The sequence below is a fragment of the Hibiscus syriacus genome, unplaced genomic scaffold (assembly GCF_006381635.1).
Source record: "Hibiscus syriacus cultivar Baekdansim isolate YM2019G1 unplaced genomic scaffold, ASM638163v2 tig00116958_pilon, whole genome shotgun sequence".
Lineage (NCBI taxonomy): Eukaryota > Viridiplantae > Streptophyta > Magnoliopsida > Malvales > Malvaceae > Hibiscus > Hibiscus syriacus.
In genome coordinates, this window is record NW_024063484.1 from 661,907 (window position 1) to 774,548 (window position 112,642).

Sequence of the window (112,642 nt, forward strand, 5' to 3'; positions counted from 1 at the left end):
TTGAAGTCCTGGATTCGAGTAGTTATATCTTTAGGGTATGTATGTTACCAATAATTAAGAAATATTATAAACAAATATTATTTTATAATCACTCCATACATTAAAGAAAAACTCAATTCAAAAGTGACCCGCACACCTAATTTTCAACACCTAATTTACAACTCTTAAGTAAAATTGGATGAACAATATATAGATAGAAAGGATTGCTTCCACGTAAAATTCAATGATATATTAGAAGAGATACATACGTATAGGGATAAATGATGGATAATAATATAGTTAGAAACGTATCACTTTGCATTTAGCTTAAAATTGAAAATTTCTTAGATTATTTAGCAAGTATTCGTTTTCGAGAATAACTAACCCACAGGATCTTTCCTTCCTCTTGTTGTTGGACACCACCCCTTGCCATTGCTATTAACTTCATCACACATTTTCTTGGGGATTTTCAAACACTATTTTAGAACACACGACATTGTAAGTAATAGTTCTATTATGGTTGGAATGTTACTATTTCTGGCTTGTAATTTTTTTAAGATTTGTTTTTGTGTTGAGGCAAAGTGGTAAATATAGCATTCGTATGTACAAGGAAACTAGGTTTTGTTAGAGTTCTCCTGTTGTACGTTTAAGTGCATTGCTTATTTGTAACAATCTTGAATTTTTTTTGCTTAAAAGAGAAGGTGATTAGGAGATTCGAATGTTTATGAAACGATGTATATTATCTGGATGATATTATGAACATATAGTAGCTGATTCTACATGCCTACAAAAGGTTTTCACGTCCTCCATATTCAATATTGTTGATAAGAAAATGAGGTTACGGTGGTGTTTGACAGCTCACCCCTTTTGGTTTGGATTGATAGTCATAAATGATGGTGGTGAAAGAGGTAGAGAGTAGATGAATTGAGGAAGATGATGAATAGTTTCTAAGATCCCTAGAGAGAGAGTCCTCTCCAATCTTGTATGGTGGTTTATACACAATCGCTTAGTATTAGTTTCAGACCTAGGATAATGATAGTTATTACAAATAGATATAGCTTTCATATAATAGATTTGACTCTGACAAATCATGTGAGCATGTTAGTGATCACGTTGAGACGATATAAAACTCCGAAAATTTTAGTATTTAATATACTAAGGAACGTCTAAATGCATTTGTTATTGAAAAATTATATAGCGAATTTTTTGTCATGCAGATATAATCCAACTACGTAAACAATTTATCACTTCTCGTCTACTTTCCTTTTTATTGGTCTTGTTTGTTCCGTTAGACTCTCATAATCCATTATTACAACAGTTTGTTAAATATTAGAGATGAACAGTCACGTAACCAAATATTTTCATACAACTTAGTGCATATAATGATTGTACATGCCACTTTTATAAGCACTCTTCCCCTCTTGAATTCAATAAGCTATTTTCTTACAATTTGAACCAGAAATAATACCCGACTTTCCAATATTAATTAATCGATTTTAAGCACTACGATAATCATGTATTATAGAGCTCAAATTTCATTTGTTAACGTTTAAGAGTTAAAAAATAAATATATAAGTTTATAGTAATATATAATAAAAATAACATATTTAAAAAAAATAAAGAATAAAATAATAGCGGTGAAAATTCAGGCATTATGGTCCGACGGTAAATAAAAACACTAACGAAGAAGGAGAAGATGAAAGTGAGCGAAAGTTGAGTTTAAGAAAACTAAAGTTTTAGAATTTTGTTTAAACTATGAAAAATATATCTGAGTTATAACTAATTAGAAAAATAAATTTAATTATTGAATGATATTACTAAATCATATCACTTAATGAATAGATATGTTTATGTCATTTGGTAAATAGACTAATTAATCTTTAATTTAAAGTTGTATCCTTCCGGTCATATCAATTATTAACAATTCTCTTCGTAAAATGTCAAGTCTCTTCGTTAAATAGTCTTAATCATTCAATTTATTTTCTCTCCATTATATAAAAGCTAGTTGAGATATAATTTAGATACAACTTTAAAAAAATAGATTTAAAAAAATTCCTTCCAAATTAGTAAAATCTAACAAATTCAAGAAATTTTAACTATTTTTTTTAATAGTCTAGGTTAATTACAAGATAATATTTATTCATAATTTTTCTTAACCATTGAAAACGCACACACATCCTGCAGATACAACATAACCCATGACCTCAATGGAGAATAACACTATCTTTGGTCACTATGGACATTGTAACTCTCTATATCTGATTCTAGACGATATGACCAAATCTCGAAGATAACACTATTAGAAATTCATAAATATATAACATTCATGTATGAATTATCAACCGTTCACAATGAATTATAAAATAAGTCAATAATAATAGACAATCCGTGATTATCTAATAATAAATCCTTGTACTAAAAAAATAACACATGTCAAAACATAGTTAAAAATCACATATTGATGATATTCAAAAGTCCAGATAAATAATAAATCTCAAATCTGGTAAAAGTATAAAATATAAAAATAGTCTGAAAATATTCATACCGTATAAAATAAAATAACGCTAATCAATTCTCGAAGTACCATAACGATCTTATCGATCACAAAAATCTAAAAAAAAGAAAGAAAGAAAATTAAAAAATGAGCTATAAAGTCAATGTATACTCTAAATCCATGGCAAAAGTTCCCATATAATGCTACAGGGAATTTTTAATTCCCAAATTAAAGTGTTCATCCGATTAATTCCTCAAATGGGGTATTTTCTACAGTAAATTTGGGATATCTCGGCGTCTTCAGGGTTAACCAATTTTTTAGTGGGATCTCCCGGCGTCTTCAGGGTGTTGGATTATTTGTGTTTTCTACGGTATATTTAGGATTTCTCGGCGTCTTCAGGGTGAACCAGATTTTTTTTACTCCTTGCTTGGATCTCTAGGCGTCTTTACTTTAAATCCATGAAAAAATTTGGCCTTTTTACACAAATATCACCTTAACATAAATTAATTACTTGTTAGGCAATGTTTAAGAATATTTTACAGATCAAGCAAATTTTTAAATAATTTCTATAAAATTAATCATATTTTGTTAGTATTTTATTTAATTATTGTATTATTTAATTTTTTTATTTTTTTATTTAATTATTTTATTTTTTTACAGTTATAAAATAGAAAGTGGTCCTTGAATAATTATATTCGGATTTTTCGGCTTTTAAACTTTTCTCTCGGCTGTAAATACGCTCTCAACCTGTAAACATTCACATCAATCCTCTAAACTAGAAGAATGTCGTTGCTTCAGTATAGATATCCACGTGTTGAGAGCGTATTTATAGCCGAGAGAAAAGTTTAAAAGCCGAGAAATCCGAATATAATTATTCAAGGACCACTTTCTATTTTATAACTGTAAAAAAATAAAATAATTAAATAAAATAATAAAAAAAATTAAATAATACAATAATTAAATAAAATACTAACAAAATATGATTAATTTTATAGAAATTATTTAAAAATTTGCTTGATCTGTAAAATATTCTTAAACAGTGCCTAACAAGTAATTAATTTATGTTAAGGTGATATTTGTGTAAAAAGGCCAAATTTTTTCATGGATTTAAAGTAAAGACGCCTAGAGATCCAAGCAAGGAGTAAAAAAATCTGGTTCACCCTGAAGACGCCGAGAAATCCTAAATATATCGTAGAAAACACAAATAATCCAACACCCTGAAGACGCCGGGAGATCCCACTAAAAAATTAGTTAACCCTGAAGACGCCGAGATATCCCAAATTTACTGTAGAAAATACCCCATTTGAGGAATTAATCGGATGAACACTTTAATTTGGGAATTAAAAATTCCCTGTAGCATTATATGAGAATTTTTGCCCTAAATCCATATCACTCATCAAAAAATCATTGCACATCATTCAAACATTACACGGTATTCAACAAAATAATTAAGGCACATATATAAAATCGGTTCAAACCTTTAAATCGACGGGATCAGCGATGCGTTTCGTGCCCTCTGATGACTGGAATCTTATCAAAAACTCCAAATTTTTATTTTAAAGTTTGATGAGTCTGTTACCATGGCCAGTTTATGGCGAAGAGCTGCGGTGATGCGAGTTTAGCAAAACTTGAAATAGTAGTTCCTCCCGATTGATGACGATGGCAAAAATTCATTTAAGTTCATTTGATTAAAACGAGGTTTAAATTCATGATTTAATTGAGAAACAAAAAGGTAAAATGGAAGTTTAAGGACTAAATTAAAAAGGAGACCAAATGTTAAAGCTTTTCATGGTGAATATCCCAATGGTCAATGTTAATGGATTTTGATGTGAATTATTATTATATGAGTCAAATATAACGTTGTTTTAGAATTTTAATAATTTAAATTAAAAGTTGTATATGTGTTTTTATTAGTAATATAATGTCAAGAATCACCAAAACCCCTAGCTTTGGTAATCAAAATGAATTGAAAAGAAAGTTCTTGCATTCTATTTTATCTTCCAAAAACCTTAAGTTTCCATTACGAACACTAGTTTTGGAAAGCCCTTATCCTAATCTTCTATTTGGTGCGTTCAATCTTAAGTTTGAAGCTTGGTAACAAAGATCTTGGGATCTTGCTAGTGGTTAGGGTGCCACTCATTCTCCCTAAGTCTGCAGGTTAAATCTCTTTCAATGCCATTCTTTTTCAATTTATTGTCATCATTGATTGGAGTGAGAAATTGTTGAATCAAATAAATTAAAATTTAAAAATTCTTCAATCAGATGGTAACACGTACCGTCATCTAATCAGAGGATTAAATTTATTTAATTAAATTAAAATTAGAACCAAATTGACAGAATGTTTGAGTAACGAGAGTCAAATGTATAATTACATCAATTTTGTGAACTGTCATGTTAGCTCCTTCATCAAATGTTAACGACAAATAGCTTGATTGACATTATTTTAATAGTTAAGTGGTTTGATTGACAAAAATAAAAGATCAACGATCAAATTAAAATCCATGCATAGTTAAGTGGTGATTATTTTTACCCTAAAACATTATAAATCTTGAATTACTTTCAAAAAGCCCAAACACTTGGTAAAAGCTCCGGAATTGGCCAAGTTGTCGGCCTCAATGAGCCATCCAATTACCGATTCCAACCAATGAATTTTTTATTGTCCTTTCAAATGGGATATAGTTGACACTTGAAAGATCTGGGCAACATGACATGTTTCGTGTGTATAAATTAAATTGTTTAGTAGCAATTCTTTAGTTTTGATTTTAGTTACAAGTAATAGCAAATTGTAGCGATGATTGTGATATATAAATTACAATATCAACACTTGAAATCTCAAGGCAGTATTATTATATACCAAAAATAATATTTAATACATCATTGGTGTATAAATTTCATATATTTCTAATGAACTACATCAAACCACATTATTAAAGAGCCATATAAAATATTTTTAGAGAATTTATAAGTAAATCTGTTTACATTTTAATTAGATTTAAATAAACTTATTAATACATATTTATAAATTGTCCAAAAAAAATTTATTTTATTTTATTTTTTGATAATATGATTTGACCAAAAATATATAAAATTTTGCAAGCATAAATCTAATAATCCAGGAGACCTCTCGCCACAAGTAATTAAGTTGACAAAAAAGGATTTCAAATTTAAAACTTGTTTCAAAGTTATATTATGTGGCTTCCTTAAACTGTTGTCATGTTTATCCCATATCTACTGTTTTTAAATTAAAAATTGATTTTAAATAATCTTTAATCATTTGAAAAATCATATTTGATCCTTAATTTTATAAAAATAGTTGAAAATTTATCTTTCAAATAAATTATTCATTAAAACATTATACTTTTAACGTATTAGTGTGAAAATTCACATGCATTTTATGTTAATTTTTTAACATTTTGTGTATTTTTAAATTATTTTTTAATATTTTTATCATGTTAAATTATTTATTTACTTGTTATAAAAAAATAGTATCATATGAACATGAAAACACATGTACAGTCATGTAAGATGTCACATCAATATCATGAAAATTTAATATTTTAATCATTATTTAAAAAAAAATAAGTATCAAATTTAGTTAGAAAAATAAAAATAAAATGTATAAATACTATGTGCTAAAACACCATTAAAAATTAGTTAACCTGGTTTGTGGAGAGAAATTAATTTGTTTAATTTAAACTTTTAAATTTTAATTTCATGAAGCTAGATCCGTTGTTCTTCCAATTTAAAAATTAAAATTCGATAGATAATATTATTAAATGACTTTGATATTGGAATATTAAAATTTTGCATATTTAAATTAATAAAATTTCATTTAGATAGCATTTGAGAAAGTGAATTTGAGTTCCAAATAATGTAAGTTGAGTAAAAAATATTTGAAAATGTAATATTGATGATAATTTTTCAAATTATTAGATTTACTTATATTGTAATAATGCTAAAATTCATAGTTTATACTTTATATTTGAATTTAATAAATCTAAATTTCTATACTTTTCTAACGTATAGATCTCATTTTTTGATTTGATTCGTAGATAAAATATACAACTTAATTCTCCTCCTCCCCGCCTTCTTTTTTTTCCTTTAGAGTTTATATCGTTTTCTATAGATCATATCAACTCTTTCTTTCTTTGATTTTGTTTAGCCGACGGCGACATCAATTTTGTTGCTGGTTGTCGACCGCCGGTTCTCTTCTCTTTTTATTTTTTTTAGTTTTTTATAAGAATAATTCTATGTTTATAGCATGTTTATTTCTGTCTTTATAACACGTTTATTTCTTCCTTTATAGTACGTTTTTTATTCGTTTGGCCATTATTTTTATTTTATGTTTTCTCAGGGTTGGATTTTACGACGTCACGACTGATCAAGATGACGCTTATTTGTAATCCAGTTGATCTTCCCTATTATGGACCCTTAGATTGAATTTGGATACGCGATTTTGCGATCGTGGATAATTTCTCACAACGCTCGGCTCTGATTTGCGGTTCTCGGTGATCTTTCAATAGCTTAATCCTCTCTTGTGGTTTGTTTGTCGATGCAGTCAAATTGCTTGTATCTATTTTTTGTTCGAATATTTTGGTTGGATTTTAAACCTTTTCTATGTATGTCCTTATATGATATAAAGTACTTAGTTTTAATGTTAGAAAAATGTTCAAATTATATATTTAATTTACGATACTAATTGTAAACTTTTATTCTAATCTTGAATATTCACTTTTTAATAACACTAGTGGCTTCTATTATATATATATATATATATATAACTTAATTGTAATCTTAACAAACATTATAATATAAAATTCAGAAAATATAATTTCAATTATCAAATTTACAAAAATCATAAACAACAAACCTAAACAAACTATGATTCAATGATGATACTCTACACTTGATATCCTTTAATCTTTTTTGTTAATTTAATCAAACATTTAATCCAAAAAATGGATAAATAAAATTTTTGTCTAGCAATCTTTAACCAATTATTTTGTTCATAAATTCATGTCCGAAGACAAACTAGGAGGACTCACTCGGAGGGTACCCTATACCATGGCGGCTGTTAGGGAAAGCCATGAAAACGGTACCGGAAATCACTCCGATAACCGGCGGCAAACTCACGAGCAAAGCCTTATCGGTCGATTCAAAAGACGGATAAAAACATCGTACGGTGTTGATATCCAACAAAGACAAGGCAGCAAAGACAATGATTGAAAAAAAGGCATGAATAAAGTCACCAATCCTCAGTTTGTACGTTGACAAGTTAACCGATCCCGAACCCGAAAACAGCCAGAGACCTTTAACGGTAGCGATACCGTACTGAACTAAGCCATCGGTGCCTTTGTAACTATCGGTGAAACAAGAGAAAGCACAAGAGAAGCCACAAAGGGAAATGAGGATGCTGGTGAAGACCTTGTTCACAGGGCTGCACTGTCCATTGTTGGTCAAGACAGGGTTGAGGAACTGGAAGATGAAGACGGTCGCCGTCGGGAGGAGCTTGACGAAGTTGCCGAAACCGGAAAATGTTTTGCCTGAGATTGAGGAGGAAGAAGTGTTGGAATTAGCCATTTTTGGAATTGAAAAAAGGTTAGAAAATTAGAAGAAGAAAATGAGGGGTGTGGGTGAATATTTTTGGCAAAGTTTGAGTATTTATAAAGACAAGTTTGTGGAGGGAAGTTAGAGAGGGATGCTTGTACGTAAAATTAGTGTAGTGACCAAGTAGAATGATTTTGCTTTCACTCTTCGAAACCTTTCCCTCTCTCTCTACTTCAACCTCCAACTCTCTTTTAGGTCCATCTTCTCTCTACTTCAAACAATTTCACACGACAAGAAGAACCAGGTAAGTTATAAGGGTAGAAAATTCAACTCTATTTGAAAAAATTAAATATTTTGAATTTGATTTAATTTTAATAAAATAAAACTCATCAACTCGAATAATTAAAAAAAATATTCGAGTCAACCTAACTCGATCGAATCACCCATGGTAAATTTATCCCACTAATTACCGACTATTAAGATTTAAAAAAAAATATTTAATTTAGTTATAAGTAGGATGGATAAAGGGATGTTAGTTAAGGATTCTCGGTCATAAACTTTGTAATCTTTTATCTAAGACAACATATAATTAGTTCGATAGAGTTTCCTTAATTAAGAGAATATTTTGTAATCACAATCCCTTGATTGGTGGGATTTAGGAGATTATATTCGATCTAGGCTGTCGATGTACTTAGATCTTAGCCGTGCATTGAGGGGAGCTTCCACTATAAATAGAGGTCTCTCCTACTTATTTGTACTCACTTCATTTTGAAAAATCACATAGCATTCTCTCAAAGTTCTCTTGTCTTTCTTTTGTGATAGTTCTCTTGTTCTTTGCTTCCGTTGAGAATCTAAGCATCTTTGCTTGGGTTGTTTTCAGGCTGACTTAGCCGCAATCACAGAACCTTATAAAATTTTGTAATTTCTCACCCATAAATTTTTAATAATTTTTTAAGATTCTTACCATAAACACAAAACCTTACATCCGTCCCCATATCAAAATTTAAAATTTTTAATCACTCCCAACAAAAATTAAACCGAAAAATTTTGATTGCTAAGTCAAATTTAAAAAATAAAACATCTAGGAAAAAATTAGGTAAAATAATTACTAATATTTTTTATTAATTTAAGATAAGTATAAAGTAATATATGTTCAAAGAATACTCAATCGTTTGACATTGAATGTTCAGACTCGGGTATTCATAGTGCTCGAGTTTGAGATCTCAAAGAATAACAATTTATTTACTACCGAAGTCACTTAGTTTGTGCATTAATGACTAATATTAGTATTTGATAAATGAATGTATAATATAATTATATTTAAGACTACTACAAAATAAGTACATGAAATAAATTTCAATAATCAAGTCATAATTTTTTTACAATTATCCATGATACTTTTCAATGCGTTTAAAGTTTAAAACAAATAAATATAAACCAAAAATTCACAAAAGTTTTAATGAAGCTAATAAACTACTAGTATTTTTGTTGTCAAAAAAAACCTACTCGTATTTTTTCATAACAATAAATATCACTTAAACTGCTTTTGTTGTCATGAGAACACAATAAAAATCACACTAATAGTAATAACTTTTAAAAAATTTCAAATTTTTAATAGTTTGGGTGATTATAATATAGTATTTGTTGAGAAAAATATTTAACCACTAACAATATGCATACACACCCTGCTAGAACCCAAGACTTCAAGAGAGAATAACACTCTTTTCGACTACTGAGAATATTTGATAAGTTATAAAATGTTAAATTTCTGGTTAATATTCAAGAATTTTAAGATTACAACTCGTTCTTCTTTGTTTTCTTATGCATGTTTGTTGCTGGCGTGGAGGTGCATGGGTCGATTGATGGGGTTTGAATCGAATGAGGACCACTGTTGCTAATGTTGTTATGGAAAGAAAGGGGCTTGCTGGCTGCTGTCTTGGAAAGGAGACCACTAAAGTGCTGTTAAGACCACCGGAATCTGAGGAGGCAGGCGACAACTATAGTTTCTTGGTTCTAGCTAGGGTTTCTTTAAACGATATGGGCTGATTGGATTATGTCATTTGGGCTTAGGGTTTAGAATTGTATTTGGGTTCATGTTGGGTTTGTAATTGGGACATTTGGTATTTAAAATTGGTTTTATTTATTTATAATAGTAATAATGATTATAATAATAAAATAATGGCTTAAGGGTCACTGTTGCCCTTGTGGTAGACATAATTTATCAATTTCACTCCTATCGTACTTTTGTATCAATTTAGCTCTCGAAGTTGTTTAATTACATCATTTTATATCGTTGACTGTTTTGAATAATATAACCATTAGTTTCTGCTTATGTGGATGATAGTTGTTTCCACCTTAGATAGAATTATTGAAATGGAATTTATTTAAAAAAATAAATATTAAAATATTTTTTAAATATTCAATCCCCAAGATTTTCAGGTATCTTCATTGATCGGTCATCGGTGACCACCCCGCCGACCACCAACGTTGGTCACCGATCAAGACCAAACTTCACCAATTGACTCGCTTCGACCTCTTGATCATATATGTGAAGTCCGTTTCCCCAAATCGTTATCGTTTCTTGTAGATCTCGAAAAAATTTCTCAGCTCCTTCAAAGTAAAACTCCTTCATTCGTCGTCGCTAACTATCTTATGCTGTTGATTTCGAGATATGTCATCCTCACCGTCAAGGGGAACATCTTCACTATGGGAATCTTCCAACTGACATGTAACATTCTCAATACCGGGTTAGTGACTAAATTGTAAAGTTTCAGAATTTGGTGATTAAAGTAGAATAATTGAATAGCTCAATGACTGATATGAAAAATGTTGTGTAGGATCAAATTTCAAAGAAGAAGGAATAGAAGGACAAAATGGTCATTTTGATAGTAAAATAATTAAATTGAAGAATGGTTATATATTGGCCACACATGGATGTGAAAGAAGCAAAAGTAAGCTTCCAGAGTTCTCTTCTTCTATTTTTTTCTCCACACATGAAGACTCAAAGCAAAGGTGAGATCTCTCATGAGCTGATTATTATCTGAAATTTAAGTTTGGTTTTGATCATTAGATGTTAATTAAGCTTAAGGAAAGTTTAATTTGCTTTAAAATAACAAGATGAAGGGTGTAGGAAGAATTAAAGATTAGGAGTTTTTGAATGAAATTTTGAAATAAAGTTCATAATTAAAATTGGAAGTTAGATTTGACTTGTCATCAATCTAAATGAGGAATATGAAGTATTAGAATGAGATTTAGAACATGTTGATATTTGCGTATGATTCTTGAATGCCATATAAAGGATAGGATTTTGAGGTTAAAGAAGTGATTATTAAGTAGAAATGAGTGTAAGTATGTGTATGAAAGTTAAGAATATTAAAGGAGGTGAAATATGAAGTGTTGAGCTGAAATTGAAGTGATTTTGAGCTCAAAATGTAATTTATGGGTTGTGTGCATCGATATACATTTAATGTATACCGATGCACTCTCAACGGAATAAAAACATCAAATGCAATTAGTGCATCGATGTATAGGGAGTGCATCGATACACCCCTTAAGATGAAAACATCGAATGCGATTTGTGCACTGATGCATAGGTAGTGCATCGATGCACACATTAAGGGATGCATCGATACACTATAGAGTGCATCGATACCTACCTTGTTTAAGAGATGAAAGTAGTCTTCCTTTTAGTCTAAGAAGTGATAGATAATAATAAATTAATTAGTATATTGATATGTATCAATGTATTACTATGTAGATATAAAACGTAATCTTGTTCCGGAACAATCAAAGAAGTAGGATCAAGTCAAAGCAAGTAAAGTTAAGGTGAGTGCATATCCTCGGTAGAGTTGTATGGAGATAAGACTTGCGATAAGTTTATCTCTTATAATTGAATTTATGATTTTACATTCATGTACATGCATATATATATTATTATTGTTATAGTGATTTTATGCATAATTCATCTATGCTTTAATATGTAATTATACGAATGAATTCAATGATACGAGAATAAATCCAGGTAAGTGAAATAATGGAAGTGATCATATGTATGCATGTCAAGTAAATTAAGTATTTATATGAAAAGAGATTAAAGATATATGAAATGAGAAATGTATTAATATTTAAGCCCATGTTATTTAATATGAGAACTGTAGGTATAATTGGCATGCCAAGAGTCGAGGGATTATCAGTGGTCATTCGAGACATAGTGGTCATTCGGGACAAATATTCAGTGCCCCTAGTGGGAATTATTCAAGATGTGGTGACAGCATTGTGCACAACCTCAGTGTACTCATATACCTCATGTTGTCATTAATGTACATGGGCAATCCAAAGATAAATTAAAGTGAAACCGACGTAAGAATATAAGTTTCATAAGTGCATGTCATAATCATATATGTTATTGTGTAATAGATGAATGCAAGTTGAAATGTCATGATTAAATGGTAAGAATGAATGTTCAAGAATTCATTGTTATATCTATATATTTATATTATGCCTCACTAAGTCTATGACTTAGCATGTAAGTGATTTACACGTAGGTACCAAGAATCAGGAAGAGCCGAAATAGGAGTGGTAAGGACAATATCACTACTACAAGATCAGATCAGAAATAATTGAAAAAATATGTATTTTGTTATGTATAGTGTGTTGGCATGTAAGAAATGTGTTAGTTATTAATGCTCTGATCGATTTTGTATTGTCTTGGTCAAACTTTTGTAAGTCAACATCTGTTATGGTAATGAAAGTTCAAATTTTCCTTTATTTTCATTAAGTGTCAAAGTTGAAAAGTAAATGTGACACCTCAAACTCGAATCCGGGAAAGGTGCGGGTTGGGGGTGTGACATTTAATGGTATCATAGCTATGGTTTAGTCGATGCTTGGCATAAACCGAAGTCTAGAGTGTCTTAAAATGTGTACATGTCAACAAAATAGTGAAAACTTCTGATCTGATAAAATATTAAGTATGTTGTTTTTCTAATAGAACGATATGGGTATGTTTTTATACATGTCCGGACATGGTAGCTCTAGAAGTGAAGCAGGAGACGATAGGCCTGCTGAAAGCAGTAATTCACCTACCCTGGCCAGGCAGAGTGAAGAACATACACCCTCTGGAGTGCCTGTGAGTGATCAAGATGTATTCTTAGAACATTGGACGCAGTATTGGTGCGTTTCCAATCCCCTGCTACTTCAACTCCGAGAATAAATATTTCTATGGATTTGAAGGGTTTAGGAGCTCCAGAGTTTAGAGGTGAAGCAGAAGAATGTCCTGTTGCTACGGACCTTTGGCTTAATGACGTGAAAATCATGCTTGAGGGATTTCATTGTTCTGATGCTGAGAAGCTTGATGGAGTAATTTTCTTGCTTAGAGGGCAAACAAGGATTTGGTGGACCAACGTTACATTGAGAATGTCTGGTGATCAAATAACTTAGTCCTTATTTTTAGAAGAATTCAAGCATAAATACATCGGAGATAAGTTTATCCGACAGATGAAGCAAGAGTTCATGAATTTGAAGCAATGGAATTGTACTGTGTATGAATACGATTGTGAATTCAACAAGCTAAGTCGCTTTGCTGCCGAGCTTATTCTTACAGAGAATGATGCTTGTGAGTGGTTCGTGGAAGGTTTATGTTCAAGATTGAAGGAAATGTTGATTGTGTTAAATCTATCCTCGTTTCAAGAAGTGATAAACCGTGCCAAAGCTCTAGAAAGAGCTCAGAACGAAAGATTTGGAGATTCAAGAGCTCATAAATTGAAAAGAATTGGTACATCATCGAGTTATGCACCACCAAAAAGGGGTTGAGATGCTAGTATTCGACCTCAACCTAGATCAGAGTCAGTGGCATCCTCCGCGATGGGATCAAATCCAATGAGGGGACGACAAACTCAGTCAGCGGGATCTAGATCTGGGAGATCTAACCCGAGCCAAGTCAGACCATATCCACATTATGGAATGAATCATTCGAGGATATGTAGAATGATTTCTGGAGCCTGCTTTAAATGTGGGGACACCGGACATTTTGTTCGGGATTATCCTATGATAGCGGGTGAATCTGCACAGCCAGAGAGGTATGCTTCTGCTACTCAGAGGGGAAGAGGTAGAGGCAGAGGAATAAGTCAGTCAGATTCCTCGACTCCACAAGAGATACGCTCCATAGCTCGGGTGTATAATCTCAAGACTAGCGAGGATCGAGATGACCAGGAGGTTATAGCAGGTACCTTTCAACTGTATGACAAGATTGTTTTTGTATTGATTGATTCGGGGTCTACTTATTCTTACATTTGTAGTAAGATAGGGAGAGAATTGAATATTCAGTTAGAAGCTACTAGCAATGACTAATCCATTAGGGCATAGTGCTCGGGTCAATATGGTGTGTTGAGGGTGTCCCATACGGATTTAGAGAATTGAATTCCTTGCTAATATGATGAAATTACCTTTTGACGAATTCAAGGTGATACTGGGAATGGACTGGTTATATCGTTACTACGTTAATATTGATTGTAGACTGAAAAGAGTAACGTTGAGAAGTCCAGAAGGGGTATAAGTCATGGTATTTAGTGAAGGATGAAATCCATTGGTGAACATAATCTCAGTGATGTCAGCAAATAAGTTGCTACTACAGGGATGTCAATGGTTCATTGCTAATGTGCTAGATGTTAGAGCTATATAGAAGGGGATTGAAGAAATTCCTATAGTCAAAGAGTTTCTCGACGTATTTCCTACAGAGTTATCGGGCTTGCCTACAGACAAAGAGGTAGAATTTCATATTGAAGTCATGCTAAGAAATGCACCTATTGCCATGGCACCAGACAGAATGGCCCCAAAAGAGTTACAAGAATTAAAGATTCAATTATAAGAATTAATGGACAAAGGGTTTAGCAGACCATGTGTTTCACCATGGGGAGCTCCAGTTTTGTTTGTTAAGAAGAAAGATGGATCAATACGTCTTTGCATTGATTATAGGCAACTCAATAAAGTGACCATCAAGAACAAGTATCCCCTCCCCCGAATTGATGATTTATTTGATCAGTTAAAGGGAGCTTCAGTGTTCTCGAAGATTGATTTACGTTATAGTTATCATCAACTGAAAATTTAAGAGAAAGATATTCTGAAGACAACTTTTCGAATGAGATATGGTCACTATGAGTTTATTATGATGCCATTTTAAGTTACGAATGCACCGGCTGCTTTCATGGATCTTATTAACAGAATATTCCAACCCTATTTTGATCAATTCATAGTGGTGTTTATCGATGATATTTTAGTGTATTCAAAGTCAGAAGAAGAGTATACTTCATATTTGAATATTGTTCTACAGATTTTGAGAGAAAAGAATCTTTATGTTAAACTCTCTAAATGTGAATTCTGGTTGAATGAAGTGACGTTCCTTGGACATGTGATATCTGCAGAAGGAATTCGAGTGGATCCTCAAAAGATTAAAGCCATTTTAGAGTGGGAAATTCCAAAGAATGTGTCAAAAGTTCAGAGTTTTCTAGGGTTAGCTGGTTATTATCGAAGGTTCGGACTTTTCGATAATAGCATTACCCGTAACTAAGTTATTGAGGAAAGAGATAAAATTTGTGTGGACTCCGAAGTGCCAAGAGAGTTTTTAAAAGTTAAAGAAAATTTTGACAGAAGCTCTAGTCCTGGTTCAACCCGAGTCTGGCAAGAACTTCATAGTATATAGTGATGCATCTCATAACGGTTTGGGATACGTATTGATGCAAGAGGGTAAAGTGGTGGCTTATGCATCGAGACAATTAAAATCGTACGAAAAGAATTATCCAACGCACGATCTGAAGATGACTGCAGTAGTGTTCGCTCTTAAAATCCGGCGTCACTACTTGTATGGTGAACGATGCTACTTGTATACGGACCATAAGAGTTTGAAATATTAGATGACTCAGAATGTGTTAAATTTAAGACAGAGAAGATGGGTGGAACTTCTCAAGGATTATGATGTTGTGATTGATTTCCATCTAGGGAAAGCAAACGTGGTAGCAGACGCCTTAAGTCGAAAGACGTTTGTAGCCTTACGAGCTATGGATGCCAGACTATCGTTAAGTGAATATGGTGTCATCTGTGCGGAATTAACTCTCAAACCATCATGGCTAGATCGAATTAAAGAATTGCAAGCTAGAGATAAAAAGTGTTCAAAGAAGCTACAACAAATCAGGAATGATGAGTGTACAGATTATAAGATGAAAGTTGATGGGAACCTATATTATCAAGGGAGGCTAGTGATTCCAAAAGATTATGAGTTAAAGAATGATTTATTAACGGAAGCTCACTGTAGTCCATTAACGATGCACCCTGGAGGAAACAAAATGTATATGGACCTCAAGAATCGATATTGGTGGCCTGAAATGAAGAAATACATTACGAAATTCGTATCTAAGTATTTGACTTGCTAGCAAGTCAAAGCTGAGCATTAGGTTCTATCAGGACTGTTACAACCAATGTTGATTCCTCAATGTAAATGGGAGAATGTAACAATGGATTTTGTAACGAGGTTGCCTTTGACTCCGAATAAAAGAGATTCAATATGGATGATTGTAGACAGATTGACTAAGTCAGCTCATTTCATTCCGGTACGAGTTGACTTTTTCATGGACAAGTATGTCGAGTTGTATATTAGAGAGATTATACGTTTACATGGTGTACTTGTTTCCATTGTTTCTGATCGGGATCCTAGGTTTACATAACGATTTTAAAAGTCATTACATAGAGCTTTGGGAACTCGGTTGAACTTCAGTACATCGTTTCATCCTCAAACCGATGGATAATCTGAGCGAACTATCCAAATCTTGGAGGATATGTTAAGAGCTTGTGTCATCGAATTAAAGGGATCGTGGGAAAAATACTTGTCACTTTCTGAATTTGCTTACAACAATAGTTATCAATCAATCATCAAAATGGCTCCCTATGAAGCTCTTTATGGAAGAAGATGCCGTACGCCCCTAAATTGGTTTGAGCTTAAAGATAGAGAAGTTCTTGGTCCTGAATTGATCCAGGAAGTGGAAGAAAAGGTCCAAGTAATTCAAAGTAATCTCAAAGCAACAACGGATATATAGAAATCATATGCGGATCTAAAGAAAAAAGAGACAGAATATCAAACTGGAAATAAATTGTTTCTCAAAGTATGTCTTTGGAAGAAGGTTTTAAGGTTTGGTCGAAAAGGAAAGTTGAGTCCTCATTCATTAGACCTTATGAGATCGTAAAAAGAGTGGGACCAGTGGCGTATCAACTGACGTTGCCACCTGAAATGGAAAAGATTCACGATGTCTTTAATATCTCAATGCTTCGGAAGTATCGATCTGATCCCCCCATATCGTGTCATCAGAAGAGATTAAGGTTCAACCGTATTTGACTTATGAAGAAGAACCAGTTCAAATCTTAGATTACGAAGTTAAGCAATTAAGGAACAAGACTATTTCATAGGTTAAAGTCTTGTGGAGGAATCACAAGGTAGAGAAAGCAACATGGGAGCGTGAATAGGATATGAGGAATCAAAACCTCCATCTCTTTGTGTAATGAAAATCTGGGGAAAATTTTCTTAAGGGGGAGATTTGTAACATCCTCAATACCGGGTTAGTGACTAAATTATAAAGTTTCAGAATTTGGTGATTAAAGTAGAATAACTGAATAGTTTAATGATTGATATGAAAAATGTTGTGTAGGATCAAATTTCAAATAATGATGAATAGAATGACAAAATGGTCATTTTGATAGTAAAATAATTAAATTGAAGAAGGGTTATATATTGGACACACGTGGATGTGAGTGAAACAAAAAGCAAGCTTCCAGAGTTCTCTTCTTCTCTTCTTTTCTCCACACGTGAAGACTCAAAGTAAAGGTGAGATCTCTCATGAGCTGATTATTATCTAAAATTTAAGTTTGGTTTTTATCATTAGATGCTAATTAAGCTTAAGGAAAGCTTAATTTGCTTTAAAACAACAAGATGAAGGGTGTAAGAAGAATTAAATATTAGGATTTTTTGAATGAAATTTTGAAATAAAGTTCATAATTAGAATTGGAAGTTGGATTTGCCTTGTCATCAATCTAAATAAGAAATATGAAGTGTTAGAATGAGATTTAGAACATGTTGATATTTGCGTATGATTCTTGAATACCATATAAAGAATAGGATTTTGAGGTTAAAGAAATGATTATTGAGTATAAATGACTGTAAGTATGTGTATGAAAGTTAGGAATATTAAAGGAGGTGAAATATGAAGTTTTGAGATGAAAATGAAGTGATTTTTGAGCTCAAAATGTAATTTCTGGGTTGTAATTTCTTGGTCAAACTTTTATAAGTCAACAACTGTTATGGCAATGAAAGTTCAAAATTTCCTTTTTTTTTTCATTAAGTGTGAAAGTTGAAAAGTAAATGTGACACCTCTAACTCGAATCTAGGTCGGGTACGGGTTAGAGGTGTGACATGACACATCTACCATCGGGAATCTAAAACCCCATCGTCGACCGTTTCTTTTGATTTTCCCTTACTCTTTCTTCCACTAATATTGATTTTTAGGTTATAAAATTGTTTCCAAAGGGGGTCTCTCATTGTCAACCATCCGACGCTGGTGGAACGCGACCACCGTCTGAAGAGAAGCTCCCTTGTTGGTCTATCGTCGCTTGGAGTGGAGGCCACCGAGATAGTATATTTTAAATATTTTAGTAAACACTTATTAAATATTTTAAATATTTTAGTAAATAATTAAAATATTTTATTATTCATTTTTTTTAATAAATGTCACATCATCATGGAGCCCCATCAGTAATATTGGCTAACGTGGAAATTGTTGGTGTCCACATAAGCATCACGTATATAGATTCAAAAAAGAATCGATCTAATTCAGAAATTAACAGTTATGTTAGTCAAAATAGTCAAAGATATAAAATGATGCAATTAAACAACTTTGAGAGCTAAATTGATGCAAAAATGATAAAATTGATATATCACAGTTGCAAAAGTTACCCTTATACCTAAAATAATGTTAAGTGGATAAAAAATCATGATTGCAAGAACTAACCATTGTAAAATAGCCTTCATAACCTCGATTATGAAAACATTTTACTTAGGGTTAATCCATTGATCAAGACCTTTTTTTCGAGATAGTATTTCTTTTCATTAAGGTCTAACCCTCTAAATGTACGTAGTGGAGTCACTAAGCTATCAAAGACATCTTTCAGTGGTTCAAATATATTGAGTCTTTGAAGAGGTTGTCACGTGACTAAAGTCCAATTAATCGTTTTGGTTGGGTACAATTAAACACCCTTAAGTCTTGTCTACGTCTTCAACGAGATCATGGTCGAGTTTAGGAGTCAGCTACGTGTGGGGAAGGTTAGAGCACCCCTACCACGCCCAAAAATTAATACCTGAAAAGAAATTTTATTGTCCTTAATGGAGGCTACAAAGACACGATTAATAACAGTTTTAATGACGATAAATGAAAATAATGTAAAATAATAGACATGTATACGAGTTGAATTGCCAATGCTATGCTCCGTGTGGTTAGGAAATTGTAAAGAAACTAACTTAGAGCCAAATTTAAGTCAATTAAAAGATTAAAACCAAATTTATTAACTAATTTCAAATTATATACCAAATTAAAGTAATTAAGAAACTTCAGTCAAATTTATTAACTAATTTCGAGTTATGGACTAAATTGAATTAATTAAGAAATTTGAGTCAATTTTATTAATCAATTTCATATTAGGGATCAAATTAAAATTAATTAAGAAATTAGCGTCGATGTTATTAACTAATTTAAGTTTAGGGGAAAAAAACTAATTAAGAATTAAGAAGTTCAATTATTAATTTAATTCAACTAATTAAGGATCTAATTTCAAGATTCTAATCCTAGATACCAATAATTATGAACTGACCTAATTTTATGGACCTAATTACATCAAATCTCAAACTACATGCCAAATTATTAATCAGAATATTAGCCTAGGACGTAATTATAAAAAAACATAAATTAAAAAGGTAACAAACAAATAAATCATGCCATTTAGACTAAAATTGAACGCACATTAAACAGCAGAAGGGTTAAAACATAATTTACAGATAGACTTTGAAAAGCATAAATCCTTTTGTGGATCCGGAATGATAGCGTGTTAGGTCTCCAAAATAACATCTGGTTTCTTTTGCAGAGATAATAAATATAATAAAAACCAACAAATGAATTATCTTGGAATTGTCGGTTATAATTATTAACATAACTCTCTATCACCCTCAATCATATGATATTAAACGCTCATACTTTTGATATTATTAGTGTTCGAACTCGAGACCTTAACAATAATTCTTTTATTACCAAGATCATTAAAGTTCGTGCGTTATAATTATTATTGGACAAATTTTAAAAATATAAATCTAATTTATAATTATAAGATATTACTCAAAATAAATAAATATAATGTTACAATATCAAATCAATTAACAAAATTATTAAAAACATTATTAATAATTATATGAAATTAAAAATAATTTCTTAATAAAGTACAAAATAGATACATATAAGGTGGGTGTACCAGATTAGATTTGTTAAATTTATGCCTAATTTGGGCCACAAAGTTTAGTATTCAATGCAATTAGTTTAGTATTTGCAATCATAGGCTAAATGCAATGCGTCCAAAACTCCTATATGATTGCTTCTCCAAATGGGTAAATACTATAAGATAAAATAACTTGAATAGTCGAAAATGCCTTATAATATACAATTTTAACCAACTTTTTTTGAATTTACAAAAATAACCAACAAATTCGCAACGCGATTTCAAATTCGTAATACGAACCTCAATTTCGCAACATAGTTTCCAAATTCGCAACACGAATTTGGAATTCGCAACACAGAAGTAAAATTCGCAACTCGAATCTGACAATTTCGCAACACGAATTTCTTTTTCGAAACGCGATTTTTAAATTCGCAACACAAGAGTCATTTTCGCAACAAGATTTTATAATTCGCAAAGCGCGTTTATTTTCGCAACTCGATTTTCGAATTCGAAACACGAATATTAATTTCGTAACACAAATGTAAATAATATATCCCGTAAATCGTAACTCATAACCTAAACCCCTAAATCGTAACTCAACCCCATCTCTATCTCTCACTCTCTACGGCGACATCCGTCCCCATATCCGGCGCCCCCCTCCATCTTCATCTCTCAAAACCACCCTCTCACAACCATTCACGGCCACAAATGGAAAATCAACCACCGAGTGTTAGTGTTTTTAATTATTTTTATGTTAAATTTACTCGTAATTTCAATATATAGATTAACCATTTCACTTAGATTGCTTAGCAAATTCATTCGATTGCTGCCAATACTACTAAACTGTTTAGTCTTTAACCCTGTGAAGTTAGTATTTGTCTTTTGGTTGAAGTAATGCAATTCATTCAAGTTTCAATTTGCAGAAGAATAGTAGTTTATTCATGAAACTTAAATTCGCAATATGAAAATCGCAACTCGAAAATGAAATTCGCAACGCGAAAACTAAAATCGCGTTGCGATTTTCGTGTTGCGAATTTAAGTTTCAAGAATAAACTACTCTTCTTCTGCAAATTGAAACTTGAATGAATTGCATTACTTCAACCAAAAAACAAAGACAAATACTAACTTCACAGTGTTGCGAATTTAAGTTTCAAGAATAAACTACTACTCTTCTAGAATGTTGTCCTTGAACCTTCACTAAACCTATAAGTTGTGTTTTTAAATGTTTATATAAGTGTGTACTTCTGGAATGTTATTTGATGCATTTTGTGAACTATGATAGATTGATGACTTGGATGAATACCGGGCTAGTTTGAAACATATTTGGCTATATTTTCCATGTTTAATATCATGTCTATTTTTTGTGTATAATTTGTAGTTTTTTGTATATTATTAGTATATCTAACTTGATATGTTTATTGTTTTTGTTAGGAAATTTTTTCGGCTGCATTAACTTTAAGGAATAAATTAAGCCTAGCCACTACAATTGCGTCGACACTTACACCTGTCCAAAGAAATTTGTTTGAGAATACGTGTTTCGGGCCATGGCTGAAAGTACAACATCCAAGTGGAGATGCTTTGTTGACTCATTTGTTTCTACAGACCATGACTAACGATCTACCCAAGGGGATACAACGTGGTGATGAGGAGATATGGTTTCATTTTCCACCAGTGTATACTCGTTTTGGGCGGGAGGAGTTTTGCTTGGTCACTGGTCTACGTTTTGGACGATACGATGAATTAGGTCCGTACACTAGTCATATCGCCCACCCATCATGGTTATTTCGGGTTTATCCTGAGCTGGCAAAGGTGAATGCCACTTTACACGTCGACGGTTTGAGAATATTACTTCTTAAAAATAGTTTTACTCGAATTGATGACCTTGATGTTGTCCGAGTATGCCTTTTGTTACTTTTGTATGCCGACTTTTTAGCCAAAGAGGGCAGACATCCTATTTCTCAGGATTTAATATTATTGGTAGATGACCTAGATGCATGGAACGTGTTTTTGTGGGGTTCATATCTATGGAAATCAACTTGGAAAAAAATATCGTCTGCCTTTGAGGACCATCGTAGTTTACGTGGGCATGGTTCCAAATACACTTTGGTAGGCTTTATTTGGGCCTTTAAGGTAAGAATTTTTATATAATATTTCCAAAATTAATTATTTAACAATTACTAAAATTAATGTTTGTGTATTATATTGTAGATTTTGATATTTGAGGCATTTCTTAACATGCATACTTATGCCATCAAGAATTCAAATGATATTCCTAGGGCTATTACTTGGAAGAGGATTCGACGGTTGGATTGGGAAGATTTACTACCATATATGACGATCAATGATGTAAGTTAACACAAATACTACCATATATACACAAGTTATAACTAGTAGACGTTTGACTTTGTTTGAGCTTTTATATTGTTAAGAGGCAAACTATTCGATACAGACATTGACACCTACAGAGGCTGAGCTTGCCACTGATTGATGGTAAGCTAGTAGGCGTTTTTATGATGGGACGGATGATTAGCACCCGCCACTTTTTCATCAAGTCGATTCTTCAGTTCGACACCGAGATCCATCACCTCATCGAGTCGATTCTCCACTTCGACACCGAGATCCATCACCTGATCGAGCTTATTCTACACCTCGACATCGAGAGCCATCACCTATAGCCAACTCTACACCTCGACACCGAGATCCATCACCTATTCCATCACATCATCGAGACTATTCTCCACTATCACCTCATGATAGGCGACCGAAAAAGATGCCACGATATTTATCTCCCCGTTCTCCACCTCCACGTGATGAGTTAGGGGCTTTACGTAATGAGGTCAGTGCTTTACGTGATGAGGTCAGTGTTTTACATGATGTCAATGGTGCATGACGTGATGAGGTAGGGTCTTTACGTAGTGAGGTAGCTATTTTACGTGATGACAATGGTGTTTTACGTGGTTAGGTAGCTGTTTTACGTGATGAGGTCGGTGCTCTACGTGAGATTGTTTCATCGTTAAAGAATTAGGTTCATACTCTACGCAAGGAGGTAAGTTTGTTTAATTTTATAAGAAATATTATACTAAAAATGTAAATAACTTTTTTTCGATATTATTTATTTACTGATTTATGTATTAATTTATTTTTAGCGGCCCGATGAGGTAAGTGTTTTACGTCGGGTTTTTTTTGCACGACGGGGTTCACGTATAAGACGTTGTGGACCTGCCATTACGTCTCCTTTCACCCCAATAGTTCCAAGATTACGTAAGAAGAAGCCTGATCCACCTACCATTATTCAGGATCCACCTCCCATTGTTCAGGATTCACCTCTCATCGTTCAAGAGGTCCCTCCAATCGTTCAAGCGGCCCCTCCCATCGTTCAGGATCCACATTTCATACTATGTCGACATATTGGTAAATACCCTCTTGTGCCCGGTATGATGGATCAGATATGGCTTTCGTATCAGTTACTGGCCAGTACTATTCCTCAACACGAGATATGCATACTACCAGACACAATTAAGGATAATATCGTTTGGGCTAAGACCACAGTTGATTTTTATCTACATGAGCGGAGCCAGGGGTGCTTCACCGACATATGCAAAATCGATAATACACATTTGTTTCTTGAGCGGTCTTGGTGCGGTGTTTTATTAGGGGTTGAAGAGAATATCTATTTCGAATAGGGGGTAAGTATTATATTCTTTTTATATTGATTTTGATTATTTTTTAAAATTTATTAAATTCACTAATATATGTATTTTTTTATAAAACAACATATTGATGTATGGATAACACGACTTCTGATCTTAAGGAAATTGAAGAAACTCAAAAAGACGTGATGGACTATTATGCCTTCGTCTTTTCACGTAGCTCACTTATAGGATCAGAGAGACGCTTCATATGCGTTAGGTAATGGCAAAGCTATCCTTTATCCTGCATGGTGGAAGGTCGATAAGGTTAGTATTTATTTTTGCATATTTAAAGGTGTTCATAAAATTTATTTGATGTGTGCACTTGAAGTATTATTTATTATATTGCTGGTGTTTATCCCTGTTATGGAACGTCGTCATTGGTTTCTCGTCGAGCTTCAGTTCCCATCCCTGAAGACGATAATATATGTCAGCTTGTTGAATTACATACCATTGTCTGATTTGAAAGATATTATTTGTAGGGGATGGAGCGATCTTTTGGCTAAATACTTGGATGCGATTGCTTATTGGACTAATTCAAGAAACGAGAAGCCAAAAAAGTTAAAAGTTACAATGATGAGAGACGAGACAACGCCACAACAAACGTCAATAGCCAGAGGGGATTGTGGTCCGCTTGTATGCATGTGCTTGGAACGTATGACGAGAGGAGGTAAACAGTTTCTACCTCCGACAGATAGAGATAAAGCTACAGTAGGGTTGTGGTTTCGACATTTTATAGCTAGAAAGATATATGCGAGATGTGTCCTACCTGCATCCAGTGGTTGATATACGATAGTATGACCATGTGAGAATTTCCTTTCGTTTGTCTATATGACTCTGAACTGTGATTAGAATGTACATGATATTCACTTGTGAGTTTTATGCATAGGTTTGAAGCCGAGAAATATTGGGATGCTTACATCCTCACCAGGTGCTGAAAGTGTGCATAAACAACCATTTATTGATACATGTTAAATAATTTAATTTATCTCAGTTCATTGGCTGATCATATCCATTTGCAAGTTGTATATAATGATTGTCAACCTAAATTTTGTTGTATACAGTGAACTGTTTCTGACCAATGTCTGCAAGTTCCCTATTGTTAATAGCATTTTAGGTTGAATGTGCTGTAAAGTGTAAATAAATTTTGTTCTTGTTTAATTGATTTGTTTAATTTCAATTTACGTTATGTTGGCCAAAAAGATATGTTGAAGGCACAATACGTTTAAGAAAATCAAATTCGCAATGCGAAAATTGTAACTCGATATTCAAATTCGCAACACGAAAATCACAACTCGATATTTAAATTCACAACGCGAAAATGAAAATGAAAATCGATTTTCATTTTCGCGTTGCGAATTATATTTTCGAGTTGTGAATTATATTTTCGAGTTACGAATTATATTTTCGAGTTGCGAATTTTAATATCGAGTTGCGATTTTCGTATTGCGAATTCGATTTTCGCGTTGCGAATTTGATTTTCGAGTTGCGAATTTGATTTTCGAGTTGCGAATTTGGAATTCGAGCTGCGAATTTGAGTTGTGAATCTGGAGAAGTTCACAGTAACCATCTTTTTTTCTAGTTTCAATTCAAGGCAAACACCTTTAAAAAGAAGATAACAGACAACAATCTGATAAGTGATAACAACTGAACATATCATAGCAATGTTCAAACTTAAGTTACTAGTATATGTGATGTCAGGAGTACAACTTTATAATGCATGCCAAACTACAAAAATGTATGCATTCACACATAAAATACACATAATACATCGTTTGCATTTAAAAATCACCTAAGTTAATAGTCCCAAAAGGTGAAGGCGGTTGTGTTTGGGATTTTGATTTTGATTTCCTTTTGTTTGGCACCATATGAGCTTTGGATTTTGATGATGATCCATATTTTGGTAGAGGAAAAGATGACTGTGATGGCATTAGTGATTCACATGTCAACCTTGTATGACCAATTTCCTTGCACCAACTACATGTAGATATCTTATTCTCTTCACCCTTAGACGATATACGATCATGATTTTTTGGTCGGTCGGCCAGGTAGCCTTCTGTCCATGACTGGTGGCAAAACTGTTTGTAAGTCATCTGGTATGTCTCACTCAGAATGATGTAGAATAGGGTAGACAATCTCGGCATAAATATGTCGATATACTTCTGTAGTGTAGCAATCCATAGCGTATGCGCTTGAATCATCTTGGTTTAGATGAAGAGCAACTTTTATAACATGGCCACACGGATAACCATATGTTTGTCATTTCATACAACTACACGTCTTTGAATTTAGATCGACAAGCCCATTTAAGTTATTATCCAAAACTTCAAACAAAGTGTTTGAACATGGTTCAACTCTCCATGACGTTGACTTCATAACACGTTTCGTTATCTTTTTTTCAGTCCATGGTGCAACACGACATTCCAATGTTCCTGTAAATTTAAATAAATAATACTTAGTAAAATCTATTAAATATGATAAGTTACGAATTTAAAGAAATAATACTTGCATGGTTTCTTTTTATAGTACCACTGTTGAATAGAGGCTCAAAAAAACTCCATTAACATAGTAATGAGTAATTTTCAGGAATGACGACTTAGAGCGTTGATTGATTCTGCACTATTAGACGTCATGAAACCATATCTTGCTCCAAGTTTATGTACTCTTTACCATCTTTCAAACCAGACATCTTCTAGTGTTTGAGCACATTGAGGCAAAACATGTCTTAAATAATTTATATGCTTATTAAAATCCACTTTCCGATAAGCTTTTACAGCATTCCAGTATGTCCATTTGTGATTTTTTTATACCAGCAGACCTTGATTTTAGATTTATGTACAAATGAACACCACAAAGTCCATGAAAAACATCTGGGAAACACCTTCTAATAGCATTGTCAATTGAGTTTGCCCTATCGGATATGATTGTCAGATTGTTAATAGGACATATGTAATCCCTAAGCTGCCTCATAAACCATGTCCATGAATCAGAGGTTTCATATTTGCCAACCCTATAAGCTATTGGCAATATCCCATTGTTAGCATCCATGGCTACTGCTAATAAGTTTACTCCAAGGTATCGATCTTTCAAATGTGCTCCGTCAACTATAATAACTGGGCGCATGCAAGTAATAAACGAACGAATCTATAAAATAATATACACAAAAAATATAATCATTTAAATGTGAAATGCATGTAACTAACAAAAATGAGTTAATAAAATTATATTGATTTACTAACCGCAGCACCAATGGCGATAAACATCAACTCAAAACGTCCATCTCTATATGTTTTTATATGAGTTATCGACCTAGGATTTTTCAGCTTTAAATTGTGACAATAAGTCGACAGTTGGGAAAACGATGCTTCTGGCGACCCCCTCAACAATTCAAATGCATAACATTTGGCTCTCCAAGCTTGAGAATATGAGATACTAATCTTGAACCGAGCATTCATGTCAGTCATAATTTCATGTCCCCGATATACCATGCCATTCAAAAACATTAACTCAGCCAGAAAACCACCCAACACCTTTTTGTTTGTCTGTCTATGATGAGGAAAAACTTGGGTTCTTGAACATGTATATTTATCAATAAAAGTCCTAACTTGAAACATTTCGCAATCTTTTATACTCTTTGCAATCATACGCCACGTACAGTTTTTGTCAATCATACACTTTGTTTCGAAACAATCTTTCTTTGCTTGATTTGTTAACTTTTAGTTGATATACATCTTCCACACATTTCGTATACAAAGATATCTTCAAGTCTTCCTTTGTATAAAAAAATCATATTTCTTGATACGAATAACTTTTGTGTAATAATCAACTGTTATCTTTACCAACTCTTCTTCCAGTATCTGAAGTAATTCTGGAATATTCCAGTTATACTATTGTGGCTCTTTCTTCTTCTTTTCTTCGGGGACTTATTCTTCTTCTTTTTCTTCTTCAGGGTTATATGAATTACAGAATAGATGTTCAACATGTTCATTCATAGTCGTAACTTCCTCCTCATTATCATCAACAACATCTTCCTCGGCAGCGGCTGTTTCATCATCAAAATGCGGATATTGACCAATATCAAAATCATTACAAGCAGGGTCTGTTTCTTATTTTGAAACATAATCAAAATTCGAGTATTGACCAAGATCAAAGTCCGGGTATTGACCAAGATCAAATTTCGAATACTGACTAGTACTCACAGTTTTTTCTGTTGGCTCATCATCGTCTTACTGGTAAATACGAAAATCGAAATTTGGTGCTGAAAGTTGATTGGGATTTGGATTAAGGAAAAGTTGTGGATTTTGAGATTGTGTTTGATATTGTGTTTGGTATGGGAAATGTGGTGAAACAAAATTTTCTTGGTGATGAAATTGTGGTGGAACCACGAAATTTTGAGGTTGATAAAAACGTTATACATTGTGAGCACCATAAACTAGGGTTGAATAACTTAGTTGATTATTACCCGTTACTGACCTAACTTCACTACTTCTAGGTTCAACAACATACAATGTAACATCATCTTGTGAAACACTAATGTAAGTAATGAATCATTCAACATCTTCATTATCGGTTAACAAATAAACTTTACATTTTCTCTGATAAGATAGCATAAATCCACTTAGAGGCTCTAAATTCAATTTCTTTGAAACACGTAACATTAGAGTTTCAAAAGTTAACAAATTTAATGACAGTTTTAGTTGAAGATTCATGGGTAAAGACATATATTGTAAAACATCATTAGCATTATCCCATGACCCTCCATAACACAAAGCTATCCAAACATGATCAACATTAGATGATTTCATTCTACAAATTGTAAATTGATTTACTAAACAAACGAGTTATAAACTAGATATCATCACTAAGTTAGAGAAAAACATACCTTTATTAAGTTGATACATGATAATTTGGGAAAGAAATCATTGAAAAATTATATAAAAATAAAATTATGGTAAAAAAAATTAGAAATGGGGAAGGATGTCGTCGGATATAGGAACGGATGTCGCCGGAGTGAGTGAGAGATGGAGATAGACTGAGTTGCGATTTAGGGATTTAGATTATGAGTTGTTGATGTTGCGTAGTTTATATACCCAAAAAATTTGTGTTGCGAAAAAGAAAATCGAGTTGCGAAAAAGAAATTCGTGTTGCGAAAAATAAATTCGTGTTGCGAAAAATAAATTCGTGTTGTGAAAAAGAAAATCTAGTTGTGGAGAATAAATTCGTGTTGCGAATTCAAAAATCGAGTTGCGAAATTAAAAATAGTGTTGCGAAAAAGAACTTCGTGTTGCAAAATTGTCAAAATCGAGTTGCAAATTTGACTTATGTGTTGCGAATTTGGAAACTGTGTTGCGAAATTGTCAAAATCGAGTTGCGAATTCCAAATTCTGTGTTGCGAAATTGGAGTTCGCGTTGCGAATTTGTTGGTTATTTTTGCAAATCCAAAAAAAGTTGGTTAAAATCGTATATTATAAAGCATTTTCGGTTACTCAAGTTATTTTCTCATACTATAAATGGCAATATCTTGCTTCAAACTTTTATAAGCACGAGAAAAATTCATTCCACTCTCATACTTTTGTATCATTATTTCAACTACATTATTTTGTGTATATAAGTCACAACTTTCTATTATTATGATTAGGGGTGAGCAAAAATTGACCCGGTTCGAGTTGACTTCGAGTTATAGTTTTATAAACTCGATTTTTAAAAATTTCAAGTTCAAATCGAGTTGTAAAATACAACTCAAACACATCGAATAGTAACTCGAATAAGTCAAAAAATTTAGTAATTAGTTGATTGATTTTCAAGTTTGAGTTGAGTCCCTCAACTATGTATGATATATGTATATTACATATAAAAAATATATAAAGAAATATAAATGTATTTTATATTGTTATAAAAAATATTTAAACTCGAATCAAATTATATTGTAATATTATAAATGTTTACAATTAAATTTAAAATTTAAAAAATTAACTCAAATTTTATAAAATCGACTCGACTTGAAAAAATTTAATCTCAACTTCAAGTTATAAAATAACTATCTTATAAAATAATTAATTTCCTAAATACCATATCTTAGTGACAAATGTATAAATAATTCAGTGTGAAATCCAAACAATTTGAACTTAAAATGCATAAATACCATATCTAAGTCACATTGTTTTCTCAAATTAAAAAGGGTAAACTATACATTTAGTAACCCAATTATCACTTTTATTCCTTTTTGGCATTTAACTATATCTTTTCTCAAAATCATGTTTAACTTTCTATTTTAATTTCGTTTTAATCACTCGCCCTAAAAAAACTAACAGAAATGTGAAATGGAATTTTTAAATTTTTTAATGATAATATAACAATATATTGTCCAACTAGCTCAGTTGGTAGAGCACAAGACTCTTAACCTTGTGGTCGTGGGATCGAGTCCCACGGTGGGCAATTCATAATTCGGAGGTCTCCCACGGAAGCTGCTCTCAACCTGGCATTAGGGGCAGTCTACTATCTTACCTCCCCTTACCCCATTACATATGGGAATAAGGGTCAACTAATTTATATTATGGTGACACGTTATTATTATTGTTAAATTTTTAATTGTGGGTAAATAAAATGAAACCAAAATGTAACGTTACGTATGATTTTGAAATAAAAAATATTTGAGTGACCAAAAAGGAACAAAAGTGATATTTAGATATTAAACGTACAATTTACCCAATGAAATATTGCAATTGTAAGGAGCACCACCACTTGTGTTGACAGAGTGCAAGTCTTCACTGCCATTGCCTACAACTTATCCACCTAAAACAAAACCATCTGATGAGCAGCAGTATAGTGAAACTAACGCTGTTGACAGCGTTAGTAGCATTGCTGTCCCTCATCCTATCTCCCAACATCTTGGCTCCACCTGAGGTTCCAGCCTCCAACACCCTCCTTCATAACGCCCAAACCATCCACCTCCCTTCTGCTTTTGGACCCGAGAGCCTCGCCTTCGATCCCCACGGACATGGCCCCTACACAGGCGTTGCTGATGGCCGGATTCTTAAATGGCAAGGTCATGCCCTCGGTTGGACTGATTTTGCCTTCATCTCTGCTCGCAGGTATAATCTGCAGCAGCCTTGTCTGTAGGATGCGCGTTGACCTATTCCGGAAGTTATTTTGTTGGGTTGTCTATTGATTTTATTCGTTGTATATATGTTGTTGGGTGATAGAATAGGTAGGGATTTTTTTTCCGGTTACAGTTGCTTTTTCAATTTCGTTGCATTTATTACGATTCAAACATAGTAGGTGTTATTGCGGGCATCACGATCATACAATAATTGTTTCGAACGGCACCGTTGCTACTATATAACAGTTTATATTCTGATAACGAGCCACTATTTAAATCCCTATATGTATATTATACTGGTTTTGATTTGTTCCTGAACTCATATTGGCTAATTTAACATGTTGTACTTGATATTTTACCTTAATATTGTTACTTCTCAAAGTTTTTAATTTCAGTGGCTTTGAAGAATCACATTAGCAATATGTTTACCATTGTGAATACTGTAGATATTGGTTTGCCCTTTTCTCGAGTAATTTGTTTATGTTAAATCCTTATTTTCAAGGGAGGATTGTGTTCGGCCATTCGCACCAGAAACGGAGCATATATGTGGAAGGCCGTTAGGACTACGATTCGACAAGAAAACCGGCGATCTTTACATTGCAGACGCCTACTTCGGCTTCCATGTAGTAGGTCCTGTGGGTGGCTTGGCTACTCAACTCATCACTGAAGTTGAGGACCAACCCCTTTACTTCACCAATGATATGGACATTGATGAGATCGACGATGTCATTTACTTCACCGATAGCAGTGCTAGCTTCCGGAGAAGGTGAGCTGATCCCATAACCGTCCCTTGCCTTTATATTATTGGATGCAAAAGTTGTTAGAATTTGAACAGAAGTTCATTCTTTGATCTTTATATGACCAAAACGGTCTGACTTTAGAAAAGTACTTTTAAGATGACATATTGAAGTATATAAGTTCAATACTTGCAGATCAGTTGCCTCATCTGCCTTATTTTCTATCATTGAATTATTCTTCTAGTCCCTATAGTATTTGAACGGTTGAAAAGTAGCCCTCTATAGTTAATTCCAATTTCCAAGAATTTAGGTCCTCTATTCTTTCAATATACCATATTGAAGGTGTTGAAGAAAGTATTTTCTCCAATACTTGCAGATTAGTTGCTTCATAGACCTTATTTTCCTTCGGTTTAATTGTGCTTCCGACTTTTAATTCTAAGGATTTCTAAAAAGGAAAATATTGCAAGGTTCTTCAGTACTATTCAAAGAAGTAGGGTGAAAGTCAATATTTTTTGCAGTGTTAGTGTTTGATACACTGTAATTGATTTACTGAAAAATGATTTGCATAAAATAAATTACATAGATGCTCTTGGAGATTTCCGATGTGTAATAAGACATAACAGTGTTAGTGTTGATCTTCACATATGTCGTACATTTGGTCTTCCTAGGAAGAGAGAAAGAACAAGCAAAGGGATCCCTCAAAGATTGTTTAATTCTTTTTGCAGGCAATTCTTGCCATCAATCCTCAGCCATGACAAAACCGGCAGGCTGCTGAAATGCAACAAATCAGGCAAGGAAGTGAAGGTTTTACTACGAGACCTAGCTTTCGCCAACGGTGTCGCACTGAGCGAGGATCGATCCTTTCTACTCGTTGCAGAAACCGCCGCTTGTCGCATTCTAAGACTATGGCTTCGTGGTCCTAATGCGGGAAACGTCGATGTTTTCGCAGAGCTTCCGGGATTCCCGGATAACATAAGAAGAAATACGAAAGGGGAGTTTTGGGTAGCTTTGCATTCGAAAAGGGGACTCTTTGCTAAGTTGGCATTGTCGTACGGGTGGTTCGGGAGAGCATGGTTAAAGGTTCCGCTTGGTTTCAAACAACTGCACTCACTGTTTGTAGGAGGGAAACCCCATGGCATTGCTGTAAAGCTGAGTGAAAATGGTGAAGTGCTTCAAGTTCTTGAAGATACACACAAGGCAAGACCTTGAGGTTTATTAGTGAAGTTGAAGAGAAGGAAGGGGAGCTGTGGATTGGATCAGTTATGACGCCTTTTATTGGCATTTATAATCTCTAACGTACTTTCCGATTCACGTGAGTTTTAATTCGATTGATATTATATCTGAAGTTTGAATCTTTTGTGTGGAAACCCTTACCCCTTCCTCGATTAGTTGTAAAATTGGTTGTTTCAGGATGGGTTATATATTAATAATAGAACTTTTTCGTATTCGTATGTGAACATAAATAAAATTTAAGATTCATGCCTTAACAGCATGTTATCTTTTGTTGTTTCAGGATGGGTTATATATTAATAATAAAATTTGTTGTTTCTTGAGTACCCTTAACCACTTGTTATCTTGGGAGCTGAAAACGGAATATTAAGATTCATGTATTTGTCTTATTTATACTGTTTTATAATAATCTATTCCCAATCAGAATGCTTATTTTTAAAATTTATCCAACAGGAACTAACTGCTGAATGCTTCGCGTTGACATTTCAAGACACAGATTTAAGCATTGGGAGTCTTTTCGAAAATAGCATTTTTAATTTTTAAAATTTTTTACTTGATTTTTATGAATATTTACCTTTTACTGAATTTAATCCTTTGACGGAAAAATTATAATTTTATTAAATTAATATTAGTTATTTTATTATTTTATCAATATTAATGTTAATATTCATTGTTTTATTCTTTTGGACAAAAATTATAAATAATAAAAATAAACATTTAAAAAAATTATAAAAATTGTTTAAAAATATAAAAAATAATAAAAATAGATAATAGATAATGCCAGTCTAATATGTCTATTGTATTCTGTATCAATTCGTTTAATTTGACAAAAAAATTAAAAGTTAAAATGACTCACCCTTAAAATGATAATAAAATTGAATATTAGTTACCTTCCTGACAAAAAAAATTAAATTTCTCTATTTTCCAATGAAACTATAAATAAATATAAAGTTATATTAAATAGAGGGAAAAGTAAGGAATATGTGGAGTGTCCAATGGAAAAATAAAAAATATTCCTTTTCCTATGGAATACCCTTTTCTAAAGGAAATTAGGAAGAGAGTTAAGACTGACTTATCAAAGCCAATTTGAACTAATACCATTTCTTTACAAAACATTGCATTTGCACTCAACTTTTCCACCTATTTTCTCTTCAGTTTTCGTCCCCAACACAATTTCAGGTTCTCCTTCCACAACTATGCCATCGATATTTAATAAATTAATTGCACCAAAATATATACTTTAATAAATAAATTATTAATTTCATAAATTAATATTTCTAATTTAAAACAAGAAATCTGATTAACTAGTGGAAGAAAAAAAAGAAATTTCAACACAAGAAACCCTTGCTGCTTTACAAACAAAAAGTTGGAGAAGTTTATAATAATAATAATAATAGAAATCTGCTCATATTTCTCCCTAATTTTATCTTATCTTTACATCAAAGGGACTAAATTGCAAATCTCTTACAAACTTTTTGTTCACAGCGGAACAGAAAATGCATTTTCACATCCAAAGATTTGAAAATTCAACTGACGCCCACTATTCCCCTAATATTACAGACCAACCCCCCCCCCCTCGTTTTTCTTGCTTCTTTAAGAAGCCCCGTACTCTTTTAACACGTTAAAATATTATCTAGCCGCCCCTAATATTTTCCCAGATTTTCAAATCCGTCCACCGTCTTGAAAAAATATCACGGAGGGTATCAGATCTTGAAAATCCCGGAGATGACTAAATAGAGACGAACGGTCAACGGATAAACAAGAGAAAGAGAAGAAAGCTTATTCGGATCCGAATCTAACTCGGGTAAGGGATCGATCTCAGAGATCCAGCTGAAGCAACCGCCGGAGACCCTTGGTAGCTAATTCATCGACCGGAACCTCTTTCTTCTTTGAGAAAGAAGGCAAAGGAAGAGAACTCGGCGCCGGAGAGACGAAGAAAGCAGATCCAGCATACAAGTCAGATTTTTCCATCACAGATGACTTGATATCAACAACTTTGATCTGTTTCGGGACCATTTCCGGCTCCGGCCCAACCGATCGGTACCGGTAACAACCAAACCGTCTTCCCTTCAACCAACACCGTCGATGCTCTTGATCTTCGTATCCAACGACTCACCTCGTCTCAAAATCGTAACCTTCTCCATCATAGCATTGTTCCTCACCGTCTTCAGGTCATCGGTAGAGTCATATTTCTTCGAAACTTGCTGCTCCGGTCCGATCCGCTTCTTCTGAGCGGGTTTCTTGATGAATCTAACGTTTCCATCGTTATTGTTATTGGCATAATAATAACCAGGATTAAAGGTACCGTTTCCGTATCTCCGGCGAGGACATACCGTCGGCGGTACGCGGATACGTTCGCTCAAACAATCCTGAGGCCGTAAAACTTCAGTCCCCATATTAATTAATCCCAAACACCACCGATGGAAAAAAAAACAATCTGAGATTTATATAAACAAATATACACAAAATTCAAAAGGGGACCCTTGGAAATTTTACGATCTCTTGTTAAGGGGAAAATCAAAGGCGAAAAAGGAAGGAATTTTGGGAAAATTTTCTTAAATTAAACACTTGAAAATCCCTTCCCTTTTTTTCTGTTTTTCTGCTCTGCTGAGATTTAATTGTGCCGATAAAATGGAGAACAAGGGAAATGGAGATATATAGGCGGAAATGAGAGAAATGGCGAGGAAAAAAAAAGTTGGGGAGATGGGTCCGGGTCGGGTTTTCGGGTTAGTTTCCTTAATCTTCCTCGTTTGTGTTATTGGGTCCCACAATACCTCAGGTGGGTCCCAACTAAAAAGAGGATGGGTTGCTGTAATGGAAACCGTTAAGTGAAAGGTGGGTTTTATTGTTGGAATAATGTCAGAATTAGTCACCAATTTTTATCAAAATGATCATTTTAACCCTATATTTTTATGAAACAATTTGGGCTTAATTCTGGAGTAAAAAGAGTATCTTTATAAATAAAAACGGTTATTTAATAAATGGTCAATACTTCAAAGATGAGATTTTTTAATCTTAAAATAATATATTAAATATCAAAATATTTTAAAAATATTATGGATCTTTTGTCTTAAAGTGAAATATTGAGAGTTAAAATCCTAAAAATAAGAATAAGGACTAAAATGATTATTTTGATGAAAATTGGAGACAATTTTGAGATTATACCTTTTTTTTGGGTGGTTCTTTATAGGAAGAGGTGACGGAATGGTGAGTTGTCGGGTTGTAGGATTTTTTTCCTTTTCTATTTATTGAATTGTGGGGACAATATTGGATGATCATGTCGTTGTTGCTTCTTATTTATGTGGTGAAACAGTGGTTTGGTTTGCCTTTATTGTGTGCTCATAAATCATTTTCTTGCTTTTTTTTTCTTTAAATTATTTATATGTAAAAAAGAACAAAATATTGCCATAGAAAATGTGTTGTCTAAAAACAAGGGAATATTTTTAATTTTTTTGTATCTGAACTATTAGGAAAATAGATTGGTTAGTCTTTTGAAACGGCAAAAATGACCAAATAAGGCTGATGGGAATGTTTAATTCCCAAACTAAGGATGTCAGTCGATTATTTCTCTAAATGGTATGAATGTTACAGGGTTGGATGTATTACTTTGGATATCTCGGCTTCTTCAGGGGTGTTGGATTCGTTCAAGGATCTCTCGACGTCTTCAACACAAAATTTTCCATGCAGGTGGATATCTCGGCTTCTTCCATGCAGAGAATGCTTGGCGTCTTTAAGCATGGGAATACGGAATGCTAGGCGGTCTTCCATGCAGGGAATGCTCGGCAGCAACAGCTGCTCACCCCTGGCACATGCAACAGATATCATATCTCATTTCAGCATTCAAACTACAGCAACCAAATACCTCATCCCAAAGCTAAGCCTTTGTCATCCGACCGACCAATTCTACAAATTATGAAATGAGGACCCCATTGGAGCAACTCCAAGCTCGACACCCCTCTTCATTCTCTGACAGAAGAACAAAAACCAGACAACCACTATTGCTCTCCATTGCTTCACCGTTCAAACCAGCTTTTATCAAGACCCAATCACCTAGAAGCTTGCATGGGGGTCTACTGCTACTGTCATCAGTTCTCCCTACTGGTTTCGTCGAAGCTTTATCGTACGAGGAAGCCTTGCAGCAAACTATAGGGTCCCCTTCCTCATTGGAAATAGATCCAAGTTGGATCCTTTATTCTGTCCTCGGTTTTGCAATTGGAATCCCACGGTTGTGGTTGGTGGAGCTGTTGTTTTGGCAGGTCCATTGATTTTGTCTCAACTGTTGAAGAATCCAAAGCTATGGGGAGTTGAGTCCGCAAAGAATGCTGCACATGCAACAACAACTTTCTCTGCTCACCCCTGTGATTTCCCACGTCCAGACCCACATGCAGAGCTCCCACATGCAACAGCAGCAACACCTCATGCAACAGCACTGTCGCAACTCGCAAATGCAGTAGGGGCAGTTTTAGTTTCGCAGCAAAGTTGAAGACACCGAGATCCTTGAACGAATCCAACACCCCTAAAGTCGCCGAGAGATCCAAAGCAATGCATGTAACCATGTAGCATTCACCCCATTTGGGGAGATAATCAACTGACATTCTTATTTTGGGAATTAAACATTCCCAGCATCATTATTTGGGCACTTTTGCCCTTTTTAAACGTTAGCCTTCCCTAGATTTTATTTGTTTTTATAATTATATAACGCAAATATTTTTAATAGCATAAAAATTATAACTACTAAAAATATCACACAAATAAACTCAGTGTTGGAATGAAGTGTTGTTATTTTTAGTGATCTTGAGTTTAAGCATCTGCATCTACATGATGTGTGCATCCTCGATGGTTAAAAAAGATTGATATTATATTTTTAAGGTAAATGTCGAGATTCGAATTTATATAAAGTAAGATATCATGAACATTCCTTACCACTCGATCAATTAATAAATCTCATTATATTAGTTTATCTAATATTTAATTATTAATTTAGTTTCATTATCAAATGTTGAACATGTACTGTTTTTTTTCTTTCAAATTTTAATTATTTAAAAGCTTTGCTAAAAAACCACCCGAACAACTTTAATTAAATGGCATCCGAATGCTTGCTAATTGCCATGACGAAAATTAATTTTATTCAATGATAAATTCCCGGTTGAATCCAACCAACATGCATGAACATTTTGTTAGAAATTTGATCATTTCTGCTCACAAAATAAATATGTTGATTTTTTATGTTTACATTTAACACTAACAAACATTAAATTGTTTTTATTCATAAAATGTATATTTTTATCATTACGTCTTTTTTATGTATAAATGCTGTAAGGAGTCTTTTATGAACAAAAGAATAAATAACCGGTAAAATACAACATTAAATTGTTTTTATTCATAAAATGTATATTTTTATCATTACGTCTTTTTTATGTATAAATGCTGTAAGGAGTCTTTTATGAACAAAAGAATAAATAACCGGTAAAATACGTAATAATATGCAGCTGTAACACGGAGATGGGTCGGTCAAAGCGTTGATCCCCACAATTCCAAGTCATATTTGGAGTCTATTAAACTACCATTGACTTTTTCTTCTTTTACTAATGAAATCTTCCTTTCATAAAGAAATCCCAAACTATAATTTATTAATATAAGATTAAAAAATTGACAGAATTCGATTATAATCGAAAATATTATCAAAAATGTAATTTTTTATGTTAGACAAATTACAATAAAAATATTACATTTTTAATAACAACTTTATTGTAAGTCCTAAACCCCTCCAATGTAACTTTTTCAATTGCAACAGAAAATATTACAAATTTATATAATTTTTTAGGTTTAACATGATAGTAACATTTTAAGTTAAAATTGTCTTAAATTAAATTGTCGCACCGTAAAATTATCCATATTTATGAGAAAGAGAGTTACAAAAGAATTTACAGACCAAGAGGATGATCAAACATCTAATTAGCAAGACACCATCCACAAACAATCATCTTTATCTTTTATTCATTTGATCTACTATCACATGTTTTAATCAATCATAATCTTTATATTTTACTCATTTTATTGTCCGATCAAATTTAATTTCTCCTATGATAATAGGAAAGTGATTGAAACATCTATAAAAAAAGGATTATCTTTAAAATATTAAAAATAATCCAACAAACCTAGACAATACCATCTTAATTGGCATGTTATAATTATTAATTTTATTAGTTTGTTCTAAGATTTTTTTTCAGTATTTGTAATGTTTCTTTGTTCATGATCAACACAACATGGCATCTTTCCACTCATTTCCTCTAAATAATTGTCATGTCCCACTAATTTTTATTTTCTTCCAAAAAGGAAATCAATCAAAGTTTAGAAAATAAATATTATATTTAAATTATTCTTTAAAACTTAAATAATTCATATGTGGGTGCATGATTACAGAATTGGTTGATTGAGTCAAGGATTCCAACATCAAAATCATGTTACTATTTGTCGAGAGCATTTCACTAGGGTTTTTTTTTTATAAATGTGACATGCTTTACCTAAAAGATAATATACAATAACTTACGCAAATCTTTAATATTTGATACGACTTCCTAATTTAATATTTTTGAATAATAAATAAATGAAACGATTTTAGTAATAAAAATATTATCTTTTTTAAAATATGTTAAATTCAAATAACTGTATAATAAAGTATGTACGTATTACTAAAAGATTAATTCTAAATAAATATTACTTTTCTAATTGAAGGGTGGCGCTAAGCCAAATAATTAAATACGAATTCATCTACAATATGGAGATCCCAATATATCCCTTGCAACATGTGAATGGACATAGGTAGGTGCATAATCAAACAGACAAATTCGATAGTAACCAAGCACAAACATATTCGTTAGACGGTCAATTATAATGTTATATTCTCGCGGGATTTAAATACTATTTTATAATTACTTATATTATTTAAAGAATATTTTTTTAAATAATCTAGGATCATTATAAGGTAGTATTTGTTTATAATTTTTTTAATTTAATAATTTAATCATTAAAAAAGTTATCTTTGCATTTCCATTATTATAATCATTATTTCCATGTGCTTTTGTTTTGTAAAAAAATATTTTTTTCTTTAAAACATTTTAAGGTGTATAATAATTTAACGAGTTGAATTTATAACTCACGTGATGTTAGAAATCTATTTAATAATGTTTCGCTCAAAGGAGACATGATTATTTCCATAAAAAAGATTAATTACTTTTAAATCCATAATTAATGAGATTTTAATATTTTTTAAATGGTTGTGACTAGTCTTTTTTTTTCAAGAAAAACAAAAATAAAGTTTCATAATCTTGATGGAACACTATGGTGTCATATACAATATAGCATTTAGGTGAAGTTGGAAACAGATAATTAAGCTAATATAATAATTACTTTCTAGATACTAATCTCACCATTTGATTGCATTATGAGATTATTATTTTTTAAATATTTTTAATGAAAAGTGAATATTGAGACAATTGTTTTATATTTAAAAATCATCATATAATTAGATAAACATTGTAATTAAGTTATATTTTTATGAATAGTTTGAGTAACTATAATGTAATATATGTTTAGAATCTTTTAACTATTTACAACGTATATATACTATGCATACTTAACTACTCGAACTCAAAATCTCTAAAGAGAACAATATTCTCTTTAACCACTGAGTTCACTTGATAGATTATAATTAATAGGTTATATTAAGTATTATTACAATCTAATTATACTCTTTATTTCTTATAAGGATTGAAAATTAAATGAGTTATGTACGTTACTGATCGTAATAATATTTTTAATTATTTTTTCCGAATATTTTGAGATGATTACACAAATATTTATTTAGAATCATTCTTAATTATTGACAACGTGTATATACCATGTAAATTAAAAAGTTCCATTTTTAATTATTAAGCAACTTGATTTATGTGTAATTACATTTCACATTCAAACAAATATAGAGAATTAAATTTATTTGCAATTATTAAGAATTAATTTATTCCCGTTACTAGGGTGTCAAAACGCACCAAATGAGATTGTATCTATAAGAATTATTGTTTGAGATAGCGACAAATTTGACTTATCATACGGAAGTGCTGGAATCAATCATGAATTTGTTTTTCTCTTTTTTCCAAATAAATATTTTTAAAAGAAAAGATTCAAAAGATATATGTTGATTACTTGGGTGTGACTGTCACGTTGTAAATTCTTAATAGCTTTTCACTAAAAAAAAAAAAAAGAAAAGGAAATAAAAGGAACACCTCTATTTTTGTTCCATTTTTTTGAATTTTTAATATTTTTCTTTTATGATCATTATATGGTATCAAATAGCTAGTTTCTTATGTCAATTATTATAAGAAAATATCAAAATTATATGTTTAGTTTATGTTTAAGATTATAAACCTTCATTTTAATTTTAAATATTTTAATTTTTTTTTATTATCGGCTTCTATTTGCATAAAAAATACTTGTTTCTAAATTCTTTGCCTCTTTGACTATAGAAATCCTTTTTTTTTCAATTTAATCTATAAACATAGATCCCTTTGTTCTTTTAATGATGTGCCACTTTAAAAGAGTGGTACATCAACGTCCCAAAATTTTAAATATATATTCTGGAAAAATGTTATACAATGTCAGAGTATTATATTATTAAAACAATTAAATTAATATGAAGTAAAAATATATAGCATTGAGACGTGAAATCTTACTATTCTATATGTAAAAGTAATTGGAGGTTTCAAAATAGAGAAGTAAAGTGGAAGGAATGAATGATAATTTTTGGGTTTATATAAAGAAAAAGGATTTGGTACTACCTTGGAAGCATAAGTGGAAACATCCTCTTAGGAAAGAAAAATTATGAAATATAAAGATAAAAGAATAAAGAAAAAGTCTATGGGAATTTTTTAATAAAGGTTTATTCCCTCTATAAGAACTATAGAGTGGAGTCCAGTGGGAATATTGTTTTGCCTTATGCACCCAATTAAAGTTCATCTTTAAGCTAACTAGTGTTAAGCAAATGATACATTTTAATTGTTAATTAGTTGAGGTTAGCTGGTAATTAGTTGGAAGGGTTTTGAGTTAGTCAAAACTAGATTGCTAAGATATTAGGTTTTTTTAATTGTTTTTTTAAAAAACATTTCTATAATAACTAACTAAACAACTTCAATGATTAAAGGAAGTATTGCTCTATTTTAGAAGTCTAGGATTCGAGCAGCTACATATACAGGGTGTGTATGAATTGTCAATGATTAAAAAAGACTCTAAACATATATTACCTTATAATCACCTTAAACTAATAAAAATGTTTCTGTAAGGATTACATTTAATTGGTTGATGTTATTTTTTATTTTTTGCTCGAGTGGTTTATCGTATTTAAATTTCTACGTACTCATTATATTTTTTTTAAAAATTATGTATTATGAATTAATTAAATATTATTTTAATTAAAATTATTTACCTAAATAATTATAAATATTAAAATAAATTATTTTATTAATCATTAAATAATAATATTGATTTTTTGATGAAAGATGAAAGGGCAACATGATCTATTAAGCTTGCATGGGGTGAGCTAGGGCCGCCTCCTGAAGCAGCAGAAGAACATCCAACTGTGGGGAAGTTATATGGTGCAACACTCTTAATATACGGTTAAAAAAGGTGATATCAGTTTTGTTATTATTTAAATAATAAAATCGGTAAAAAATTACTTAAAATATTATTATTTCTGTATAAAACATCAATATTTTTTAATATTTCTAGTAAAATACCCAACAATAACAAAACTGGTAGCGTTTTAGCAATTTTGTTAAGAAACCCGGTAAAATGTCCAATAATAATAAAACCGATAGAAATAATAATATTTTCGTAACTTTTTACCGATTTTATTATTTAAATAATAACAAAATCGATATTATCTTTTTTTAACTGTATATTAAGACACCGCACGTGATTATTTCCCTCCACCGGTGGTGTATGGTATAGCCGAACCTCATGGTTCTCTGCCAAAAGATCTACAGTCCTGTTACCTCGCCGTATAACATGTTGAAATCTGATGGACCAATCCTATTTAAGCTCATAATTTTAAACCTAAATAATAATATATTTAATTTTTTTATATTTAATAATTTAGTATTAATTTTAGATACTTTTAGATAATTTTAAACCTCATGCTTTTATTAAGATTGATATTTTTTTGTGTCGTGTAAGATAAAGTCTATATCGGATGTATTTTCTAAAAGGCACTTCCAATAAAAAGCACATTTATTTTTTACTTTATTTTCTAGATTGATATTCATTTATTCTGTACTTTGAATTATTTTTTAATTTTTTTTAACAATTCGACAAAATTTAAAATTAAATTTTTAATTATTTATTACATCCAAATATAAGTTCAACAAATTTAATGTTAGAGTATTTATATACTCTTCAATTGAGTTGGTGTTTAAGTTGACTCATAACATGAAACTTAATCAGAATTTTGTCTGGTATAGATAAATTAAAATTGAAGAAAAATATTTTATATAAAAATAAATTTAAAAAATAATTATAATTAGAGTAGCGAAATATTCTTATTCAAAAACTTTTGATCGCATGCTAAAATTTTAGATGATAAGTTTTTATTTTTAGTTTAATATTTATAAAATTATAAAAAAATAATAATATTCCATAATAATATGTAGTATTATAATTTAATGTATATAAATTTTTACTGAGTTGATGTCTGAATTAATTTGTGACATTATAATCAGTTAGAATTTTAATAAATAGTATATAACTATTTAAATATGAACATAGATAATAATTTTAAAATAAATAAATAAACTTTTAAAAATGGGTATTTTATATAAAACACATAATAATTAAGTTGGAGAATGATAAAGGAATTCAACTATGAATGTTCAAATCGAAAAGTTATACAAATTATACTTTATGAGTTGGAAGGCACCTACTTTACAATAATCAATTCACTTTCAAATCCCAAAAATTAAAGGAAATGATAGAAAAGAAACATATGTTTATTTTATTTTATCTCTACATTTTCATATGAAAAGAACTACCACTATGTTTCACTTTTCTTCTTCGATCAAATCTGGCCTCCACTCCAACACTTTCACCTATTTGTCTTGTCTTGGCATAATGTTAAAATTCATTCCAACCGACCATTGTATTATATAGTTATCTGATTTTTATTTATTTCTTGAAGTAATTTAACATTTAATGTTTTATTATAGATAAAAAATAGTTATTGATTCAATAGAATCAATTATTTGATTAACAAGATATTGACATAATATATTTTATGTGTCTAAAGTATTGATGTGATGTATATAAGTGTTGATGTGATATATATTATGTATTTAAAAGTGATGATATGATATATACTATGTGTACATAAGTGATGATGTGATATATGTTATGTGTTCAAAATGATAACATGACACATTAGTAAAAAATATTTTTTTAATTATTAAATTAATATTATTTATTTTTTTAAATTAATTTCATATAATGAAATGATATGTCAAAATTCACCTCTAACGTTTGACTGAATAATCATTTTGACATCTATTAATTTTTTTGAAACACTTTAGTCTTTAACATTTTATTTTGGATCAAAACGACTTTTGGTTAGATGAAAACTATTAGTTAACTAACAATCAATGTTTGATACTGACGTAATACGTCATGTGTCCAAAGTGATTATGTGGCACTAACATATGTACATAAGTGATGACATATTGTATGTCGTATATCTAAAGTTATAACGTGGCATGACATATCGACAAAATATATTTTATTTTTTAATTAAAAAATATTATATTATATTATATTATTTCTATTATAAAACATTAATATATGCTTATACAAGAATATATTATTTATGTTATAAAATATTAATATAATAATTTATTTATTTAAAATATATTAATATTTTATAATATAAATAATATAATAATTATTTATGAAAAAATTAATATCAATCTAGAAAATAAAGTAAAAAATAAATGTGCTTTTTATATTTTATAAGATAATAAAAACCATCTAACATTATCTTCATATCATTTATTCAAAGGTCTGTAACAACAGAACCTTTCTCAAATTCACCCTTGAACTCAGGTGCTCTTAAATCTTTTAACTATTTCTATACATTCATTCAACATCATGAAACATTCTATAATGTTATACAAACATTCTTTGAGGTTTTCGCTCTTCTCCCTGCCTGGCCAGGGCAGGTGAATGCTATTACCTTCATGTCTATAGCCTTGTGCTTCACTTTGGAAGCTCTCATATATTCATGTGCTCATATCATTTATTCTATCACATATCACGTGTGCATATGATCATCCAATTCATATCATATAATATATGTCATATACATATGTTCACATATCATCTATCGTATCATATAAACATATATATCTCATAAATCATTCTCAGGTATTCACTTATCTTATATAACATAACAATTTAACTCTATTAACAAGACAACACACTCCTTATCCTATCAGATCAGAAAATTTTCCACTTTGTGTTGGCATGTATACTTTTTAAAACACTTTTGACTTTGTTTTTAGCCTAGAATCGGCTAAACCGTAGCTCTGATACCATTAAATGTAACATTCCCAACCCGTATTCGACCCGAATACGAGTCCGAGGTGTCACATTGACTTTTCAAAACATTTACTTGTATAAAATAGTGAGTAATTTAAAACTTTTATAACATATAACTTATTCAAAACGTTTACAAAACTATTCAGAGCTTATACAATATATTCTTTTGAATACATGCCAACTAGAACTTTATATATTAAAATACATATTATTCACCTCTCTTCTGATATGGCCTTCAGTAAGGAGAACTGACCTTTCTTGTTCCACATTGCTCTTTACTCTTCTTGAAACCTACGTGTAAATCACTTACACGCTAAGTCTATGACTTAGTGAGGGAATAAACATTTAATGTAAACTATAACTTGTAATCATGCATGAACAATTACTGCTATCACATCATACTCAAACATATATTCATTCATATTTCTATTCTCTTGTTTATATGATCTATTATGTTCATATCATATAATTCATATCACAAAACACATACATATATCACATACATTGTATTCAATGTTATCTCTTACTAGCCCATGTACACCTGTGAGAACTGTAGATATGTGAGTCTATTGAGGTTATGCACTATGCTGTCACCACAGCTCGTAAGGGGTCCCACTAGGGGCTATGAAATTTTATCCCAAAGGACCACTATGAAATATCCCGTAGGATCACTGTATGTCCCGAAGGACCTCGTAGACCCTTGACTCTTGGCATGCCAACTATACCTATAGCTCTCGTATCATATAACATGGACATTTTCACTTATATCATTTCACATATACACTTTCATATCACATGTCATATAAGCTCATAGCTTCTTTCACATATACATGTAGTCACATAGCTTTTTTTTCATATTCTCATAGGATCACATAGTTCATATCTTATACTTTGTTTTCTCATGTTCACATATATCATGTCATATGACTCATATCTTTCTCATGCAGTTACATAGTTCAGTTTCACATATGTTCATATATATAGATATTACATAGCACATACTTCTCATATAATCATGCATACATACAATTCATGTCATTTATATACGTATAATCATATATCATGCATTCTAACATAGGAAATAGACTTGTCGCAAGTCTTGTTTCCATTTAGCACCATAAACTAACTAATATGCACTCACCTTGGCCTCACTAAGTTTCAATCCCATTTATGATTCCTTTCTTTCGATCGAATCTTAACTTGATAGTCATCCCAGAACTTGCTCGATATCTATATAATCATACATTGATACATATCAGTATCCAATTGATATATTCTAATCTATCATTTCTTAGACCAAAAGAAAGGTCTAATTCTATTTTCCCTTGAAGTGTATCGGTACATTCTACAGTGTATCGATGCATCCCTTAACATGTGCATCGATGCACTACCCATGCATTGGTACATAAATCACCTTCGATGTTTCAATCTTAAGGGGGTGCATCGATACACTCCTTATGCATCGATGCACTAATTGCATTCAGTGTTCATTTATTTGAGAATGCATCGATACACATTGAAGATGCATCGATGCACACAACCCAAAAATTTCATTTGAGCCCGAAAATTCTTACTTTGTCCTAAAATTCTACTTATTAACCCCTCCTTATGCCTTAAAACTCATCTATACATATGTAAACCTTCTTATAACACTATTACACTTCATTATCCTTCATAATTCACCATAATTCTTGAATCAAATAATTTCATCAAATTTTCTATGTGTTCTTAATTCAATTCTATCACCTCTAACTTCTTAATTAACCCTTTGACAAGTCAAATTTAACTTCAAACTCTGTTAACTCCTTCTATTTCAATAATTCACTTAAAAACTCATTTTTCTTAATCTCTTATAACTTGTTCATTTTGGAGTTTTAGGTCACCATAAATCTTCCCTTACTCTTTCTTGTCACTCAAGAATCAAAAGAAACCATAAGATTGAAGAAACAAGCAAATTAAATCCAACTCACCTTATACATGAAGACATGGGAAGAAGAAGAAATTGAACCCCATCTATCTTTCTCATTTTACACGTGGTTATCTCTTTTATAAAGAGATAAAAAAATCTTTATTTGCAAAGATCAATTTACCCTTACTTCCTTACATATTTACCAAATAATCCTCAAAATATTCCTAATTAAGTCTCTAAACTTTCAGATCTTTCAAAATTAGACTTCAAATTTTCAAAACTTTCATTTTAGTCACTTGCTATAATTTTGGGATGTTACACATCTGCAGCAGAAGAGGTGGACCAAATGTCTGCAGTTTGCAATAAGAAGATTGTTTGTTTTTAATGTCTGCAGACTGCTAAAATAAACTGAAATATAAATAAACTGATTTTTTAAACTATACTCAAATAACTATTTTTGCTATTAATTTTTTAAAAATTATAAAATGTCATTAAATTTAATGAATTATTACAAAATAGTCACTATAATGTTGTAATAAATTATAAAAGTTCGATAATATAATAATTATTTTATAGTATTTAGATAAATTTATTAATAATTTTATAATATTTTGATAAATTTAATAAGTATTTTATAATTTTTTAAACTTTATTGACGAAAATGATCATTTGTATATAACTAAACGATATCTAATATACTTTATTTGAAAAAATATATTAAATAAATATTATACGAATTTTATTATTATAAATTATTACATCTACGGACTATTAGATTTTGGTTTTAATACTATATATCATTTTAAAAATTATTATTAAATCAATCGATAATGAAATCAATTTGATTTTAATTCAATCTGTTTGTTTCTGTTTAAGTAATTGTTAAAAAATTTATATTTTAATTCTCAATTATTATCGATTCACAAATATATCAATACTCGATTTTATAATATCATTTTAATTTATTCGAGTGGTACAATCCGATTCTAGTAACATAAAAAATATATATATAATATATACTCCATATAATATACATCAATTAGTATTTTTCTATTTAGAAAAAATATATTATTTGTTATTTATTTATTTATTATATATAAAGGGACTTTCGTACTTCCAGAATTAAATGATAAGAATCATATTTTCAATAGTGTGAATATTTTTTATTAAAATATTTATTTTATCTTTTAATGTTAATAATTGTATATCCCCGTGATTTTCTAAGTTTTTATATAAAAAAAAGTTTACTAAGTTTAATATATTTTTTCAAATAAAGTATATTAGATATCATTGAGTTATATACAAATGATCATTTTAGTCAATAAAGTTTAAAAAATTATAAAATACTTCTTAAATTTATTAAAAGATTATAAAATTATTAATAAATTTATCTAAATACTATAAAATAATTATTATATTATCGAACTTTTATAATTTATTACAACATTATAGTGACTATTTTGTAATAATTCATTAAATTTAATGACATTTTATATTTTTTTTTAAAAATTAATAGCAAAAATAGTTCTTTGAAGAGGTTAGAAGAGCTTTGAAGACATATGTCCACCTCTGCGCCAAGAAGAGAACGTGCATATGTTAGAAGAGCTTATGTCTTCTAAAAAACAAATGGTCTGCAAAGCCCAATGTCTGCGCGTGGTCTGCGCGGCGCAGACATAAGAGCTTTGAAGACCTTAAACAGTGAAAACAAACACCACCTTATTGATTAATCATTGGATTTTTATCCTAAAAACCCAGGTTTGATTCCTACCACATTTCACCATCTCATTAGATAAAATTAATTTAACAAATAAAATATATATATCATGTTATCATTTTTAAACACGTAGTATATGTCATGACATTGTTTGTGTACACGATAGAGTGTCATATTAGCCCTTTGTTCATATAGGACGTGTCACATCAGCAACATAGATCATGCATAATATTAATGATTCATTTTAAAGCAAATACATCCTTAATGAACGAATGTTAAACTTTGATAATTATTAGGGATCAAATTGATTTTTTTTAAGTATAAGTGACTAAAGTATAATTATCTAAAAGTTTTAAGACTAACTCATAAATTATTCTAAAGTTTAATTCGATTAATATTTAGACCAATAATGACTTTAATCAAGTTAATATAAGTTTAGAAGTCTTTAAGGATTATCTTATCACTTATTAAAAATTTGAGGGACTAAATTTTAGATTTTAAACATTGTAAGGTTTGAAACAAAAAAAGATTAATCTTTCTTAGAAGGAGTTTTGAAACTAGAGGTATAAGTTTTGAAACTTGATCAAAAATTTCGAAATTACTAAACCTTCTAAAATATCAGTATCGAAATTAATTGGAGAATTTTCAAAACTCATCAACATCAATTTCGAAACTAAGTTAAAAGTTTCGAAACTCTTTTCCTACTTGAGCTTCAAGTAATATGATTCAGTTGTCTTATTAAATAAGTAAAGCTCAAAGGTCATTCAAGCACTCAAAAATGCACCTAACGGCCAATATTAATATGCACTTGTTTTACCAACATATAACTAAATGCATGAGAAGAAATGGCAAGGAGTCGGGTTAGGTTAAGTTGTTGGTCAATTCGACGCGATCCAAAAAATATATATTATCTACCTGAATTCGATCCGACCCAAAGAACATGTTTCTTCTATTCAAACGTGATCTAACTTAAATTTTAAGAGTATAAACTCAATTTATTCAACATACAATTAGGACCTAATTAAAAAAAGATATAGAAAAAGGATGTATTATATCAATTATCTCTAAATTTATAAGAAAAAGTATACTAATACTCTCAAATCAGGTTGGATTGAAGGTTTTTCACCCTTCACTCGAATCTGACACTTGAACTAAACTTAAGTTTTTTTTAAATGACCTGATAAAATTAAATCAAATTAAAATTTATTGATTTCGGGTTAAATTACTATCCCTTACATGAGTTTAAAATCGAAAAAAATAGCATGAAATACATGAGAAATACCACATGAGTTGCCATTTTAAAATATTTAAAATTTTAATATTTTAATGAGCATTTTCGTTAAAAATAATTTAGCTTTATTTTCTTTCTGAAAATCGGTAATCAAATTCAACTAAAAAATAGGAGATATTTTGATAAAAAAATTATAAACATTAATAAATAAATTTACTATTATGTTTAATTTTAAATATCAGTTCAATTTTATTGGACCGGACATGATCCACTAACATTTCTCTCAAAAACATGTTTGCAGTCAAATGATCCTAGCAGAAGCAGTTGTATACTAAACCCAAACATAAAAACTGAAGCCTGTAAGGCTTGAAATTACATATCAACAGAAGCCCAAGAAAAAGAACTCCGACAGAGCTTCAAAGTTCTCCAATGGCCGATTCTAGACGTCATTTCAAGACCAATCAATCTGTGTCTGCTTCTGAACCAGAAAGGATAGAAATCAGCTCAAAAAGCAGACCACTTGAAACTTTTTGTCCTTTGCGTATCTATTCGCAGGCCACATGTTTGCTGTCATGTCTGAAAGGAAAACAACAAATGTAATATGAAAAAACCGACACAGTCTGACATTCTCAATTCTCAACCCCATGTCCGAAATCCAAATCCCACCACTTATACGATTAATCTAATCCGATTACTTCTCAGTATCTTTTTTCTTCATATAATATGTAAAAAAAGAAAAGTGGAACAAAAAGGAAGCCAATAGAATAGTGTATAGGAAAAAACAATGTTGGCGAATGAATCGGGTGGTTCGACTTTCGATCTTCCCGAGGAAGTGTTGCAAGTATTACCGTCTGATCCTTTCGATCAACTCGATGTGGCCCGTAAGATCACCTCCATTGCTCTCTCCACGCGCGTTTCTTCACTTGAAGCCGAGTCTTCTTCTCTTAAACATAAGCTTGCCGAGAAAGACCAACAAATCGCCGATTTGTGTGCCCAGATCGAAGCCCTCGAGGCTTCTTTGTCTGAAACCTCGGATAAGCTCGTTAATGTAGACCAGGAGAAGGTAAGTCCTGTCTGAGTTTGTCTTTTGATTAGTTTCTTCCTTTTTTTTTCTTTAGAAATTAAATGATTGAATTCTCTGTTTTTTGTTCTTTGGTAGGAGAGCTTGTTGAAAGATAATGCTTCCCTTTCTAATACTGTAAGGAAGCTTCAGAGAGATGTTTCCAAGGTTAAATGTTAATGGGGTTTTCATTACATGTCTGTGTTTTTTGTTGATTGATTGTCTGAAGCTGGGAAATTTGGGTTCATAACTGGGTTTTTTATTTAACATAGTTAAGTAGTTGGTTAGAAATTGTAATGAAGCTTTGCTTTTTGTTAGTGAAACTTAATTACTGGGAGGAAATATTGAAATGTTGAAGAATTTTTTATTTTCATGCAAAGTAGAGGGTTCACTTTAAATTTTTGTTACCATAGTTCCTTCTTGAATTTGTTGATAAGGGGAGACATAAGAATTTATTGATGTTTTTGAATGTTTTCATCTTGTTGATTATATGTGTGTTGCATAAAAAAGATGAGAATTTTCTAAATTTGAATGTGGTCTTCAATTGATTCATATGAAATATCGAGGGTATGTGGTTTAAGCTAAATGGTGTTAGGGAATTTGGGAAGTAGTTTTCAAGGGTTTTACTAGACAATGTAGTCTGAGGTTCGACTGTTTCGAGAATGTGCAGTTGGAGGTCTTTAGAAGGAAGCTTATGCAATCGCTTCAAGACGATGAAGAAAGTTCTGTAAGTAGTCCCACTAGATTGCTCTGTTGGTTCTTCCCGGGATTTCCTTTTAGGATAATACTTTAAAGTGTTCTGACTTGCTAATCTTTGTTTCTGCTACAGGCCACAGGGGGTCGTCCAATCGTAGCGAAGCCAACACCATCAGGTAAGATTTTCTTTTTTCTATTCACTCAGACGACCTCGTTTGAACTTCATTTGTGCATTTTATCTATAATATAGATTGAATGTTCATTCCTTTGGTTCAAGGTGCCTTCCTTACAGTTATTTGTCTAATGCATAAGCTACTTGCTGTGCTCAAGTCTTTGTCCTTTCCTTATGATGTTAATCCCTGGTTCTTTTCTACTTTCCAGAAGATGCTGCCGCCTTGCTTTCAAGAACTGCTTCAATGCGCAGCCAGTACTCTGATACAGGAAATTCATATACGGAGGATCGTGACACAGATGGTACATAACAGTCTATGTTCATTTTGCCATTGCTGTAGAATTTTTCATAAACAGGATCTTCTGTTTCGGTGCTTATGGATATTTTGTTCATGCATGTCTGTTATCATGAAAAGAAAAATTCAAATGATTGCAACTGAGTGCACTGAGATCTATTCTTTTCCCCTAATCCTTTTGTCTATTTCTCTTACTGGATACCATTTTAGCGGCACCCTCGAGACCTGCCATACCTCATGGCCTCCTGCTAGCATCACAAACAACCACACCTCGGATGACTCCTCCAGGTTCCCCACCAAGTGTGTCAGCCTCTGCATCTCCCACAAGGACTTCTAAGCCAGTGTCTCCTAGGAGGCATGCAGTTTCATTTTCTACCTCAAGAGGCATGTTTGATGACAGGTCATCAGTATCAAGCACCGATTCCGGATCACAGTCTGGTTAGTTCGAAACTGTTCTAATATAAGCCCTTATCGAGAATCTAATTGCTTGTAGAGCTAGATGTGTAGTTCTGCAATACTACTTTCCCTGCAAATTCTATAGTATTTAACATATAATATCATGACATCTTTTAGTGATATGTTCCAGGTCGCACTCGGGTTGATGGAAAAGAGTTCTTCCGTCAAGTGAGGTAAATATATCTGTATTACAAGAACTTGTAACGGCAGAAAGAGTCAGCTGTTGTGGATGATGAATTATGAAGAATCTATGTATCCGGTCATATAGCTCGAATTGATTTGTAGTTTGTTCTTGCTTCTCATTTTACATTACCGGCTTTCAAGTTTTGCATAGCTTCGTATCTCACCCCAAACTTGTTTCATCAGAAGCCGCTTGTCATATAAGCAGTTTGGTGCATTCCTGACAAATGTTAAAGAACTAAACTCCCAAAAACAAACGAGAGAAGTATGCAACTTCTTGTCTCACACGTTTTCTTCATTCTATTTGTTTCTCGTTGCTGAGTTTTCATCTCCATTTTTTATCTCTGACTTATCCAGGAGACTTTAAGGAAAGCAGAGGAGATTTTCGGCCCGGATAACAGAGATCTGTATGCAATATTTGAGGGTTTGATCAATCGCAATGTCCATTAAATCAGCCGAGTAATCATCGGTTTTTTTCTACTTTGTGATTTATTTAGTAAAATTTTTAGTGTAAAGTTACCTAATAAAGCATCTATTCTGACAACTTAACAAAAAAAAACTTAATTCCTATTGGCTATAAATTTGTTCATCCGTTGTTCCATCGGTGAAAAACCATCAAACTGTATGTCAAAGGTTGAGATTTGAATCTTTGAACTCCAACCGTTCTGAAGATATTCCGTCTTCCTCTGCATTTCGTATTAAGGATCATAATTTTTTGCTGGTTTGACAGTAAGCATTGTGTCATTATTAAGCACTGCATATTGTATGGCTTATGTAGCCTTTTAGCAGAGGGAGAAAATGAAAAACCATAAACAAAAATTTATGCGATATTGGTTGAATATGTATCTGGTTTCTTTCCAACAGCAGTTTTTGAAGGTAAAGGAGTAAACAAAGAGTAAGATAATCCCTCAAGTTCAGTGCATTAAAATTCAAAGATAACCCCAAAAGTGTTTTGCTGGTTGAATTATCAGCAAAATATATTTGGCAAATGCTTACAAACAGAAAGTGGAAGAAGACAAAGAAACATGGTGGTTTCTTCCACGTGTCAAAGACCCAAACTTGTCAGATTTGCTAAACATAGGTTCAAATTTATTCTTCTTTTTTTCATTTTTTTAAAAAGTAACTCTTTTATCTGAATTTCTGCTAAAAAAAGGGGATGAATTAAGAATTAAGAATTAAGAATGAAGAGATGGGAGAAAGCCTACTTTTAGTCACAAAGAGATATCTGTCAAGAAAACTATATGGATATTAAAGAAAGCTTAGAGAATAATGGCAACCCTCTACTCCATTTCTTATATTTCTCATCATTCTCTCTTTCTCTAATCTTTTGGCTTCTCAGGTCTCCCTGGTTTGACCATCTCTGAAAAGCCATGGGGGATGCAAATGAAGCTTCTGATAATACAAGGTACTTTGTATATGATTTTTGTTTCTGATCCTGGTTGTTTTCCATGTGTTTTGTGTTTTTGCAGCATTGGGTTTTACTTGTTTATATATTTTTGAATGATCTTTTTGGCTTTCTTGCATTAAGGCTCTTATGTTTCCAATGATTTCAAATCTGTTTATGCTTTGATGATTTCAATTTTCTTTACATATAATGCGTGTGTATTTATGTTCAAAACGGAATAGAAGAAAATTTTGTATGACTCGGACTCCATTATGTATGTGTTCAACATGGATATGTTCATTTTCGAAAAAATGTTTTTCCATGTTCTCATAAGGACCTTAGATTTATTTCTCCATAGACACAGAATTTTTCTTACTCGGACTCCGATATGTATGTGTTCGACACGTTTTTTGGACATGTTATGCATCTTAGATTTATACTTCGGCAATCTATGTTCGTCTTCGAGGCATGCTTAATTGATAATTTCTTGTCACTGTTTATACTAACTGACATGCTGCTTTTTTGTTTATTTCTTGCCATATTGTTTCATACTGCCATTCGTTTTCCCCTCGTTGATAGTATCATCTGTTTGTATCTTTTCTCCTCTTGTTTTAGTGAACCATCCATTGCCGGAAAAAGGTCCAATAGAACAATCACTGACAAGACCATATAGGAGCCTCTTCGTTTTGTGAGGAATTTACATCGAGTCGGTTTCTCAGCCACGGTTGTATCTCTTGGTATTCAATCATCCTTTCTATTTTCTTCGGAGTTAATATGGTTTAGAGACTATAATAGATATTCTAATGTTAGATCCTATATGATGTTAGGCTTGGAATCTTTAAACACCGAAGTGAAGAAAATTGATGCAGTGCCTCCGGATGCTGCGTGGGATGATTGCTCAACAAGTATTGCAGAATCAATCGAACCTAGAAGTGAAGCATCAGAAGAACCTGCGGGATCTGAGACAACCGGTTCTCAAAGCTACCCAAGTTTGGGTAGTCTAGTTCAACTGCGTGGCTTTTTTGGTTTACTGAAAAAGGGACCCGGAATCCCCTCTCAAGTCTTGCTAAAGAAGGGCAAAAGAAGCGGAGATGACATGGTTCCACCACTAGAGTCGACTTTGAATGCAGAACTAAGCTGTTTTAAGTCATCCTGGAAGAACTTTTCGCTCTCGGAGCTTGAGGAAGCAACCGATAACTTCAGTGATGGTATATTTCCTCCTACATGATCATTGTTTTTGTAATTTTGATCTGGTTATAATGTCGAATTTCCACTTGGAAAAAGAATAATGTTCCCATGACATTCTCTTATTGACCAACTAGGCTGACAAACACTCATATTGCCATTGTTTTTGAGAAGAAAATTTGATAGGGAAAGGAGGGTATGCAGAAGTTTACAAAGGGCAACTGAAAACCGGAATGTATGTTGTGGTAAAGCAGCTAATGAAAGGTTCACCAGAAGAGATGACTATTGATTTCTTGTCCGAGCTTGGAATTATAGTTCATGTTGATCATCCCAATATTGCTAAAACGATTGGCTATGGTGTTGAAGGGGGAATGCACCTTGTTCTTCAATTGTCTCCCCATGGAAGCCTGGCGTCGATACTTTACGGTTTGTTTTCTGCAAAACCTCTTAAGTTTGGTTTCTTCACAAGTTCATATAAAAAAAGAAATTAGCAGTTAAACTTGTCATCGTTCATATACAGGTCCTAGGGAGAAACTGAATTGGAGCGTCCGATTCAAGATTGCTGTAGGGACTGCCGAAGGCCTTGGCTATCTTCATGAAGGTTGCCAGCGAAGAATTATCCATAAAGATATCAAGGCGGCAAACATATTGCTTTCAGAGCATTTTGATGCTCAGGTAAAACTCGAACTCTAACTTAGAATTCTGTAGAATTGCAGATAAAAAGGTCTTACTTAAGATGTTCCTTTGCTTATGGTTGAATTTCCAACGTAATTGCTGATCTCAGATGTTGGCCTTTCAAAGTGGTTTCCTGATCAATGGACCCATCATACCGTCTCTAAAGTCGAAGGCACATTTGGGTTCATAGTTTAAAACTTCACTCGGTTTCTGTACATCGAAAAGTTCTTTTATTGTATGCGAATGTTAATAAGAATCTATGTCATCGCAGTTACCTTTCTCCCGAGTTGTTCATGCACGGCATAGTCGATGAAAAAACGGATGTCTATGCTTTCGGCGTACTGTTGTTGGAGCTCATCACAGGGAGGCAAGCCGTCGATAGTTCACACCGAAGCCTTCTTATCTGGGTGGGTTTGGTTTACCAAAAAGAGAATTTATACTCGTATCAGATACGCACTCCGAGTCATCCACTTATTCGTCTTGCAGGCAAAACCATTGATTGCAGAGAATAAAATCAAGGAGCTCATTGATCCAACTCTGGGGGATGACTATGACCTGGACGAGTTAAAACGTTGTATTGCAACAGCTTCGATCTGTATAGATCAGTCCGCGATAGATCGACCCCAAATGAGCCAGGCATGTCCTTCCCTTTTCATCACAAGTTTACTTGCAATAAGTAAAACTGAAGAATGTTGTAAACCCGGAATGATTCAAACATTGCATTTCATTGCAGGCTTTAGCCATCCTTAAAGGTGATGTTTGCTGCCTTGAGATGCTGAAAGAACGGTCCGCTCATCGGAGGATTTACTCCGAAGAGATCTTCGATGCAGAAGAATATAACTTAACCAAGTGTTCGAATGATCAAAATAGTCAGATTAACAAAGTTTGAGGGATTAAAACAGTTTGAAACAAGGAGAAAAAGTCCATGTGAAAAATATAATATAAACACATGTTTTTGTATTTCACACATCTTTGTTATTATCCTTTGAAGTCCATAGTTTGAGCATTATGTAGGGGTATAAACGTTTTTTTTTGTTAAATGATTAAGAGTAATCTTTGAATAAATACTGTTTTGTATTCACCCCAAATTAATCATTAATTTTAAATGCATCAAGCGGTCATAGTGGTTAAAGGGAATATAATATTCCCTTAAGGTCTTGAGCTTGAGCAGATACATCTACAAGGTGTGTCTGTGTTGTCAATTATTAATAAAGATTTTGAATATATATTTCCCTTATAATTATCCCAACTAAACATAAAAACAAGATAGAACATTATTTTATTTTGGTTCTTAACAAAATTGTTTAAAATAAATTTATATATAATTAAATAAATTATATATATAATATATATATATATAACAATGTAAATTTAAATAAAAACCTACGTAAATTTATTTTTCAAATATTATTTAATATATTAATTATATAGTGCAACACAGACAATTTATGATTTTTTATGAGAAACTTTTTAGTCTACATTAGGAGTTAAATTTATTATATATATATATCACAAAAATAATTTAATAAAATTAATTTTTAAATAAATTTTTACGTATGGATGAATTAAACGTTAGAATCTTATCTTCTACAAATCAAATTCCCCATAAGATTCTCACAAATCACAATGATACCATTTAGTTCTCAAATATAAAATAGTTTGGTGAATCATAATCATAATTAGAGATGAGTTAGATAAAGATAAAATTTTTATTGGTCCAAATTTGATCTAAATATTTAAAATTTCTACTTGAATATGACATGATTCGAGTCATTTTTCGTTCGCCTCAAATGCGATCACTTGATCTGCTGCTACTGAAAGGTTCAATCTTTATCTTTTCTCAGTTGTTATATTTAGGGTTAAAGTATAATAGAAGTTTATAAAGAGTTAATTTCATCATATGTATTCAGAAAAGGATACTCTTTCTAAATTGGTTCCTAAATTTTTAAATATTTTAATTTCATCCCTAAACCATAGCTATCATTCTAAGTCAGTCCCCAAACATTTAAATATTTTATTTTCATCCCTAAACTATATCCTTTGTTCTAAATTAATCCCTAAACTTTTGAATATAATTGCATCTTTCAAAGACGGGGGACAAACACATAATTTTACGTTAAAAAGAGTAAATTTTTAAAATTTTAAGATGAAACAACCTTTAAAAATTCTAAAAAAATAAAAAAAATATTTTTAAAAAAAATCTAAAATATATAATAATTTTAAATTTTAAAGAGTCGATAACCGTCCCACCGTCCATCTCTGCCAAAGACAATATGGAGGACAAGTTTTTGTGATTTTATATGCCAAAGTGCAATGGAATATCCATCATAACAACATTGAATGAAATCTTCAATGATATAATATTAAAATAGAAAAATAATAAATCAATTAAATATAACAAACGATAAGGATTCTATCTCGACCTCATTGGTTGTCCCTTGAAAATAAATTAAAAGGGTAGACATCACATACGAGAAAAGAAAAACATATCTTGGCTCTAGCGGTTTCTTATTTACTAATTAGAAAAATATTTTTCAAAAATAAGAAAAATTATTAAATTATGCTGAAATATTTTTTATTATGGAATTTTAAAAATTATAAAATAATTATTATTTTTAAATAATTATTATTATTTATTAATTTATTATCAAATGATTATTAAATTTATTGAGATATTACGAAATAATTATTGAATTTATTTTTATTTTGTAATCTACAATGATTTTTTTTATCATAGTTTAATAAAATTAATAATTATTTATAATTTATAAAATTAAAGTGATAAAAGTTATTTTAATATACTTTAATGATTATTTATATAAAAATTGAATAAAAGAAAATTAATTTAGAAAATTAAAATAAATTGTTAAAATTTTAAAAATTATAAAATTATAATTTTTTTGAATAATTATGAAATAGTAATTAAATTTATCAAAATTATGAAATAGTAATTAAATTTATCAAAATATTATAAAATAATCTCTAAATTTATCAAAATTTATCTTTATTTTATAATATATAGTGAATGTTTTGTAATAATTTAATAATTATCTTATAACTTTTAAAATTTTAATGATAAAAAATTATTTTAATATAATTTAATAATTATTTATACAGATTATGTAAAAATTAAATAAAAGACAACTAATTTAGAAGTAAGATTAGCTGTACCAAATCTTGTTGTATCCTAACAAGATTCTGTGGATATCTTCAAAATTATTATATTAAAGAAAATAAAGATTGAAATTAGTGTCATAACGTGGAGAGGTCAACGCTTCAAATCAATTTTATTACCAAGTAGCTCATACGAATCACCCTGCCACGTGGCATGGACTACCACCACAATCTCAAATAAATTAATTAAAAAAATCAAATAAACACTTTTAGGTTTCAATACATTACGGTTAAAATATGCAATTTTTTAAAATTATATTTAATGTTATATTTTAATTATATGTATAAAAAAATTCAATAGAACTAATACAGTAATATTATTATTAAATATTAAATGAAATATAATTAAAATAAAATCAAAACGTAATTTAATGATTAAATATGATTTAAAAAGAAAAGTAATTAGATGGTCAAAACATAACCACACACGTAATTAGATGATTAAATACATAATTTATCATAGAGTATTCTATTCGATGTTATCAAATTATTCATATGAGTGAATAATAATATTTTATGTAAAATTAGGAAAAAAATACATTTTTTAATGAAATATCTAAGATATCAAATATCATAAATTTTATGTCTAAAAATATCATTTTATTAATAATTTTTTGCATATCTACTTTAAAAAATCTGATTAGTTTAAATATAAATTTGAGAATAAATTTTTGTTAGATATTAATTTAAAATAAATTAATTAATTCAAGTATGTAATTATATTTTAACTTCAGTTAAAATAATGTTCGAAATATAAATTTTCTAAAATAATAAAGTAATTAAATAAAAAAAAACTTGTTGAAAAGCATACAGTGGTGAATGTAATACAGAAAATTGAGATAGTTTGTTTCATTCTAATCTAATAATATTTTAATAATAAATTTACAATTTTTTCTTTGAAAATGGTTATAAATAAAGAGAAAAAGACACAAAACAAATGAAAGAGTAACAGTTGCAATCAAATCACAAATCCAGATAAAAAGGAAAACCCACCCATTATAGACTACAAGTAGACCAACAGCTAAAATAAGCAAAGGGAATAATATTTTGGATTTTTGTTATCGAATCCCTTTGTCAAAAGCATTTATACCCTGCTATTGAGCTCATCTATTGGTTCATTTCAACGCCAAAGATCTAAAATTTAAGCCACAACCCTTCTTCTTTGTTGGGTCATTAAGCTTTTTGTATCTGGAAAAACTTTTTTATATTTGCATAGAGAGAGAGAGAGAGAGAGAGGAAGAAACAAAGGGCAAAGACAATGGAAGTGGCTCAGATGCAAAGAAGTTTGGTGGACTACACAAAGACCTTGTTTATGGAGGTAAAAATGAAGTTTTTAAATGTACAAATTTGTTAACAAAAAACCCTATTTTTTGTCTCTGTTTTGTTGTTCTTGGTTCGATTTTTTGCTTACTTTTTGTCTTTTTTTTTTGGGGGGGGGAGAAGGGTTTCTTGGATGCTCAGTTTTTACAGCTTCAACAGCTTCAAGATGAGAGCAACCCTGACTTTGTCGTTGAAGTTGTCTCTCTTTTCTTTGATGATTCTGAGAAACTTCTCAATGATCTCTCCATGGCTTTGTAAGAACTCACTCTTGTCTCACTTTCTCTTTCTACCATGGATGTTTCCCCCCTACAGCTTAGAGTAAAAACTGTCTTTTTTTATACAGAGATCAGCCAAATGTTGATTTCAAAAAAGTTGATGCTCATGTTCATCAATTGAAGGGCAGTAGTTCCAGGTGCAAAATCCTTAACAATTCTTAAATTTTATGTTTTATTTTTCTTCTGAATCCTATACTTTCACTGAAAAACCTGACTGAACTTGTTAGATCCAACCTTTCGAGTGATTGAGAGGTGAAACAACATGAAAATAGAATCAAAATTTTAAAAAGGTAATATTTTCTTGTTTGATTAATGAATCAGTGGTTCATCTTTGTGTGTGTGTCAACAGCATTGGTGCACAGAAAGTAAAAGATGCCTGCATTGCATTTCGCAACTTCTGCGAGGAGCAGAACATCGATGCGTGGGTTGCTTTACTCTGTCTAAATCTTCTTATTTACAATATATTCGAACTTGAGATTCGAATACGATGTCTTATGAAATTTTCAGGACCCTGAGATGCCTTCAACAAGTGAAACATGAGTATTACCTTGTGAAGAACAAGCTTGAAACTTTTCTCGGGGTTTGTATACTTGTATTTACCTAAAGGACATCGATTAGTTTTAAGAGCACTTAGGTTATAAAACTGGGTTTTCTTATCTTCGTTTCCCCGTTTATGATTCTACTGCAGCTAGAGCAACAAATCGTGGCGGCCGGTGGGTCGATTCCGATGATTGAAATGGGTTTTTGAAGACCATAAACATGAAGGGAAAGCATGACTCCGGGGCGGTTTATACAGTAGAAACATTTGGTGTTTTTGTGATTGCACTTCAGTTCTATAATTATAAGGTTCCCTTTTTTATTTGAACTTACCAAGTGAGCTTGTGGTTGTTTGATGTTTGATGAAAGAATGAGAATGTTTCTTACTAGTTTCTCATCCCTAACCTTGGAAACTACCTTTCTGTTGATAATTTCCTCTTGAACTCTATACTGTTTATTCCATTAATGTGGATATTATCCGGTTTGTGAATCGCCGAAATTGCTAGATTTATTCATTGCTCGTGTTTTTCGACAATATTTTATACATGCGGTGAGGAATATTGATTGAAAACAATGCATCATCAGTGTTCTATATTTCTGCAATTTAGTCCTTAATATGATGTTATGCAAAGACAGCATGGAGCCATTTCCTACAAGTTTCCCATTGTTAGAAACAAATCCCATCAGATCATCATCGAAGCTTGTCGTTTCTTACCGAGGCCGACATTTATTTCCGAGAACGAGTCAATGGTAGGCATCCATTCTATAAACGGACAGCATAAAAGTTGTGGGGTCTCTAAATTGATTATTGAAATGACAAACAAACGTACTACTGTGCTGTCTAAATATGAATCCATCTCGGGATATGTTTCCTGTAATGTCAATTATAAATCTGTTGGGACTGTCGCTCTGTCGGCTGCCGAAAATATTGGATATTTACTTGAAAAACAAGAAGAGTAACTTGAAAGCAGTTGACTACAAAGTTCAGATGATATGAATGCTTCCTGCAAGTGAAAAGAGGTTCCGTTCTTGCAGAACAAGAACCCGGAAGTTCTTCAATGTAGAAAGTTGAGTTTGTTTCATTTGCTGCAAGTGTAAAGCCTGAATAATAAATGCTTGACAAACTGAGCTTTGGGAGTCTTTCTCGTCAGCTTCAAACTCTCTAAGATCTCCGGGACCGACCGACCTTATGATAGGTCTGAGCAAAATGAGCCTGATGTTTAATCCCGATTCAAAGACCGTCTTTCCAGCTAAATGATCGAAAAACATATTGAATTCAGCATATTTGTTTGAAGGAATAGTGAAAACATTTCCTTTATCATAACAACTTTGGCTGATTTGTCATCCAACAATATAATTCTGCAATTAGATCGAAAAAATAAATCCATACATACATACATACATACAATGTGTTGAGAGTAACTGGATGAAACAACAGAGTAATTCCTCGGTTCACTATGAACATAAGAAGATATGGAATCGAAGGATCTGAATTAGAGAAACTGTTTATGTTTGAGTTATAATGTTGCATGGCTTTTTACACATCTGCTTTGTTGGAACTGTCACTTCGTCGGCTCTCAAGTATTAATCTGTTGAGAAGGATATAGGCATCATGTTCATGAAAACTGAGTCTGTTTTCTAGGAATTAGAAACCCAGTTCGGAATGAGGGCTTCAGTCTGATTTGGAAGTGTATTCCACATTTTTCTCTGTTCATCATAGCTTCCTAATACAGCAGACTGGTTCTGATCACCCAATTTATCTGCAAACAGATCGTAATAAGATGTAGTGTCGACGTTTTTCAATATTTTTACTATTTTCCCTTGCTTTTCGTCGATCAGAATCTGTCCATCGACTGATTCAACACCTTCAGCAATCACTTTGATTGGCATTTCTTCGATGGTGGGTTTCAGATTGTGATGATCTTCGGCCATGAATATTGCACCAAGGATTTCACCCAAGAATATTTCCTGCAAACAAACAGAGATTCAGTTGTTCCAGAAGATCTCAATGGTTCTTTGGTGGAGAAAGTACATTTTATTCATAGATTGGAAAATGTTACCGTATGGTGATATAGGTGATGAGTTTGCTGCAAATTGTAGAATCTGGACAGTAGACGCTTCACAAACCGAGCTTCAGAAGTCTTCCTTGACAGCTTCAGCCTCTTTAAGATCTCTGGAATCTGACCAACTTTACGCTGAGTTCCGAGCGGAATGAGGGTGATGTTTAATCCCGATTTGAAGACCGTCTTTGCCGCAAATGGATCGAGAAACATATTGAATTCAGTATACTTGTTTGAAGGAATGGTGAAAACATTCCCTTTATCATCACAACTTTGGCTGATATGTCCTCCAACAATATACACATTCTGCAATTAGATTGAATAGATACTTGATTTCATTATAGAAAACATAAATCCCATTACACATATAGGTATATACAACCATACGTAAATATATACATACATGCATCCATACATAAATACCTCCATACATGCATGGATACTATCCTACCTCCCTCTTACCCCATTACATATGGGAATAGGGTCAGCTAATTTTTTTTATGCATGGATACATACATATAATAGAGTAAATTCATGAAACAACGGATTAATTCCTTGGTTCACTACTAACATAAAAAAGATAAGAAATCCAAGTACCTGAATTAGTGAAGCAGTTTTTGTTTGAGTTATAATGTTGGCTAAAGTAGTCAAAGGTCCATTTGTCAATATGTTAATCTTTGATCCAGAATCCATGGATTTCAGTATCGAAGTCCAAATTTCCAGTGCCGAAGGCTGTCTTGGTAATTTGACCGAGTTTTCTGCTGTATATCTGCAGTGAAAGTTGATATATTTCAGCTCCAAGTTCTTCAGACAGTTGCAAGAAGGATATAAGAAGAGTACCTTCGAGGACTTCGTGGTAAGTCTCGAGCTAATCCGTAAAGAGTATCCGAATCAAGAAATCCTCCACTTCCATGTGGGATAGCCTTAGCATACTTGCAATCTCCAACTGGAGGGAAAACTTTGTCCGACTGAGTCATAGCAAATACATCTCCAAGGCCAACAGGAATGTCATCCCGGCCCATCATGTGCAGTAAATCATAGATGATGTCTATCGTTGCAGCATTAGCCCATCCAGTTGGGCTTACTAATATTGCCTGGATAAAGAGAAAGACGACGAACATCAAATCAAACCTGCTGGTTCAGATAAGCGTTTGCGCATCATATTAGGCCATTCGCAGCCTTTCTTTTGAGAGCTTGGGCATGCATTTCTAGTGTCATTTAGAAGTGAAACCATTTACCTTGAGGTTGAGAATTTCCACAGGCACTTTGAGGAGATAAAATAGAGACAGAAAGTCTCCAGCACTCATATCCATATCGAAAACAACAGGTTTGCCAAGTTTTTTGTTTTCCAAATCTGGTTTGTAAAAAACTTCCCTGTAATAAGGAAATTCCGTCATAAGATTGAACCTCCCAGTATTTTCCGGTCTGTTTAGAACCTGCATTCGATCAATGCGTGTGATATTCATTAGTACACAATTTATAGTAAATATCAGACTCATTAAAGTTAAAACAGTAAGAACTTACATCCAAAAAATTTATGAAAAATTGTCGATCAAGTTTGCAGTCAACATCCGGATTAGGTTTTGCCTTCGTAGCAATAAGAACCTGAACTGCATCGGGATCGGTCATCTCCATCGTGTAGCCATCCTATATGATTTATAATGCAATGAAATCCCTAGTATAGTTACTATAACATGGTTAAACCGTAAATAACCTCGGAATTCATGGTGGTTTAAACCTGACCTCACATTTCCCTTTTCCATTCTCTACAAAACAAAATGGATCTCGAAGTCCTGTCTGAACATGACCGCTATGCACTCCATCTTTCTTCAGTTTGAACTTTGGAACTTTAAGGTTATCAAAGAATGGATTGGAACCATCGGACATTCCGTAAGGTTTATTCGAAGTAACGACAGTAATGTTCATGTATTCCATTTCTGCAAATTTGTTCTCCCCATTTTTCGTGTCTGAATTACGCATGATTGAGACTGCTACACCAGCCATGAAGGAGTCCCACATGAAGGAACTATACTGAAAGTAGCAATAATAATGGCATTAACAGTAGAAAAATACAGTGTCACTCATTACATATGCATTACAGGGTTAGTAACTATCAGAAAAATTATATCAGCATCAATCAAAAACTGAATCCGGAGCTTATACAGTCAATGATAAGAGGGGGAGTCTTGAAGATTTGGGACTTGAATCCCAACATCTAGAACCCGTTTCCCTATTTTAGGCAGTGGACTCTTTAGCAGAAGTTACCGTGTCAAATTTATCAGCAGATTCAGGAGCTATTTTTGTTTTCAATGACTGGAAGCAATACTCTGCCTCATAAGTTCCTTGGCTCGCCTCAAATGCCTTAAAAAACTCCTCAGTTATGGGGATGGTATTTGTTGCATCCAAGGGAACAATGGTGATTGGAATACCAGAATGAAGCACCTGAAATATTAGCAGTACATATACAAGCCTATATGCAATCAGTCAATAATGATGCCAGGTATTAACGTTTTTAAGGAACTGTTTTCTCGGATTACCTGATAAGCAGCAAAGGGATCACCAAAGATATTGAACTCCGCATAAGGATTACTGTTGTAGTCAGTGTACAGATTACCAGGATAACCACAAGTGTCTGGCTGGCAAGACGAGCTAGAATTTCCAAAACAGCAACTGCTCGGATCTTCAGACCTAACCCCACCACCCATTACATATATGTGCTCAATATTCTTCTTAAGATGAGGATTATTCATTAGAAAAACGGCAAGATTTGTGTGAGCTCCGATTAGGAACACCGTAATTGGACCTGCAGATATTGTTTCGATCATCACTTGTTGAGCAGCAGGCTGTTGAAGAGGTGAATATTTCCTGCTTCCCTGATTCCATGAAAAGGAAGTTTTGAATTACATATAAAGGAACATGAAATTCACCATTTCAGCTCCCATTGTTATGTGTATTGAAGAATTACCTGTGGAAGAAAGGCTTTTCGAAGGCCAAAGTTGGTGTCCATATCTAATCGTCCTCCATAGCCTGCAGGAATTGTTTGCCTATATCTACAATACCCAGCTGTAGTCATCCCCTGGAATAATAAATAAAAATTGCAGAATTTAAGCATAAATGTAACTCTACTGACTCAATTGAAAAGAGAAATTCAACCTGTTCAATTATTGGAAGATATCCGCCAACATTTGGCAATATGGTGCCATCTTCAAGGATCCCACCTTCGCCACCAACTCCGACGGCTATGTCGTCGCGGTTCATCATGTAAAGCAAGTCATATATATGGTTGACAGCATGCCCTGCATCAGACCATATATTTGTGTTGATTGTGATTGCCTGCATTTGAGTAGAGGTGAGTGTCCGATATGAGTACATGTCACTCACAGTCACGAGTACACTCGATCTTTTCGAGCTTTTGCTATAAACTTCTGGAGGATTATGCTTCATACCAGTGTCAAAATATGTGTTGGACAAGGATGTTAATATACTGTTATGAAATTACAAGTAAGTATTGCCGAGTATCATTCAGTGATCTAAACTCTGAACTTGAGCTAAAAGCATGAAATTTCTTACATGAAAATAAAATTTGTAAATTGTTTCTATTATTCATTTTCCTTGAAATTCAAAATGAAGATATAAACTCCAAACACTCGAAAATTAAACAGACCCATCAGATTTTTACGCTTGGAATTGGAATTCGAGTAAAATAGCTCACCTCCAGTTCAAATTCAGATCTGTTGAGCTTCAAGAGGTAAAAAAGAGCGAAGAAATCATCAGTAGCCACATCTGTATCCAAAAGAATTCGAAAAGGCTTGGCCTCTACAGCGTTCAAAATTGCTCCAAAAACTTGTACGATCAAAAGTAGAGCAACCAAGGATTTTGTCTGCCTCAACATTCTGTCTCCTCCGACTGATGGTTTTCCTCCGATGAGAAAATATGGTTAGAAACGGTTCAGAGAAGAAGCCGAAAAAAGGAACCCTTTGGGTGATGGGATTCTGCAAATACAAAACATGTCTTCTCTAATAGTCAATAGAGAGTGAAACTGTACTCTTGAAATTTATAACGATGATTCATTGGTTTTTTACAATGTTTTAGTTTCATATTTTCTTAGATTTTTCAGGGTCTATTTAGGTCAATCTATCGGGAGTTAAACGACTGTCCCTTTTTTCTATATGTATATATATATATATATGGTATAAGGGGAGGTAAGATAGTAGATTATCCCAATACTAGGTTGAGAGCAGCTTTTGTAAGATATATCTGAATTATGAAATACCTTCAGGGGAGTTAAATGACCTCATGAGGTCATGAAATCGAGTCTCACGGAGGACATTTCATAATTCGGAGATCTCTTACGGAAACTGCTCTCAACCTGGTGTTGGGACAATCTACTATCTTACATCCCCTTATCCCATACATATGAGAAAAAGGGACTGTCATTTTTATCGAGAGTTAATTGATATTTTTATAGGGTAAACTATAATATTGGCCCCTTCATCTAAATTGTATACATTTTTTCTGAATTTAAAAAAATAATATTTCGTCACTTTTACTTTTATTTTATTAAAATGTGACCACGTTAGTTTTTATGTAATTAAGATATGATCACTTATTTTATCGACTTTTAAATATTTAGTCACTGAAATTTTGTTGACTATTATCAGTGATGAAATTAAATAAAAGTGATCATGTTTTAAATAAATAAAAATAAAAATGATCAAATATTACTTTTTTTAAAATTCAACAAAAAATTATAAAACTAAAACAAAAATGATTAATCTTGTAGTTTATCTTTTCTATATTTTTTTAATTTTTTATTAATATTATTGAATCATCCTATTAAAAAAATGTTGAAATATTAGTTGCATATGTTATAATTTGATAAATTATTGACATAAATCAACATAGCCTTCGTACAATTTTTGTTTTTTCCCCAAAAAGATTGTTTTAGTTTAAAGTAAAATACACAAATGATCTATTGATTATAAGATATTACTTTATTAAGTACTTTAACTATTAAAAGTTATAAAATAATTTCTTATTATTAAAAGTTACAAAATAATTATCCAATTGTTCGTATATTTTATCGTTATTTTTCGTTAAAAAAATTCATACGTATGAGATATGATAAAATTTAATTAAAAACCGTTTAATTTGTATTTTGTTTATCGATTCTTCGTTTGCGTTATGTTGTCGAGCCAATGCTTAAAAGTAATTATGGTATCAATAGATATCATTAAAATATAATATTATCATATCTCAATCAGGTGATTAATGTACAACTCAGAATGCCATCAATTTTTTAACGAAAATAATAAATTTAAGAGAAAATAACCTCAGTGACCAAAAATCCCATATAATATACGATTTTAACCAACTTTTTCCGGATTTGCCAAAATGACCAACAAAATCACAATGCGATCGCTAATTCGCAACGCGATCTCCATTATCGCAAATTCGCGTTGCATTTTCGCAATGCGATAGTTGAAAATCGCGTTGCGATGGTCTACAGTATCGTTGCGATTTTCCCAATTCGCAATGCGAATAAGTAAATCGCAACGCGAATTGGGAAAATCGCAATGCGAATAAGTAAATCGCAACGCGAATTGGGAAAATCGCAATGCGATACTGACTATCGCAATGCGATAATAAAAAATCGCAACGAGATACTTACTTTCGCAACGCGATACTGACTTTCGCAACGCGATTCTGACTTTCGCAACGCGATAATACATAATCGCAATGCGATTTTCAAAGCGCCATTAGTATCCTGGCCAAGTATTTTATTTTTAAATTCCAAACACGAATATTAATATATTGGAACACTGAACTGTCCACAGTATATCCCGTAATCGCAACTCATAACCTAAAACCTAAAATCACAACTCAGTCCCATCTCCATCTCTCACTCTCTCACCCATCTCCGACGAAATCCGTCCCCATCTCCGACGAAATCCGTCTATTTCCATCTCTCAGAGCCACCCTCACAATCAAAAATGGAAAATCAACCAAATCAACCAACGAGTGTTAGTTTTTTTAATTATTTTCTTTTTGAAATTTTTGCATTATTATTAGGTTTTTCATATTGAAATTGATGATAAGTTTACTGGTAATTTCAATAATAGATTAACCATTTCACTTAGATTGCTTATTAAATCAACCGAGAATCGCAACGCGAAATGCAAATCGCAACGCGATTTTAGTTTCGCGTTGCGATTCTCTCGTTGCGATAGTCGAATTCGCGTTGCGATTTTCATTTTCGTGTTGCGATTTTCATTTTCAGAAACTATTCTTCTTCTGCAAATTGAAACTTGAATGAATTGCATTACTTCAACCAAAAAACAAAGACAAATACGAAATTCACAGTGTTGCATATTTAAGTTTGAAGAATAAACTACTACTATTTATGTTTATTATTGTTTTTGGTATATCTTCACAGTGTAGTTTTTGGTATATCTAATTTATTATGTTTATTGTTTTTTTAGAACTTTTATTCGGCTCAATTGACCTTGAGAAATAAAGTCAGCCTGGCCAAAACAATTGCGTCGAAGCTTTCACCTGCACAAAGAAAAATGTTTGAGGATACATACTTCGGGCCATGGCTGAAAGTACAACATCCCGGTGGAGATGCGATGTTGACACACCTGTTTCTTCAAACCATGACTAGCGATCTACCAGAGACTATACAACGTCGTGATGAAGAGATATGGTTTGATTTTCCACCGGCGTATACGTGTTTTGGGCGGGAGGAGTTTTGCTTAATCACCGGTCTACGCTTCGGACACAATGATGTAGGTCGGTACACTAGACACATTACCCGCCCATCTTGGCTATCCCGGGTTTTTCCTGAGCTGGAGAGGCCGAGTTTACACGTAGAAGACCTGACAAGATTTTTGAATAATAAAGATGGTTTTACTCGGATGGATGACGTCGACGTTGTCCGAGTATGCCTTCTAATTCTTTTGCATGCCGGCTTTTTAGGCAGAGATGCCAGACAACCTATTCCAAATGATCTAATCAAATTGGTAGAAGACCTAAATGCGTGGAACCTGTTTCCGTGGGGCTCGTATTTATGGAAAGCTACATGTAATAAGTTATCGTCTGCCTTGGATGATCGAAAAAGTTTGCATGGCGATGGTTCCAAATACACTTTGACAGGCTTTATTTGGGCATTTAAGGTAAGAATTTTTATATGATGTTTCCAAAATTATAAGTAATTATTTAACAATTACTAATGTTTGTTATTATATTGTTTGTAGATTTGGATATTTGAGGCCTTTCCCGCCATTGGTGCTGCGGTTAGTAAATCAATATAATTCTGTTGACTCATTTCTGTTAGTTACATGCATTTCACATTTAAATGATTATATTTCTTGTGTATATTATTTTATAGATTCGTTCGTTTATTACTTGCATGCGCCCAGTTATTATAGTTGACGGAGCACATTTGAAAGGTCGATACCTTGGAGTAAACTTATTAGCAGTAGCCATGGATGCTAACAATGGGATATTGCCAATAGCTTACGGGGTTGGCAAATATGAAACCTCTGATTCATGGACATGGTTTATGGGGCATCTTAGGGATTGCATAGGTCCTATTAGCAATCTGACAATCATATCTGATAGGGCAAACTCAATTGACAACGCTGTTAGAAGGTGTTTCCCAGATGCTTTTCATGGACTTTGTGGTGTTCATTTGTATAGAAATCTAAAATCAAGGTCTGCTGGTATAAAAAAAGCACAAATGGACATACTGGAAGGCTGTAAAGGCTTATCGGGAAGTGGATTTCAATAAGCATATAAACTGTTTAAGACGTGTTTTGCCTCAGTGTGCTCAAACACTAGAAGATGTCGGGTTTGAAAGATGGTCAAGAGTACATCAACTTGGAGCAAGATATGGTTTCATGACGTCTAATAGTGCAGAATCAATTAACGCTCTAAGTCGTCATTCCCGGAAATTACCCATTACTATGTTAATGGAGTTTTTTCGAGCCTCTATTCAACAGTGGTACTACAAGAAAAGAAACCATGCAGGTATTATTTCTTTGAATTCGTAACTTATCATATATTTTACTAAGTATTATTTATTTAAATTTACAGGAACATTGGAACATCGTGTTACACCATGGACTGAAAAAAAAGATAACGAAACGTGTTGTGAAGTCAACGTCATGGAGAGTTGAACCATGTTCAAACACTTTATTTGAAGTACTGGATAATAACTTAAATGGGCTTGTCGATCTAAATGCAAGGACGTGTAGTTGTATGAAATGACAAACATCTGGTTATCCGTGTGGCCATGTTATAAAAGTTGCTCTTCATCTAAACCAAGATGATTCAAGCACATATGCTATGGATTGCTACACTACATAAGTATATCGACAGACTTATGCCGAGATTGTCTACCCTATTTCACATCCTTCTGAGTGGGACATACCAGATGACTTACAAACAGTTTTGCCACCAGCCATGGACAGAAGGCTACCTGGCCGACCAAAAAGTCACGATCGTATACCGTCTAAGGGTGAAGAGAAGAAGAGATCGACATGTAGTCGGTGCAAGGAAAGTGGTCATACAAGGTTGACATGTGGATCACCAGTGCCATCACAATCATCTTTTCCTCTACCAAAATATGGATCATCATCAAAATCCAAAGTTCATATGGTGTCAAGAAAAAGGCAATCAAAATCGCAATCATCTTTAAAATACCAATCACAACTGGCTTCACCTTTTGGGACTATTAACTTAGGTGATTTTTAAATGTAAACGTTGTATTATGTAGATTTTATGTGTGAACTTTTAACATTTTCAGTTAGACATGTATTAGTAACTTGAGTTTGAAAATTGCTATGATTTGTTCCAGTTGTTATCACTTAATAGGCAATCATCTTAATGTCTATCGCAACGCGGAAATTACTATCGCAATGCGAAATGAAAATCGCAACGAGAGAATCGCAATGCGAAATGAAAATCGCAACGCTAATTTCGCAATGCGAAATGAAAATCGCAACGAGGGAATCACAATGCGAAATGAAAATCGCAACGCGAATTTAATTTCGCGTTGCGATTTTCATTTTCGCGTTGCGATTCTCTCGTTGCGATTCTCTCGTTGCGATTTTCATTTCGCATTGCGATAGTACTTTTTGCCTTCAACATAATGCAGATTGAAATCAACAAAATCAACCATTACATTTCAATCAATTAAACAAGCATAAATAAGAATTATGTTAACATCAATTAAACAAATCAACTTTTACAAATCACCTTTTACAAATCAATTAAACAATCAAAAAATAACCAATAATTATTAGAGAAAATAACACTTCTACTATTGAATCAACTTTTGCAGCCATACATCATTTTCACGCAACTCACTTCTGAGATTAACCTGCATAAACCAAACATTTGCTCAAACAACACTTTCTACACATCTAAAACCTACAAACAGCAAATTATTGAATTCTAGGTACTTAACCAAACATTTTCAAACCACAAGCCTATAAACATACCAATTGTTTATGGACATTTTTATAACGTGGATGCAGGTAGGCAGCGTCTCGTATATATCGATCTAGCCATATAATGTCGAAACCACAAGCCTACTGCAGCTCTATCTATATCGGTGGGAGGTAGATACTTTATACTTCCTGTGATCAAACGGTCCAACGCCAAGCATACGAGAGGACCACAATCCCCTCTGGGTCCTTTCGTTTGTTGTGGTGCGGCTCGTCTCTGCTAACTGTAATATTGAGCTTCTTTGGCTTCTTGTTTCCAGAACGAGTCCAATAATTTATCGCATCCAAGTATTTAGCCAAATAAGAGCTCCATCCCTTAATAATATCTCTTAAATCAGCCAATGATATGTAATTTATCATGCTGTCATATATTATTGCCTTAAGGGATGGGATCTGAAGCTCGACGAGAAGCCAATGGTTACGTTCCAAAACAGGGATAAACACCTGCAATCATAAGTAATAATTCATTCATTTGCGCACTTATTTATGAATACCTTTAAACTCAATCTAAAATAAACACTAACCTTATCGACCTCCCACCATGCAGGATAAAGTTTAGCTTGTCCATTGCCCAACGCAAATGATTCATCTCGTTGATTCTTCAAGTGAACGGCGTTAAAAGACGTCGGCATAATTGTATACCGTGTATTTCTTTTATTTTCCTTAAGTTTCCTAATTATTAGAAGACGTGACACCCACGCATCGATATGCTGTTTTACAAAAAAAGACATATATTAGTAACTTACATAAATTTACAAAAAAAATAATCAAATGAAAATATAAGAAAAATATAAGACTTACCCCTCCATCGAAATAGCCATTGTCTTCGACCCCTAATAATACGCCCCACCAAGACCGATCAAGCAACAAATAGATATCATCATTGAGCTTGCATATGTCAGTGAAACACCCCTGGCTTCGCTCATGTAGATAAAAATCAACTGCGGTCTTAGCCCAAAGGGTGTTATCCAGAATTGTGTCCGGTAGTTGTTTCCTCTCCTCTTCAGATACCGGTATGGTACTGGCCGGTAACTCATACGAGAGCCAACTTGAATCCATCATGTCCGGCACGTCAGAGGGTTTCTCAAGAATCCTACATATGACGTCATGTGAATCGGGCTCTTGAATGGTGGGAGGGACCTCTTCAACGATGACAGTGGCCTCTTGAACGGTGGGAGGGGACTCTCGAGGAATGATAGGGGCCTCTTCAACGATAGGAGTAGACTCTTGAGGGATGATAGGCGAGTCGGGCTTCTTCTTGCGGTGTCTTCGCACTATTGGGGTATACGGAGACTTAATAGCACGTGCACGCCGTCTGATGCGTGAACTCTGTCGTGTAAGAAAAACCCGACGTAAAGCATCCACCTTATCAGTCCGCTAAATAAAAATACAAATATCAGTAAATAAACAGACATGATATTTAAACAGTGAAAACAAAGATAAATATATTTCAAACTTTCAACCAAAAGACAAAACAAAGACAAATACTAACTTCACAGTGTTAAAGTAAAAAGTTTAGCAGTTTTGGCAGCAACCGAATAAATTTACTAAGCAATCTAAGTGAAATGGTTAATTTAAGTGAAATTACGAGTAAATTTATCATCAAGTTAAATATGGAAAATCTTAAACTTACCTCGTTGCGTAGAGTATGAACCTCATTCTGCAACGATACTACCATCTCACGTAGAGCGGCAACCTCACCACGTAAAGTAGACACCTCCACACGCCATGCACCATCGTTATCAAGTAGAGTACCGATCTCCTCACGCAAGGCATTGACCTCATCACGTAACTCCCTTGACTCATCCCGTGGAGGTGGAGAATAGGGAGATAGAAGTCGTGGCATATTTGTCGGTCGCCTATCATGAGGTGATGGTGGAGAAGAGGCTCGATGATGTGACGGGATAGGTGATGGCTCTCGTTGTAGAGGTGTATAGTCGGGTCAATCAGGTGATGGCTCTAGGTGAGGTGATGGCTCTCGAAGTGGAGGAAGTGGAGGCTGCTCATCATTCGTGCCATCAAGAAAACGCTGACTAGCTTGCCACCAATCAGTGGCAAGCTCAGCCTCCGTGGGTGTCAGTCTCATTAATGGAATGTTGGCCTCCTAAAAATATAAAAACTCAAACAAAGTTAAACGTCTAATATTAATAACTTGTTTATATATGATAGTATTTGTGTTAACTTACATTATTTATTGTCGCATATGGTATTAAGTCTTCCCAATCCAACAGGCGTTTCCTCTTCCAGGAAATAGCCCTGGGAATATCATTTGAAGTTTTTATTGCATATGTCTTCATGGTGGGAAAGGCCTCGAATATCCAAATCTACAAACAATATAATAACAAACATTAGTAATTGTTAAATAATTAATTATAATTTTGAAAACATTATATAGAAATTCTTACCTTAAAGACCCAAACAAAGCCTGACAAAGTGTATTTCGACCCATCGCCCCGCAAACTTTTGCGGTCATCAAAGGCAGACGACAACTTAATCCAGGTAGCTTTCCATATATACGAACCCCACGAAAATAGATTCCATGCATTTAGGTCCTCTACCAATAATATTAGCTCCTGAGGAATAGGTTGTCTGGCCTCTCTGCCTAAAAAGCCGGCATACAAAAGTAGTAGAAGGCATACTCGGACAACATCGACGTCATTCATCCGAGTAAAACCATCTTTCTTATTATACAATTTCTTCATGTCGTCGACGTGTAAGTTCGGCTTCTCTATCGACTCATCAGGAAAAACCCTGGATAACCATGATGGGCGGGTGATATGACGAGTGTACCGGCCTACATCATCGTGTCCGAATCGTAGACCAGTGATTAAGCAGAACTCCTTCCGCCCAAAACAAGTATACGCCGGTGGAAAATGAAACCATATCTCTTCCTCACCACGTTGTATACTGTCGGGTAGATCGCTAGTCATGGTCTGAAGCCACAAATGGGTCAAACTAGCATCTCCACCCGGATGCTGTACTCTCAGCCATGGCCCGAAACAGGTTTCTTCAAACAATTTTCTTTGTGCATGTGAAAGCTTCGAAGCAATTGTAGTGGCTAGACTAACTTTATTCCTTAATGTCAATGAAGCCGAAAAAAATTTCTACAAAAAAACAATAAACATACCAAGTTAGATATACCAAAAATTACACTGTCAAGATATACCAAAAACAAAACAATAAACATAAATAGTAGTTTATTCTTGAAACTAAAATTTGCAACACTGTTTTTGTCTTTTGGTTGAAATGAAAATCGCAACGAGATAATGAGAATCGCAACGCGGAAATGACTATCGCAACGAGAGAATTGCAACGCGAAATGACTATCGCGACCAGACAATCGCAACGCGAAATGAAAATCGCAACCGCGAAATAAAAATCGCAACGCGAAATGAAAATCGCAACGCGAAATAAAAATAGCAATGCGATTTTTGTTTCGCGTTGCGTTTTTTATTTCGCGTTGCGATAGTTATTTCCGCGTTGCGATTTTCATTCTCGAAACTATTCTTCTTTTGCATTACTCCAACCAAAAGACAAAGCAAAGACAAATACTAACTTCACAGGCTAAACAGTTTAGCAGTATTGTCAACAATCGAATGAATTTAATAAGAAATCTAAGTGAAATGATTAATCTATTATTGAAATTACCAGTAAACTTATCATCAATCTCAATATCAAAAACCTAAAATAATGCAAAAATTTCAAAATAAAAAAAACTAACCCTCGGAGGTTGATTTTCCATTTCTGAATGATTGTGAGGGATTTTTGACTGTGAATGGTTGTGAGGGATTTCGCCGGCGATGGGGACGGAAATCATCGAAGATGGGGACGGATTTCGCCGTAGAGAGTGAGAGATGGAGATGGGACTGAGTGTTGTGTTTTTGGGTTTGAGGTTATGAGTTGCAATTACTGTGGACGGTTCAGTTTCCGATTTATTAAGAAAAAATTCGTGTTTGGAATTTGAAAAAAAAAATACGCGTTAATACGAATGGCGCTATGTAAATATCGTTGCGAAAGTCAGTATCTCGTTGCGATTTTGTATTATCGCATTGCGATAGTAAGTATCGCATTGCGATAGTCAGTATCGCATTGCGATAGTCAGTATCGCATTGCGATTTTCCCAATTCGCGTTGCGATTTACTTATTCGCATTGCGAATTGGGAAAATCGCAACGACATTGTATACCATCGCAACGTGATTTCCAACTATCGCAACGCGAAATGCAACGCGAATTTGCGATAATGGAGATCGCGTTGCGAATTAGCGATCGCATTGCGATTTTGTTGGTCATTTTGGCAAATCCGGAAAAAGTTGATTAAAATCGTATATTATATGGGATTTTTGGTCACTGAGGTTATTTTCTCTAAATTTAAAACATATGAATAGTAAAGTGATCATTTTGTAACTTTTAATAATCAAAGATTCAACAAAATAGCGTCCATTGTCCTATAGTTGGAAGCCAATTTTATAATTTTTTTATAGTCAAATGACTCAACAAAATAACGCCTTATAATCGAATGACAATTTGCATATTATATCCTTTAATTTAAAGTAATACAAAAAGTTAGCTATCAATTTATATATTAGGCATAATGACAAAACACACCTCTAACATTTGATAATATTATCACTTTGATCCCTATTTTTTCTTTTTTAAATACATTAACTCTTACCGTTTCATTTTGGGTCATAAACTCCTTTATTGAAAAAAATTGTTAGTCAATTAATAGTTAACATCTATAATCAAACAATATAGAGAGACATTGACGGAGCATGTCTAGGTCGAAGTAGATAATGATATGACATTCTATCACACAATTTTTTTTAAAAATAAATAATATTATAAACAATATTTTTTTTACTTCTTTTAAATCTGATGTGGCAACATGTTATTATCTACTAATTTAAATATGCCACGTCAATATTTTTTTATCTATTTTTGTTGAGTCAACTTTAAGTGACCGTTAATTGACTAAAAATATTCATCCAATGACTTTAAAATTAAGCGTTGGAGGTTAATGTAGTTCAAAAAAATATAAGGACCAAAATGACACTGTTGTCAAATGTTAGAGTTTTTTTTTTAATAATAACTATATATATATATATATATAAATATTACGCCTTAATAGATCAAAGATACATAATAAATGAAAAAAAAAACACTTAGAATTACAGAATCACTGAATCCCATATTGCCAACATCTGCACACAAAACAGAAGAAAGTAACATCTTGGCAACCAAACAGAAATTATTAATTCCCAGCTCAGAATTCTACACATTAAGTTGATTAATATAACTGGGGAAAATCCCCTCATCATAAAACCTCAAAAGAGCAATTTCCTGGAAGCTCGCTTGGTGGGATTTTCATGGATTCCGGAGTCTGATTCATCATGAAACCACCCAACAGATTTCTACATAATCTGCGATATCCCTGCAAAAACACCCCCACACAGAGAACATAATTAAAGCAGAATTCCAAATATAAGGGATTTATGAGAACTGGCTTTTTCTTTCTGTTTGACATAAAACCAGAAATCAAAGAAAGACGGGTTGCCTTGTTGAACAGTTTGCTTGTTGTGCCGGATGTCATGGATGGTGGCGGAGAGTTTCCAGTAAAGAGGGCGGCCGGCGTAGAAGGGAGCAAAGAGGAGGAGCACAGCAATTACTATGCGGAATGTGATCCTTGATGTAGAAGAAGCCATTGATTGATTTCCTTCACCGCTTATTTATCAGAGAAGTGACAAGATTTGTTGTTTATGCAGCGAACCCCCATATACGAGTAAAGTCACCTCTTCCAATTGGATTCGAGAAGAACAGTAAAACACCGTATTCAATTTTATGTCTAATGCATATTAGTCCCAAAAGTATACAACTGTTTCTATTTCAGTCTTTTAACAGTAATATATATAATACTCTTTTAACACTAATATTACCGTCAAACTTCTCGTTCCTACTTCCTAATTTTACTCTTGATGAAAAGAGAATGAAATAAATAAATTTGGGATTGAGAGTTGTAAATTTAGATTTAAAATGAAATAGAAAAGGAGTTAAAATGCCAATAAATATCCTATTTAGATTAAATGATATTAACGATTTAGATTAAATGATTTTAATGTAATCATCCATTACGAAACTATCATGTCATCGTCACATTAAATTATTGATAACAAAATAATATAATTACAGTTAAATATAAATGTTAGTATTAAAATTGACAAAGTTAAATATAAATGTTAGTATTAAAATTGACAAAATTAAAAGAGTAAATATTTAAAATTTAACAGCATAAAATTTGGATAGTATCTAGTTTAGTTTACCCTAAAAAGTATAAGCAGACATATTATTTGCATTATTGATTCTAGAATAACAAAATTACTTCTAAATCCTTTAAAAAAAACAAGCAAAACCTCCATGTTTTTATTTATTCACAAAATATGGCACTCGTAATTTTTCAAGCGAAACATGTCAAAGAAAACTGTGTTTGTAGGAACAATTGCAATCTTCAATAGCTAGGTCTTCTCTGTCTAGGTGCATGTCGTGACGGTTCTTCGTCGCTACCAGGAAACTCCCATCTCGCGATGACACCATCCCACGAGGAGGTTATCATCATCGGATAAAATGGATGCCAACTACAATCTCTCACCGGGGCTTCGTGATGATGGCAACTTGCTACCTGAGCACCACTCACCTACAATAGAATAACATGTCCATGGACAAAGAAATGTTCGCAAGACCATGACCATCAAGTAGAGGCGGCGAGGGGAGAAGAAGAAAAGGGAGCATCTTACATAAACCAGTATGGTAATGAAATCGTGGAAGTAGTAGCTTACCAGATCATATATATAAACCGAACCATCACTAGAGCCACTATATATGTATTTTTGACCAGTGCTGCAAAATTTGATTCCCAAAGTTAGAAAATATACCTGCTAATCCAATGGATGATCTTGAGGGTAAATGTAAATCATAAACCATCAAGTTGACTAAACTGCCTAGCTCGCCCAGACCCCACTCAAATATTGGACAGGTTTCGCTGATAAAAGCTAACAGAACATTTGAAACTTGAAAAAAGAAAGGGGTTAAAATAACTACCCAATTTGGCCAGTACATGCCATCCATTTGGGTTTTGCAACCGACTGGTAGTGGTGCAAACCAGACTTTACGACCTCTCCTAGGGTAAACATAAGTGATGCGAACTTATCTCTATGGTACATACATCAAGGCAATTAAAGTAAAACGCTGATCTGCAATTTGGGGATTCTTTGGGTAATTATAGTTAACCCATGTAATAATGAAAGAAAAGAAAAGAGATCGAACCATGTGGCCTAAGGGAGGGTTTTCAGCTGGCTAGATTCAGGCTAAGATTTTAGAAAAGGATTGCACATGCTTCCAAACCATAGACAAGCAAGCATTATTAATGAAGCACAAGTGCATAATTGAACCATGAAATACTTATAAGAGATTACCTATATGCTGGTGAGAAGTAACAACGAATCAAAGTACGCAACACTTTGTGGCCTTTGTATGTTGCTAATGACTGATCATGGGGATGTTTCAAGGCTCTTGCATGAGTCGGGTAATCCATCCATCTGTAGTCAAAGTGAGGATCCCTTAGCCTTGGAGTGCTGTCCAAAGAAATTAATATCAGTGGTAAGATACAGAGAGGGTATTGCCAAAAAAGGACGAGCCTTAACCGCTAAAAAATTATGCAAAATTCTAAGTCAAAAGTTTATTAATATCACAGATATAGCTCATATATCATATAGACAAAAAAGGAAATATCAAGCTTCAAGAAGTAATGCCAAAAATCGCATTAGGTGACAAAGGGAGTTGATTTTATATTACTATGGGACATTGGAGGACATCTTTCGTATATCCCAGAGTTTTGTAGTCTGATCTTTTCCGTTCGAAATGAAATAACGGCCATCTCCACGGCTATCAATGAAGGTAACCCCTTCTAGATGCCCTATCAAGACCCCATCTGCTTTTCCTCTAGTGCTAAAGGAACGCCTATCCCACACCTGTTCAAGCCAATAAGAAGTTTCTTTATTATACAAGATGATCAGCAAGAGACTAAAGCCACTTTGATTTTGACTGACACTAATCAGAGCATATCTAAGATAATCACAAAATTTCGTAGTCGAGGTTACATTCATCTGCAACGGTTACATAAGTATAAAATTCACCTTACAGAGATGATCATCACTGCCGGAAAATAGGAGATGGCCAGTTTCATCGGCAAAGCATACTGTGTTAACATCAGACTGCAGGAGGAAATGGGAATAGAACTTAGCATCTCCAAGCCAAAAATAATTGAATGTTGGAATGCTCCTTGAACATTTAACAATGCATGGAATGAAAAGTAATTGCAATACCTTGTGCGCCATAATTCGGAGGCTAGGTCTTTTTGAATCAAGATCATAAACATATATAGAATTATCACTACTTGCAGCAACAAGCTCTTTTCCATCAGTGGAAAATTTCACAGAGAAAATTCCAATTCCTTCATATTCATCATCATTAGAATCATCAAAAGAAAAGTCCAAACCTTCATGAATTTCCTGCATAAGAAGTGAGATATAGTTTTACTATAATGATGGGAAACAGCTCAATATGGATAATAAGATTTCCAGCTAGCGCTTTCAGAAAAAGATGACTGTTATAGCAATTAGCAATACCAATCCCTCAACCCCATAATCTTTCTGCTTCTTTAGATGCTCTTGAAACTGAAGAAGACTAATTAAGTCCCTCAGATCATCCGGTATAATTATTGCCTAATTCATTTCTAGAAGCCAAAATGGTACTTTCAAGTTGTTTATATCATGAACATTTGGTGATGTCTATGATGAAAAAGAAGTGTTTGTTTTAATTGGCAAAATTGAACATATACATTGGAAATAACACTTCAACCAGTTGATATGCATATAAAGTATTGATTTTTGAAGTTATTAGCACTTGTAGAAGATACCGTAATATTTGCAATTGACTCTGAGGCAGTAGATCCAACATTCACAATGTGAACAATAGGGGATAAACTAGAATACACCTGCATTATTAGCAATGATTAGCAATCAAGTTAAATGAAATGAAACCAAAACAAAGAGAAAAGAGGGGCAATATAATCAAAGAATCATTAACTATAAAATTAAGTCATCAGGCAATAACAGTATATCACACTTACAAGAAATCGCTGATCCGGTGAAAGACAGGTATCAGTAATCGTCCATCTCAAGCTTTTCGCCAGAATGTTCTTCTGAACTTTCCATCCCTTGTCCACATTATATATCTTAATGTGACTTCTCTGCATCATCGGGAAAAGATTAAAATCAGTCAAAGAATAAGATCATAGAAACTTCAGTTTAAGTGAAGATATACAATCATTGAGCCAACAAATAAACAATTGGTCACTATTTCAATGTTTTGACTAAAGCCTGAGTGAATGAAGCAACACCTGGAATCCAGCAACAAAAAGAGAACCATCGGCTGAAAACTGAGACACGTATGCTCGACTTTTCAGGTGGTCCACCCACCAGGGACCATTGACAGGCAAATACCGACTTAAAACATAGCAACCATCAGCTGATGAAAATCTACCCCTACCAGTATAATTACCCTCTCGCCCGACCAACATTTTCACCGTAGAAACAGGTAGTTTCCGCTTGCCAGGAACACTTCGGGACAGAAGTTCATGGGGTCCTGACCTAAGGTTCGTGTGTTGTGCAATATCATGAACAAGATAATCAGAATCCTCACTACAATCTTGGTTTGCACAAGTTCCATTAGGGGCAATCCCATCATCACAAGCACTAACATCCTTTCGAGACCTACTCATTATGCAAACTAAGTACTTAAATTCAACAAACATGTAATTTTGAGCTAAATCCTTCTAAAGTAGAACCCCAGAAAAATCAGTCTCTCTCATATCACTGTAAAATCTTCAACTTCAGTCCCTTGTCAATCCTGCAAACAGAGACATTTTACTTCAAATGCTGAAATTCAAGCTCTTCAACAACACAAACAACTAAGAAAATCATACTACATTCCTAACCCTAAGATGTAATTCGCTTCCTTAACATATTAAATCATCATCATTTAGAATCAGACGGGGCTAATTGAAATACAACTTTAGACGATTCAAAATATTGTTTTAAAGTGAAAAACCAATACTAACAAGTCTCATATAAGATGAACCTTTGGAGAAAGCTCCAATTGAAGTAAAATTCCAAAAAGTAAACATCAAAAGGAATCATTTGTCCGGTTGCATAGAAATCCAGGAGAAAGTGATAAGTCAAAAACATTGATATAATCACCATTCACAATTTTAGTAAAACAATCCAAAATTCAAATACTAAAAAGGAAGGATCAGATAAAGAAAACGAACTGAACCGTGGATGGAAACAAGTTTATCTCGTCGTTCAAACCAGAAAAGATAAACCTTCATCGGCCGACTATACAAACTTGTTCCCATCAACAAAACTGAATCGGCCCATTCAAGTAAAAAACAGTGAAAACATAATTGGTGTCAGTCCTATCAGGTTATCAGAATTTACTCATTTAACCAAACAAGAAGAAAAAGTTTAAGGAAATGAAGAGAGAGTAATTGGTGTCAACCCTCTATTTTTTTGTCAATTAGCCGAACGAAGAAGACGATCTAGAAGGATATTTGATAAGAATAGTGGTTTTAATAGTCAGCTATGTTTGTTTTTTTTTCCTGAAAAAAATAAGCGCTTATTCCCGGAGATAATTGTAAGTAACAGCGGGGTATCAGGGAGGTACGGGACAGGTGTAAGATGGAGATAATGCTACGTGACATCACGCGCAACATGTTGCCTTTTGTAAGCTTAACCACCTCCATCAACCGTAAATGTGACACTAAACTGATAATTATTTTAAATCTTATATTGTAAATTATTATGATTAATTCGATATTAACTAAATAATAAATAAATTATATTTGTCAAAGCTATGTTTTGGACATGGAGATATATGTTTTGTATAGCTATAGATGCATGTTCATGTTTGCATTTGACCATATGATGCTTGTAGTATTATCATAGCAAGTAAAGTTATAAGTTGGATTGAAATATGTGTTTGAAAAGCATGTCATAGGATGATTTTCAATTGTAGATGTAGAATGGTTGCCAATGCTTTATCATATTAGAGTCGTGTTTTTTTGATGTTATAAACGTTATGTTTATTAGGATGATTACAATATAATATTTATTTAAAAATAATAATTTATTAATAACGTACACACACCCAACAAACGTCGATATTCGAACTCAAGACTTCTAAAAAGATCAACATACTCATACATAGATTTATCACATCGAGAATTAATACTCTTTTATGAATGATAATATATTCTATATTTTTTATAGTCTCAACTTAAACCTTTCTTTTCCAATAACCTTATTTACAATGCGATACTTAATTTAGTCATCATTTTGAATTAGTTATATTCATTATCAGAGATCCAATACATACATTGACGCGCATTTACAAAAGTTTAGGGACTAAAGAGTTAAATAACAAAGGTTTAGAGACTAAATTTTAACATTCCAAAGTTACACAAAGTACTTTATCAATATTCCTTATAGATTGGGTTTAAGGTGGCTAACCCAACATAAATTTGTCTTCAACTATAAATTGTATTTATACCTACACCAAAATTAAGCCATTTTTTATTTATGAAAAGAGAGCTCGCAATCTAGTTTAACATGTCAAAGGTAGGGTTGTAAACGAGTCAAGTCGAGCTCAACAATACTCGAGCTCGACTTGACTCGAAAACATTAAAATGGAATTTGACTCGGCTCGAAAACTGATGAGTCTAAAATTTCCAAGCTCAACTCGAATTCAAAACCATGAATTGGAGCTCGTAAAAGCTTAGAAAACTCGAAATAAAAAAATCTTAAACTTAATTCTGTTTAAGCTCAAATTCAAACTCGTACTTGAATCTTAAGTACATAAAAATCTTATGATGCATTTAAAAAAATCAACACATAAATATTAATAATATTAATAATTTGGTTTTTTTAAAAAGATAAAATTTTAATATGTTATTTTTTCGAGTTGCTCGTGAACTTTTCGAGTCGAGTATTATAACATCCCCAACCCGTACCCGACCCGGATACAAGTCTGAGGTGTCACATTGACTTTTCAAAACATGAACATTCATAAAAACTATATGAAATTTTAAAATTTTATTAAAACAAAAGTCATATTTACACCATTGAGTTCAAAACATTACAGAGTTGATCAGAGCATACACAAATCTATATTTATTTACATGCCAACGCCTTTAAGACAACAAAATACCTACTACGTGATTTACTTCTGATCTGATCTCTTGTGAAGATATGTTGTTATGCCGGTCTCAAGTCTAGTCCTCGTGCTTCTTAGTACCTACGTGTAAAACACTTGGACGCTAAGTCATAGACTTAGTGAGACATAAACATATAATAAATAATTTCTATAATATGAACATGTAATCAATTATCTAATAACAATTATGCATATAACCTTATAAACCCATAATGTCATATAGGAATCAATATAAACAATAATAACATGATAACATGCAAACTTGTACATATTCTTTACATCTTTTATAAGCCCATGCACACTATTGAGAACTCAAGGTATACAAGTACTATGAGGTTGTGCACACATATGCTATCACCATAGCTCGTATAAAATTCATTAAGTGGCATATGAAATTTGTGTCCCGAAGGACCTATCCATATGTTCCGAAGAACATAGGTAACTGTCCATATGTCCCGAAGGACATAGGTAATCTTGTCCATATGTCCCGAAGGACATAGGTAAACTATCCATATGTCTCGAAAGACATAGGTAACCCTCGACTCTTGGCATGCCAACTATACCTCTAGCTCTCAAAATACATAACATGGACATTATATTTTATCCCTTCACATAATCAAACATCCATCTATTCACATCATATAACTTATATCATATTTTCATGTAATCACATGTTTCCTTTAACATACTTTATATCTTGTACTCATATAATCATATCACTTATACTTTCTCTTTCATATATCTCACGTTATATCATTCATAATCACATAACTTTAACATACTTAATATATCATATAACTCAACTAACTCAATCTCAATTCACATGTAGTTTCCTAACTTATTCCTATTTAGATTATTTAACATAAACAAGTAATCTCGTGTATCCTATAAGTAAATACTATCTATTTGGTCTCACTCTTCCATTTACTCATATTAATCATTTCTATTAATTCGATTTTACATAACTCCTATATTATAGTTTCCTTTGAGTATATAATTCTTTCCTAATTAATTATCTTACAATTTCGTATCATCTATTATGTTCAAGTCTCCTCATTAATATACTATTCCCATTTAGTCATATAATTTAATTATACTGATTCCTATAATTGATCACATATATCATTTAGCATGTGTGGTCATCTATCATATAACTTATTTGTATGTTTCAATTCCTATAAACTTCTCATATGATTTCCTATATTCTTTGTGCTATACTTTATATCACATAAAAACCCTACATAGTTTAGATCATAATTCCATTTATACAATTCCTTATATATCTATTGTCGTTTATCATGTCACATAGATTCCATACATTCACCTATGTTCACACAACCATGTAAAATATATACAATCACATGCTCATATTTATGATTCATGTATACTATTATAGGAAATAGACTCATCGCGAGTCTTATTTCCATATCGTGAGTCTTATTTCCATTCATCATACGTCACTAATACGCACTCACCTTAGCCTTGTTTGAATTGAATCGATTCTAATTCTTCAATTGCTCTGGAACAAAGTCACGTTCAATATCTACATAATTATACATTGATAGATATCAGTATTCCACTTGATATACTCTAATCTTTCATTTCTTATACTAAATGAAAGGCTAATTTCATTCCTTGTTTAACATAAGTATCAGTACACTATATAGGGTATCGATACCTCCCTTAATTGAGGTATTGATACCATGCCTAGGTATCGATACCCATATTGCATTATGTAATTTTTTGTTCAAGGGGGTATCGATACACTCCTGAAGGTATTGATACCCTTTGAATATCTTCCTGAATTTTACTCTGGAGGTATCGGTACCTGTTGAATGGGTACCGATACCCTTTGCCCAGAATTCACATTTTAAGCACGAAAATTCACTTAATTTCTCACAAATACCTCATGTTTCAACCCTTTACATATCCATAACTCATATACATATGCTTAAACCCATTTCTACTCATTAATCACATCTTAAACCTCCAAATCATATCATCCATATGAAATTCAAGAATTAAACTCAGTTTTCAACATGTTCCAAATTCAATTCTATTATTTTAAACCTCTTAATCCTTCTTATGACAAGTCAAATTCATAATAAGAATTTCAAAAACCTCTTTATATCAAGAATTCATTTCTTAACCCTTAATGAGATTTTATTTCTAATTATCTATACTTGATGATTTAAGCTTATATAACATCCAAATAATCAAAACCAACTTATAAATTCAAGAAATAAGAAGCTGAAATTAAACTCACCTTTATGAAGTAAACCAACGGGAAGAAGAAAGAAGAAGAAGAAAGCTTTCCAGATACTTCCTCACCCATAAGCTTATCTCTTTAAATAAGAGAAAAATATCTTTTAAATAAAAAGACCATAATACCCTTTCAATTCTTCCATAATTACCATTTAATCCAATATCAGAATATTACCCTTTAAATCCTTAAACTTTTCAATTTTTCCTAAATTGATCACCAAATTCCAAAAATTCTCATTTTAGTCACTAACCCGATCTTTGGGATGTTACAAGTATCAAGTAGCTCATTTCGACTCGTTAAGAACTTGAGTCGAGCACTAGTCGAATCCATTCGAATCGAGTATTTATCAAGCTTTGACCGAGTCGATCTCGAGTTGTTCATGATCTGTCTCGTCTCATTTACAGTCCTAGTCAAGGGTATCTTGTTGTGTTACAGTCCGCCTGAAAGGTTGAGCTTACATAAGAACTCTTAGGATAAATTACATGATTGATCATTTTCGTTTAAGTTTTATACATTTTTCCTTATTGAATTCAAAAAATATAATATTTGATCACTTTAGTTTTTATTTCCTTAAGATGTGATCTTGTTCATTTTTATTTAATTAAGATGTGATCACTTTACCTTATCGACTATTAAATATTTAGTTACTAAAATTTTGATTGTCTTAGTGAAAAAATAAATAAAAATTACCACATTTTAATTAAATAAAAATAAAAGTGACCAAATATTATGTTTTTTGAATTTAGTGAGGAAAAATATACAAAACTAAAACGAAAAGGATAAATCTTGTAGTTTACCCAAACTCTCAAAATTAAACAAAACAAAGTATGACTTCATAACTAATAACATAATCATTTGATATATCACATAAGTAATTTGACATAGAACATAACGATTTGATATAGAACATAGAAAAGGTTTCCGTGGAAAAGATAAGATATATTAATCATTTCATAAACATGCTTTGTAGATCATGTTAATTAAGTTATAACCTAGTGATTCATTTGTAATCCATGGATAGTTGGATCCTTCCTATTCGTAAAGTCACTAGATTTGAATTCTGTTCAAATTAATCCTTCAAATGTCAGAATTTAATACAATTAAATCCTTTATACTTTTCATTTCTTCGAATTAATTCACGAATTAGGATTTATTAATTCCCTAGGTCTAAACTTGCACAAATTTCTAAATCGATTTTTGAGATGTTATACAAATTTCTAAACAGATATACATAGAGAGTTAGAGGGTCTCTTACTCCTCTCAAATTTTTTGTTCTCATAGAACTTTAGGCCCTTATCAATTTTAACTCAAGTAAAATTAGACTTTTACTCCCTCCAAAATTTTAGATTAAATACTTAATGAGTACTTATTATTTTTGAAGTTAAATAATTTAATCCTCTCAATATTTTAATAAATTCTTGTTATATATTTCTAGTTAAAACCTCTTCTAAATAAATAATGGGTAAACCACTCAACTATTGTCTCTTTTCATTTTGACCGCCGATGTTTCGATCTTATCAATCAGACCACCCAACTATTTAAAATGCTTCAATCAAACCATTTGTCGTTAAAAGTTAGGAAATGCTAATGTGGCAGTTAAAAAATTGGTATACTTATACGTTTAGCCCTCATTACTTACACATTCTATTAATTCAATCATAATTTTAAATTAATTTAATTAGTTTAGTCCTCCAATCATATGACGATCTCAATGACATGTGTCATGATATGATTTGAGGACTCTTTTAATTTAATTTTACTTGACTATCCGTGTGTTGTATTTTCTTTCTAACAAGATAAATTTATAAAATTAAAAAAAATTGTATGAAAATTTATAGAATTGTTTTTGTTACACCATATATGTTTTACAAAAATGTAATACTTAATATATTACTAATATAATTAACGGATGAAATAATATTTACAAATAAATTTATATAATTAAATATCTTTTAATTACTTTGATCATAGTATATAATAGAATTTTGAGTTGATTTTTGAGAGATTAAAAAATATTTGAGTTAGAAACTCCCTTTAGATGATGATTAAGTTTGTCAATATATACCAATAACAATTTTGGTTTTGTTTCTCTAATTGTTAGAGAATCCAAAAGTGAGATAATCTAAATTTTTTGAATTTCTACTTATTCATTATTGAAGCAATTCAAGTGCATTTGAATAATTTATAACAACTCCATTATTATAAGCTTACAAGCTAAATTTTCATATAAAAAAATAAATCTCAAACTCCACTCAAGTTTACATTATTCCCATCAAATACTCTCAATCAAATTAAATAATATATTTAAAAAATAATATTAAAGACACCATAAATACAATGTTAATAAACACACATCAAATATTAGAAAACTATTTAAATATATATAGCATCATTTAAATATTAAATTAATATGGAATAAAAAATATTTAGTAAATTTATACTTAATTAAAAAAATATATAACAAAATATCCAAATAAAGAAAACTCATTATTTCAAAAGTAATATTTTCCACACAAAAAAAGTGTTATGATCAGTAATATTTTATTTTTCACGTGTGGAAATCACTTTAATTCAAATATGAGAACGAACTTTAAAAAAGAACATTAGCTTAATAATAATATTCTCCGCGAATCAAACATCCGATAACAATTATAGTTTAGATGATTACAAAGAAAAAGGTCCCTGAATCTTGCACGGTTCAGCAACCTTCATATTGCCATTTATGTCAGCGGGACTTGGAGCACCACCCTCAAACCATGTCTAAATAAGCATAGTGTGTCAAATACAAAAGTAAAATGAAAAGTCTTACCATTCATACAACTTCTAGGTTTCCCACTTGGATTCAGGAACCAGTGTCAAATAAATCTCGAAAACTGAACTCAAAACTGCTAGAAGCTCAACAAAATGCTGAAGCTTTTGGACTGAGTGATTTCATCAAACACTAGCATACATATATTTACATTTTGTTGAAAGCACATACCTTGTCTGGTCATGTGTGCTAATTGTTTCGTCTGTCGAACAAGCACCTGCGTAGAGTTACTGCAAACTCACCTACTCTGTTCGGGTGGAAAATGACTGCACACATGGCTAAGCAAATAGCTGCAGTTGCGATTACTAATATGGCCTGACGGGAACTCAATCTCGTGGTGGCAAAACTACACGATTTTGTCCTGCAATCCTTGCTGGGGTCCACATTCATGATAGTTTCTTTGTTTAAAAGCGGAACAGTATCTTCGCTTCTACCAGAGGTAGTTGGTGCCATCATTGTTTGTAATTTACCATTAGTGTTTTCCTCCAAAACCTGAAAATAAAACATCACTCATTAATAGCACGAAATGATCAATAATATATAAAATCTAGATGTTATAAAGTGGAGGTTTCAAAACCCTCTTACAAGCATCTGTCAACACCCATATCTGACACATATTCAAACACGAGTATGGAGGTATAATTCTCCAAATATATAGTGATTTTATTTAATAAAAAAAAGCATACTTCTGTCAAAAATATACCGATATTATGAATAGAGATTTTAGAAATCCCACTCATAATACATCAGAAATCAGATTTCCGAGGCACAACACCAAGATCATTCTCAAAGCTGCTTTCAGAAAGCTGGTTTCTTACTCGCTCAATGTACTCTGAACGAATCTCAGGAATTTCAGCTTTCTGAAGTTCGTCGCTGAGGATATCTCTAGCATTCTCCATATATTTCTGTAATAACATTATATCAGATTCATTAGCTCCGTTAACTCCCATCTTCCCCACCACAATCTTCAGATTTTGTAATATCTTCTTCAAAATGACCGTAGATTTGTTTTGGATGAGAAAACTCAATAACCGATTGAATCTTTGAATCTGAGAAGAGGCCTTAGTTTCTTGAAAATTTTCCAATTTAGGCTCCCTCAATAACCATGCTATATCTAAGACAAGCTCGGAATACGCTCTTTGTCTTAAAGTTGTTGCTTCACATGCCTCAAAAAAGGACCCAGTGGCAGAAAATTCTGAACCTTCTCGAGATACAGATGCATCAAAACTCTGCTGTATTGACCTCATCTCGGAACAAACTTCTTTGTCTCCGATTAGGATGGGAATAAAATTTGACAATCCATACTGATTCTCAACCTACAAAAGAAATCCGTATATGAAGGGAAAAAATACCCCAAGGTTCAATAATGCATATTATGTTGAAACATTCATCCAGATTGATATTAATTTTTGAATCTCAACTCAGGCATAGATTCAATATTTTTTCATTTTTTCTTTTCAAGAACAGGAAAAAACCGAAATATTAAGCCAACTTTCATGAAACCCACCTCAATGAATGCAGGACCATAGATATCTGGTTCAGTTTGAGGGGCATATATTTTGTATAATTGATGATCACAACTAGGATAGTCCTCTTTACTATGAACATTTGAGGATGCAACATGATAATCATACGGGAGATATCTTCCAGCGAAAGATACTAAAATCCTGGAAAAAAATCATATATCTTATGCATTAATGAATTGGATAATGGAATATTAGAGTTTAGAGAAGGATCACTTGCAGTGTTGTCAACTGAAAATTTTGGGGGAAGAAAGATGGAAATAAATAACAGAAGTGAAAGTTCAATGACTGATGAACGTAAACCCATACTGAGATTTGGGATGCAGCAAATTACTTCCGCAAGCAACAAACTCCATCGGCTTGCCAGCCTCAAAATATGAAGGATGAACATAGTGAAGTCTTGGGGACTGCAACTCTGCATCAATTTTCACCATTGAAGTTCCATCTGCACATGCAAGAGACCTTACTCATAGTAAGAGGTCTAAATGAATGAAATGAAGACACCTACAAGACTGATCAAAAGCACTTTAGATTAAAGATGAAAGCAAGAGCCAATTCCACCATGTAAAAATCTTAATTCCTGCTGCACGCATAATTACTTGGTTGAGACAAGCAGACGATCATGATTAACTGGAAATTGTCTTCCAGAAATTTCAACCATCCATTTCAAGGCTTGGAGACATCAAATTCATAAAATAAAAAGAAAATAATGTGTTCGTAAAAATTTACATTTGATTCTCACCTTTCCTAGTACGGAGAATCATGTTATTAAGATAAATAGTCATGAAGCCTCTCCCAAATAACATCCTTCCAGGTCTAAAGACAAAGTCGTGCACATAGGTCATTGGATTTTCAGATAACTGTTAGGTAGAAGAAAACAAGAGGTTAAAATATCTAACAAATCTTCCAAAAATGAACACCAGATTAACAACTCAATACTTCCAGAAACCATGTAGTTAAGAGAATATCAGCAAAAGCGTTTTATCTTCATATTTTTTTCTGAGAAAAACATAAAGAAGAAAGCAAGTTACCAGCTATAAATTTGACAATTGATGTGTGTGATCTATGCAGACATGTTTGCATAGTCAAACCAAATATATACAAGAAAGAGACCGACAAACCCATTTAATTGAATCACTACCTTCATCCACATATTTGTTGGCATCGAAATGAACACAGTCAAGATAATGCAACCAGGACGGATGTAGCCTTCCAACTCAACAGGCATGTTCCCCAACCATTCAAAAATCTGTAATCCAGTTACCCAGGTCAATCAGCTTCTCAGATCTCTAACCACAAAAGCAATTTGATTTATTCAAATACTAAACTGGAAGAACAATTGTTTAAAGTACTTGGTGCCGAAGTCTTCGCGGGAATTCTGCTGGATTCCAATCATAAAGCTTGAATGAGATCCTGCCTGTAGGGCACTATAATAAAAAAAAAATTCAATATATATTCACAAACACACAACAGTGGCATGCTTTTCTTGTATGAACAGAAAAATGCGAGGATATAATGTGCCTAGAATGAACGAATAAAGAACCCACCATGGATGAGTATGCAGTCTTACTGTCGCAGTAAGAAAGAGAATTTGAAAACTTGGAATCATTTTTCCCTCCATCTGTTTCATTGTCAATAAGAGTTACTACACTATCATTGTGAATATTCTCCAAAGCAGGCGCTGAGCAATGAGCAGAAACAAGCCCATCTTCAGACTCAAAGGCTGGTTCTTCTTCAGCTATCTGGCCACTCAAGTTTGAACCATCTGTATAACACAGAATAATAAGTTATCCAACAAGGAGAACAAGCAGCTTCGACAAAAGAGGATGGTTCTATCTGCGGCTCAATATACTATTTCAAATTTAAATAACCTTTTCCGGCCTCGCCATCACAAGCTATGCCATCACTTTGCACAGCACCTAGAGATTCTTTATTGACTGCAGTCATAGAACCAGCAGGCTTCCTTCTCCGTCTAATGTTGTGACGCTCTAGTTTCCTTCGACAACTCCTCTTACCTTCATCAAAATCGGAGAGCAGATGGAACCTAACAAGTAATTGAAAGACAAATAACAGTTTACCCCAAGAAAAAACATTAACCCCAGGGAAAATAAAGTATTCTAGCTTTTACATTCATTAATAACTACTTGATTCATGGCCTAAATTTCAAAATTTTCACTTCTAGAGACTAGACTTCCATGAACGAAAGATTCTAATTGTAAACTCCAGTAGATTAAAAAATATGGGAAATCGAATTCACCGTTGCATTCTTACATTTGCTATATAAATTTTTCACTTCTAAAGCTAGATATACAAACAATGAAACCAAACATTCAATTTCAAAACAAACAAAAAGGCGTAAAAATCAATAATAAAGCATGAATTATAATCAGATAGACTTGTGCTAGGCCTAAAAAGTGAGGTAAAAGGGGGAAAAGCAAAAGAAAAAAAGAGAGTTAAAAAGAGCTTACTTGCCACACTGTTGACAATATCTCTTGGTTTCTCCATCGATCAAAACGGTTCTGGAATTGGCGCATCGTAAGCAAATTCTATGCCTCCTATGATAACCCTTAAGCTCGCTAATATCCACTTCGCAACCCGGAACTTGGCACCGATACATGCCCGACACAGGTCGACCAGTTCGGGCCCTCTTCTTCCCCGGAGCCCCCGTCTCTTCCTCTTCCAGCTTCTCCAGCTGCGCGTCTATCTCGGGGCAGGCGCACGGGACTCGACCCGCTATAAAATTGGAACAAGTCATCCTCGGGTCCCGCTTCCTCACACGATCGGAAGCCGGAACTGTATCCGGTTCCGGAGCTGGAGCTTCCAAAGGAGAAGGGGATAAACTGTAATCGTCAAACGAAATGGGAAAGTAATCGTCAGTGGTTAATTCCAGGAGATCACCCCAGTCCCAAAGGGAGGAAGCCGAATCAGCTCCGGTGAAAGGAAAATCCATTTCACGATCTTCAGAAGAATGATGGGCACGCGATGTATCTGTTGCCGGAGATGGATCTTGTTCCATAATCAAATAGAATACAACCCCCAATTTCCACAAGATTTGGTGACTTTGGTTGTTGGGTTAGTTGACGGGAAACTGGGACGAAATCAACGGGTCGGTCGGCTCATACCATATCATATGCTTGCTGGGATTACTACTATAAAGTATTCCCACTCTTGTAAATTCTAACACAAATTAAATATAATCAAATAAATATGGATTTAATTTTAAATAAAAATTGTATGAAATGTTTTAATTAATTTACATATGTAATGTAAAATTTTAAAAATAATTAAAAAAAATTTCAAATATAAAATGGAATGTTTATTCAAATAATTGTAATTTTAAATTTTATAAAATAAAAATCCAGTTAAACCTGCTAAATTCATATATGAGTTGATATCACATCAAATTTAATAAACTCAAATCTTTTTCAAATAAATTTATTTTTTTATCAATCAGGTTCACTATAAAAGAATTATTATACTATAAAATTTATTCATCACACACATCATCTATATTTTATAAAACATTTTTCCTAATACTTAGAATAAATTAAAATATTAGGTGGCGGCTCGTACTTATCAAAGATGGAGCTCGTTATTTTATTTTGTTTATTTTTTTTTAAGAAATGACGGGAATGTGGTTATTGTGCCGACATTGTATATACGGGTATGACGCGCCGAGGGAGAACACGCGAGGGTGGAGGGAATACGTGGGAGCGTAGCGCGTGGGTTTGGTAGGTGAATATTCGTATTCGAAATGCCTCCCTCCGAACAGAAGTCAGAAAGGGGATTTTTTTTACAATAAAGATAAAGATGCTGTGATCCCATTGGTTTGCTTGTTTTTTTTTAATATCAAAATCGCACATTTTGATGATTTTGCTTATCGAGTTCGACTATTATTAAGTTCAACTGGTTTTGGAAAATTTAAAATGGAGTTTAGTTAGATTCGACTTGAAATATGTAAGTCTAAAATTTTTAAATTTAAAATTGAGATTATGAATTAAAGTTTGAAAAAGTTAAAAAAATAAATCAAAATAAAAAATATATATTAAATTTAACTCAGTTGAAATTTAAATTCGAATTCGAAGTTTAAATGGTAGACAATTTAAAAAATATATATTAAAATTTAACTTGTTGAAAAAAATATATCTCACATGAAGAATTTGATAAAATATACATTTAAATAATTTTATATTTTTTTAATTAAATACTATAAAATAATGTTGTATTTTATTAATCTTATTCTCAAGGATACTATATTTTGTAAACCAAACATCCGAAAACAACTAGTGGGTTGTAATGGAAGGAGCTCAGACAAGCCCAACATCAGAGATTAACTTTGACTACCGTTAAATTTATTGTTTTACCCTTGCCTGACTCGCTTGCTCCCTCATGTATTCTCCCTCCAAAAATCCGCAAACACGTCCTTCAAAGAATTCCCCTCTTTTTCACATTCTCTTTGGTTTCCGCTGCGCTAGGGTTTTATCTCCTGTTCAAGGGATGGGGAGGCATCGGAGCATGAGCAGAAGCTACAGTCCTCGCCGTCGTAGCCGCACTCCTACACATGCAAGAAAGAGGTACGACGATGAACCTCGCGATCGCCACCGATCTCATCGTCGCCGATCCCCTCTTCCTTCCGGTTTGCTCATTCGAAATCTCCCACTCGACGCTAGGTTTTTATATCTCTCGCTCCCTCCACTTATTCTTAACTTCCACTTTGTTGACGGTTTTATTTATTTGAATTCTTGTCTTATGAGCACGTGTTGGAAGATAAGAAATTTGAAATTTTAGTTATATTGCTCACGGCTTTTTAAGTGAAATTTGTTTCATAGGAAGTTTCCTTTTCGAAGAATAGATTTAGAAAAGTTAAATTTTGTTGTTTATCCGCAGGCCAGAAGATCTTAGGGTTCCATTTGAACGGTATGGTCCAGTGAAGGATGTTTATCTGCCGAAAAATTATTACACAGGGTACGCCATTGCTCCGTCCTTTATTCATATGTTTGTGTTTTTTCTTTGATGTTTCAGCATTCAGTTCTGGTTGTTTCTTTGTTGACGTTTGTACTGTTCTTTGAATAGAGCTTCATGATATTATAATGTCCTTTTCTGAAATTGCTTTTCTATCTTTTTGATGGCTTGCCGAAATTTTGTTTTTAGTACCTATAATGGTGTCCGAATCTTCAATTTTGCTTAGTAATGATATGAACTTATAGGGAGCCACGGGGCTTTGGCTTTGTGAAGTTTCGGTATGGTGAAGATGCAGCTGAAGCAAAACAACGAATGAACCATCAAGCTATTGGCGGACGAGAGATAAGAATTGTTTTCGCTGAGGAGAATAGAAAAACTCCCCAAGAAATGCGTTTGACTGCCTGTGTGAGGTGCCACAGCACATTTTTCTCTTATGTAATCATCTGGTTATTTTCTTCCTCCTTGGTGTTAGAGTGGAATGCTAATGTGATCAATTGCTGTTTACTATTTCTTTTTTTTTTTAAAGTAGTCGAGACAGGGGAAGCAGGAGAACACCACCTAGGTCCCCAAGACGCCGCCATCGCTGTCAGTAAAAAATTATGCTTCTTTTGTTTATCTTAACTTTTTAATAGATCATGTTACCAGGTAATGACATTTGGAGGATAATCTTCCGTTTTAATGTGAGCTCAATTATTGTTTGTGGTCACAGCTTACTCTCGCTCACCTTCACCTGCTAGGCATGATTCAAGGTTTGAATTTTACTTATCTGAAATACTTTTTATGCTTTTCTTTTAATGTGTAATTGCTGGCTCCTGTTGTTGCACAACTCCTCTTTTACATATGTAATGTCGTAAAATGTTTTAACTATGAATTTCTTTTGTTCTTACTTTTGATTCGAATAATAGCTGTCAGGTAGACATAATGCTATACCTTTCAGTGAATATATGCTGTGGTGGCCTTGTTTATGCAGATAGTAAAGTGAAAAGAAATTCATAAAGACTTCTGGATTAATAAAGATTAAAGAGATCATAAAGTGATGGTCAACTTGATTTTCTTTCAAAGCTTCTCCATAAGTATTATCCATAATCCCACCTTCACCAGCTATTGACTTCAAATTTCACGAGGTCTTGTTTTTTTATTTTGGGTTTTTGAACTGACCAGCTAAAATGGTTGTGAGATGATTAGTATGCCTGGAGTATCTTATCTTTTTCACATGAGCTTCCAATTAGTGTTCTTCTTTTTCTTCTTTGCATGAGAAATTTTTTTAAGTTTGATGTCTTCTTTTCATAGAATTTAGAGCATATATTTGGTCAAAGAAAGAACCATCCTCAAACAAAGGAAGCCAATCAAAGTATTTACTGGTAGAGATTTGTTGGCATTGTACAAGAAAAAGATAATATGAGATTTAGAAAGTTGGGGCAAAGAGAGCTATGAAGTTGTCAGATGCTGATCAACAAGTACAACATTATAGAGCCTATGTCTCAGTTTATATGGATCCGAGTGTTATATTTTTGTTCAGAAACACTGGAAAGGTGCAGGTAAAGGTCAATATTTTAATCCGTTGATTTGCTCGAGGATGCTAGTAAAAATTGTCATTGGAAGAAGGTTTGCCTTGGGATGAGTGGAAATACTCTTTTTATACTTGCTTTTTATATGAACTGAATATATCTACTTGTCTTGATAGTTGTTGTCAGTGTTAAATATTAGTGTCTCATGTATTCTGTTTTCACTTGAAACTGGAGCCAGGGATCAGAGAGGGAGAGATTATCACCGCTCCCCCAGGCGATCTAGATCAATTTCACAGGATCGTGCTGTGAGAGATGACTATCGGTCTCCCAGTCGGTCCAGATCCAAGTCGAGGGATCGTGGGGCAAAAGATGATCATCGTTCTCCCAGGCGATCTAAATCTGTTTCACAGTCTCTTTTTCCACATTATCCGCATGGTGACAGGGAATACAGAACCAACCATAGGTCCCCGAGTCCTAGGGAGAATGGTCAGGGTCTGCATGATGATAGAGATAGAAGGTCAAAGAGTCCAAGGCGTGTCAGTTGCAGTCCTTCAAGGCCTGTTCAGGATCCCTGAGGTATGTGCTTTCCAACATTCTGCATATTTCTTGAAGGCCCAAGGGTATACATAATTGATTTTATAGTTTTACTCCAGGTCCTGTGCAACAATTGAAGTTGGAATTCGGATGCTTTCGATTATGCAATCCTCACTAGCAGCTTTGCAAATGATGGTGCCTTCTTAGGGTGCGTGGTTACTGCTGGAAACTGTAAGTGTGGTTGGCCGGTTCTTTATATTAACGTACAGTTAGTACTATGAGGTAGTGTGGGTATGTTTTCAGTCTAGCAGATTTGATGTCGGGATATATCTTGTTTTTGATGATTTTGAAGAAATAATTTCAAACTGATATTGCAATCTAGCTTAATGTTGAAAGGATTTTATCTCTACTCTTTTAGCATATTTCTAGCTTAACTATTGCAACAAAGGATACTAGACTAATGGGAAAACTCAACACAGCAAATAACTCGAGAAAAGAATGCGCATGCTGTTTGACTACGACCATCTAAATCCAGGAACGGATATTACTTTCAAGTTTGAACTCTATCCTCTGTTTTCCTAATTCGGCCCTTGTATCCATTAACAAACAATCTGATGAATTAGATGTTCTACTACATTTTATCATATAAAAATTAATATTATAATATTAAAGTATTTTAAATTATTTGTGTAAGAACCTTATAGAAGAAAAATATTTAGAATAGAAAAAACATACATGTTTCCTACGAATTTAGTTACAAATATTTTTCAATTTAACTTATTTATCATAATATGCCAAGTAGTGTTACATACATTCAAACCTTCACTTAGAGTCATTCATGACAGTGTCCACCCATCAATATAATTTTATGAAGCATATTATAATTGATTTATAAAACCAACTTTGAGCATATTTTATGATTCATAGCCAAACTTGGTTACAATAATTTCCTTCCAAATTAGGAAAAAGGTTTATAAAGAAGCAAAAAAGCAAAGTGCTGATATGCAAGGTCTATTTATTTCCGATTGTTACAGTTATGTCCTCTGAAGCCTATATTTCCTTCATCAGCTGATACAAAACAGCATGAATGAATCAGTGTTTTTATCCATACAAAAATGGGAGACAATGCCAGTTTCTGTTGGAAGCAAACTTATTAATAATTGAAGCATGGAATGCAAGGCTGGTCAGTCCAAAGGGCAAGCTTTCTCAAAGGCTTGCTGCTCTCTGCGGCACAAATCGAACTCATTTGTGTGGTAATACATGCATCCCACATATGCTTCCATGGGATCTTTGCATCTCTCATACACATCTTTTAGCCTGCGCCACACCAGTTCAACATTCCGTAAATTCAAAATCATAAAACAAATAATCATTGTCATCTCATCTGATGGAATTAACAATAAGCGTTGGCATCGACACTGAAAATGCGTAGTTAAAATAAGCATAATGACAAAAAATGTATTTAACGTTCGATTAAATAGTCAAGTTGGCTTATATTTCTTTTGGAGCATTTTGGCCCACAACATTTCATTTTGGGGCAAAAAGGCTTTTACATAGATGAAAATCATTAGTCAGCAAACGGTCAACGCTCCAAAATAAGAGTTTTTCTCCCTAAAATGAAATGTTGGGGCCAAAATACTGCAAAAAGAAAAAAAGAATGAGGGGGGGGGGCAAAATGACTATTTAGTTAAACAATTAAGGGTATTTTTTGGCATTATGCCAAAAAAAAAGCTTAGAAATGATCAAATTACAGTGGATGGACTAAATCCGCAAAAAGAAGAAGAAGCATAGTACAAGGATCTCATGTACAATTTGACCCAAAAAGAACATTTAGTATTCATGGCCTTTTTCAAACCACAAAACGTAGTAAGAGAAAGTGGCAAATATCTGGTATCCTACAAACTGGGAAGCCCCATTGTAACAATCAAAGATAAAGAAGAGGCCAAAACCTAATAAAACCTGGTTAACATTCAGTAAGTAGATCTAAATCAGATTCAAACTAACATAAATAGGAAGAACAAACATCCAATTCTATGGCTTGGCTATACTTGAATCTATTTTGCCTAATCATGCCGATACTAACTCGGACTCATTTTAAGTTCCGACTGCTAATCATAAAACAAATTTAGATCGATCAACAACATGACACGATGTCAAATTCTGCGAAGCAACGTGTTTTAGCTGCTTAACTAGAGTGAGAGATGCTCATTTCCCGACAAGAATAGATGAGCTCATATGTTCCTTGTATTCCGCTACGGATATATTCGGCTTTCAAAATGCTTTTTAATGTATTTGGGTGATCATATACCAGTACCTATACCCAAATATATGTAAAAAATGCTTACTTTTATGAAGTGCTGATCTTCATACTTTTAACCACACTTTCATAGCATAAAAAGTCCAAAAAGTACACCAACTCCAAATTCTCTAACATTGCTACATTTCCATTGAAGAAAGTGTAAACACTAATCTTAATTATCACATAATTCCCTACTTAATCTCATATTCTAGTTTAATTCTTTTCCGATCCGATCATTCTCTAATACGAAACAATTCAGACATAAAAACCAACAAAGAAATTTAAAAATTGAAAAGCTTACACTCCAAGCACACATCGGGTAGCTTGTCTGCCCTTATCGAGACATTTTTCAGGGTTGGGATCTTTCTTCTTACACTTGAGGAACTCCACGTTTTCGGACATGCATTTTATTTCAATGTGCTTTGCTCAACTTTCGTCGCCATTTTCCACCGCCGAACTTAGAATAAAGATCGCTTCTTTCTGCACCAATAAAGAAAAATGTGTCAAATTTTCAAAACTTATCATCAAAAATGAAAAAAAAATCATTGGGAATTAATCTTTTACCTTAATAAATCAGTGGGTTTTTGCTTAAACAGAGAGAACTGGGGGGGGGGTTGTGGTGGTGAAGATTCTGAGGCTTTGCTTAAAACAAAACAAAATGCATACGGTGGAGTTGGTTCGTAATTCTATTTTTCTTTGAAGGGTATTTTCGTCATTCAACCTAGGCTTTATGTTTCTACCTTCTTTAAGCCCCAAAACCCTCGCTTTCTTCAACATCTTTGCTTTGCTTTGCTTTTTTTTCCCCTCTCTTCAGCCAATCATCAAAACAATCATTTTCCGAGATGATTAAGCGGTAAGTTACAATATTTTTGTTTGATGACTTTTTTATCTCTCTTCTTTGTTTGGTTTCTATATATATGTTTTTTATGGCGTTGATATGGAGATAGTGTTGAATTTAGTGCAATTTTTTAGAGATCTTCTAATTGATTTTAGCTTGGAAATGTCAAGTGTTTGAATCTATGGAAAAAAGATTACATTTTTCTTTTCCATTTCATTGTTGCAAAGGGAGCTTTCCTTCTATTGGAGTGGTTGTTCTTTGTTTAATATATGACTATATATGTTTTGGTTATTGGTTATCAATACTGATTTATTTCCAGATGCCGTTTTCTGTTATGAAATCAGTAGGATGTCGGTATTGCCGACTATCACGAAAGTTGCTCGGGTGGGATGGATATAATGAAGTAAATGCCTGATTATTGAGTGATTTCCTTTGCATTCTAGACTTCATTAGCTGAAGCTTGTAAACTTCAAAAATGGTGATTGATTAGCAATAAGGTGATTAACCTTTACTACTTTTCTCCGAGAGTCAGTTTTGTAACACTTTGCATTGAAAGAACATTAGACCCTTTTGGGTGAGGCGCATTCGATTGTGTGCACGCTTGGTGCTCCTAGAGGTGCATTTCTTTGTAAGGTGATAGGTGCTGATTGAATTTCTCTCTCTCTCTCTCTTTTTTGGATAAGCTTTATATTTCATTATCCAAGAAAACAGAAATCGGCTACAGTTCAACAACATTACAAGTCTGTACTCTATCACCAACACAGTGAACTATACGTCTATCTCCTGTTCCAAACTGTACAAAGATTAATATTTACCCTATCAGTCATATTAATTCTCTTCTTTGCTAGACTGATACTAATGGTTTCTTTTATCAATCCTACCAATTCTTTCCCTTACATCAACTGGCTACTATGTAACCTGCTATTTCTTTCTCTCCACGCCCGATAAACAATAGCATTCCATGACAAACGAAGAATTATTGTGATGAGAGATTTACCTTCTAATTCTGTGATCATCCACTGTAACTCTTGCTGCCAACTTAATGGCTGTCTTGTCAGTCCACACAATCCCAGTACGCATTTCCGGATATCTTTGTCATATGAGCATTCACTTAATAAATGATTTTGGTATCAGGCTGGCAAAAAATGCAGCAACCATCTATATTCATTCCCCATTCGATATGCCTTTCTTTTGTAGGTAATTTACCATATGATTGAAGTTCTTTTTTAGTAATTCTTTTTTTTTTTACTTTTTCTATTAGTCGTGCCTTTATTAGTAATAAAGGGATAATATGCTTCTCCATAGCATTCAACAGTAGACACGGGATCATTAGGAAATTTTTCATATCGTAAATAAAAAAAAGGGATGAATTTGCATGTTTTGTAGATAAATTTGATCACTTTTTAGATTTTATTATTGTAAGTATATATATGTTGTGGACGCTTATAGTGGCAAGTGAAGAAATTAGTTGGAACATAGCTTAAATAAGAATTCTTCATTAAAGAATCCCTATAAATTACTAATATCCCTATGAACTAGTAGTCTTTCCTATTTTTCAAATTTTCTTAGTATATACATTATAAACCTCTTTTTATGAGAACTAATTTCTTATTAGTGAAATAAGCAAAAATTGTTCCAAAACCTACGAGATTGAGGATCTCTCTTAATGAGGTCTAAGGTATCGGCACCCTTTTGACGAGTTGAAATGTCTTAAAAGATAGGTTGCCCAAGAGAGTAGAATGAGGAAACTAACTCCTCATTCCAGCATGACTTAATTGTGCATGTTCAGTGACTTAATCCTTGTCCAGGGAATCTAAAAAATTGGCATCAAAGCCGAACACTATGAGCGGTCAATGGAAGGCTTTATTCTGAATAGCTATCTCAGAATTGGAAGCCAGGATAGAAGCTAGGATTCGCCAACTGATACAACAATTGGAAGCTCAAGCTCTCTTTCTTCAGCCTTCAAACCTGTCACTTAGCAAAGACATGGAAGGATAAACCAATAATTCTGGTGCTAGGTTGCGTCAAAGGTAGACAAGAATTCTGGATGGCTAGTGATAAACTTAGAAGTGGGAATAATGCTGGAGTGACAGTACCTTGCTTCACCAAGTTAAATAAAATACATTATTTAGGAATCTATCAGTTAGTGATTCATGAGTTGAGCTGAGCTCAGAGAAAGACATTGTCCAGGTCTGGCTCAAATTGACTGGATTTTGTGGCCTAGAGGGGCCATTGAGCCCGTATACTCTTTTATAATGGTTTGGAGGTGCTTTATGTGTGTCATCTTTGGAGTGTTAGCGGTTGCTTGCTTGGTGCCATGTTTAAAATGTGTGCATCTAATGTGCACTCATACAGAATGATAGGATCAATGTGTACGTTTCTACTGATCTGATGTTGTTTTCTTGTGTATATTTAGAAATGGGTGACAAGAAGAAAAAGACGTTTATGTTATCCGTCTTGTCTCGGCTGCTGGGACTGGATTCTTCTACGTGAAGAGGAAAAGTGCAAAGAAAGTGGCCGAGAAGCTCGAGTTCCGCAAATATGATCCCCGGGTAAATCGCCATGTTCTTTTTACAGAACAAAAGATGAAATAAGAAGGCCTGTTGTGTTTCAGCTTTTTTTTTTTAATCAACGTAACTGGTACTATTTTTGCATAGATGACACCCAGTTATGCGAAACGGAATGAAAGACTATCGTGTTTAGTTTTATTTTAGAAACTTAATTTGATTTTAAAAAAATTAATTAAAATTTAAATGATAAAATGATACTTATAAATTTAATTATTTTTTAAAAAATTAATTCGACTAGATTGAGTATTGGTTCATACTCATCGGAGGTCCTTAAACTTTGAGCCATACCAATTGATGACTACTTCAGCTATAGAATAGCAGAAATCCAAGTAGAGATTGAAAATTGCAGTCTTTGCATGCTACTCTGCCTTTTTCTTTTCTTCTTTTTCCGGAGAAAAGGAATAAAAATAAGCAAATAAATCGATTCAAATTGTAGTGATTGATTTGGTTATTAGTAAATTCAATTTAGTTTTCATTTATATAATAATTAATTATTTTTGATTTTTTGTTTATGATGTTTATTATTTGAACTGAATTTGCTCTTAATCAAATAATTAATATTTAAATTTTGAATAATTGGAAAAAAAAACAAATATGTCATAATAAAGATTTGTTTTCTTTCCCTGAAAAAATCATGAACCTAATTGACTCAAACTTTTTTTTAATAGTATGAAAAGATTGTAAGATAATATATGTTCAATTTTTTTACTTTTAACAACGCACATAATGTGTAAATACAATCGATCAAACTCAGGACTTATAGAGAGATTATCTTTATCTTTTACCACAAAGGTAACTTGATAGTTTACTTAATTCAGAATAAATACTCATCGTTTTTTAAGATGTAGCTAGAATGTTTAAAATTTTAAAGACTAATTTAAACGATAATCATAATTTGAGGATGTTGTATAGTTACGAAATCTAACTCAAGCATGTTAACCACAAGATTTTGTTATAGCAAAATATTTGGCATCGAAATAAAAAAGTGCCACCTTTTATTATATTTGTGGTGGCTATAAAATTTCAATTATGGAAATATTGTTTGGAATACGTTTTTAGACACAAAAAGGAAATATCAGCTCACCCATTATGGTGCTGTAATTTGCCTATTTATATCTCAACCACGACTCATTTGATTTCAACCAACCTCAATTAGTGTATGATTCTCCCATCAACACTCCTTTAAATAATTAGATTAGATTTTTTTTAAAACAGTTGACAAGGATATATTATGTAACAAAATAACTATTTAGGGTGTTAATTCTCGATGTCGTTTGTTATAAATTTACCAACACATTATGTTCCGTTCGATTATTATTGTTTATTCTTTTGTTGGTATGAACGGCATAAAATCATCTCCATGATGTCTACATGGTGAGGTTTCTCTGATTTGCTTTGATGATCCACCATCAGTGCATTATTCCTCCGCAACTAGAAAAACGTTTCTCATTAAAACTTTTTTTTTAATAGAATTAGTTAGTTTTATTAAAATAAAAAATCCAAAATTACAATAAATGTTTACAATTATAATCATAAATTAAACACATAATTATGATATTTTCCTATAATAATTACAAGCTACTTTATTTCATACGAGGACAATATAAAGAAAATGTTAAAAATCCAACCAAAATACTCAAATAAAGATGTATACGAATATGTATGATTGTATCGACAAATGAACCACAAAAGAGGATGAAAATTATTGAAAAACCATCAACCAACTGCATATCAAAGTTGAACTACATATGAAACTATCCACGAACGCAATCACGTATCCCAATTCAACCCAATGGTCCAAAGCATGTAAGATCACCAGGATAATAAATATGCACCATCTTGATCAGTCTAAACGTTGTTAAATCCAACTCTGAGAAAAGATAAAAACAAAAAAAATGACTAAATGACTGAAAATGTATTAAAAGGCAGAAGAACATATGTCACAAAGGTAGAGTTATTGAAACTAAAAATCAAAAAGGTAGAATAAAGATATTATTTTACCTCCAAGACTTTGTCTAATCGTTTCTAAAAACTCGATTTGCATTTGAGTTATGGTGGTTTAAGTTTGGAACCAAAACCCTAACATAAAATTCTGAACTAGTGAAACCAATAAATTCTTCGATCATAAAACCTAAACAAATAAAATAATGTCCCATGAAAAAACTTATTTAGATTAATAAATACGTGTCGTTCAGAAACATAATCTTCTTTTAAGATCTTATTTTAATAAAAAATGTTTATCATCTAAATAAAATAATAGGATTAGAAAGAGTTTTAAAATATTTTGAAACGGAAAAAATTTAATGAGCAAAGGTTAAAAATCCCACTTCACATCAACCAATGACAAGGAAGAGAGTAACGTAAGCCCACGGTTACTACTTGAGAACGTGGGCACAGAATAATCGCTCCAAACGGTATCTCTCAACAAGATATAATCTATCCATTTATGATTTTTCATCCACGTGGTCCAATAAAAAATCGACCTGCCACTTTAACTTCAATCTTATAACAGCAATGATAGATGGAGTATAAAATTTTAAATTTTTATATAATTTAAATATTATTTTATATTTTTATTTTTAAATTTTTATAAATTTATACTTAAAATTATATAAAATTTTTTCATGACATAAAATTTTGTTCATATTATAAACCATCTATGTAATAAAAATAATCAAAATAAAGAAGAACAGTTGATTTATCCATAATTAATCAAAACTCCACTAATTTTTTCCTTAATGCGTTCTTCCGGCCCCCCACCCCACATTTAACTCAAGGTTTTCGATTCAGTCCCCCACTTATCATCAAGCAATAAACTCAGTGACAAAAACAGTGCTACATTCGTTAGCGAGTAGATCATTAAAATATTTCGATTATCATTTTTTTCCTTTCTTATATTATAAGTTCAATATCTATTAAGAATAAAAATTATCATTCCTCTCCCCTGTTGAAATAAAAAAAAAAAAGAAGAAAAAAGAAAACAGTGCTACCGTCAGTAACCCATTTGTTTATAAATCTTGTCCTTCATTGTTCCACCACCTATAATTCTTGCACTTGCATGGTGGCTACTTTTTCTGGGTTCTTCTCGTTTTGAGCTCTTACCCAATAGTTTATGATAATACTTCATTGCTCTTTGTAGATTGTTTAGCCTTTTTTTAGCTATGGCTTTTTGTGCATGTTCATTTCCTGCCATTATCAGCTGCTGTGCTGCTGCTTCAGAATCTCAAAAGTCCACTCCTTTTGCTTCTCATTTGCTTGGTGGATCAGATCTGGGTTTCCATCCATTGCTTAAGCTCAATCAGGTTCATATGGAGAATTAAAGAAGAGAGAAAAAAATGGATTTTGTTTGTTTGTTAGATTCCACAGCAGTTCTTTGTTTGATAACTTTGTTTGAATAAAGTTCAGTTCTAAGAAAGGGGAAAAATTCTCTCTTTTCTCATTTTATATTATCTAGTCTTTGTTTTGGGTTTTCTTTTGACTTGAATACAATTGATTCTTAGATTCCAGTTAAAAAATATGTATGAATTGAAAAAAATGGTTTTTTTTATTTGTTTAAGGTGAAGAAAAGGCCAGGTGGGGTTTATGCATCACTATCAGAAGGAGCTGAATATTACTCCTCTAGGCCAGCAACGCCTCTCTTGGACACTATAAACTATCCAATTCACATGAAAAATCTCTCTGTCAAGGTATAAAAACATCCAAAAAAACATGTTTTTGCCCTTGCTTTTTATCATTTATTATGAGATCTTCATCTCTTTTATCACACACATATATATATGTATGGGAACTTTTAATGCAGGAACTGAAACAACTAGCTGATGAACTGCGGTCTGATGTGATTTTCAACGTTTCGAAAACTGGGGGTCACTTGGGGTCAAGCCTTGGTGTGGTCGAACTCACTGTGGCTCTTCATTATGTCTTTAATGCCCCTAGAGACAAGATATTATGGGATGTTGGTCATCAGGTTCGGTTCGGTTCCGGTTCTTGCTTTGCTTCGTTTCCTTTTATGTATGTGGAATAAGAAAGGTGTTTCTGATGTGAATTGGTTCTTATTTGGTATAATTCTTCATTTGGTTTACAGTCTTACCCTCATAAAATCTTGACTGGGAGAAGAGATAAGATGCATACAATGAGGCAAACTAATGGTTTGGCCGGATTCACTAAACGATCAGAGAGTGAATATGATTGTTTCGGGACTGGTCACAGTTCAACCACAATCTCGGCTGGCTTGGGTATTAATCTAGTCTTCTCACATTCGTTTTGCATATATATATATATATATATAGGGTTAAAACTTTGAAACGAGATAACTATTATGGAACCATCATCGAGTTCTTTGATGTTGCTTTTAGAAGTGAGGTAGTTTATATTAGCTAATCTAAACTTTGTTCCTCTGCTAACATGCGATTTTTGCTTTATATTGGTCGAACTTTTAGTTTTCGAAATTCTATTTTTGATTCCGTTATGCAAATCGAGTTCCACTTGGCCTTTGGAGATTTAATTGTCTCAATGTTTTGGGTGGACAGGAATGGCTGTGGGAAGGGATCTGAATGGTGAAAGGAATCATGTAGTTGCTGTCATAGGTGATGGTGCAATGACAGCAGGACAAGCTTACGAAGCAATGAACAATGCCGGATACCTGGATTCTGATATGATTGTTATTCTTAATGACAATAAACAAGTTTCTCTGCCAACTGCCACTCTCGACGGACCTATACCGCCCGTGGGAGCTTTGAGCAGTGCTCTCAGTAGGCTGCAGTCAAACAGGCCTCTTAGAGAACTGAGAGAGGTTGCAAAGGTAAATAGAAAGGAACAAAACCGGAGAAACTAATATTCTTTTGCCCGGAAACTAAAATTTACTCGAACTGGATTTGGTTTTATTGCAGGGAGTTACCAAGCAAATCGGTGGGCCCATGCATGAACTGGCCGCAAAAGTTGATGAGTATGCTCGTGGGATGATAAGTGGTTCCAGATCAACACTTTTCGAAGAACTCGGACTCTATTATATTGGACCTGTTGACGGCCACAACATCAATGATTTAGTTTCTATTCTCAAAGAGGTTAAGACTACTAAAACAACGGGTCCAGTCTTGATCCATGTTGTAACCGAGAAAGGCCGAGGTTATCCATATGCAGAGAGAGCTAGTGACAAGTACCATGGTAACATGCACAATGATAAGCCATTTTTAGAAGAGATGTCATTTTATATGAGTTCATTCACCGATCTTGATTTATGACCTACGTTTAGGGAACAAAAGAGAATAAATTGTATCTGGCTTTCTTTTGTCAGGAGTGGTGAAGTTCGATCCGGCAACTGGAAAGCAATTCAAAAGCAGTTCTGTTACCCAGTCTTATACTACATATTTTGCTGAGGCTTTGATTGCAGAAGCCGAGGCAGACAAAAATATCGTTGCCATTCATGCTGCAATGGGAGGTGGAACTGGATTAAACCTCTTCCTCCGCCGTTTCCCACAAAGATGTTTCGATGTAGGGATTGCCGAGCAACATGCTGTAACCTTTGCTGCAGGGTTGGCCTGTGAAGGCGTGAAACCTTTTTGTGCAATCTATTCATCATTCATGCAAAGGGCTTATGATCAGGCAAACTATCAACGTTACCTTTCGCTTTTACGAATTGTAAAATATCAATGTTCTGTGTATGTTAAACATCAGCATTTCGAATTCATAACGAATGTGTCGATTTGCTGCAACAGGTCGTACATGATGTTGACCTGCAGAAGCTGCCTGTAAGATTTGCAATGGATAGAGCTGGCCTTGTTGGCGCAGATGGTCCGACACATTGTGGGGCTTTTGATGTCACTTTCATGGCATGCCTTCCCAACATGGTCGTAATGGCTCCTTCCGATGAGGCTGAACTTTTTCATATGGTTGCCACGGCAGCAGCCATAGACGACCGTCCTAGCTGTTTCCGTTACCCAAGAGGAAATGGGATCGGAGTTCAGTTGCCGCCAGGGAACAAAGGTGTTCCTCTTGAGGTGACTTTCGATCAAATATGTACATATTCCTATTAGTAAAGGCACAAGACTAAACAAAACATACTGAAAACTTAATCCGAAATGCAAAAAATGTCCTTACAGATTGGCAAAGGAAGGGTACTGATTGAAGGGGACAGAGTGGCACTATTAGGCTATGGAACTGCAGTTCAAAGCTGCTTAGCAGCTGCCTCGTTATTGGAATCCCACGGCTTAAAGCCAACTGTCGCGGACGCACGATTTTGTAAACCATTGGATCAATCCCTTATCCGGAGACTGGCAAAATCACATGAAGTTCTGATCACAGTCGAAGAAGGGTCGATCGGGGGCTTCGGTTCTCATGTGGCACAGTTCCTAGCTCTTGATGGTCTTCTTGATGGCAACGTAAAGGTATGTGAATCCAAATGTTCATAAGGAAGTTGATATAGCCGTATAATATCTTGTTTCTTTGCATTATTTTTTTTCTCGATTTGCAGTGGAGGCCGGTGGTTCTTCCGGATCGATACATTGACCATGGCTCACCAGCCGACCAGTTGGCTGAAGCTGGTCTGACACCATCGCACATCGCTGCAACAGTGTTCAATGTGCTTGGACAAAAAAGAGAGGCTCTTCGGATCATGTCCTCCAGAAACTGAAGAAAATTCTTCAGCTTGAATTTCATTTTTATGTACAAAATTTTTCCTTTCATTTCAAATGAATGGTAGTTAGTTTATAATATATATATATATCTTAGCAATGCTACATCTTTACCATAAATATTTAGTAGGTTACCGAACAATTCTACATATTTCAACACTGGCTATTTTATTTATGGGTAAAATACAGTCTGGGTCACACATTATGTAAAACATAACAAATGGATCACTTTTTTTTTTTTAATTTAGTCAGCCAATTAAAATATTATTACGAAGAGACTCACATATTAGAAGGAATGTTGACATGACCCGATATAATAATAATTTTGTTCTCTAAAATTTATAGATTCTATAATTTAATCTTAATTTAAAATAATTCAATAAATTTAACCCTTCATATACATTTTAATAATTTAATATTGGTTCTTTTAAACTGTTTGATCTTTCATAAGTATTAAGTTACTTTCACGTTTTCATTCAAGTCACGTAAATATTTTGTCTAATATTTAATGATTAATGAACAAAAACCTTTTTTTGTGAGGGACCTGTTTGACCAATTAAAAAATTAAAAGAGACTTAAAAGACACTTTTACCTAAAATACTTTATTCAATCAAGTAACGATGGAA

At 32.9% G+C, this 112,642-nt stretch overlaps 10 protein-coding genes and 1 pseudogene across 15 annotated transcripts; 7 read left to right on the forward strand and 4 right to left on the reverse strand.

Annotated features, from left to right (window-relative positions):
- Window positions 1–7,432: 7,432 nt before the first annotated feature.
- On the reverse strand, window positions 7,433–8,116 carry LOC120189455 (protein DMP2-like). The gene has a single exon (XM_039192739.1). The coding sequence runs from the start codon at window positions 8,051–8,053 to the stop codon at window positions 7,505–7,507; it is 549 nt and encodes a 182-aa protein (XP_039048670.1). The 5' UTR covers window positions 8,054–8,116; the 3' UTR covers window positions 7,433–7,504.
- Window positions 8,117–30,987: 22,871 nt separating this feature from the next.
- Window positions 30,988–33,474, forward strand: LOC120189459 (protein STRICTOSIDINE SYNTHASE-LIKE 10-like). Its single transcript, XM_039192742.1, is given in 4 exon segments — window positions 30,988–31,313; window positions 31,824–32,087; window positions 32,784–33,246; window positions 33,249–33,474. Coding segments are annotated over 4 exon segments (1,113 nt in total). The 5' UTR covers window positions 30,988–31,032; the 3' UTR covers window positions 33,354–33,474.
- A 17,922-nt stretch (window positions 33,475–51,396) lies between these two features.
- Window positions 51,397–54,246, forward strand: LOC120189435 (uncharacterized protein At4g15545-like). Its single transcript, XM_039192721.1, has 9 exons — window positions 51,397–51,838; window positions 51,935–52,003; window positions 52,506–52,562; window positions 52,665–52,707; window positions 52,913–53,005; window positions 53,209–53,436; window positions 53,585–53,627; window positions 53,821–53,899; window positions 53,992–54,246. The coding sequence occupies exons 1-9, from the start codon at window positions 51,560–51,562 to the stop codon at window positions 54,082–54,084; spliced, it is 984 nt and encodes a 327-aa protein (XP_039048652.1). The 5' UTR covers window positions 51,397–51,559; the 3' UTR covers window positions 54,085–54,246.
- A 228-nt stretch (window positions 54,247–54,474) lies between these two features.
- LOC120189605 (receptor-like cytosolic serine/threonine-protein kinase RBK2) lies at window positions 54,475–57,841 on the forward strand. Its single transcript, XM_039192839.1, has 10 exons — window positions 54,475–54,510; window positions 54,637–54,715; window positions 54,974–55,039; window positions 55,846–56,226; window positions 56,378–56,629; window positions 56,724–56,878; window positions 56,981–57,060; window positions 57,150–57,285; window positions 57,365–57,514; window positions 57,612–57,841. Exons 1-10 carry the CDS (start codon window positions 54,475–54,477, stop codon window positions 57,765–57,767), a joined length of 1,491 nt encoding a protein of 496 aa, XP_039048770.1. The 3' UTR covers window positions 57,768–57,841.
- A 3,291-nt stretch (window positions 57,842–61,132) lies between these two features.
- LOC120189436 (histidine-containing phosphotransfer protein 1-like) lies at window positions 61,133–62,644 on the forward strand. The gene is made up of 6 exons (XM_039192722.1): window positions 61,133–61,370; window positions 61,496–61,626; window positions 61,716–61,784; window positions 61,997–62,068; window positions 62,155–62,227; window positions 62,336–62,644. The coding sequence occupies exons 1-6, from the start codon at window positions 61,311–61,313 to the stop codon at window positions 62,393–62,395; spliced, it is 465 nt and encodes a 154-aa protein (XP_039048653.1). The 5' UTR covers window positions 61,133–61,310; the 3' UTR covers window positions 62,396–62,644.
- Window positions 62,645–63,435: 791 nt separating this feature from the next.
- LOC120189434 lies at window positions 63,436–68,248 on the reverse strand. 5 transcript variants are annotated; one of them, XM_039192718.1, is made up of 12 exons: window positions 67,957–68,241; window positions 67,398–67,577; window positions 67,210–67,320; window positions 66,782–67,117; window positions 66,510–66,686; window positions 65,988–66,275; window positions 65,769–65,891; window positions 65,483–65,680; window positions 65,085–65,338; window positions 64,842–65,013; window positions 64,245–64,430; window positions 63,672–64,152 (listed from the first exon to the last, which is right to left on the reverse strand). In XM_039192718.1, the coding sequence occupies exons 1-12, from the start codon at window positions 68,134–68,136 to the stop codon at window positions 63,823–63,825; spliced, it is 2,535 nt and encodes an 844-aa protein (XP_039048649.1). In that variant the 5' UTR covers window positions 68,137–68,241; the 3' UTR covers window positions 63,672–63,822. The 5 variants fall into 5 exon arrangements, 4 of the variants coding, with proteins under 4 accessions (XP_039048650.1, XP_039048649.1, XP_039048648.1 ...); XM_039192717.1 differs by having other exon boundaries at window positions 63,674–64,152; window positions 64,245–64,550; window positions 67,957–68,239; XM_039192719.1 differs by lacking the exons at window positions 63,672–64,152; window positions 64,245–64,430 and adding an exon at window positions 63,436–63,517 and having other exon boundaries at window positions 67,957–68,248.
- Window positions 68,249–80,143: 11,895 nt separating this feature from the next.
- On the reverse strand, window positions 80,144–83,717 carry LOC120189656 (LEC14B homolog). Its single transcript, XM_039192874.1, has 9 exons — window positions 83,209–83,717; window positions 82,939–83,058; window positions 82,726–82,803; window positions 82,133–82,318; window positions 81,944–82,021; window positions 81,603–81,778; window positions 81,224–81,382; window positions 80,588–80,648; window positions 80,144–80,445 (listed from the first exon to the last, which is right to left on the reverse strand). Exons 1-9 carry the CDS (start codon window positions 83,620–83,622, stop codon window positions 80,260–80,262), a joined length of 1,458 nt encoding a protein of 485 aa, XP_039048805.1. The 5' UTR covers window positions 83,623–83,717; the 3' UTR covers window positions 80,144–80,259.
- A 7,445-nt stretch (window positions 83,718–91,162) lies between these two features.
- LOC120189657 (squamosa promoter-binding-like protein 7) lies at window positions 91,163–95,812 on the reverse strand. 2 transcript variants are annotated; one of them, XM_039192875.1, is made up of 10 exons: window positions 95,148–95,811; window positions 94,551–94,723; window positions 94,227–94,444; window positions 94,032–94,106; window positions 93,821–93,928; window positions 93,422–93,539; window positions 92,989–93,124; window positions 92,664–92,823; window positions 91,975–92,472; window positions 91,163–91,648 (listed from the first exon to the last, which is right to left on the reverse strand). In XM_039192875.1, exons 1-10 carry the CDS (start codon window positions 95,693–95,695, stop codon window positions 91,346–91,348), a joined length of 2,337 nt encoding a protein of 778 aa, XP_039048806.1. In that variant the 5' UTR covers window positions 95,696–95,811; the 3' UTR covers window positions 91,163–91,345. The 2 variants fall into 2 exon arrangements, with proteins under 2 accessions (XP_039048806.1, XP_039048807.1); XM_039192876.1 differs by having other exon boundaries at window positions 91,480–91,679; window positions 91,936–92,472; window positions 95,148–95,812.
- Window positions 95,813–97,053: 1,241 nt separating this feature from the next.
- Window positions 97,054–99,989, forward strand: LOC120189679 (serine/arginine-rich SC35-like splicing factor SCL28). Its single transcript, XM_039192905.1, has 7 exons — window positions 97,054–97,349; window positions 97,567–97,644; window positions 97,887–98,051; window positions 98,168–98,226; window positions 98,351–98,390; window positions 99,388–99,725; window positions 99,803–99,989. The coding sequence occupies exons 1-6, from the start codon at window positions 97,069–97,071 to the stop codon at window positions 99,722–99,724; spliced, it is 960 nt and encodes a 319-aa protein (XP_039048836.1). The 5' UTR covers window positions 97,054–97,068; the 3' UTR covers window position 99,725; window positions 99,803–99,989.
- A 5,249-nt stretch (window positions 99,990–105,238) lies between these two features.
- LOC120189681 lies at window positions 105,239–105,526 on the forward strand (annotated as a pseudogene).
- Window positions 105,527–108,437: 2,911 nt separating this feature from the next.
- Window positions 108,438–112,092, forward strand: LOC120189678 (probable 1-deoxy-D-xylulose-5-phosphate synthase, chloroplastic). The gene is made up of 10 exons (XM_039192904.1): window positions 108,438–108,692; window positions 108,948–109,076; window positions 109,190–109,354; window positions 109,472–109,622; window positions 109,917–110,188; window positions 110,277–110,550; window positions 110,681–110,988; window positions 111,102–111,383; window positions 111,486–111,770; window positions 111,857–112,092. The coding sequence occupies exons 1-10, from the start codon at window positions 108,552–108,554 to the stop codon at window positions 112,013–112,015; spliced, it is 2,166 nt and encodes a 721-aa protein (XP_039048835.1). The 5' UTR covers window positions 108,438–108,551; the 3' UTR covers window positions 112,016–112,092.
- Window positions 112,093–112,642: the final 550 nt, after the last annotated feature.

Bases quoted from the DNA above. Each gene is read 5' to 3' on its own strand.
- LOC120189605 (XM_039192839.1), top strand. From the start codon at position 54,475: ATGTATCTGGTTTCTTTCCAACAGCAGTTTTTGAAG. The intron at 54,716-54,973 runs GTTCAAATTTAT...TTGGCTTCTCAG, and splicing joins GTCAGATTTGCTAAACATAG to GTCTCCCTGGTTTGACCATC. The intron at 56,630-56,723 runs GTTTGTTTTCTG...GTTCATATACAG, and splicing joins CCTGGCGTCGATACTTTACG to GTCCTAGGGAGAAACTGAAT.
- LOC120189678 (XM_039192904.1), top strand. From the start codon at position 108,552: ATGGCTTTTTGTGCATGTTCATTTCCTGCCATTATCAGCTGCTGTGCT. The intron at 109,077-109,189 runs GTATAAAAACAT...CTTTTAATGCAG, and splicing joins TGAAAAATCTCTCTGTCAAG to GAACTGAAACAACTAGCTGA. The intron at 110,189-110,276 runs GTAAATAGAAAG...GTTTTATTGCAG, and splicing joins AACTGAGAGAGGTTGCAAAG to GGAGTTACCAAGCAAATCGG.
- LOC120189435 (XM_039192721.1), top strand. From the start codon at position 51,560: ATGTTGGCGAATGAATCGGGTGGTTCGACTTTCGATCTTCCCGAGGAA. The intron at 52,004-52,505 runs GTTAAATGTTAA...GAGAATGTGCAG, and splicing joins TTCAGAGAGATGTTTCCAAG to TTGGAGGTCTTTAGAAGGAA. The intron at 53,628-53,820 runs GTAAATATATCT...TTGTTTCATCAG, and splicing joins GAGTTCTTCCGTCAAGTGAG to AAGCCGCTTGTCATATAAGC.
- LOC120189657 (XM_039192875.1), bottom strand. From the start codon at position 95,695: ATGGAACAAGATCCATCTCCGGCAACAGATACATCGCGTGCCCATCAT. The intron at 94,724-95,147 runs GTAAGCTCTTTT...ATTACTTGTTAG, and splicing joins TATTGTCAACAGTGTGGCAA to GTTCCATCTGCTCTCCGATT. The intron at 94,445-94,550 runs GTTATTTAAATT...TGTGTTATACAG, and splicing joins TGATGGCGAGGCCGGAAAAG to ATGGTTCAAACTTGAGTGGC.
- LOC120189436 (XM_039192722.1), top strand. From the start codon at position 61,311: ATGGAAGTGGCTCAGATGCAAAGAAGTTTGGTGGACTACACAAAGACC. The intron at 61,371-61,495 runs GTAAAAATGAAG...GGGGGGGAGAAG, and splicing joins CAAAGACCTTGTTTATGGAG to GGTTTCTTGGATGCTCAGTT. The intron at 61,785-61,996 runs GTGCAAAATCCT...GTGTGTCAACAG, and splicing joins TTGAAGGGCAGTAGTTCCAG to CATTGGTGCACAGAAAGTAA.
- LOC120189679 (XM_039192905.1), top strand. From the start codon at position 97,069: ATGTATTCTCCCTCCAAAAATCCGCAAACACGTCCTTCAAAGAATTCC. The intron at 97,350-97,566 runs GTTTTTATATCT...GTTTATCCGCAG, and splicing joins AATCTCCCACTCGACGCTAG to GCCAGAAGATCTTAGGGTTC. The intron at 98,227-98,350 runs GTCAGTAAAAAA...TTGTGGTCACAG, and splicing joins CCCAAGACGCCGCCATCGCT to CTTACTCTCGCTCACCTTCA.
- LOC120189455 (XM_039192739.1), bottom strand. From the start codon at position 8,053: ATGGCTAATTCCAACACTTCTTCCTCCTCAATCTCAGGCAAAACATTT.
- LOC120189656 (XM_039192874.1), bottom strand. From the start codon at position 83,622: ATGTTTGTTGAATTTAAGTACTTAGTTTGCATAATGAGTAGGTCTCGA. The intron at 82,022-82,132 runs GTATTGCAATTA...TTCCTCCTGCAG, and splicing joins TCCGAATTATGGCGCACAAG to TCTGATGTTAACACAGTATG. The intron at 81,383-81,602 runs GTAATATAAAAT...TTCTTTGGACAG, and splicing joins ATGTCCTCCAATGTCCCATA to CACTCCAAGGCTAAGGGATC.
- LOC120189434 (XM_039192717.1), bottom strand. From the start codon at position 68,136: ATGTTGAGGCAGACAAAATCCTTGGTTGCTCTACTTTTGATCGTACAA. The intron at 67,118-67,209 runs GTAATTCTTCAA...TCATGGAATCAG, and splicing joins GAAAAGCCTTTCTTCCACAG to GGAAGCAGGAAATATTCACC. The intron at 65,892-65,987 runs GTCAGGTTTAAA...TAAATCATATAG, and splicing joins ATGGAAAAGGGAAATGTGAG to GATGGCTACACGATGGAGAT.